The 126,933-nt window shown below is 39.4% G+C and overlaps 3 protein-coding genes across 3 annotated transcripts; 1 reads left to right on the plus strand and 2 right to left on the minus strand.

Annotated features, from left to right (window-relative positions):
- Nucleotides 1-2,982: 2,982 nt before the first annotated feature.
- On the plus strand, nucleotides 2,983-41,857 carry LOC135472266 (large ribosomal subunit protein bL28m-like). The gene is made up of 7 exons (XM_064751682.1): nucleotides 2,983-3,181; nucleotides 3,494-3,610; nucleotides 4,835-4,976; nucleotides 5,921-6,064; nucleotides 35,844-35,976; nucleotides 40,397-40,427; nucleotides 41,090-41,857. The coding sequence occupies exons 1-7, from the start codon at nucleotides 3,027-3,029 to the stop codon at nucleotides 41,154-41,156; spliced, it is 789 nt and encodes a 262-aa protein (XP_064607752.1). The 5' UTR covers nucleotides 2,983-3,026; the 3' UTR covers nucleotides 41,157-41,857.
- A 713-nt stretch (nucleotides 41,858-42,570) lies between these two features.
- On the minus strand, nucleotides 42,571-105,932 carry LOC135473474 (uncharacterized). Its single transcript, XM_064753325.1, has 52 exons — nucleotides 105,830-105,932; nucleotides 104,222-104,703; nucleotides 102,793-102,862; nucleotides 97,286-97,401; nucleotides 95,912-96,043; nucleotides 94,878-94,968; nucleotides 94,037-94,258; nucleotides 93,332-93,474; nucleotides 92,561-92,781; nucleotides 89,672-90,558; nucleotides 89,008-89,193; nucleotides 88,294-88,533; nucleotides 87,555-87,800; nucleotides 85,572-85,730; nucleotides 84,723-84,930; nucleotides 83,905-84,014; nucleotides 82,970-83,135; nucleotides 80,773-82,584; nucleotides 80,058-80,245; nucleotides 78,106-78,185; nucleotides 75,726-75,819; nucleotides 75,138-75,376; nucleotides 73,979-74,072; nucleotides 73,472-73,645; nucleotides 72,682-72,867; nucleotides 70,629-70,805; nucleotides 69,354-69,533; nucleotides 68,404-68,487; nucleotides 67,711-67,883; nucleotides 66,789-66,971; nucleotides 66,225-66,404; nucleotides 65,363-65,539; nucleotides 64,567-64,706; nucleotides 63,709-63,839; nucleotides 61,003-63,149; nucleotides 60,418-60,591; nucleotides 56,180-56,273; nucleotides 53,637-53,810; nucleotides 52,989-53,071; nucleotides 51,615-51,723; nucleotides 51,030-51,112; nucleotides 50,593-50,695; nucleotides 50,029-50,117; nucleotides 49,144-49,290; nucleotides 47,808-47,961; nucleotides 47,047-47,167; nucleotides 46,202-46,316; nucleotides 45,849-45,950; nucleotides 45,217-45,381; nucleotides 44,611-44,709; nucleotides 43,540-43,720; nucleotides 42,571-43,093 (listed from the first exon to the last, which is right to left on the minus strand). Exons 1-52 carry the CDS (start codon nucleotides 105,930-105,932, stop codon nucleotides 42,894-42,896), a joined length of 12,414 nt encoding a protein of 4,137 aa, XP_064609395.1. The 3' UTR covers nucleotides 42,571-42,893.
- Nucleotides 105,933-110,797: 4,865 nt separating this feature from the next.
- On the minus strand, nucleotides 110,798-116,233 carry LOC135473983 (folate receptor alpha-like). The gene is made up of 4 exons (XM_064753956.1): nucleotides 116,049-116,233; nucleotides 114,538-114,729; nucleotides 113,325-113,460; nucleotides 110,798-111,348 (listed from the first exon to the last, which is right to left on the minus strand). The coding sequence occupies exons 1-4, from the start codon at nucleotides 116,196-116,198 to the stop codon at nucleotides 111,068-111,070; spliced, it is 759 nt and encodes a 252-aa protein (XP_064610026.1). The 5' UTR covers nucleotides 116,199-116,233; the 3' UTR covers nucleotides 110,798-111,067.
- Between the last annotated feature and the right edge of the window lie 10,700 nt (nucleotides 116,234-126,933).

A 126,933-nucleotide genomic window follows, 5' to 3' on the forward strand; every position in this document is an offset into this window, starting at 1 on the left:
CTTCCCATCTTGGCCTGGAACCGGTAAGTCTTTCAAATACTCGGGCTTTTGCAAATACCACGCGCTTGATGTTCAGATTATCAGACGGATTTCTACGTCTCTCGGGCATATTTGACACTAATTTTAGCCACTTTTAAAATGACGATCGGTCCACATCAGTGGAACAATCAACTCCAGAGATGAAGCTCTCGTGATGGAGCATCACATTGCTATGCAACCAATGGGAGGTCACTTGAGGTCATCGCGTGACAACAATTAGGTATACGCAGGCGCATTTGATGATTTCCGGTTTGCAGACGACGCGGAAAACGTGTGTAAGTATTTGTGATTTGTGGTTTGAGTGTACATTTTCTGCTTTGCATCGCCAGAAATAATCCGCTGAGTTGCTTCATGGCAGTAATGGATGCCGGGGATTTATAGTTCCTTGATATTTGAATCCTTGACATGCTGTCTGTTACCAATTTCGCTTTACGATATCTGGGCTCTAACTGATGTTACTCGTGGTGTAGTAAAATTCTAGGGCTAGCCTTTTTAGTCTAGCCTACCCCAGTTGACTACTTCAGCTGCTCTCTTTGTACTGGGCTGGCGGAGTATCGTAGGCACAGGGGCAACCAATGCTAAACCATACACAGATTCACGCCATGTCCGACAAGTCCTATATAACGATGGCTGCGGTCCAAAACTGGTGTCAACTTTGGCTCTTACCTCTCAGCTCGACCGCACATCTCAATGAGAATAAATGCATCTAATTGGTTAATGTTGAAATCGGTAAGCTGTCAGTTACCTGTAGACATTTACGCGCACGTGACTGTGGGTTCTGAGTCCTGTGCATGGCACAACAATGGTCGTCTGTCACAACAGTGCAAGAACGAGGTTAGAACATGTGGTGTATCTGAAATACCTTTGTATGCTGATTTGTTAAATTTATTTACGGGGCTGTGGATGGACAACACCGTTTCCCGGATAATGCTTAACATCGGGCGACCTCCACGTAACCTGAACAATTAAGCACTCGCTCATTTAATTGAGGCCAGTAAGTGTAACCCGCAAATTTAGCTGGTCGACACGAGAATTAATACGTCTAGTAGCCTGTTGAGCATGGACATGTTTGGAATAAACAGGTTGGTTGCAACTATTGCTTGATACTTTATTTACTTTAATCCATGAGTAAAATCAAAGGTGTGACTGGTCGGAAAATCTTTAAGCCTCACTGTCAAGTACCGTATTGTTGATCCCCGTACAGTGCAGATTAGCAACCGCAGCCTGTGCTGAAGTAACCGACGGGGAAGTTTTAGATCATTTTCCGCAAGTTATTTCACTGGTCAAAAAAAAAAATCTCTGTTTTCAACAGTCGCTTCAACCAACCTTGAAAACAGTGGCTTGTTATGTGCAACATACAGCATTTTAATGAGAGGCTAGATGGACTAGTGGGTGTACAATCACCCTTCTCCCTGTGCCATGCCTGGGGAGTGCCAGCAGCAAGCTCCTCACTGGGGATTACTGCACAGCTGGGGGCTGATCACTCTCCCTTGTCAACTTCTCCGGCAACTCAAATTGGCTAATCTTTATGACCAGAAATTTTTGTGTAAACTCGTGTCATTTATGGTATATCTACTCTCAGAAAACCTCCAATTCTACTTCTCCCATACATACTGCCCCCTCCCCCCTACCCACCAACAACACACATCAACTCTCTACTGTTAATTGCTGCCTTATAAGACTGTCATATGCCCTGGTGCGATTGGAAATCTTTAGAAAATCATGATGAGCAGAGAAATGCGGTACAGTGAGTTGTGTCGTGTATTTGAAACATCTGTTCCAGACGTAAAATTTGGTCGACATTTTCCTAGGGTAGATGTGCCGACTTAAAAAGTGAGGGGTCAGGGGTGGGGATTTTGATGTTTATCTTCAGTTTTCTTTCTAACAAGGTAACAACAACCAAACAATATGTGGATTTTACTAAGAATACATGTAGGAACATTCAGAGCATAAGTTGATTGAGCGCTCCAAGTGCTTCAGTGTGATTTTGCCTACAGTACCACCAGGTTAAAGCGTAACGATGTTGTAGGGCTAGAATTGTGCTTCTCGAGATATATCGCCATCAAACTCTTTATCATGAAGATTGCAGGATCATTATGAACACTGAGGTTTGTTTTAAAACTGTGAAATTTACCTGCCTCACCATGCACTGCCTCAAGTGACCCATTTTTTTTTTTAAATTTTCATATTTTTCTCTTTCAAATCATTACAACTTGCTCAGACATGACCAGATTCCCTTAATTTGGTCAGGGATATGTATTCCAAACCTGGCATTACTGGTAGTGGTATGCAATGTAAACTAAAGTAGTATCATCAATGTCTCTTTAATTTTTTAAGGATACACTGTAGCCCATCAAAGTTGATACTGCCAGGTTGGAAAGCATTTTATCTATTTATTAATTTTATGTGCCATTCAGTCTGTAATAGTCACAGTTTGCTGTGACATCCAGGGGTGATTGTGTAGGGATAAGGGTGAATATTTCAGTTGAAAATCCTCTCATAACAAGACAGGCTTGATTCTGATCTCCAATGTATTACCCAAAACTCGGTGCAATTTACATGCAAGTTAATTTTACCCCAGTCATTAGACTAACCCTCTGTATCACCAAACAAATAATTAAGGTAGAAATGAATAAAACTTGTTTAAGGCAGACTATTAATTACTGGGTTTTTGATTTAATTTTGCTACTTATTTTGCCTGATTTTTAAAGTGCCATTGATCTTAGAAAAGTGTTTTGAAGTTCATGTAGAAAGTATGATGATATCCAACTTGAAAGTTTCAGCTCCAGAATCAATCTTTATTTGCCTTTAACAAGTCTGCACAACTGTCATAGGTTATGTCCACTTGAAACAGTAATGCCTCATGTTCATTCCTTATGGCTTATTAAAGTGAAAAGATTGTTCATTTGTTTTTTGTTTTGTTCACGTATTGACCAGGTATATGGAGTAGAAACAGTTTTACAGAAGTTTGTGTGTGGCCGTAAGACATGGCTTACAAGTATAACATAACCAACAAGTGGAGGGAGTTATTACCTGCTCATTATGTGAAGCGTTGCATGGAGTTTGACAATGCCCCACCCCTACCAATCCATTGGAAGCCTGCACCTGGAAAATACAAAATCAACCCAAAGACAGGGGAAAGGTTTGTATGTAAAGCATAGATTTAGCCAGACGTTCCTTTTATTTGACATATCTCTCCAATACAAATTTGATCAAAGTAGCATTTCTTGAAATAAATAAAGACACTCCCTGGCTAAACATGGCTGGACGGCTTTATTTCTGAGTACCTACATTGACAAGTAACCGGTCCATCCCCCACTACCTTGTGTATTTGTCTCTAAAAATGCACTTTGGTGGGCAAAATTTTAGGTCATTCAGGGTTTTTTCTCTGCTTTAAAAGTGGCATTTATTTTTTGACCTCTCCGTTTTCTTGACTGTATTTCTTGTTTTGTAGGTTGAGAATTATAGATGACCCTATTCCCCCAATCTATCCAGAAGAAGCTAACCAGGGTTTGTGGGGAGGAGAAGGGCTTGTGCAAGGTCTCATTCGCAAGAAGAAAAATAAACTTAGGTATGCATTTCACACTTCACCACAATATGGCTGAAATATTGCAAATGTGGCGTTAAACCATAGTCATTCATTCATTTCTCTCCAGACCACTTCGGTGGCGTAATGGTCACATCGTTCAGTCTTGAGTCAGGAGACCGGGATCAAACCTGGGTTCGGTCATACCAAAACCTTGAAAAATGGTACTTGTTGCTACCTTGCTAGTCACTTAGTATTGAGAGGTTAGAGCTAGGAAACAGGACTGGTTGGCTCGGTGTCAGTATAGTGTGACTGGGTGGGTTGTCATGTTTGGTGTCTTCAACATGATACTTCAGTGGGGCTGCACTCTAGCGATGTGGACTCAAGAAGACACAGCATATGTACACAAATCTAATGACTCAATGACAAAACCCAAAATATACATATATACATCATTTCTCTCCATGTTTGATACTACAGGTACATGAAGTTAGTGCACTGCAGGAATTGTATTTAAAGAGGTACACATGTTAGCAGGCTTTTCCATGAAATACAGTGTGAGGCATTACTTAGAATAAAGGCTGCATGTGAATGTTTATGCAGCACTTGACTTTTGTGTACTTATGATATATATATATATATATTGTGTGTCACATGCAAGGCTTGGTAGCATTCACATGGGGTGATTTGGGGTATTTAATTGGCGTATGTGACAGGCCAAATACAAACCTGACAGGATTTATTTCAAATGACTTGTATGGTTATACCATTCGAGCAAAATTGATTGGTAGTGAAGAAATCTCCACGTAAATGTAAAAGGTTTCACAGACTTTCGACTCCAAGTGTCTCCACAAGAGTGTTGAAAGCTTGTGACTCACATTACATTTACCTGGTGATGCCTCGACTCCTTCAATGATTTACCTGGTGATGTCTCGACTCCTTCAATGATTTGCCTGGTGATGCCTCAACTCCTTCAATGATTTACCTTGTGATGCCTCAACTCCTTCAATGATTTACCTGGTGATTCCTCAACTCCTTCAGTGATTTACCTGGTGATGCCTTGACTCCTTCAATGATTTGCTTGATGATGCCTCGACTCCTTCAATGATTTACCTGGTGATGCCTCGACTCCTTCAGTGAATCTAAGTCAGTATATAGTTTACATGTTTCTTTTTTGTTGATGGTGAATAGCGAATGGCCATCAACACCTTTATGCAGCATTTGACCAGGAAGTATGGACTTCACAGGTCAATGTTTTGTGTGTTACAGGATTCCCAGGTTATGGCTTCCTTGCCTAACAAGACGTCCTCTGTACAGCGAAGTCCTGGATAGATGGATGATAATCACAGTTACATTCAGAACTCTGGACCAGATTGATGACTGCTATGGCTTTGACAACTACATTTTAAAGGTGATAGATATATTTCAGATACAATTTACCAAAGCTAGATTTTGGTTGACTGTTTATTTTGTAGGGATAATCCTTGAAGACATACTTTGAACAAATTAGGTATCATAAACTAAAACTGGTTCCCCTGCTGTCATTATTTGTGTAACCTTGTGGACAACAAGTGCTCAAGGGCTATTGTGTGCCAAGTCGAACAAGTTCTTTTGTCTTCAACAAATGTGGCATACACATCATAATAATGGCTGTAAGTTGTTTGTTTGTACATATGTAGCCTTACAAAACCTTTCAAATTAAATAACTAAACTGGGATAAAAGAAACAAAGCATTACTGAAGCTTATTTAACATTTATTTGGAGCAAAGTAGGTTTTATACATTTTTCTTCCATTGCTTTGTTTACATCCTCATGAAAAGTTCTGGGGCCTCCATGGCTCAGTTGGTTAGCGCGCTAGCACAGCGTAATGGCCCAGGAGTCTCTCACCAATGCGGTCGCTGTGAGTTCAAGTCCAGCTGATGCTGGCTTCCTCTCCGGCCGAAAGTGGGAAGGTCTGTCAACAACCTGCGGATGGTCATGGGTTTCCCCCGGGCTCTGTGCGGTTTCCACCCACCATAATGCTGGCCGCTGTCGTATAAGTGAAATATTCTTGAGTACGGCGTAAAACACCAATCAAATAAAGAAATAAATTTTGAGAAGTTCCTGAAAAGTTTTCTCAAGGCTTGTGTGGTTTTGTTGTATTCATGATGTCCATGTCAGTGAAAGTATTAGTACCTTGTTACTAGGTGTATTCACATATGTATAGATTATAAAATTGCACGAAATTTAGATGCAGAAATATTAAGGCGGCTAGGTCTCCTGACATGATATCCTCATCTGTCAAGTCTTTGATGTTAGTTTTGGCACACAGCATCATTTGCTACCTTTACTGACGATGAGACCTTTATTTTGTAGACCTCAGAAATAGAACTCAACTCTAAACTGGGGATGGATCTGAAAAGAGAAATGATCTTGACTTTAGCCAACAAATCCCTGTACCCCAATAATCCGGAGAAGCGGGAAAAAATCTATGAGAAATATAAGCAGTTTATTATGCCGGTAAGTATCTGTTGAAGGATAATGGAGAAACCTTCAAATCATGGTAGGCTGTATGAAGTGGGAAGGTCTGTCAGTAACTATGTGGATGGTCAGGGATTTTCTCCAGTTTCCTCCAGTCACAATTCTGGCTACCATCAGATAAATGAAATATTCTTGAGTACGGCATGAAACACCAAGCAGACGAATAGATAAATATTTATTATTTTATCGCTAGATCAGATGGATAAAGCCCTGGGATGCTGAGGCTGTGAGGCCCTTGACCAAAGAGTTTGCACACTTGAATTCAGAGTTTATGTCAAGGTCAATTCTGCATTGATAGTTGAATCGTAGACTTTTTTTTCTAAATCAGCTATTTTTGTTAGTGGTAAGTTGTGGTTAAAATCCAGGGAATTGAAAAGAGACATCTCTGAGATAAACACAGTGCATAGCACGGATAATATTAGTTACATGGTTACTTAGTGATAGGATACGCAAATATATGGTGTCAATAATCCTCATATTTATGAGAAACCAGTTAATGAATTTGTTGTGCAAAGACCCAACAGTTCAGTGCAGAATACCAATGTTGGCCTATAGGTGTCAGTCGCTTCAGCGATGTGACCATTGTATTAACAACACCATGAAGGGAGATAACCTACTTAGCAGACACATTTGACATCACCTGCTGGATTGGAGGATGTATCTGTACCCCATGTGAGCGTTGTTGTCCAATGAAAAGCGGAGTATTTTGTCTCATGCAGGATAAATCTGACGAGTCCTGAGAAGAAAGCAGACATTAGCTGAAGGAGATTAGGAAATAATACTGACAAAGTTATCTCCCCTGCCAACACACTTTATTTATCGAAAACTGTATGGATATCATTAGTGCTCTTGACTTTATAGGGTTGTAGTGGAATGTTTTATTTGCCAATTTAACCAGTGGATTCTAAAATGCATAAACCTGCCCAAAGTTTGCTATGATCAAGGAGTACAGTTTCTGTGTAAAAAGTATTGCTGTACAATTGCACAGCTTAAAACATTCCTTGCTTCTTTTTGTTTTGCTCTTTTTTGCCTCTTTGGAAACTCTGGATGACTTCTCTGTACAGGATTCTTTTAATTTCTTAATTCTTGGGTGGTTTGTGTTAGACATTGTTTAGGGCATTAGTCTTGTTATTATTGCCCTGGAATGTCCAGTATTGTTGATGACTGGTATACACGTTACGGTGCTTAGGGATGGTTTTGCTATTCTGAATTCCAAAGTCCCATGTTGTAAAAAAGATCTGTAATCATGCTCATACCTGTACGTCATCAGTGCGGTTTCTGCGAGTTCAAGTTCAGCCTATGCTGGCTTCTTCTATGGTCATATGGAGGAAGATCTGGCAGCAGTCTGCCAGAGTTCCTCTCACCATGATGTTGGCAGCATGTCATGAAAGTGAAATATTCTTGACTAGAGCATAAGATGCCAATTGATTAAATAAATAAGTTCACCTATAAACATACTGTGTATAAGCCAAATAACCTTATATGAGCATGAAATTTCTGTAAGACAAAAGAAGAATGGGTTCTAGAAAGTGGTTCACAATAACCAATGTGCGGCAGCTGACTTTCTTCCACTGTTGTTTGGAAGGCTTTCTCCAGCTCTTTGTACATGATTGAGCATTGAGCCTTGTGTGCATCAGACATTAAGAAAATAAATGAAGTCAAATATGAGATGAAATTATTTGGTTTTATTTAAGGTTTAAACGACAAATGTCTAGCACTGACAGTTAAATCATAAAGCTTCTATTTACAGTAGTATAACAAATAAATTATTTCTTTGGTATATGAAAGTAAATAAGGAAAACACATTTAAGCAGTCAGATAATGGCATTTGATTGATAAGTGTCAAAACATCAATCAAACATTCAAACATCTGTAAAGGTGTTTCATCTTCATGGTTTTGAGATGTGAAGACAAGGGTATACATTGAGCATTCTTCAACATATTGCACTTTTGTTTAAAGATTGGCAAGAGTTTCTATTTGGATTTTTCCTGACTTCGTCTTGTAAAAGTTCTCACTGAAGCGCCTGAACTTTTTGATGACACTTTTCTTGTCCAGTAGCCTGGAACTCGATCCATGGCTGGAATGGGTTGATGAAGAGGAAGAGAAAAGCTTTCGTCTCGAGATTTGATCACTCTGGACAGAGTTGGGGTAAGAATTGGGTTTGGGAGTTGAGGTCCTCACATCTGGGGTGCTGCAACGATTTCCCTTCCTGCGCGAAGACTTTTTTGGGGCAGGACCTCTGGGCACCTTGAATTCTGAGATATCCGAGGCTGATGTTATAACTGATAAACCATGAATACCTGTGGAGTTCGGTTGTATTGCAGAAATACCTCTTAGATCTGAGCACTGGGAGTCTGCAATGGTTGAGCAACTAATCCGTGACCCAACAGTGGCATCAGGAGAGTTGCACGGTGCAAATATCCCACTGCTACTAACACTTTTGGGACTGTCTGTCAGAATAGAGTCTGTCAGGGCTGTGTTCTCATTGTTCTCAAGGCTGGAACTGGGTGCACCTTTAGATAATGCTGCGGAAGAGTCTGTCCCAGGGCTGTCTTGGCTCCCGCTGGTCGTGGACATCCCAATACAACCCATTCGCCCAGGTGGGTACTTCGACGATAAGGAATCACTCCCCGAAGAGATCAGGGCACTGTTTGGGGGCGACTTCAAAGCACAAATGTCAGGAACAGAGTTTCTCTTGGCCTCGAGGGATGAATTACTGCTGCATGGATTCAAGGATTTCTTCGTGGAAGACCTTGGCAGTGTCTGAGATTTGTAGCCATCATCGTAAAGACTGTCATTGCTGAGAATTAGGTCTTTCGGATAGAACTGTTGGATGGGAAGGTATTTCACAACTTGATTGCATGGTTGCCCCAGCATGGTGTGAACATCGTGATCTCTACAGTGGATGTGTTTGTCTTCCCTGTAAATGTCTCTGTGGTGGGAAGACCTCTTCCTTGGGCGTTTGTCGCCTCTTTTCCTCTCTCCATGTCGGCTGCTCTTGTGATGCCTATGACTGGAGGTCTCAGTTCGGTTGTCATGTGAGGAACTCTGAAGGCTCCACGCATACACACTACTGGATGGTGACGTGGAGTTACCTGATGTCGTACTGCTCGCTCCACTGTGATGTCTCCCATTTGAGTGAGAGACTGAAGGAAAGTGTCGAGTGTTCTCCGTAGACTTCAGCACACGGCCGGTGGACTGGCAGTGCTGTGGTGACGGAGAATTGGAGTACTTGCTCTGGGACACAGCTGTCTTCTGCAGGGTACTACTTCCTCCTGAGGAACTGCTTCCAATGGAACCAGACCGGCTGCTGTAAGGGGGTCCTATGAGACACACCTGGTGGGACCGTTCCTCAGCACCTTCCACAAAGCGACAAAGTGTGTTGTTTGGGACATCATCTTGGGAAGAGGAGCCAGGGTCCTGACAAAGCGTGACGTCCTGCTTTTTTCTCATCTTGTTGATCTTCCGCTGTCTGTCAATGGTGAAATCAGAATAGTATTTCATACGGGACATCATCTCTTGCTGGCGGTCTGGGCACACTTGGAGGTCTGAAGTGTTCCCGTTGGAGGATCTGTGATGTCTGGGACTGGTTCTCTTTCCTAGGTGTTTTGAGCTTGTGTCGCTCTGGTCAGACTCAGAAGAGGACACAGAATAGTCAACAATGGCGCTGCACGTGGGATTGAGGAAGTTGGCTGGCATCAAGTGGCTGTGTTTTCCTGTGTACACAGCCGGAGTTGAATGAAGCACCATGGGATTGTAGCTCGACGCCATCATAGCAGGAGTAACATCCAGCTTTTGTAAAGAGTTTCTGGTCAGTTTGCCGTGTTGACCATCTTCTGTTGAAAGAGGATTCGAGGACGCTTCTGTGGACTCGGCCAGAGGTTGAGCCAGATCTGATCCAGATGAACTGTGGCAGGATGGGTCCTCTAGGTCAGATCTGTAACTAATCATAGAAGGTAGGCAGGATCTGAATGAGGTAGACTGGAGGTAAACTGAACGGCTGAGGTCAGTGGGAGCACTTTGGTGATGAACTGAAGGGATTGCTGCTGCTGATGAACAGTTCTGACATGATGTGTGCTGCATTTTTCCTGAGGCATTGGTGCAGTGTGATGAAGGAGGATCACATTTATCAGAGATATAGTTCGCAAATGCTGAGGAATGCGGTTCATCCGCTGTATCTGTGAAGCATGATGAAGGATGAATTTGTGCTGAACAGTTGACACAGATAGAAGGGTCTGCTTCAGATGCTGTACACTGAACACAGGATGAAGTTTGCAGGCCTCTTGGATTGTCTCTAAATTGAGATGAAGGGTTGCTCTCCACTGAGCTGTTCCCACATAATGGAGGCTGGGCCTCACCTACAACATGCCTGATACCAGACAAAGGGTTCATACCATCAGATGTACAGTTCACGTAGTTGAAGCTTGAGGATGATCCCTCTGCCTGCGTGGAGTCCAGAGATGACTGAGTAACTTGAGGGGGGTAGCAGTCTAGCACAGATGCAGGATTGACAATGATTGAAGCCGTGTTCACCATAGCAGATGTGTTACTAACAAAGGAAGGGTTCACAGCTGCCGGTGTACAGTTTAGCACAGAGGCAGGGTTCACAAATCCTGGCACACAGTTCAGTGAGGAATACGACTGAGCGCGGGTGCAATTTATCACAGCCTTTGATACATCCGCTTCGCATATTGATGTGCTGTTGAGCACCGAGTCTGGGTTGAACCGTATAGAATCCACAAATGTCTTATTGTCTCTGTCAGGGTAGTAGCTCAAGTCTGAGGTGATATCTGCCTGATTTTCATTGATACTGAAGGTTTTCAGACGATCCGGGTTGGAATTCACATCTTTCCCATACATGGGTCTCTGAGGAATATTTGCCTGTGTAGGCTCAGTTTCTGATGACTGTATGCCCTTAGGGCCGCTGGTTTCTCCACCACCCTGACTCTTTGGGGACAGAGACTCTGACAACTCAGAGTCATCCAGGTAGCTGCTGGGCATCTCTAGCATCATCTGTATCAGTTTGTCACCGTAGCTACAGCCTCCCTTTGCTGGAGTCTTCTTGGGACTGGAGTCCTTGCCTGGGGTGGCCATTCTTGTGGCAGATTTCTGTGGAGAGCACACAGGCTGCGGGGAGTCAATGCTGGTGTTAAATGATAGGTTGGTGTCATCAAAGGCGCAGGAGTGGATGAGATTATAAAACTCAGACTTAATCTTCGCAATCTCGTCCTTTAGTGCCTGTTGTTCAATCTTAATACTGTCCTGTTGGCAAGGAAAAGATAGTAAAGGCTTCATGTAACACGGCAGACAGTTACAACATTTAAACAGGAGCAATTTTGGAAACATTAGTTTCATTGAAGGTAATTTTTATCAGTAAGCCACAAAGTAAGCAGTTACAACATTGAAAGAGAAGCCATTCTTAACCATTTGTTTTGTTCCATGCAAATTTACACGTTTTCTTACACTGTCCTTTAAAGCTATGTTTGTTTAGCATTGGCAGGCTTTAGAAACATGCTGAATTATTATGTGTTGTCAGTAAGCAGATTATGTTGATATTCTTACCATTTCTGTTTGTAATTCAGTCAGCATTTCATCTGGCATCATTCCATCAGATAGATCTGGGGAAGTTCGTTCTGCCATGCTGCATTCCAGCCAGTCTGCAACAAAAGATAATAGAATATGAGTGGTTGTAACATGAAGTAAATAAAAATACCATATAAAATCCTGAGATACGAACTTTAGTACAGAAGGATTATTAGCTCATAAAAAATTCTGTGAAGGGATGTGATTTAGTGTTAATTGATAAAATTTCAGATGATTTTTCACCAACTTTGTGCAGCAGGGTGATGTGTTGGTGAAAATTATCATGAAATTCTAGGTGATTTACCATGAGTATAGAAAAACAGATAGCACAACTAATTTGTGTTCACACAGTTTGTAGGTACCTACCTGAAATACATTTTGGAACGTGAATGTCAAACAAGGGAACAAATGTAAAAACTTCTACAGGGTAATGTTTTGGGAAAATTCCCAGTATAGGCCAGATGTTTTCTGATGGAGATATCAGGTTGAAATGACCAGTGATCTGAGTCAGAGTCCATATTTATAAAGTCAGCAGACAGATTACTCAGTGAGAGCGTGAACACTATGGCTATCACACCTCTGCTACCTGTCAGGTACCTGTCATCTAAATGTCACATTGATCACTGAGGGTTCATCCTCTTGTCTCCCCATTAGCATGTCACTGAGAGGGAACTGAGGCAGGTGTGATAGCTGAACACCTGTAACACTTACTTTGTCACCTGACTGAGTAGAAGTCACTCTCTGCTAACAGGCTGATGTCACTTCCTGAGCACTGTTCACAAACTTTCTTTTTTGTTACACAAATACATATATGCATTCAAGGATTTGTTTTCACTGTTCTTAACAAAACTTATATATGTTTCCCCAATTGAGCGAGTTTGTACAAGGATTCACAAGGTTTTGGTTTAGTAGGGCTTTGTTGTCTTATGCTCTCATACTTATATGCTCTCATTTGAATAGAAAATATGCTGGCATCACATTCATTCAGTCACACGTCATTCTCAAATGGTGCATTTAATCAAGATAACAAATCAAAAACATTGCTTTGCTAGGACTAACTTGTGTTGACTTACATGTTTGTATTTAAACAGAAAATGTGGCTAATTTAATTTTAAAGAAAAACAGTTTTTTCTAAGTCTTAGTTTTCTTAAAGGATATGCTGTCATTTAAATGGAAAATATACTGACAAGAGTTTATATTTATCTAGCATGTCTTGTGAGAGAAAATACTCACATGCACTGTATTTTTGATCTGTTTAGAAAATCTGTTTAGAAAAGTGATCATGCAATGGTGTTATACAGGTCATAAGAGATCTTGATATGGGATGTTGAAATATACATACTGTATATATCCAGGCAGATTTCATGAACTTTCACCATGAACTATCTTTTAAATCCAAGCTTGCAAACTACAATCTCTGTCAAGGTTTTATTAAAACCTATCTCTGAAAGTATTTTACCTGTGTTGTGATTGTGTGTAAAATGTCATGTTTAAGGGGAATGTATTTATCCATATCTGTTCATTTTGAAAACCATACTGGTGAAATACACTGTATGCTAAAACCAGTATGAAAAAAGTAGATATCAGTAAAATAGTCAAAACATTTTTTAGTCATGACTACATGTGCTTTGAACCTGTACATGAACTTATAAGGAGTTATTTTGAGATTTCCATTATATTTTGAACTTCATAGTTAAATTGCTAACTTTATGTGATTTGTAACATTAAAACTGATATGGCTGACACTTTACCAATAATTTTTTTTATTTTATTTTCATATGAGATAGTGTTAAAACAAAATGCTCTAATTTGGCAAAAATGCCAAACTGTACAGTTATCCATGTTGTTGACGTATGAAGTTGTTGACGTATGAAATGACTCAGTACATGTAATAAAAGTTAAATAACATTCTATCCTTTTAAATTTAATCCACTGTTTCTGGGACTGTAGATATGTGAGCCGCAGTTTTTAACATGTCATTTGGATGACTATAAATATACGAGCAAATGTTTACAAAAGTTTTTAACCTAGCCTTGTTTTTTTTAACTAACAGTTATAATGTAGAATTTCTATGACAGTACATGTGCGTAAAAGCTTAACCCACCATTTCTTTGACTTTAGATATATGAGGAACAGTTATAATGCACCTTGTCTGTGATGATAGATATATGAGCAACAGTTTTAACCCAGCATTTCTACAAGCAGGCTTGTAAGGTTAACAACTTCCAAAGAGACTGGATTGAAACATTCTCAACATTGTTCAATGTGTCTGGTGGATGACTTACCACAGTGGTACGGGGTGTAGCAGGTACACTTGGGAGGCATTGGAGCTTCTTTGTAAGGAAGCACTGCCATCTTTAGGTTCAGCTTTAGGATTGTCTATCACTTCAGTATTAAGCAGTTCCATGAAGTGTTACATGATCCCAAGTCAAATGGTAATTCCAAAGTAAAAGTAATCCAAATGCACATGTGTTGATGGAGTTTGGAGATATACATAGAGAGAGGTATGACTGTGTTCAGTCTCTGTTCATAAGGAATGGCTGGCTTAGTCTGGGGCTGTCGAGTATTAAGGTAGGAAAAAGGGTATTACTAGTCATGGAGAATTAGTGGTACCCCTCTGGGAAGGAAAGGGGTTGTCAGGTCCCTAGCTGGGTTTGAAGTAAGCTTGTCAGTAGCCTTAGAACCACAACATGCTTAACCAGCAAATTGTTCAAAAAAAAGGATTTCTCTGTGGGTGATGTTATAGAGCATAATAGAGGGTGAGCACCCCACAGGCTGTGTCTTTTGTGGGGTTTAATCTGGGGAGGGGGTTTGGGGCCTCATGCCTTAGTTACCCAATTGTCAGGGTCTTAAACTGGGCTGGGTTGGAACCATGAGGGTATCACCAATCAGGCAGGCATTTCCTTTGTGAGAGCGATGATACCCGGGGGTGCATGGTGAATGGTTAGGGATTACCCTAATCCACTCTGAGACAATGCTGTCTTAATCACCAGGGTTAAGAATGGAAATGGATATACTGGGGATTTCCCTGGGTAGCTGACAGGCTCCTCAGAGGGTGAGGTGTTTGCGAGACTGGCTTGTCCTGTCTAGTATTTGAAGAATAGTCTTACATTGGTACCAGACAAACCAGTAGTCTGATTAATTACTTCACCAATTGTTGTTTCAACAAGAACAGTTTGATTTCATTGTTCTGTCATAAGAAATCATTTGGATAAACATGTTGGAATGTTCGCCTGGTTTGTGGTTTATTGACCCATTATACCTGCTGATTTGGATGTTTGGATGGTACACCCTGTCTGACCTGTTCAAGCTAAATATGTAGTAATGTCCTCAATATGACACTAATTGATGCGAGCATGAAGTGTTTGCTCTGTTAAAAGACAATTCAGCTGGGATCAAACCCTTGCTGGAAATAAGCTAGACAGTTATGAAACCATGCAAGACACAGAGTTTTAATGTCTACAGATAAGATCACAACCGTCTCCAAATGTTTTAACATCAGTCACGATGGAAGTTATTTTAGAGTTAAACTATTCGGTCAATTATATGCTTCCAAAGCATTTTGTCATTTAATACAACATAGTAAAAATTCATTTAAGCTGGAAGAAAGCTGATCCATGATGGTCATGCAAACTAAACTTGATGAGATAGGCAAACTATACAGCTTCTCATTTTGCCGAATGGCTACTGGCATAAATCCAGTAAACAAGTTCTGTGGAAAAATAATTTGAAAGAAAGTTGAAAAGAGAGAAAATGTCAAATTGTCCACGTTGATATCTGGCTGATTTCTATGAAGGGAGGACAATAGGATAGTTTTTTGTCCTCTGACACTGTTTTGCTATAACCCTGGAGGAGCAGATGCAGCCAACATGCTGGGCTATGCTCACGTTGACATACGTCCTGTATGCTAAAACATGTTGTCCAAAGCTACTGTCTCCTGATTTAAACATACTCTTACGATGACTGGGAAATTGCTAAAGCCCAGGTCATTCATTCACTAAATCATCATTTTTTCATCTCAGTTATAGAAATATAATTTGTCCCATCATGCCTTGTCATAGTTATAGGAACATCTGTACTGATTGATAGGTTGTCTGGAGATCTAGAGAGCTTTGATTCTTAGAGGTCAGGGGGTCATCTCATTTCTGGTGCGTTCTTCTAGTACAGGACACAAGGGCAGGGTGCAAGAAAATGGCTCATGATTGATGCAGCTATAATGTGGGAATATTGCTGTTTAGGACTACAGTTGCAATTATAATGCACTGGCCAGTTTTGTGCCTTCTGTCCAGATTACATGATACTAGACTCAACCACAATTACAAAGGCTGTTGAGTCTCCCCTGCTATTATTGCTTGTGTCCCTGCCCAATCTTAACCACCCTCTCCATCTGCCCATAAAAGGTGGAAGCTACCTGAGCCAGCAAATTGGTCAGGGGCAGAAAGGTGAGAAAGTGTGTGTGGCTGTTTTCCTCACCATTGAATTCGTGAAGCACCTGAGTTGGGAATCAACATAGTTTAGCTGTTTTTATTGCAAGTGGTTTCTTCCTGGATATCGCCACTCCAGTGAGTGAAATGTGGGAAATTTTGACATGGTTGACCCTGCACACCATTCATTCAGTGTGGGCTGCTATTGTGCCTGTTTAGTCATGGTTCAGTAGACAGCTCTGTCCCAGCTCATACTGTCACCTAGGATTCAGGTGAGGAGAATCAATTATACATGGCAGGGGATGGCAAAACACTAGCTGTATTATAATGCTGAACAATTCACAAGACTATGTCCAGGATTGGTGTGGCTGGGATCCCAGGATACCTGGGTGGGCAGAATTCAAGTGTAAATCTACATAAAACACCATGCAGCGCATGTCTTGAAGGATCTTTGTCTTTCACATTTTTGTGCATCCTACTTGAAATAAGTTATCCTTGACAAGGCAAAACTGCACATTATTTCTTCACCGCCCCCCCCCCCCCCAAAAAAGGGGTTTTCCTTTTCAAACATCGTTATAAATTAACTGAGTTAGTGAACTCTTCAATTGTTTACTCAGAACTTTTTGAAAAGGTTTTGTGAAATATATGTTGAAGGTCAACTGCTGAAGAAAATAAAGAAGTGCCCTCTTTTATTTTGGCTATGTGTAAAATTGTGTAAGTGCATGAACTTCCACATGGGTCATTTGTCTTTGTGACTTCACTCATCACACGTGGACTTATCCAGGAGAATGAAACTTAGAGCAAGCAAAGATTATGCAATATTTTAGCTCATAAGTTAGCAATGAAAAGGAAAAATGTCAAACGGTAAAGGAACTCTCAAGGGCTTAAGCTGGAATGGAACCAATGACTTGGGGAATGTTTTACTGTACACTAGAGAGACATGCCCAACGGTCATCATTGTGCCCTTTATTCAGAGCGATCATTCTCCGCCTTTGTGACATGAAAGACAACTGAAAACTTTTGAAATAGCACTGCAGAAATTTATATTTGGGTCTGAAAATCTAATTATGGAGGTGAGGTTTGTGTTGTATGGGAATTAGCATGAGCTGTTAAACAGTAAAATTTCACTGACTTGTTGGCTGATCAACCAACAGACAGCGGTGTACAGAACACCTTATCACAGCTAAATATAGGTGACAGGTGTAAATAATTCTGTTATTTTGCTCATGCATGATCAGATTGAACAAAAAGTGAAGTGTTTATCTCTGTCACGATTTTGTAGATTATCATGTGTCGTACTTAATAAAGAAAAAGGTGATGGTCTTGGAGAACATTATCACATTCACAGTATTATGGTGTATATATAGATGAAAGTTTGTGTTGCATAGTTATTGAACCACACAGCTGTGTGTTTTTATGGGTAGTAAACAGGAAGATCTCAGTCATATCTGTAACAGGTATCTAATGAGCAGCGGGAAATGTGTGAGTGATACAGTGAGTCTCGGTGAGGTGTTCAGTCAGAGTAAACACCTTTGTTCTCATACCTGTTCAGGTGTTGAGCCCCAGGAGTCAATCAAAGAGGATGGGGAGTGGGGACAATAGGTGACAGCTGCAGCCAGGATGAGGGGTATTCTGTGTACACACCCAGGTACAGAGCTACTGGCCAGATCTCAGGCCACGAACCAAATGGTCAGCTGAAAGCCTCCTTATAATGGTCAGTCAATGTCCACGCCACTGAGTTATCGACCCTTTAGAGCTTAGGATCATAGTCATTAAAGTCAGACCAGGGGAATCTTTCAAGCAGACACTGGATTGGAAATAATCCTAGAAATTGCACTCAATGGAAAGATAATTAAATGTGGACATGAGTGGCGAACTTTGTCTTTGTCGGTCTAGTGGGAGGGTGATTTGGAGTGGGAGGTGGGGGGAGCCTGACAGCTAGTCTCTAGGGTGTAAACGGCCAGTGTCTTAACAAGGCATGGCTTCAAAGGCTGACCACTCACTAATTTCGCTGACCAGTCCATCTGCCCAATAGTGACCACTTACAAATGACTTGAAATTAGACTGTGTGCATGTCTAGTGTTAGTACAGTAGAATGAAGAGGAGGGTTGTGCTGCATCAAGGGTACATTATGAATGTACAGATCTAAAAGGTTTGGTGTGGCATAATTTGTCAGGAAGATGCACAGCACATGTACATCATTAACAGAATAGCACACATATACACAGTGCATTTCTGTGATGTTTGAAATTGTCTTTCACCCAGCTCATACTTGAAGTCTTTGCTCCAGCATTATTATACTGCAAAAGCCTTTGATGTTAAAGAGAGAGCCTTAAACAAACCTAATTTGGCATAAACGGCCTGTTGAGCCTCAGCTATCATTTTGCACATCAAACGATTTGTTAATATCTGTAGATGACAAGGTCGGGAGAGAGGAGGATCTTAAGACTGCTCCCGTGGGGTTTAATGACAACTCTGAGGGTAGGCGGCCCATGCAGATGCTCCAGGCTATGACACAAGACAGCTCCGACCACATCAGTATATTTCTCGGTTCACTGCTTAGTTGTCAAGGCTGTAAACTGGCTAATCTTCTATCACTTGTGCTTGTTTTGCAGTATAGCCTAAAGCCTGAAGCTTGAGCAAACTAATTCAACTGCTTAAGATGGGATTAATTTTGCAAATTAGCCCGTGTGGGACTCACAGGAGCACACATGACTACATCAGCATTTAGTAAACGGGGCATGCAAATTTAATTAAAAGTTCTGAAGAAAGTCACAAAAAGAGCTATATTGTATGCCTAATTTCTCAGCTATCTTCTATCAGACTAATTTTGGGATACTAATTTCAATTTAAATACTCCCATATGTCTTTTATTGTGTAAATTAGTGAGAGGCTCATTAAAAAGAAAATCTTCCTGTCTCGTCAGGGAATAGCAATATAGAAACTGATCCATCATTAACCTTACCCTGTTTAGGCATGGAAATATCATGCGTTGGCACTGTTTTTTGTCAGTCATGGAACCTGCAGGATTTCACGCATAGCCTCAAGAAAAGGATGCAATGCATATTAATGGGACCAGCATTTAATTTCCATAAAAACTTGTATCTTATATGAGAGACAGGACAATTCATTGTGCTTTAATCTTTTTATCTTCTGTTGGCAACTGACATGGATCTCATCTTTGTAATTAGGCCTGAGTGACTGTTGTGCCTGACATAGACATGGGAGGAGTAGGTCCCAAACAAGATGGCATATAGCAGTTCTTGTCACCTCAAGATGTTAACTCGGTTTTTATCTGCTTTATCGCTTGCTCTTATTACAGCTAACTTCCTTGTGTTTTTGACAGTCTGGTTTGTATGAGGGTCAGGTGTTAATCTGTGAAAAGTAAGGAAGTTGTATTCATGGCCTGTCTAATTACCTGCCTGTCTGCTCCACCCATGTTCTATGTGAACAACAAGATGACCTATTGACATCATATTAAATCTCCTGTCATCACACACTGAAGGTGGTCCAGCCAATTATCAATTAACACGGCAGGGGCTAATTGGTTTTTGTACTATTTTTGTGTAACATCAACACGCAGATTTAACTAAAACCGCCCCTGTTTAATGAAGTCTGAAAGACAGCCCTCTTCAGCCTTCTAAATCATTTAGCAAGTTAAAAGCATTTTGTAGTGACTTTCTCTTGAACTATGTAAGACTTTCTAATGTGTTGACAGAAACTCAGGTTTTGCATCTTTACAGCTAGGTCATAAAAATGTTTACACAAACAAGCTTACCGTACCTGCCTCAAAAATATGCCTCAAAAGTACAAAATGAGGAACTTTGTCTGCGACAGAATTTTAGGTTAAATATCATGTTTGTACTTACATGTTGGTTATCTGTTGAGTAGTTTTATATCAGTATCCAATGCCCGATTAAGTTTATCATACCTGTTGGTAATACTCAGTAATCCGAGGTTTGTTACCAAGATTTACAGGTGTGATGTACAGACTGACTTTACTCCAGTTTCTGCTGTGTTACTATATGATCACCCTCATCCTGTTTTCATTACCCCAGCATTCAAAGTTACACCTGCCAACTGAAATTGACAGCCATCTCAAACCTGCATTGTGCCCTGATTTTAATATTGATACAGTTGAGGTCTGGCCCATGAATAAGCTATGCATAACCCTGCTTGGCGTGAGTAAGGTGATCCGAGTCTGCCAGATGTTTTGGACATGCCATTTGGCTTTGGAGAACTTCCCCCAAGGTGTAGGCTATTGACATTTCTGTATCACAGCAATTTTACAGCAAAATTCAAGGTGTTTGTTTAATATGTAGCGTGGGGATAGACAAAGAGACAAATTCACACAAGTTTGCATGTCAGAAAAGGCAGATGTATCAAGTTTTAATTGATGTGAATATGGAAGTTGATTTGAAAACAGCTGCTTGTACAAAGTGAGTGTCATAGGTAAATTTGGGAGGGAGGTTGGGGTGGGGGTGGGGGGGGGCAATTGGAGGGAGTGAGTATCAGATTGCATGCCATGCCCTCAGCCATAAAGACTCACAGCCTTGTTAACATGACCCTTTTTTTATGACGAAGTTATTTTGGGGGCTCTGAAGAATAAAAAAAAAGGAGTTTTAAAGCCTCTAATATCTTTGTGTGAATATATTGACTTGTTTCATGACCTAAAATATACAGCTTATTTTCACTTCTTAAGATGGAAAGCCCTTATTTGTACTGATATGATGTCATTCACTTGATAACGATGCTAGTAACTACATCGAAATGTCGTGACAATAAACCAAGAAGTTTTAAATCCATAAGCAATGCCTTGTCCAGTGCACTTAGGTGCCAACGTCTAATGTCACTATAACAAGTTATTTTTAGTGACCCTGAAAACCAATTTACAGTGATAAATTTACATCCCATATATGTAATTTCGGAGAAATTAGTCTAAAATAGATTGTCTGTACCATAATTCGTGCTGATTAAATGTGACATTTAAAAATTGCAATATGCATGATGAAAAAATGTCATGAAGCAGAAGAAAGCAAAGAAATGAAGTAAAGAGGCTGTATTTAATTTGTAGGATAAGAAATAACATTGGCAATTAATTGACAGGTCGCTGCAAATACCAATGACATGTGCATCCTTATATGCATTATTAACTAATGCTGAAATTTTATTTTTAGGTTAAACAGCAGTTGTTATTGTTTAGTGAAATTATGGTTGTGTTATTTCCTAAGTATTTATACAAATGTCCTGTGTTTTTGTTAACTGGCTTAACTGGTCACCCCATGCGTAATACCCTGTGGAGAAATTTCCTTGCAACTTACAAACCACATGTGCATAATCTACGGAGGTCATAACCACAAAATACACATGTGTTGACGAAGACTCAAGGTTTGCAGCCGGCACTGGGCAGATTAGAAAGTACCCAGGTATACAGCTGAGGTAAGGCCTTATGTAGGAACAGAAGTGGTGAGGTGGATGTGTGAAGCAATGGCTTTGTTTACACATAGGCTCTGTGAGGTCTAAACCCTTGAAGTGACATACCTCCATGGTTAGAGTTGGCCGTGGTGGGATAAGACCCCTGTCCTCTCTCTCCCAGCAGAAGCAATGATAAATCAGGTCAGATGGGCAGCTGCCGACACAAACAGCCCAGTTTGAAATTCTCAACTGTAACTGTCTCCTAACTGCTGCTGGGGCACTGTGATTCACAAGACACAGGTACACACGCAATCCACAACCGTCTTTGAGGTAATCCCTTTGTTTATTGGGCTAACCTGTAACATCTGTCTTCAGTTGATTAAGAAGGTCAGAGTTGAGAAGTCAGCTAACATGTCCTGTGTGAAGCAGAGGCAGCTGGTGTCCTGTGTCAGTTGTAAAATCTGTACTCCATAGGGTTCAGGTAGGCTTCATTGGTTTACAGGCCTGACTTGTCGCTTTGCTCTGATCTGTACCAATATAACTTTCAGGAGGCCAGTGTTTTGGTCTGGTAACTTCCGTCAGGTAGGGGAAAAAAATACTCCTCTGTACTATCTAACATCTGCCAGTCCGCTGTATACAAATGCTCCTAAAGGCTTCAGGGAGTGTGACTGAATGGGTAAGCCCCTCCCCTCTGTCCTGTGATTGGCTGGCCAGTCACTACTCACAATAGAAGAATGGCAGGTGGGCCTTGATCTGCCAGGGGTAGAGGGAAATTTGAATTCTCAAGTTGGAAGCACATGTAGAGAGAGATTTCACAGCCAAGCCACTTCTGGCCATGACACTTGTCTTTGTTAGTGTACTCTATTGGCAGGGATCTTTTATCCGTTACATCAAGCACTTGAAATATACCAAATTCTCTTCCATTCTCTTTTCATTAAGCTTTTAGTATATTTAAAGGATTCTTTGTCTAGTGACAAAATGTTGAATGTGTTTATAGGCCTGATAAATGCTGACTATTGATAAATACAGCATGCAAAGTGATCTATGTCAAGAGAAAATAGAATCAGATTGGAGAGGAATGTGTGTTGTTAATGGATTATGTTACCAAGGAGTTAAATGCTATATGGGAACATTTGGGTGGTTATTTTCTGAGCAATTGCAGATTCTGACATAGTGACATTTTATTTTCATTACAAAGCCATTTTTGGGTTCAAAACTTTCATCTTCTTCATGAATCATAATATTGTTTTTAAATGCTCAAACGTGGCTTGAATTAATTGTTCTACTGCAGCCAGCATAAAAGCTGTCAAAATTTTATATTGATTTTTTATATTTGCTTTTTCAGTCTCATAAAACTTTCTTTTGTTTGTACACATACATTAGATTTAAATGTTTGAATAAAGATTTTGGTCTGATATATTTTAATTTTATGTTTTTTTTTTTATAAATGGCAGCAGCAGAAAAATTTGATAGTCTGAGGCTGTGTCATACTGAACTCAAAGTAAAGAATCCTGTTCACCCACATGAGGAAAACATTTAGAATGTTTAAATGAAATGATAGTATTCATGACTTTAATGGCTGTATGGTTTCCTTAGATGTGCTCTGTTTTATGTGACAGATGGAGATTGATTTAAGGCTTGCATTGCTGGAGTGCGGGAGCACGTGCTTACTCTGTAACTGTGCTGTACATGGCTGTGATTTTAGGCTTGTAGCTACCTCTGTGGGATCTTACAGAAAAGAGTAATGGCTTTATGGAAATTAAGCTAGGCCTTTTCTTGACTTCAAATCAGGGGAAGTAGGCCAAGGCGAATGGAAATTTAATTACAGAGTAAGGTGTTGATTGGTGGGGTTGAGGAGGCGAAGGTTAGGGTCACACACTCAAGGGGTAGTCAGCCAGTCCTGGGGTCTTTTGTGGAGGACTTAGCCATGTCTCCATAGGGTCAAGGCCACAATCAAACCTCATATACAAGGGGAGCCAAAACCCTTGTTAAAAATTTAAAGAACACTTTTTTTTCATGCTATGTAAATTGCCCAGAGGCAGGTGAATCCCAAGCAAAATTGCCATGTCCTATTAAAAATGTTGGTGAATTTGGTGACAATGGTGGTGAGACTGTGGGGTACAAGCTGAGTGGGTGTGCTACCCCTTGCTCTGTTAAAGGGTGTGAGAACGGGCCCCAGGCCTGACCCATGGGGCCACCCCAGGCTATAACACCTATACTCCAGGCACATCTCACATAGATCAGAGACATAATTGTTCTGTTTCATTGAAGATATACCATGACTTCAAGTTTCCACCACTTACTCCCCACCTTACTGTGTGTATTAGCAGTGGTGTGTGGAAACATTTTAGCGCATGTATATTGGAACAATAGCATGTCTCCCAAGAGGACCAGTGCAAACAACAGGCTGACAAAATGTATGTCCAGGTATTGCAATGAAACTTGGAAAGATTTTACTAGATGAGCAGTACAAATTCATATGTTTATCTGTGGGAGACAGATATTAATTCATGTAACTGTTTTACACATCAGTTTGTTTTTAAAGATTATATAGTTAAAAAAAATTCTGGCATCACAACAATGTCATAGATATGTTTTTCAATGCAATGGCCTTTGTATGTAATGGTATCATGTAACATAAATGCTGTCACAAAATTGGTATTGGTATCATGTAACATAAATGCAGTTACAAAATTGGTATTGATGTCATGTAACATAAATGCTGTCACAAAATTGGTATCATGTAACATAAATGCAGTTACAAAATTGGTATCATGTAACATAAATGCTGTCACAAAATTGGTATTGGTATCATGTAACATAAATGCAGTTACAAAATTGGTATTGGTATCATGTAACATAAATGCAGTTACAAAATTGGTATTGGTATCATGTAACATAAATGCAGTTACAAAATTGGTATTGGTATCATGTAACATAAATGCTGTTAAAAAATTGATATTGCTATGAAGCTGGTATGGTTCCTTGAAAGTTTTTTAATTTTATTTTTTCGTTTCTTTTCTTAAGTTCTTTTTTCTCATTTTTGTGCACGATTTACATGGCTGGGATTCTAATGTTATTGTCACTGCCATGTCATGCATTCTCAGGTACATGGCATACCAGTTGATTTGCACAACTGAAGCAATTTACAGTCATATTTTATGACTTTCATGGTTTCATGGTCTAGTTATGATGGCCATACTGGAGCAGTGCTGCTATATCAGTTCATGGTAATATGGAACCAATATGGCTGACAAGTTGGTTTTCTTTGATGATGGTGACATCACATGCAAACTATGTGTTGTAGCTTGAGTTTGGAAGAATTCCCAATAGAATTTAGACCATTCATTTCACAGATGGTAACATCACACAAATTTTTATACAGGTTTCTAGGACTGAAACATCACATTTAAATTATATGAACAATTCTCAGTAGAATTTGGACAGTTCATTTCACAGATTGTAACCAGACACAAATGTTTATACAGGCTCCTAGGATGGAAACATGACATGTAAACTCTGTGTTGCTGAATTTTGTAACAATTCCCAGTAGAATTTGGTCAGTTAATTTCACTAATATTTATACAGGTCTGTAAGGATTGTGGCCTATACTGTTACCAAAATAGTGTTGCCACTGTCACTGGTGGCTCGCATGACTGTAGCTCAGCTCTTTTCACAGGTGGATTTTGAAGCATTTGTGGTAAGGTGTGCTTGTGTTGCGCTGTACACAATAACCTGAAGTAGGCGAGGTGGTAAGAGTAAGGGTTGTTCAGGTGTCAGTGTGTCAATAGGTATGTAGTGAGTCGGGTCTGTTTCCTGTTCTGAAGTACCCTCACAAGACCAGAACTGGCCAGCTGAAGAAGATGTCACAGTCCATTTGTAATCTTGTCTAATGACACTAAGCTGATCAAATAAAACCGAAGTACTTTTGAAGCCTTTTGTAATATTATGAGCTCAAATGCTTTTGTGTCATGTCCAATTGTTTTGATGACTTTGGTCAGAATTTCAAAATGATTTGGGGAATTTTGTGTTAGTTAACACTGTGTGGGTGTGTTTGAACAAAGGTATGGTAAGGTCTCATAATTGCAGTGTGATTTAATAGGTGGAGTAAGAGTATCAAACAGTCACTTGGAATCGAAAGCACGGTTCAAGAGTTGTTAAAATCCAAATATGATGACTGACATTGTTTATGGTTTTGTTTTAATGAAACTGTACTCTTGCCAACGATGTCTTGCAATTCCAGTTTGATTTAATACAACAAGAAATAACATTGCTTACAATGTCTGGAAGGGAAACGATATATTGATAACAGAGGAGAAAAAAACATTGTAGGTTTTCAGCAGTGCATTGAGAATTTTGCAGTTGAATATGAGCAAACTGTAAACAAGCTGTGTCTGTCTAATGACAAGAGGCTGCTTAGAATAGGCTGAACTACCCTAAAAGGTGCTGACTGTACAATGTTCAAACTGCTTTAATTTCAAGTCCTCTTATTTTTTAGCCTGATTGATTCAACATTTCAAACTGACTGTAAGAATCTTACATGAGTAATTATGGATAGCCTTGCATATGCTGTCCTGAGAAAGTGTTGGCTTTGGTATAGTAGGTGATAGAAACATGTGTATATGTATTCATTTGGTGTAATTACTGTGTGACAGGTTTGAACTAAATGATATTAAATATAGGATGTATATGTACAATGTTACCATAATGCTTCAACGTTTTCGCATGTTTGCAAGGTGTTGATTCGAGCAAATTCATTATTAGTTATTCTGTGTAGAATGATAAAATTAATCTTTTCATGAATCCGTGAAATTGGCCAATCCAATCCAGTCAGAGTTTTGACTAATAAGGAGCTATGAGTTCAAACTCATTGATCACTAAAGGTAAACATCACCCAGTGTTGGGCAACTATTTTGGATTATGTATACTATAACATTGGTGTCTGAAAACAGTTTCACAAAAATTTATTTAGTGGACAAACAGTGTAGAAAATTGAGTAGCTGAGCATCTGTGAACTTTGAAAATTCCTAAAGGAAAGGGATGTCATTCATTCCCCTGGAACACGCCGAGGCATGAAGTGATCAGCAAATTAATGTCAACAAAAGACTCCCAACATTTTTGACAAGTCACATGATAAAGTAGGAGGTTTTTTTACCTTTGCCAACAAGAGTTTGATCTCAAAACTATCCTATTATTCATTTTCAATGCCATGCTTCTGTGAACATGCAGCTGCATGGTAACATAAACAGGAAGTTTATAAATGAAACCACTCAGGCGTGTATGTTCAATCGTTATATACTTACATGTCATTGTATTATAGCTGAGGTAAATATCCACTGATCCAAGTCATCTCTCTGGAATTCCACTTAATTGAAATTTTGTCCCTTTCGCACTGGTGATTATAGTAGGTTCTCTTTCCTGGTATTATCTGCCATATAGGTGACGCTCAGCGGAAAACGTCTTTGATCAGTTTGTATGTGGCCTGAGGGCTTATGGACAACAGGCCTGTAATAGTGGATTACAAATTGTTCTCTGTCACATCCATGATTCAGGGTGTTGTTCAAGTGCAAGCTGAACTGACCTTGGCCAGTTAGTCCATGGACCTCTGTTAGGTCCACTCAATAATCTTGCCTTTTGTGTGTTTCCATAATCTCACATTTGTGATGAAAATGATTTTTTTCCCTTTTGTTGCCCAACTTGAAAATCTGTTTATGATACTTGAGTGGGAGATTTCTAGTGGTACTTACTACTCCATTGCTGTGTGAAGACTTGTATCGAAAATACACTAATTCACCTTGCATTTGGTGTACAGCTTTAGAATCAATACCGTTTTTGTCTTGAGAAAGAAACACTAAGGCACTGAGTATTGCACCCTGTCACATCCCTCCATTGGGCTGCTGGTAAGTGTCTTCCATTGTGAGTGTGTATCCAAACTGGTTCTGAGGAAAAACTGCTCACATTGCTGACATTATTCCACATGCTCTAAAACACCTACCCACAGGAGTGGTGGTATGGTGCCTACATCTAAGGCAGGGGTAAGCTGTCAAGAAAATTGGTTCACCTTGGATTTCACACTTGCTTTGGTCAATTTTTCAAAGCTGTGCAAAAGCAATCTCCTTAGAACAATAGAGCCTTACCTACATGGGTTACAGGAGGGCCAACTGTCAGAGGTGAGAACTGTTCAAAGTTCAAAGACAGCTGATTGGTGGTCACTAATGGAAACCTGCATGGGTCAGCTGATTTCTTCCAATCAGTGCTAATATACCTATAACCTAATTAGTTAGCTGCCTGATTTGAACAGACTGGACCAGTGAGAAGGGGGGGGGGGGGTAGGAGGAGGGGGGGATAGGGATTGAAGTAAGGGTGTGGATGGAGGTAAGGGTGGATTCCCAGTGAGCTGCACAAGACCCTAATGAGCCTAGCACACCACAGACTCTGGGGTTCTAATTACACCAGGCCACATATGTTATGTAGATGTAACCAGCTCTTGTTTGTAAAAACAACATTTGCAATACATTTTGTTGTGTAAACTATATGATTTATATATTACCATGCAGTTTTACCTCTGTCTTCAATACAGCTTAATCTTTGTAAACAGCATCACACCTTACTTCAGGGTGTATGGCAATTGTCATTAATTTAATTAAATATATTTGTCTTTTAATTTAATTAAACCTTTCAAGCATTTCCATCAAGTTTTGGTGAGTATGTTTGTGTAAAATTTTCAGGAATAAGTGTGTTTTTGAAATTTAATATCTTGTTGTTCAGGTGAAAACAGGTAAGAAGACAGGTATTTATTTTAGAACCTGATCTTCCAGCAACCTGTGGATGGTCGTGGGTTTGCCCTGTGCTTGGCCCGGTTTCTTCTTACCATAACACTGGCCACCGTTGTACAAGCGAAATATTCTTGAGTATGGCGTAAAACACCAGTCAAATAGATGAAATCATGGTTCAAGAGTTAGCAAAGATAAATTTGGCATTCATGTTGACTACATGTATCAATTGATATATTGTATCCTTTCTGAAGAAACAGTGTTAAGTATTGGGCAGTGTGGCCAGATAAATCTTTGTGGGTGACACCCAGTTGTAACATCAGTGTGACTTTAATAATGACCTTCCTTTCTCTGATTGGTGTGGTTGCCTTTTTATTTCCAAACAAAGTACGAGGTATTGTTTAGATGTAGGTGTAATAAGTTTCATATTACACCTGGTCATTGTTGTCATGGTGTTGACACTGTGACTGACATGTCTCCAGCTATAATAATTAACCTCCCACTAATATGCTGACATATCCAGAACCGAAATTCCAAACAGTGTATTAATTAAATAGGACATGTATTAATTCATATTTGGTGATCTGTGTACCGAATTTGATCAACTGATCTTAAATCTTCTAGTAGAAGTGGGAAACATACGTTCATTTCCATGCCCAGTCAAACCCAAGATTTTGAAGGGCTGCCATTCAGGAGCTGTTGTAACAAACTAATATGATACAATTACTCTAGTTAGCTCCTTCAATAATTATTGTTGCTGATATTTAGTGTGTTATCCATAAGTAATATGTCATTTTACTCCGAATCACAGGTGAATGGATTTAAAGATGGTTGTTTAAAATTAATTAATTGAAATTAATGCTTTTTATTCTTGGATTGTTATTTACTGTATGGACTGCTGTTTAACTATAAAGCTCATCAGATTATTTTACTGTGACTAGAAAATAAATGTAGCTAGAAAATAAATATTGGCAAGTGAAACTGAGAATGTCCAGGTTCAGGTACAATGGAGAACTCGTAAAACTCCTTCCCGCCTGTATCAAGACAGTCAAACCCGAGTGTATCAAGACGGTCCAAAGCTGTGAACTCATTTGTTCTTTACTTTATTACGTCACAATTATCGGTGTATTTGTGTTCGTAAAACATATATGCAACATCACAGAAGACAACGATGTGTTTTACTGTCATTTGATCCTTTTGTGAAGTTTGGCCTTGAGGCTCCCATGGACTAAAGGTAAAGTGGTAGGCTACAAGTGCACCACTAGCACACCCTTAGCAAGTTTCTAGCACTCCACTATCATTTATGTGATAAAAGGAAAAGTTTCTTGAGCAGCCTGTTAGTTGGTATTGTGATCAGACAACCCGTGGTTCCTATGACCATAATCATTCCACATGCTCACCTTAGGCAAACCTCTAGCAGACTAGTAGCTGGGTAGTAGACGGCTCCAGGTTGACTAGCCACATTCCTAACTCTGATTGCACAATGTTTGGAAAACTAAGCTATGTACTCAGGATTCGCATGCTACCTTGCAAACCGTGAAAAGCCTTGAAAACGAATTTAAAAAAATGAAGGCCTTGAATATATAGCCTTGAAAACACAAATACTACCTTGAAAAGGTCTTGGTAATTAACATTTGTGCTGTGCTCAGGTTTTGTTTTTAATTTCATATTTGAGAGTTTTTTGTAGTACATGTAGTTATAAAAAATAATACATAATGACAGACAAGACCACGAAAGATGTACGCCGTTGTGGCGTGCATGTCTACGCAAGGTACCAGTCATTGCATGCGGCACAGCTTATGAGTGTCATTACGAAAGTGTCTAATCTTAGGTACGAGCTTCGTTGTCTCTTTCAACTGCTTATCAGTATGTACACATGTATCGAAAACTAAAATATTGGTCATGGATAATTATTGAAAAGTGTGACATCATCTTTCGAGTGACAGTGTGACATATAAGCCTACTAACTACTGATGCATCAGAGTTGTCACATTGTATGCGTTTGCCTGCAGAAGTTTCGAGAGATGTTTTGATTATACCTTTTTGATGGTTGTTGAAGTCGTGTGTCCCTGTATAGGCTAACTGGACTATGCCTGGCCCACTTTGACATGAAGTTTTATAATGGCGTGTGTCTTCAATGACAACTGACTCAAAAATCCAAAGTATAAAGACTGGTTGTGCAAACATGCAGAAAAAAGTGAAGCAACATGCGGTGTGTATATCGGTGTATGTTTTCTACTGGTATGAAATTGTATACAGAAGTTCAGTTCTGTAACAGTATAATGACCGTAACATATTTATGTCATTAAACTTTCACTTCAGACTTAAAAAATTCTTTTTAGTTTAGCTACATTCTATTTGAGTAAAGTTTTGGGTCCGCAAACCGAGTCTCAGGTTGAAGTGGAAATAGTCCGATCTTGAAAAATGTCAAACTAACCTGGGAAAAGGTCTTTAAAATATTGGTCATGGATAATTATTGAAAAGTGTGACATCATCTTTCGAGTGACAGTGTGACATATAAGCCTACTAACTACTGATGCATCAGAGTTGTCACATTGTATGCGTTTGCCTGCAGAAGTTTTGAGAGATGTTTTGATTATACCTTTTTGATGGTTGTTGAAGTCGTGTGTCCCTGTATAGGCTAACTGGACTATGCCTGGCCCACTTTGGACATAAAGTTTTATAATGGTGTGTGTCTTCAATGACAACTGACTCAAAAATCCAAAGTATAAAGACTGGCTGTGCAAACATGTAGAAAAAAGTAAAGCAACATGCGGTGTATATATCAGTGTATGTTTTCTCCTGGTATGAAATTGTACACAGAAGTTCAGTTCTGTAACAATATAGAGACCGTAACATATTTATGTCATTAAACTTTCACTTCAGACTTAAAAAATTTTTTTTAGTTTAGCTACATTCTATTTGAGTAAAGTTTTGGGTCTGCAAACCGAGTCTCAGGTTGAAGTGGAAATAGTCCGATCTTGAAAAATGTCAAACTAACCTTGGAAAAGGTCTTATTCTGTCTGGGAAGTATGAAACAGATCTCAAATACCTCCTGTACAACTTATTATCTGTCTTGTAAACATTACAGGATAAGGACTTATTTGACTTTGTAAATGATCAGTTATAATGATTTTACAAAGTTTTCTCAGTTAAGGATTCTTTCTGATTCCAGATTTAATACGAAGTCATGTCTCTCCCCACCTCTGTATCTAAGTAAAATTATGTAGGTGATTTCAGTATGTTTTACTACAGTAAGTGTCTGTGTATATCTCATGTGTTGTGCAACCCATGGTAGGCTCATAGATCAGGAGTGATTTAAATTTGATGGGATGAAGGCACAAGCCAGCCAGCTGTATACATACAGGAGTTTTATGATCCCATCAGCCCTGTGGATTACTACCATTAACTGTTTATATTAGGTCTCCTGAAGATGTTTAAATGACCACGTTGCCTAAGTTTATGACCATTTTATCTGATAAGATACAAGAAAAATACAGCCATCTGGGCTAAGCTTTAAAAAGATTGCCCACTACACATTTATTAGTCTAGGTCAGTATTGGAAGGCACTATTAAGGAGTCTTAGTTGAAGTAGCTTGAAATAATTAAAATAGTAGGTATCAGTCAAAGACTTCATCTCTCTTTGTCCCAGTTTGGGAACAGTTTAACCCTTAGTTTTGTGGTTTATAGTTCTGCAAGTTTTTCAAGTTTTCCTTGTGGGGATTTTGAATTCTAGGTGCATCATATTTGTACATGTATATTTGAAGAAGGGTGAAAAATTTAAAGGGAGAAATATTATCTCCCTTGTAATCAAGGCTTGTGTGCCATTTGTCACAGTTTGAAAGCAGTTTTCTGGGTTAACTCACTTTGTTTGTGAGGGTTTGGTACAGTAGCGTATATCATACTTTCATATTTGAAACAGACGGAAATAATTAAAAGACACCTGTTATTTCATTCAGAGCCTTGTTTGGCATTTGTCAAAGTTTGGGAGCAAATCACCTTTAGTGTGTTGTACATAAATGTTCTTAATAGTCGTGTAAGTGTGATTTTTGTAGTCCATACTAGTGTGTACACATAATCATGCACGCATATGCCACTGTTTGGCACAGAGTTTGTGATATATCAACAAATAAGCTGATTTTAATGTCCTTTGTTTGGTGGGAGTATTTAGGACGCATTACAGGGTTTGACAAAGGTAGAGAAAAAATTGCTTGTAGTTGACTGATTCTGTGTGATAGCCAACTCCATTAGTCTGGGCCACATTGTCCCCGCTTATTCTGTCCGTCTTTGTGTTCTGTGATAAGCTATACATGTCACAGATCTTAGTCCTGACAGCTTCAGGTATACAAACCAATTGTTCCTCCCTGTATTACCTGGGTAATTTTCACTGCTCAGGTGTGCTGGTGGGGATGGAGGTGCCTTGGTTAATGGTTGTGTAACTGTACAGATAGATGTAATTAACCGCCCTGTCATTGTACTACCCCAGAGACTTAGAGACTGATAAGTCCAGTTAACTGACTCCCTTCATTCACCCATCCCCCACTGTCTTATCTAAGCAGAGGTATAATGTTACATGGTGGGTTGACTGGCCACAGGTCCATTGCTCCAAGACATTGGAGCCCCCTCATTACCCACTCTTACATAGTGTGTCCATCTTTTGTCTGGGGTCAGCCAGGCTGTCCAGCTGTTGTCAGTTAGCTGTGTAATGGGTAGAGGGAGACCAGTGTTTCTTAGCAGACAATCTTATCTATGTGTTCAGCAGGATGTATAGCTTCAAGACCAAGGCTTCTGGTGATTCAGCTTCTGGAATGGAGTTGCAGAGTTTTATGTCAAGTTTATTACCATATAAAATGGTGTTTTCTTTGGCTGTCTGGATGTTTTCAGACTGCTCTGTTTTCTTTGCTGAGTGCTACAGTATAAGCATTAAATCTTGGTGGTAGCATTACATTATGAGTGACAGGCTTGTGAGAGCAGTTCATGGAATGTTGAATTTCATTTCTATGTCAGAACATTGATCATTGGTTAGAACTTTGAGAGCATTTCTTGAAAATAGTCAAGTTTTCTTGTGATTTGTATTGTTGAAAAACAGTTTGCTTTTTATCCCAGAAACATAAAAAAAGCTGAAACCTGTAGTGTGATTTTGGCCGATAAGGTTTGAATGAAAGGCCTTGAAAGACAGAATTCATGTCATTTTACCTAGAATGACAAAAGGCTTTGGGAGATAGAGAGAGAGATAGATAGATAGGTAGAGAGATAGATATATAGCTAGATAGAGTGAGAGTGAGTGAATGAGGAAGTGAGTGAGTGAGTGAGTTAGTTAGTTATGTGGAGAAATAGAGAAAATAAACTAAAAAGAAAACAAGCCAAAATTTCAACACAGCGGTTATCAGCTTAATTGGTTTGGTGTTTAACTTGGTACATGTACACCAGAATCTGTCTTCACAGCTGTCGTATTTTTCAAGGATGACGCAGGATTGATCATTTGATGGTGTATATGTCTCATTTATCATCAGTCAGGATCTTTGTAAGATTGAGAAAATCTTTGCTTTATAAGTCAAGTAAATGTAATGTGAACATCACTGTGATTGGCAGCTCGACACTCATCACTCTACCATTTGTGACATAAGCGTTGCTGCTAATGGGACATCCATAGATGAACATCTCATCTGCTCAGTTGTAGACTGAATCTTTTATGTTTTGTAGAACATTTTATAAAACCTAGAACTATTTTCATGAAGCAGATCGTTTAAGTCAAATCTTGAATTAGTTTTGTCTAAAATTGGGTTTACTCAATATTAAATGGGTGGTTGTTTTATTTATTTGATTGATGTTTGACAGTTTAGTAAAAAAAATATTGACCTGTCCTTTTTACAATGGCTGTCAAGTTTATAAGTGGAGGAATCTAGAGTCCCTGAAGTACTCCATAGCTTCTTGTCAGATAGTTAACAAACCTATATATCCCAATTCCTCAACTTTTTTGCCTTCAGAAAGAGTATAATTTAACCAGTCTACACCGAAACGAAGATGCTTGAATAGCCACCAAGCATGCGGAAAGGTTGAAGAATTGCAGTACATGTATGAAGCTGTGAAAGCTGCTTATGAGCCAATTAGTGAGCAAGTTGATAGAAAGTCTAATCTGTTGTATGAAAATAAACATTTCAGCCATATAAGATCAGTTTACAGGCACAACTGGAGTCTTGGCAACACAAATGTGGTCTTAGGGTGCTGGCTTGATATGGTAATATAGTTTCGGTAGGGGGGGGGGGGGAGTCCATCTCAAATGGTGCATCTTGTTGGCTCTTTCAGTCTGCAATTAGCTTATCTGCACCCCCATCTGGGCTGGAGAGGGTAACAGAATAGCCATGGCTTGTGCCAGGCTCAAGGTGCCTCCACATGTGTCCCTGGCTGGATCTGATGGCCCATGTAATTTGTCAGATTCCCAGGTCATTATCCAATGAAATGATGCCTTACAACTTAGCTTACTTTGTGGTCTCTTGCACCAGAATTAGAATACGTGTTAAGATTTCAGGAAGCTTTGACTCAATTGTCAAGTTAGTGTGTATTGGTTATGTAAAAGATGGTTAAAAAAAATATCTGTAAGGTACAAGACACAGCCAATTACTGGCAATGTTTAAGAAAGGAATGTTAAAAGAAATTCAGCGAAAGCTGAAATATTGCTTTCAGCTAAATTTTATGTTTTAAGTAGCTGTAGACTTTTCAAATGAATTGAGTGATGAAAAATCAAGTACATGATCAGTCTGTACTTGTCAAGATTTGACAGAAGTCAAAAGTGACTTCAAGGTGACTTCAAAGATGGGGGATACCCTAATTTTTCATCCTTTTCAACCGCCTCTGCAACCAATATTTTGAAACAGTCTGAGATGGGGGATACCCTAATTTTTAAACTTTTCAACCACCTCTGCAACCAATATTTTGAAACAGTCTGAGATAACTATGGAGTGTAGGAAAATAATTTACAGTTTTATGAAGATTGCATCTTTATTGACAGAAACAAATCAATGTTAGGGTCATTTCCATAATAATTATATTCATAAACTCTGCTGAAAAAGTGCTTCTGTGGTTGAAAGGGTTGAAGAATTACAGTATGTCATTAATGGTGTTTTCAGTATGTTTTTTTTTTGTTCTCACCATTTGTAGGGCTTTGAGTCTGTTAAAGCAATCTAGTTTTAATGATATCTGATGGTGTGCATATCTGTACATCATAAGTGGGAAGGGTTCTCAGTAACTTGCCAACGGTTGGTGGTTTACTCAGGCACAATGGTGTCCTCAGGAAATACTGTAATGACATGACAAAGTTCAAAGCGGTGAAAAACACCCTACATAGGCATGCATGTAATTATTCTATGAACAGTAAAATTATGGCCGAAGATTCACTGAATAAAGAGTTGACTGGTACTCAGAATCAAATAAAATGTGTTTGGTTAACAGATTTGATTTACAACATTGATAAAATGCGAGAAAGTCATCCCTAGTATTCCCTTGATGACGATTGCAATTATCTGATTTCTCTGACACCTTTGTGTTTGTTGTTGTTGTTGCAGGTAGAGGAAGCAGAATGGCTGGGTTTGTCCACAAGGGAAGCTATTCACAAAGCAAAAGCTATAAAGGAAGCTGAAAATCCGGTCCGGCCTCTCAAAGAAATATTTGCCGAAAGTTTTATTGAAGAGCTAGAAGGTACCAAACCTATTGTATACACATACTTGGGTGTTTTTTTTTTTCTTGCTACACAAGTCTCCCAAGCAGACCTTGATCATGACTGAAATTGGCTATTGTACTATTTTCTGTGCAATTGTTGTTTGTTGATTCCACCATTGTCTCCCTGGAGGATGTTTTGACGGAATGGTGTAAAGATGTTAGTCACAATCCATTGCTCTTGTTTTATTATCTCTGCCTTTCACAATAGAATGGTTGAGCTATGAATTGCAGTATTTTTACCTAAAATTTTGTCCATGACTAAATTTCTTATTTTGATAGATTCTGAGAGTTTTATTGATCTTAAAAGAGTTTTTTTGAGGTTTGTTTGGAACATGGGGTCATATGAAGGATGAATTCTCCAAAAGTAGTATTTTCTGAGCTTTATTTGCCTCTTAAAGTGTGTTTTTTTTTCAGTGAATTTTTAGGACAGATACAGTATCAGGTGTACTATTGAGCATTACATGATAAAGGGGCTGAGCATTGAGGAGCGTGGGGGAGTTTTTAATTGTCCTCTAACTAGCCTAGTATTGGGCAGCATCCTCGACAAAGGCCAGATCAAACATGGCCTACAGCAGGCTCTCACACCAGTTGACTGTCTTTTCAAATCTGTCCACAGATTACGATCTGCTCATGGCTTGATCAAACTAGTTGATCTCAGCGAAAGTTAAGCTGACCAGGCCAGAAGTCAGTGGTCAATTTCTCCACAAAACTCGTTGTTTGTAAAGACTTGACCTCTGACATTATTCAAGTCTCAGTTGTGTGTCCAACTCAACAAGAGCACTTGATGTGTGAAACAGTTGATCTTGCCCCCTCTCATTCATCCATTAATAAGCTTAAGCATAATTCAAAAGCATGAAAAATAAGATCTTGTGTGTTATAATATTCATTTATAACAGGTTTATTTGTCGTCTTCAGATGTATATATATATTTGCTACTTGCATTACTTTTCAGTATTATCCAAAGATGACTAATAATACTTTGTCCAAATATTGAAATGTCGTCTGTGTTAATGTGGAGTATCTTTGCTTGTCCAGTTTTTCTACAACTTTCATTAACGAGTTTTGGAGACATTCTGATAAAAGAACTCTACACATATATAAATTAATATTTGTGTTAAATGCTTCTGCTTTTTAGTAGAGAAATCTTTTTCTTACCAAAAAGTTACATAATGATGTAAAATTAACATATCTGAAAAATAGTAGATTCTGTCATTTTATTGATACAAATAATAACTGTGCACCAGATGGAATTTATTTAAAAGTTGAAAGTTACACATTTAACTTCCATAAACCTCATTCAAATTTCTTACTGTATATAGTTTGACATATGGGGTTAAAAACAATAATATTTATCTTTTATAATGTAATAGTGACAGTTCACACTTGCCTGAAATATTGGCTGAACCGCCAAGCGCCTACAACCTTCTGGGGCAGTATGGTTCACATTAAAGGCAGGAAGGGTTGGTGGTGGTGAATTTATTTATTTATTTGATTGTTGTTTTATGCCATACTCAAGAATATTTCACTTATACGACTGCGGCCAGCATTATGGTGGTAGGTAACTGGCCCGGGGGAAACCCACAGCTATCCGCAGGTTGGTGGCGGACCTTCCCACTTACGGCCGGAGAGGAAGCCAGCATGAGCTGGACTTGAACTCACAGCGACCGCATTGGTGAGAGGCTACTGGGTCATTACGCTGCGCCAGTGCGCTAACTGACTGAGCCACGGAGGCCCCCGTGGTGAATATAAACATAGACAAAAGATATCATACTGCCTGATATGAATCTAAAGGAATGAGGCCTGCAAATGGTCGGTGTGTAAGTCATGTGCCTGGCTGTTACATTTCATTGTGGACAGTAAGCACATATCATTACAGGGGCAGCAAGTAAATTTATATTGTAACACAAAGCCGAATTCAATGAGCCAAAATTGTTGAAGTTTCGTGAAAATTGCTGCCGGTGCTTTTAACCAAGCAAGCCCAAAGTTAATTCTTTCTTTTTTTGACTGTGTTGTGCAGGTACAGAAATTCTTAAGATGCCTGGCGAAACTTTTTTTTTTTTATGACATCTGAGATCACATTGCCAACTTATCTCCCCTTTAGGGCTACAAGATTTTTGCATCAGAATTTGCATACAGTTATCTTAAGCTGGCACCTGACTGATTTACCTGTCTGGTGAAGAATCTCAGAGTGCTGAACCTCCAGTGGTGTACAAGTGAAAAAACAGTTATGTAAGCTATATTGCCTGTGGTAGTCAGCATTGTCCTGCAAATTTCATTGGGTAATAGTCACATCTGTTATGTGGGTTTTGCACTGACTGTGTTGAAGTTAATGTTGCGTTACCTGAAGGTCTAAGGCCTCATCTTCATGCCAGGGGGCAGTTTGTTAAGCTGGTGTGATGGGGTTTGTGTAGATTGTGGCATGGTCAAATTTCCTTGGTGATCTCTGTTAGCACAGTCAAGGTGTGCCATTTGTAAATAAGTTGTAGAATGCCCAAGAACTTTCAAGCCCATAAACCTATGCAGCTGAGGTAGATTTGGCTTGATGAATAAATCATGAATTTACAAGAGCTATGTCCACATTGGACATCTGCTTTTAAATTAAGCGAAGTTAATGCAGCAATTGTTAAATGAACAATCTAGTGCATTGTTGTGGCTTCGTGCAGTTCAAGGTAGCGAGCATGGATTGCTGACTTCACCCTTAAGCAGGGACTACTCTAATTCCCTAACCTTTTTGCCTGTGAAGGATCAACTTACAGTGCAATTTATGCACATTTTTAATTTGCTTTTGGAGACAAAACTACATTCACTAGAGTGACCAGTTTCAGGGCTTCAGAAAAAGCATGATTTTGTCAGTCTACACAGAGTAATCCCTTCAGAATATGCTGGAATAAACACCTTGCAAACGTGTCAAAAGGTTGAAGAATTACAGTACATACAGGTAAAGAAAATATTAAAATGAATTTATATTAGATGAAACCATTAAACACTGTCCAGGGTCCATGATTTATTTTTCCATCTGAGTAAAATCGTTTAAAACATCAGATTCTGTGGTGGTCTGTGGTGAACCTTCCATATTTTTTCCTTTCCTGAGGATGCATCCATAAATCTAGATGGATATCTAACTGTCTAACCTGTTTGTGACTGGTAGACACCTGGTGTGATTTCACAGGTCCCAGTATGGTCAGGAAAGGTAGCCATAGAATCCCAAATTCTTTCCACCCATAAACTGGCCACCACGGCATGAACGAAGAAAGTGTTGAGTATGGCATTAAACCCCAGTGAAATAAATAAAACATAAACGTGAGGGTTACTCACATTTTAGGATGTTTACTAAATAAATATGAAGAAAAACTTGTAACAGTGCTTCATTTTACTTCTTAATAGCCTAGAAATAACTTTTAAGGTTTATTGGGTTGGCAAATTTTCCATGTAGCTGCCCACATTATAAAATATCGCTCTGACATCTTATTTACATGGCAGTTTTGTCCCTACTGCACAGTTGACGCTTGTCTGAATGTTTATGAGTGCAGGATATGCATGTAGGAGATGCAGATGGCATTTGCCCTGCTGCTGATTTCCAGGCTTGTTCTTGAATATTGTCATACTGACTAGGCCACTTGGGTTGAGTAAGTCCTAATTGAGGAATAGGCTGGCCGCAGCACAGAAAACCCTCATCCCCTTGTGTTCAAATCCTTCTTGTGCATAAGTCAGTTTTGTGGATGATCTTAATGTGTTTAAGGTCTTAATGTGTGTGATTAGCAACTATTGTAGAGGACTTGTCCTGGGTATTTGTATTTAGTAGTCTGACTAGTACAGGACAAAGCCTGGGTGTAAGGGGTTGATCCAGGACTCCCCACAGTGTAACACTCTTCCTCAGGCACCTTTTCAGGGCAGGAGGTTTTTTGGCCAAGCTTATATTATGTAAGTACAGAGTGTGTCAGTGTCCAGCTCACCTGTCAGTCACAGGAGATGGCCCTGCCAGCTGGTCAGTCTTATACCTCCACCACTCTGATGACCATATGGTCAAGTGCCACACAGTCTGACCAATGACCACACTGGTCAGTCAGTCAGCTGGTAGCTCCATTGTGCTGACCGTTGCAGTGTGATAAAGCCATTGCCAATTAGCCCTGTTGTGTTGTGTGAGTTACTGTAATGCTACTGTCAAAGACTTGAGGTGTCATCCTGGGCATTGTGTATGGACCAGTAACAATGGCCATCTCATGGAATGTTACCTTCTGAATTCCTTGATGCAAATAAACTACCACACCCTAATGCAAATGTAATCTGACAGGTTAACTCAAACAAAATACTAGCTGTCACTTTTTGGAGAAGTAACATGTCAGAAAAATGGTAATTTATGAAGTTTTCATTTTGTGCTTTTGTTTTGTTTTTTTTTTAGCAGGCAAAGATTCTGATGGAAGCTCATCTAGGTGAGTTTATTCTGTAATTGAAAATGACAACTAGTTCCAGATGCTTAGATTAATGTTTGATCAATTGTGTATTCAGCGTTTGTCACAAGCGACAATAATTCCACTTACAAATGATACTGGAGACTGTTTGTATATCGTCTTAGGTCCTTCAATCCCAAACTCTCTTAAGGAAGGAAATAAATAAGAGGTAGGAGAAAAAAAAATAAGAATAAACAGGCAAATTATTCTGGATTAATAATATTTTTTGTTAATCAGGGATTTGTGAAGCTGTAAAAAATCATACTGGAGGAAAGAAGAAATTTCCACACAGACACATAAGATAAAAAAGAAATAGCTTGGAATTGTTTGGTCTTGATCTAATGGTATTGGAGATTTCAGTGCAAGGTGTTATTAAAAGATAGAACACACCTGAAGCTGGATTGGAAAGTATGTCACTTAAACACAGGCTGGCCAGTTTTTTAGTGTACAAGTCTTAACATTTTACACAAGTGAAATAATGAAAATGAAATAAGGTGAGTTATTTAAAATTTCATGGAATCATTTACTGACTCGTTCGTTAAGTACAAATGTATATAATACCCCATATTGTGTTTTGAATCTGAGTGTTAAGGGATCTTCAATTTCTCTTCTGTATTGACAGTGAAATGTTTTCATTCTTTCAGTGGCTGGCTCACAAAGTTGAACCCATTTAGTAAATCGTCTGAATCTACAGATGAAAAACCCAGTTAGCGTAGATGAGGGACTTGTCAAGATGAGAAGCTCTTTGTATTAACTGTGTTTTAGTGTGCTTGAATTCACATGATGACAAACCCAGCTGGCAGAGATGAAGGACTCTGCAAGAGGAGTAACTCTTTGTATGAACTGTTTATGAGTGTGCTTGAATTCATATGACAAACCCAGCTAGTAGAGACGAGAGACTACAGAAGAAGCCTAACTCTTTATATAGAATGTTTATTACTGTGCTGGAATTCATACGATGACAAACCCAACTGGCAGCGATGAAAGATACTCTAGAATGTTTTGGTCTTACATGAACAGTTTATAAGTCTGCGGCAGTGCCCTACCCAAGATGATGAACCCAACCTGTAGTAATGTATGATACTTTAGAAAGATCTTGTTTTTGTATTAACTTGTCGTTTGTATGTAAATACACAACTGAAGTTGACGCATCAAACTTGAAGAGAGGATGGCCGACTTTATAAAAAGATTTAGTCTTGTATAAACTATTTCTTAGTCTGCCCAATATGGCAAGTCCAGCTAACAAGGACAGATGACTTGGGCACTTGAGTACACTACTGCTTTAGGAGACAAACCAGGAGGTCTCGAATTCCAAGAAATCTTCTTAACCCCAAACTGATAAAGCCAGGATTAGCTCCCTTCTGGGCATTCTCGACCACATGTGTAGTGTTAATAAAAAGCTGTAAACCAGAGCTTGTCCAATATGATTTGTCTGTCTGTTCAACCATGGTGCTTTTGTTAAGAATTCAAGCTTGTAAATTTCCTTTTTGCCATTTTATTCTTTTCGGTAGTACATGTATGTACGTCACACTTCTGGTGTATATGTGCTCATAAATCACTTACTTGTCAAGTGACAGTGTCAAAAAAAACATACCCAGTCAATCATGTGATTGGTGTGAGTTCAAGTCCAGCTTATGCTCTCCTCTCCAGTCATAGGTGCGAAGGTATGTGCGGTTTCTTCCCATCATACTGCTGGCCACCATCATATAAGTGAAATATTCTTTTGTATGGCGTAAGCATTAATCAAATAAATAAATAAATAAATACACAAATCATAAAACAGGTAGTACTGCAACATTACAGCAGAAGTGTTTTTACTGCAATTTGAACTACTTTGTGCCGCTGGCAAAATAGCATCAGTTTAAACTGGCAGACTAAAGGGCCTTATTAAATTAGTTCCGTTGATACCTGTGATTTCCGTAGCTTGCCAGGTTTGGCTCTGCAATGACATTGTGATGAATCACCTTTGCATAAGGCAAATTAACAGCTCTTACATAAGTGTTTCTTCTGAGGAGAACAGCAGGTTATGTTGCCCCTCTCTAACTGAAATTAAGTGTAATCAGGTCTAAGAAAGGAAAACAACGAAGATATTTCTAATAGAACTCACTTTTTATTCCATTTTGTGTCATCTTAAATAATTGTATCTCCCATACTATCAATGTGGACATGCAGGATAAGTAAAATCTGATGAAATTTGAGCTCTGATATCCTTATAAGGACAATAAACATGTAATGCTATACATGCGCAATATTTTCATAACATCATAACAGTTTTTAAAGTTGGCACTTCAGAATTATAAATTTCATAACCATTCGTAAGGCACAGTTATCTGGATAGTTACCATTCTTTCATATATGGATTTATAGATTTGTACACTCAAAATTGTCAAAGGCTGGGCCAATGTTCAAGCTGGGCCAATGTTCAAGCCAGGTCATGATTGATGAAGATTAACTGGGGCATTCACTGGGGTTCACACACTTCCCATCATGCACCACTTTCCCGGCAACACACTGACATCCTGGAATGCAGGGTTTGAAGCAGTATTCCTCGATGTTACCCAGAGGTGTGTTTTGGTTTTCACAAGTCCTTGGGCATGGTGGACCACACTCATCAAATATAAAACCTCGGTCTTCTGGGCAACTTATGGCTGTGAAAAAAAAAAAAGCACACAACTTACAAGCTTGTTTTCATTATGCTTGCTGCAGAGTAAACTCACACCTTGAGAATCAGTTTACATATTTTTATGTCTTTACAAATGATGACACGGGCAGTCTCATCAGAAGTATTACATAAGTGATTGGAAGATGGAGTGGATGATGATGTGGAAGCCAATGGCATAAAAAAATAAATGAGATGAGCATGAGGCCTTTAATACTTCCAGTTTATCTGGAAAAACTACTTTCAGGATTAAAGGTACCAGATGGCAACTGATATTTCACTATCCAAAAGCTAGACGACATTAGCTTTGATAAGACATATCCATCAGAATGCCAGCATTCTCCAGATTCAACTTAGACTTAAATTATCACACAAGTGTCTGTTATTGTCAATCTTGTAAAACTGAAACAGTTGTATGTTTATTGGCGTGCTTACCACACAGGGCTGAGGACCTCCACTGTAGCCTGACCCCAGCCTTGGCACACTCATGGGCATAGGAGGCGAGAACATTACATAGGCAGTCCGTCTCTTCAGAGCACACACACATATCAAATACACAAGAGGAGAAGAAGGGCTCAGGGGAGATAACTCTATGACATCGGGCAAACAGATCACTCTGAAATGAGGACAAGCAATTCGATTTCATATGAGCTGCCTTTAGGCAGTAACTGATCTTTAAACTTTTATTGGAAAGGAAAGAATAATACAGTTCTGTTTTGCTTAAAAGGCGGTTAAGATGTACGATGAAACTCAGCCACGAGCATAGCGAAAATAACCACGTGGGCTAAGGGGAAATAACTCTGTGATAGTGAAATAACTCTATAAAGAGGACCAGCAGCTTCATTTTAAACGGAATGCATTCATAAAGAAATTGTTATCCTTTCATTTAAAGGAAATAAATACAAAAACCTACAAACACTTCTTGTTGCACATATGCTGCTCTCTACACTCCCTTTTCATTGCTTCCAAAGCTAGACAAGTCAAGTTTGACCTTTACATCTTGAGCAACATAATGGACCTCACTAGTAATATCTTCCTGCGAACTTAAAATCTGCATTCTGTGTTTGTCTGCATTCACATCCATTTGGATAAAAGGGTATGCTTGTGTATGAAATATCAAAGACAAGAATGTTGAGAGGCAATTTTCGTAAAAAAAAAATGTATGGTGTAAAGAGATCGGTGCATGCACCGTGAGGAATGTGGAAAAGAATAAAACCGGTAATGCTACAAATCATGGCCTATTCACATAAATGGTTGAAACAACCTGAGCCATTTAGCTGGTCGTGTGTAAAGGTTACTAGCTTTCAACTAAAGAGGTCATGCTTTCAAATCCAGTATGATTCCAGCTTTATGTACATAGGTTTGTCAGTTTCTTGCTAATGTGGGGTGGAATGTCTATTTTCCTGAACCAACTGAATTCTTACCAAAAAGTAATCTGGAATGTTTTGTTACCAACAATTACATATAATCTTGCCAAAGCAGTCTGTCAATTACAAAATACCTTACCTTGATGACTGCACATTTCACATTGGCTATTTTCTTGGCCCTGTACCCAGCTTTGGCACAAGGGTCTATATCTTCAGCATCACCACACTGATCATTAATCTGAAAAGAAGCAGAAAAAAACAATTTGTTGTAACAACTGGAAATTTGTGGAGGAAGCGGGGCAGCTCAGGCTGCCTCTATCCATAGGTTCTAATCTTTATGAACAACACACCAAGTAGATTGAAAGTGAAAAGAACACGTGTTGTTATAATAGATTTAAATATCTGACAATTTTTAGAGGAAGACAGTTTGATTGAGATGCATTCAGTCTTGAACCAGTTTTGTAATCCTTATTACATACACAAAGTTTCACCATTTTGCTATACATGTTTTTAGATTTTGAGGCAAATATTCTATGTAAACAAAACCGACTAGACAGCTTAGACTGTGTAAAGAAGGTATCTTCCATTCTGGGTGATCTCTGATTTAAGTGTCGAGGCTCAAAGGAAAAAAGATTGTATAGAAACTAAAAACATACTTCATAATGAAGTCCCAGAATAAAATTGAAAAATAAAGCAAACTGCCGCCACACTGCTTTGTAGACCAGTGATGTTCGGGATGGCTCACCTTCCAGCTGTTTCCAAACACCGCAGGGGAATTTGTAATCTTCCCTATCTTGGTCTTCATATCATCTTGTGGGAAGCCATTGAAGTTGCCGCATAACCCACAGGTTCTACGTTTGTACGTGCCGGGTACACTCAGCTCTGCCGTACTGGCTCCATCCCATGATAGCTGACAAAACACCAAAACATACCCAATAGGATTTCCCAGGTGTACTTATCAGGGTCTTCTTCACCTAACTGTGCATGTTAACCTTTTTCTTTTGTAACTTGCTGTAGTGTAACAGAAATTAGATACTTTTTCTAAATGAAGATAAATTATTTTGTTTAAATCTTTGAAAATGTAACTCCAGTGTTTTAAAGGTAAGAAAGAGAAAACATTAAACTGTCTTAAAGGACAATGAAAAAGCTACATGTAAGTCTTCATGACCTACTTTCAACAGCCATACTGGAGGAACAACGCTGTACAAGCCCATGTTAATATCATTCCAAGACCGATGGAAAAACTTTTAGCCCTAACAGAAGTAGTGACGTCATATGCAAACCCTAAACATTATGCAAAAAACGGCTTTCTATAAGAGGGAATGGAATGTCAACCTATTTTTGCAAATTTTATCTGATAAAATTTTATTTTCCTACCTTCACACCCAAGTTTGTGTTGAGCAGGATTGTGTTTTCACTTCTCTCCACATAGAAGTATGGCTCCTGAAAATATGGTAAGCTTACCTCCCTGCCTCCTGCCTGTAACACACAAGCTTTTTATGAGAAGGTGTACAAATACAAGCAATTTTTATTTCCTCACTACGATTCACAGCATCTACATTATATTTACATATTTTTTATTAAGATGTCATCACCTTTACTTTCAAAGCAAAGAAAAACTCCCTTTATTCTTATTGTGCAAGGTATATATTAGCTTATTAATAAAGTTTACTTTGCCAACATGGTTCTGCGGCATATCGATCACCTAGTACATGTGAAATAAAACTTACCCTGACAACATGGTTCTGTAGCAGATCAACCGTGAACTCGGCTAGTTTGACAGTGAGGTTCTGAGCCCAGGATACTTTCTCCTCCACACCTCTGTCGTCATGGTGAACCTCTACCCTGAAACAAGCCCAAGGTCATAAAAAGTTAGGAAAGTAGCTCAGTGAGTAAAATGTGCAACTCCTAAACATAAGGCACACTAGGAGCAGGTTCAATCCCGACAATGGAATTTGTAGATGAATTTGCTCTCACGGACACTTTTGTGGTGGTTTATGCAGTCCTACAAGTGTTGAACACCACTTCTCCCCCACCAACAGTGTGGGCATACATATATCTGTAGGTTACACATGGGAAAGTTTGTCAGTAACTTGCAAAGGGTTGGTTTGACCAGAACATTCCTCACCCAGAAAATTGATTGCCATCATGTAAGCGGAAAGTTGGTGTTAAATAACATTCAAATCAAGCCAAGCCGATGGAAAATGCATTTCTTGCTAGCCTGAGTGATTCTTAAACTTTTAGAAATATCACATATGTGCACTCAAGGTTTTCATATTTTCCAGTACTTTTCATTTAATCATGGCTAAACATAAAGAATAGCACTGACTTTGTTGGCTGAGTGATAAAGAATGCCTGACCAAGGACATCACAGGTTCAAATCCAGCTCTTGCCACCTTGCCTGCAGCTTTTCGTCATGGATTTATATAATGGAGTACTGAAGTTTCCACCACCCACAAATATGACAACTGACTATTCATACACAGAATACTCTCGCACATGTTTCAATGTCTATTCACAACAAAACAGATGACCATGGTTTCCCATCAACAGAACTGTTACCCATGAAACCTACGTGAAGTCTCCTCCTTCACAGTCTGTGGCCATGATATAGCGACATGTGCCCTGGAAGTGGTAGGTGGTTCCATCAAAGGTTTTGTAGTGAGGGTCTCCAAACACAAGACAGGTGGCCGGTTCTGAAATAAGACAAGGGAAGTAATTGTGCTAATGATCCCGTGGCAGAAAGTTTAAAGTAAGACATCAAGATGGAGAAGTTCCAAGACAGCACAATTTCTGTTCTTGGTTGATAAGTAATATACAAGTCAAAATAATTAGAGGATATTCTATATAAATGAGCCACAGCTATCAATATTCAGCATCTTAAATTAATAGGTAGAAACATCTTACGAAGGAAATGATAGAAGAAGAGTTTTACTTCTGACTGAATCAGACAAATGAAGGAATGAATTTGGATGCAAATTTCGAAATGTGTCCAAACAGAATCAGGTTCACGTACTGCACAAAGCCTTTACGACATTGATATATTTAGGTAATCATCAAAACAAGTCCCAAAGAGCCGAATTGTGTTACTTATTCATTGGCATTTAGAAAACATATTTTTTAGAAAAATCAACACAAATTGGAAAATTCCCTATATTTTTTATATTTCGTGCATTACACACAAATTTCTGTCCTGTTCAGCCATAACTTCCTTACTGAACTTTTTCCAGAAATGATGTCTCCAATGCAGGTCATAATGTCATAAGGCAACAATACCCTTTGTTATTTCACCTGTCGCCAAGTTTTACACCTAGGAGAAAGTGTGAATGTACTTACTGGCCAGGCAGACAGGACAGCAGCTTCCAGGGGACAGGGATGGAATCTCGTCAGCAGGACACTCCAGGGTAGAGCACTGCTGTACATTACACAAGGCCTTACCCCCTCCACAGGTACAGCTTGTGCATTCATCAGCCTTCCACTCCTCACCAGCCTGCAGAGAAGTGTTTAGCATTACCACCACATTCAAAACCATCATTAGCAGAATGAAGAGTATCATCGCTTTGGATCTCCTTTTCTTCACCTAGAGTTTGGTATTTGTCACGTGACACTTTTTGCTGGATTCATTCACCATACAGGGCCACTAACGACTTTTCTGCAAAGTTTAATCAATGTCTTTATTTATTTATTTATTTGATTGGTGTTTTATGCCGTACTCAAGAATAATTCACTTACACGACGGCGAACAGCATTACGTTGGGAGGAAAACGGGCAGAGCCCGGTGAAAACCCATGACCATCCGCAGGTTGCTGCAGACCTTCCCACGTACGGCCAGAGAGGATGCCAGCCTGAGCTGGAGATCAATGTCTTATCAGAAAAACCAAAGTGTTGGTGATGAAATGTATCACTTCACAGCTATCATGTTTCTCAAAGTGAATTTTACATACCAATCTTTGAGTACAACACTATTAGTTGTATGGTTACTCACTGGTACAATATGCAAATATATGGTGTCAGTAATTCTCATATTGGGCGAGGCGTTGATATCAGGATTATTGACACTGCAAATCTGTATCCTATCACTGAGTCACCATGTAGCGAATTTATTCTGCAAAGACCCATCAATTCAGATCAGAAGGCCGATGTATAGGTGAATCGCTTCAGATGTGACCATTGTATTCACAGCCCAACAAAAGGAGATAACCTACTCAGTAGACACATTTGACGTCAACAGGATTCGAGAATATATCTGTGCCCCATGTGACTGTTGTTGTCCAATGAAAAGTGCAGTATTTTGTCTGATGCGGGATAAAGTGCTTTACGAATCAGTAGTGCCCCGTGAGTTACCATATTGCTCGTCAGCTGGTCAATAACCCACTGTGCTCTTTAACAATACCCCACCTTTAGGGTCACTTGATAGAGAGCTATAAAACCATAACCAGTCATATAAGTGAAGTATTCATTACTGCCTATTGAACTGTGCTAAGGGAGATAACTGGCTGCTTTATCTTGTTCCAACCAAAAGCCCTGCTCTTCCTGTACCCGGTAGATTTATTATTTATTTGATTGGTGTTTTATGCCGTACTCAAGAATATTTCACTTATACTACGGTGGCCAGCATTATGGTGGGAGGAATCCGGGCCAAGCCCAGGGGAAACCCACGACCATCCCTCACCTGGTAAACTCTGCCACGATGAAGACACTTGAGTTGTCTGGTCTTGCTACACTCCTCACAGCACCTGCCCTCGGGCTGTATCAGCTCTTCTCCAGGCCCACACTGGACAACTGGACAGTCCACCATACTACACTGTACAGAGCCTTCCTGAAATCAACCATAGTATATACTGTATCAGCCCCAAAATTCGCCACACAAAGTGCATTTTTATAGGTAAATAACACTCACAAAATATTACTTCTGGTATTGAAACTTACACTGTTCCTGTAGAATTTCACGGTCAACCTTCCACATTTTTATATTTAGCTCAAGTCATCAATTTATCAACTAAATTTTGTATTAATTTACATGACTCAACATGAACTTGATGCAAGGTGAGACCACACCTCAGACTGAAATTTACATGTTACAACAGAGTGAGATTTAGCACTGCATTAATAATATCCCATGAAATTTCTCTGCACTGATTTTCTATCATGTGTATGTGAGAAGCATAATTAAAACCCTGGTCATGTCAGATTATCTACCTATTACATATAAATCTATTTGAAATTCCAAAATTGGCAGTACATAAACTGGAGTAAAGATGGATTAGCACAATACTGGGCTCTCATAACGTTTCCATCTCTAACTCAACCACCAGTTTACAGCTGCAGGTTACAGGGCCTGTGTCTAGGCCTTGCTAAAGTTCCTTCTGCTATCACAAATATATCCATTTTACTTTCTACACATCCATGATTAGAACCCTTATAGTCAAAAAAAATAACATCATCATCAGTGCATTCTCAATGAGCATCACTTCCAAACTCCTCTCACCAGATATCCCAGATTCTCAGACAAGAGTTACATGTCTTATATAAGGCTTGCCCTCATCTTCCTACTCACCGAACAGGCACAGGTTATACAGGGGTTCTCCTCATCATGCCATTCCTCCCCCTCATGGTAGTACCGACCAGTTCGTCTCACGTAACACACTGTGACAACATAGCAAACATGGTCTTATTATTTCCACTCTGTTACAAGCTTTCTTATACATGTAACATATTTAACAGGGATGAAAATCTTGCTTGATTTGCTTGATTGTCCACCCAAACATTATTGTCCCCTGAACTCACTACAACCTGCACCTAAATGTGGGTGGATAAAAACACTTAGGACCAATTTATAGTCTATTTCAAGACAAATGTAATAAAAGGTTGCTGGATGAAGGGAGATACATGGCTGATAGGGGTGGGTGGGGGGGGGGGGGGGTAAGGGGAGATAACAGGCTGGTTCACGAGAACACGGAGGGGAGATAACTGGCTATCTTACCAGTCCACTGAGGGTAGATAACTGGCTGTCTTACCACGGCTGAGCGGGGAAAACTTGCTGTTTTATGGGGCACTCAAATGGGGAAATAGCTGGCTGTTTTTTCAGGGAAATGAGAGGTTAGATAACTATCTCTCTTACCTGGACACTGAGGACAGCATTGACCTGGCACAGGTTTCTGCTCAGAGACAGGGCATGACAGAGCATCACATGACTCCTTTGTACAGATCCAGTTGAATGATGCCTGCCAGTAGATACAAAACGACATTGAACTCTCATCAATTTTGATTTCAATGGTGTAAGGGTAATCTAGATTATGCTCAAGATATATGTCCAAGAAATTACTGATTTGATACTTTGTAATAAAAACGACTCCAGGTCTTTCATTTATATTGCATTGAAACCTCACATTTTTCTTTACATTGAGATCATAATTTTGATTGAAAAATGGAAGACGTACTGAGAATAGCACACTCCCCCATTTGTTTTTATAGGCAATGTTTTTTTTCTTTTTGAGAATTTGTCAAGAAATGTATGGTATATTTGGGGATTCAAAATATCTGTGTACCTAGACCTACCTTACATTCGCACACAAAGCAAGGGTCATCTGCACGAGGTCGTAACATCATTCCTAAATGTTCCCTTGTGCAGTTAGTGCCAACTGAAACCAAGTTTAATTCCTTCATATAAAAACGCAATTTATTACCAGAATGATAGTAGTAATTTCACTGACTGGAATACACAGGAGAAAATTTTTCTACTTTTCTATTTTAATTTTTCTAACTTTCTATTCTAATTTTTCTATTTTCATTTCATAAAAATCCTTTGGAAGTTTGTTGTGTTGGCTAGGTTCTCCTGATCGAACTGAATAATTACACTTGTCATCGAGTTTGTGTTTTTGCTTGTAGTTGCTTGTCTGTCATTTGGTCTGTCTTGTCTGTCAAAAACTTCAGCAAAAAAGTTCACAGATTTTGATGAAATTTTGTGCTAGATTTTTGGGGATGATCTAGATCCACCCAATTTTTTGACAGATTTTTGAGGAAAAATTCATATTTTTTGTTATTTCACCAATGTGGGATAAAACAATTAAAGATGGAGACTCAAACCAAAAACATTTCAGTTGTCTATAGCACATGTAGCAGATCTATTGTACAATGTCTTACATCCTGCACAGGTTGGGCAGCACACCCCTGGCTTAGCTGGTATGACCTGTTCTGAGGGGCAGTGGTTCACATTGGGACAGGTTTCATGGATACATCGCAGATGGCCCTTCTGTGAATGGAAAGTAGGTACATTACAGAAGTGTGTATACTACTACAAATAGATGTTGACATGAAATATGTTTGTGGGTTTAAACAGGAAGGCGTAACATTCTACCCTGTTCTTAGTTGCAGGCTGTGTGCAAATATACATATTAAATAGAGATGACCTTTCAAACAACACCGATAGTGTCACACAACACACTGGCTGATACGTTTACCTTCCCAAATTATTATCCCAAGATTATTTCTAAAAATGAAAGAACTTGAGTTTGTTTACATGTTAGTTTTAATTTTATAATTTATATTTAGGTGAACCATTGGAATTTCCTTCAGTGATAAAAGTGTTATTTCACACAGATTATAGAGTAACGCTTTTGTTTTTGACATTTTTGGTATTTTACACTCAGATGACATGGAAAAAGAAACATTTGTTTCAAGACGTTCCCAATCTGAGTTCAGCAACATGATGTCACAATACATGTACAGTACACTTTTACATTCCTATGTCACAAAACAATAAGGCATGACATCAGACATACGGAGCTTTGAAATATCTAGGTCAACTGTGATGGCCTAAGCTTGTTTTTTTTTTTTTTTTTTTGATTGGTGTTTTACGCCGTACTCAAGAATATTTCACTTATACGACGGCGGCCAGCATTATGGTGGGTGGAAACCGGGCAGAGCCCGGCGGAAACCCACGACCATCCGCAGGTTGCTGGCAGACCTTCCCACGTACGGCCGGAGAGGAAGCCAGCATGAGCTGGTCTTGAACTCACAGCGACCGCATTGGTGAGAGGCCTGTGGGTCACTACGCTGCCCTAAGCTTGTTGATTGGTTTAAAAAGCAAGACCTCTGTGGAGGAAATGAAAAACAATGGTAGCATGAAATATGCCGCTACATTTATTGCAATAGAATTTAACATCTTCGTCTTGGTGTTTGTTGTGTTATTCGATACCACAACAGTACTTTAGTACTCAGTACGAAACAAGTTTCAGCGGTTTCATTGGGTTACACAACGAACACTGCTACGACAGTATTAAACCCTTAAACAGCATATGAGGCAATCAAAATGATGTAAATGTATTTTAATCATAGTGACACTCAAGGCTTGCACGCACTCACATCTGACAGGTGAACTATATTAGTTTTCATACCACTTGCCACTGTACATGTACATTTGAGGTATTCAAGAGACGTAAGAGTTTCTCATGAATGTTCTCAAATATTACAGAAAGATTAAATAAAAGAATACAACCACTGGAAGGAATACTTTACCATGCATTTACAAATGTCACAAGGGTCTCCATTAGGGTTGAATTCGTCTCCATCTTCGTAAGAGGCTCCATTGTATTTGCATGCTGAAACACCATGCAGTATACATGTACATATGAATGAATGGTTATAACTTTAAACTAGAATGCCAATATCACATCCATATTGTTGTGACACATTCTTTGTTCCTTCTTTAAGTATTTGTATACCACTGACAATGTATAATAATCAAAATTATTTTCCAAATATGAAAACTTCCATTCCGAATTTATTTGACTGGGAATTTATTCTTTAGTGAAGAATATTTCACTTTATACAAGATGGTGGTAAAGTTGTCGGGTGGAGGAAACCAGAGATAGTGGGAGATGGATCTGAATACACAGCCTTTAGTTTTGGGCTCAAGAGCTAATCACCTTCTTGAACAGTTTATTAGATACAAAAAACAGTGGCTTTTGATCTGGGCTAGAATATCATATCTTGGAAATATGAGCTGGGCGAAAAAAAAAAAAAAAAAAGCACAACAAACTTGTAAAAAGAAGTCAAAACCACAAGCGTTTCTGTCTGCAATTCACCACTGATAAGGAAAGTCATACTGGTTTCATCATTTATAACCCAGTAAGCGAGAAGAGTTGGAATACAACATGTACTTACTGGGGCAGACAGGGCAGCACTGGCCAGGCATTTTGATAGGGTTCTCACACATGGTAAGGCAGCTCAACTCATCACAGGTAATCACCCCAGTGCTGCACATGCATGAGACGCAGGGGTTGTCCTGCAGGATCCAGTTAGAGGATTCCTCATAATGAACACCTTCATACATACAACCTGTGAACACAGAGAATGCGTTCATATGTACAACCTGGGAACACCTTCATACATACAACCTGTGAACACAGAGAATGCGTTAATACATACAACCTGGGAACACAAGAGAGCACCATACATACAGCCTGGGAACACAAGAGAGCACCATACATACATACACAGAGTACATATTCATACATATGACCTGATGAAAATGTTGACCATTTTCATACATACAACCTGTGAACACAGACAGAACACCTTCATACATACAACCAGGAACACAGACAGCACCTTCATACACACAACCTGCAAACATAAAGAACACTTTCATACATATATACAAAACCTATGAATACAAAGGACACCTTCACATTTACAATCTGCGAACACAGAAAACACCTTCATACATACAACCTGTGAACACAGAGCATATATTCATACATACAACCTGGTAAAATGTTGAACGCCTTTGTACATAACTTCTTTAAACATACAGTATGTGATTATACATAGTGAACACCCTCATACAGCCTGGGAACACAGGCAGCATCTTCATATGTGTACATACAAACTGCAAAAACAATGAATATCTCACAAAATCAACCTGTGAACACACCTTCATACATACAACCTGTGAATACACTTTCACGCAAACAATCTGTGAACACATCTTCATACATACAAGTTGTGAACACACTTTCATGCAAACAATCTGTGAACACACCTTCATACATACAAACTGTGAACACACTTTCATGCAAACAATCTGTGAACACACCTTCATACATACAACCTGTGAACACACTTTCATGCAAACAATCTGTGAACACACCTTCATACATACAACCTGTGAACACACTGTCACGCAAACAATCTGTGAACACACCTTCAAACATACAGCCTGTGTACACACCTTTATACACACAATCTGTGAACACACTTTCACACAAACAACCTGTGAACACACTTTCATACATACAACCTGTTAACACGCCTCCATACATGCAACCTGTGAACACACTTTCATACAAACAACCTGTGAACACACTTTCATACGTACAACCTGTGAACAAACCTTCACGTATACAGTATGTAAACACACATTCATACATACAACCTGTGAACACACCTTCATGCAAACAATCTGTGAACACACCTTCATACATACAAACTGTGAACACACTTTCATACAAACAATCTGTGAACACACCTTCATACATACAACCTGTGAACACACTTTCATGCAAACAATCTGTGAACACACCTTCATACATACAACCTGTGAACACACTGTCACGCAAACAATCTGTGAACACACCTTCAAACATACAGCCAGTGTACACACCTTCATACACGCAATCTGTGAACACACTTTCACACAAACAACCTGTGAACACACTTTCATACATACAACCTGTTAACACGCCTCCATACATACAACCTGTGAACACACTTTCATACAAACAACCTGTGAACACACTTTCATACGTACAACCTGTGAACAAACCTTCACGTATACAGTATGTAAACACACATTCATACATACAACCTGTGAACACACCTTCATACATACAACCTGTGAACACACTGTCACGCAAACAATCTGTGAACACACCTTCAAACATACAGCCTGTGTACACACCTTCATACACACAATCTGTGAACACACTTTCACACAAACAACCTGTGAACACACTTTCATACATACAACCTGTTAACACGCCTCCATACATGCAACCTGTGAACACACTTTCATACAAACAACCTGTGAACACACTTTCATACGTACAACCTGTGAACAAACCTTCACGTATACAGTATGTAAACACACATTCATACATACAACCTGTGAACACACCTTCATGCAAACAATCTGTGAACACACCTTCATACATACAAACTGTGAACACACTTTCATACAAACAATCTGTGAACACACCTTCATACATACAACCTGTGAACACACTTTCATGCAAACAATCTGTGAACACACCTTCATACATACAACCTGTGAACACACTGTCACGCAAACAATCTGTGAACACACCTTCAAACATACAGCCTGTGTACACACCTTCATACACGCAATCTGTGAACACACTTTCACACAAACAACCTGTGAACACACTTTCATACATACAACCTGTTAACACGCCTCCATACATACAACCTGTGAACACACTTTCATACAAACAACCTGTGAACACACTTTCATACGTACAACCTGTGAACAAACCTTCACGTATACAGTATGTAAACACACATTCATACATACAACCTGTGAACACACCTTCATACATACAACCTGTGAACACACGTTTATATACACAGCCTGTGAACACTTTCACACCTGTGTCTCACAATACCTTGCACTTGTTTGTCCTTACCTGAACATTTAGGACAACACTCCCCAGGCTCAGTCACTGTCTTCAGACAGTCCAGTTTAGGGCACTGTTTGTCCTCACACACAACGTCTCCATTCTACAAACAAAACAGTGTCAACTTTGTATGTAGGTGTACAGCTGCATGGGTTTATTTACTGTATTTATTTATTTGATTGGTGTGAGAGGTAACCGGACAGAGCCACGGGGAAGCCCTGGGCCATTCACAGGTTACTGGCAGACCTTCTCACATACGGCAGGGGATCACAATTAACAGGTCTCTTTGATTACTAGGTCTATTGCACAAAGTATAGAAAACATGGACAAATCTGATAAACCAGGTGCGCAAGATTCCTATATGTTCAGTAATTAGTAATATAGGCATCTGGTATGACAGAAAGACGTTCCTTTGTCATTTCTGATCATTCAGGAGTTGAATAGTTCCATCAAGTATTTTCTGTCACGCACCCTTATTTGTTCATACTCACAGTGCAGAAGCATGTTTTGCAGGGGTGTGGTCTGAATGTCTGTCCATTACCCAGAAGTTGACCCTCAAAGTAACACTCATCACAGGAAGGGCAGCATTGCCCTGGGGCTGGGTGGGAGCAGTCTGCAACACACTGTGCTAGCGCACAACTCACTCTACCGCCCTAGGAGAGAACCGGGACATAAAAGTTCTGAGTGGGCGCATTGATTATGAGATATCAAGCAAGGTGTAAAACAACAAAATGAAATGCAATATTGTGCCAGCTTGCCATTTTTTTTTGGAAGGAAAAAAAGGGTTATGAGAAAAGGGATTCAGTGAAACTTTGCTTATCATTGCTTTCTAACTGTTTTCAGTGTTTTACCTCTTTAAGTTTTAACTTTCTTCGATGAGGTGAACATACATTATTACTTGAGTGGACCATTGTGGAAATCTTGAATATAGTAGGAAATCCTTGTCGAGTATAATGCTGCCACAATTTTACCATAATTTGAAGATTTAAATATACCCTAGAGTACATTCCCCAGATAGTAAAGTCCACTGTTGTTAGAATTTGGTAAATGATTCAGAATGGACAGCATTCTGATTTCTTCAGTATTGCATCAATCGATCTGAGGATGTTATACTTACAGAGCAGGTACACCTCTTACACTGATCTTCTGGGTGGACAAACGACTCTCCATCCTCATACTGCTTGTCGTAAAACTTACACACTGAAAAAAACACCGAAGTATCGTTTGTTTATTTGATTTACTGGATTGGTGTTTTACGCCGTACTCAAGAATATTTCATTTACACAGCGGCGGCCAGCATTATGGTGGGAGGAAACTGGGTAGAGCCAGGGCAAAACCTGCAACCATCTGCAGTTTGCTGTCAGATCTTCCCACGTATGGCTGGAAAGGAAGCCAGCATGAGCTGGACATGAACTCACAGCGACTGCATTGGTGAGAGGCTCCGGGATCAATGCTCCGCGCTGGCATGCTAGCCTCCTCGGCGATGGAGGTGCCTAATAAAGTATTGTTGAGTTAGACATGAAAACATAATGTTGAGGCAAACCGAGTTTCTGGGTAGACAAGTGACTCTTCATCCTCTTACTGCTCTTCGTTAAACCTGCCCCAGTAACTTAAAGGAGCCAAGGCATTGACGAGTTAGTTGTGTATACAAATTCAAATCTTACTGGTTCAGCCGTTGTTTGTTTATTATTTCATGAATTTATTAACTAATTTATTAATGAGTCATTTATCCACGCTGTAGATCAGTGTTAAAGATGTGTATGACTCAACAATACTTTGTTCATGTTTTAAGTGTGAAAATGTACAAAAACGATGAATGATTAGTTGGAATTGTAAAAATTTGTTAACTTCACTCCTTGCTTACACTGGCAGATGATGAAGGTAACACAGGCAGAAAGGTAAACAGGCAGAAAATATAACAAAAGAAATACAAACAGATGGTTTTTGTTACAAGTTACTTGAGAAAATGAACAGTTCTGAGCACGTGCCAATTCAGATCATTTTTTTTTCTGTACCACACATACCTGGGCATTCAAAGCAGCATTCTCCCGATCTCCTCACAGGGCTAGCACAGCGGGGCTCTAAACAGACTTTCCTCTGACAAGTCACACTGCCACTCTGGAGAAAATGTGAGCAACATTTAACAAAAAAAGAGAATTTAACTATGCTGCTTTTCACTGATTTAAATACAAAAGAAATGTTATTATTTAAATAATCTGCATGTAAGAGAACACTGTTCTGCCTAAAACTACTTTTACATATTTTTTTGTTCAAAACATCAAATGTTTGAAATGATAGTGTTAGGTCCAGGAAAATCCCATTATGGAAACATTAACACTGCACAACCAGACCAGCTGCACTTCACAAATAAAGCACTGGCAGACTAGTAGCTCAGTACTGGGGTACCCTGAGAGAAGCGTTTCCTTGGTCTGTATTACAATAAATGATCTTAAGTTTTGCCCATGACTAAATTGCACATTCTGCCTCATTTTAAGTGTTCTGTTTATCTTAAGAAAGGTGTTCTGGGATTTGTTTGGAGATGAATATGCCAAAAGTAATATATTATGACATTAATTTGTTTAAGAATATGAACTCTTTGGGTTGAAAATTTAGGTCATTTGTCACATATTCCTAGGGGGTAACAGCCCAAAAACTTGAGATAACAACTGACCCCATATGACAGCTTTCTGATATTACTGCCATTCTGAATGGCATTGGTCATTTACCTTACAAGAACAGGACAGACATGGATCTTCTTGTGAAACAAACTGTTGGTCATCCTCATAGGTTTGACCCTCGTAGAAACAGCGGTCACAGACTGGACAGCAGTGGTCAGTGGAGGCAGGATGGGTACATGTCTGCTGACAGGCGACAGTCTCACATCTAACATTACCAGCCTGCGGGGGTAATGGAAGGGAAAATCATCAGAATATCCCAACATTGCCAACATCATATGCTGAACAGCAATGATCCATTCCTAAATTTCAAAGAAATTATATTTATGTATCTATTTATTTTTTTGGTGTTTAACACTGTACTCAACAACATTTTCATCTGTGGATTATCGGCATTTGGCAAGTCTACAATGGTAAACTTTCCTGCATGTGACTGCATTAGAATTTCAACGTAATGCTGAAAAACTATGTGATGTATAAAGAACTTCTTGTAAGCTCACCTTAAAGGATACAAAAAAAGGTACTATAAACCAAAGTGTATGGCTTTAATTAGAATGAAGAAAGACGTGTGCTAAGAAAAAGTCCATTTGAAGAGTGTACTGTTATCAGATCAGACAGTATAATGCTCTGAAAGAAAACTGATTTTCACAGACTTTCAAGGGCCTGACATCTTACATTAAAAAACACAATTAGTTAAAGTACAAATCTTCATGTCGAGACTAATTAATACTATATTGGCATTTTTTGAATCAAACCATTTTGAATATAATATGATATTTAACACAAAAGTATTTTTAAGGACATATCCCAAAAGAGACTTTTTTGCAGAAGCTTAAGTTTAAGTACTTTCTGGGATTTAATTTTGGGAAAAATTAATCCTGTGATACATGCAAAAAATGATTGAAAATGCATAGGTGGGGCGCTCATAAAATCTTAGATTTTATACCTGACAATTACACGTCTGACAAACGTCGGACGGGTGGTTGAACTGCTGACCATTGTCCACTGATATCCCGAGGAAGACGCAGTTGTCACAATGACCACACCCACACTCGTCCTGAGAGGGGTGGCGACACCTGGCTTGCTCACAGCGCTTTGCCTCACACACAACTGACCCTCCCTGACGAACGAAGAGAAATAACTTGAAAGTGATAGGAGATCAAATATATACTGCAGGAATGAAATGGGACTGTGTATTCTTTATTGTGTTTAATACAGTTCCAGACCAAAGACGAACAAAAAAATGACAACAGATACAAGAATAAAGTTTATTCAACTGACCACACTCTGAAGATAATTTCCATACAATTGTCACTCCAAGTTCGGATGTATGTTCCCAATACACAGGGACAGAACCTTATTCTGGTCAATGGCTCCATTTCACAAAGAGATCAAAGTTGACTGGAAGTACCATGGCAATATCTCCAGCCTGTCTCAGCATGATAGTTACAACAGACGTAGATACACGATTTTACAACTGCTTTGTGGAACCAAATCAAGACACTAGGGTTAATCGAGTGCTCTTCCAATGTAATTCTATAGGAGACAGAGGTGGACATCATAAATACTGACCCTACATGTACAAGTTTGGCACTTGTCCTCTGCACTGGGGAAACTGGACCCCTGGGGCACCCTCCTCCCCTCAAACAGGCAGTCTGCCCCACACTGAGGGCAGCACTGCCCCATCACCGGGTGCTGGCAGGAGACTGGGGAGCAGGGCCTCTTGGAGCAGGTCACTGTGCCATCCTGGGGGGCAGCAACCAGATATGGAAATACGAAAAAAAAAAAAAGAAAAAAAAAAAAAAGAAAAAAAAAAAGAAAAAAAAAAAAAGAAAAAAAAATGCTAATAAGAATAATTCAAATTTTTTATTTCATATAAATTCATCTTCTTGTGTGGGAGACAAGGAGTGTTTATCCCTGAAAACTTGTTAAAGGCAAAGAAAAACAATAATTTCAAGTTATTACCAACTGGAAAACCGTCACCAGCTACATGCATTTCTATAACCATTCTTATCATTTAATAAAATTTTACTTCCAATCTAACAAATACCATATAATGCAAAACAGAAATTATCATGTATGAGCAAGAGTTTCTATAAAAGATACCAAGCCACAGTAATGATGCTATCTATGTTCAGCACAATGATACTGTCTTACCTGACAGTTGCATTCCTTACACTGGTTCCTGACATCGCTAAAGGTCTGACCGTTGATATACCGCCGGCCATTGTAGAAGCAGTGGCTGCATTCAGGGCAACACTTGTCAGGCAGACTGACCGGGTGCAGACAGGATAGCATAGGGCAGTAGGTCTGCTCGCACTGGACATTTCCTTTTACACACAAGCACTTTTGACAGTCTTTCTCCAGAGATTGGCCACTGTCCATGACCTGTCCCTGGTACAGACACTGACCACTGCACTGTAGACAGCACGGCCCCTGAACAGGGTGGGTGCAATACGTCACAGGGCACTCTTTCCGTCTACAGGTCACTGTGCCACGCAGGCATACGCAAAGACGGCACGGGTCCGATGTGTCCGGGAATTCTGTACCACTGCGAATCGTTCGGTTCTCGTAGAGACAGTCACTGCATTCGTGACAGCATTCGATCTTCACAGGGTGTCGGCAGGTCATGACGGGGCAGGGTTTGTCCTGGCACTGAACAGTTCCATCCGCACAGTCACACTCCCTGCACTGGTCTGCAGGGTCCTCAAACCGCTGGCCGTTGTCGTAAACCTGTCCGTTGTAGCGGCAGGCATCACACTCCTGGCAACAGGCACCCTGGACAGGGTGGCGGCAGGTCACCGGTGGACACTGTGGGCTACGGCATGTCATGGTGCCCCGGGAGCAGTGACAATCCCGGCATCCTACCCCACCCCCTCCGCTTTCGCTAAACCCCTTACCGTTCTCGTACTGCGTTCCCTCAAAGAGGCACTGTTCACACTCAGCACAGCACTGACCCTGCACAGGATGTTGACATGTCACCGCTGGACAAGCTCGCTTTCTGCAAACCACGTTGCCTCGCGCACACTGACAGATGTTGCACTCGTCTTTCAGATCCTGGAAAACCTCGTTGTTCCTTCGTCTGACATCTTCGTACAAGCAGTCTTCACATTCTCGACAGCACTGGCCCTGGACTGGATGACGACACACAACTCGCCTGCACTGTCGCTGACGACACACAACATCTCCGTTCCTGCACTGACACACCTTACACGGATCTGTCTGATCAGCGAATGACTGTTGATTACGGTATTCTGCCTGGTTATAGAAACACCCGTCACACTCTGGACAGCACAACCCCTGGATGGGATGACTACAAGCAGGTTGGGTGCACATCTTGGGTTGGCACTCCACATTGCCCTGGTGACACTGACAATACTTACAAGGGTCTCGGTCATCCTGAATGATCTGCTGATCCAGGTACTCTCTACCCCTGTGTAGACAGTTCCCGCACTCGGGGCAACAGCGCCCCTGGGCAGGGTGCTGACAAGGGGCGTCGGGGCAGGGCCTCACTTGACAGCGGACATTCCCTCGCACACATTGACAAGTGTGGCACGGGTTACGTGGATCCTCAAATGTTTGGGAATTGTCATATTGTACCTGGAGATAGCTGCAGCCGGAGCACTCATCGCAGCATCCATTTTTTACAGGGTGGCTGCACAGGGCATTGGGGCACTGTCTGGGGCGACACACCACATCTCCTCGCTGACACACACATTTGTTACAGGTGTCCGCAGCATCAGGGAACATCGCCCCTTCCTGATGCTGTACCCCATCATACAGACAACCAGTGCATTCAGGGCAGCACTTCCCCTGCACTGGGTAACGGCACTGCACCGGAGGACATGTCTTGTCACGGCAGTCCACGTTCCCATCTCGACACAAGCAAACTTTGCAATCATTGGTTGGTTCGTCAAATGCAAGTCCATTGCGATAGCGCTTGTCGAAGAAGCTGCAGTCGTTGCACTCCAGACAGCACTTACCTTGTGCTGGGTTCTGGCAGGGCAGATTTGCACCGCAGGTGACGGCTGCACATGTAACAGTGCCATTATGGCATACACACTCACTGCAAGGCTCTGTGGCATCAGGGAACCTTTGCCCATTACGGTATTGTCTTCCAAGATACAGGCACTGCCTACAGGATGGGCAGCAGTCCAGTGGTGCCGGGTGCTGGCAGGACACGGGGGCACAGGGGCGCTCCAAGCAAGTCACATTACCCCCGCGGCAAGTGCAGTCCTCACATCTGGAGTACGGGTTACGCATCGTCTGGCCACTAGGCAGAGGGCGACCAAAGAACGTGCAGCCTAAGATAAGATTTAAGATTTGTATCGGTAATTAGTGTGTTTGATCAGCACAATACCAGATTTGCTTAAATATATGTAGTAGTTTGACCCAGGCTAAACTCTTTTCAAGGGGATGCCACAGACATATTGAAACAAAAATTCTTAACTTTACATGACCAAATCTGACAAGAATTTGTGACTTTTACCTTACAAAATGACAAATTCTGAAGGCCAATACTACTTCATTAAATGATTTATATGTACTGTATCTCAGATGTTTCCCCATCAGGCTGAAATAATAAAGAAAGGAAAAACATTCACATCTATGACTTTTGCATTTTCTTAAAATTCATGAATGTTTTTATAACATTTCACGACTCTTTTTTCAATGACTGTCAGTGTTCAGGAGCACAGCATTAGCCTGCTAGCAGTGTGCCTGTGGAATGGTAGTGGAGTGATTGCCATATGCACATACCATGGCAGTAACATTATTTTCCAACACAGACCTCCCCCTCCCCCACACCCCATCCCAAACAAAAACTGACTGCACTTAATCATCAAAATGTTTTGATCATTTTACCGTCACAAGACGGGCAACAGTCTCCATTCAATGGGTGTGAACATGTCACAGTAGCACACTGCATCCTCTGACAGGAGATTCTGCCTCGATCACAAACACATTCCTCACAAGGGTCTCTTTGACTGGGAAATCTGAAATCACAGTGAATATACATATAGACAGTTAAAACTTTTCTTCTGACAACCTAATGATTTCTGTCCTCATTAGAAGGCTGACTTTCAAGTCCACATTTCATGAGTCAGTTTTGTAAATAATTTCAAATAAAACATTTTCAATGAATGAACTGCTTGATGTAAATGTTTGCAGTTTTCCAACAGATTTATTTACAGTTCATTGGTGTTTTCAAGACCATTTCACTAGCATGATGTTTGTTAGTAAGACTGCCAGGGGGCCCGGTTTCCTCCCACCATAATGCTGGTTGCCGACATAAAAGTAAAATATTCTTGAGTACAACACAAGCACAGCGTAAAACACCAATCAAATAAATACATAATAAAATACTGCCAGATGGATAACAGAAGAGCAGAGTTGTGAAGAGACCTCGTCAAAAATTGGTTTGGTAGAGGCCAACTGTTTGATAGACCAGTTATGTCTCCCATTTGTTTTTTAATGTTCTGAAAAAAAAAACAGCCATGAGTTTTTATCAGTATGATTCATCTAATTTGAGGTTCCTAATGTTTGACTGAATCCCTGTTGTATTCAACATGGCTCCTGCACCGAGTACAAAAACTGCCAGGTTCAACATTTTAAGCATGACTGAACTTCGGCTTTTCAAGAACATAATGTAGAGAATCATCCAAATCACACTTTACATCTTTAAAACTATAAAGCTTTTTCTTGCACAGACAGGTTGCTGACCTTTGGCCCTGCTGGAATTGCTGACCTTGAAATTCGCATGTTTCAGGTGGACAGATAGGGCAGCACTCTCCTGGCAGACTAAGGGGTTCTGGGCATGGTGCAGGGGAACAAGGTCGTGGCTGACAGTTCACTGATCCATCCTACAGATAGAAGAAGCCCGAGAACGTTTTAATGCACAGATATCACAGCAATTAGTCTTATGAATGGGTGAAGCCAGGTAGAGCCAAGTGGTGGAACCTCCATATGCTTGTAGCAACCTCCAGACACAAAACCGCAGCTAAGATTAGGAGATAGGTTTGAATATGCCAAGGGTCACAGACTCTTTGTCTTTCAGGACAAACAATAAAGTATGTCGGCAAAAACAGAGGAAAAGTGGAATAGGGCTGTACTTTATGGACAGCTTTTAATAACTTGTATTGCTAAATGCAACCTAAAACCCAAGTTAAACAGAAATAAGTTAAATCACACAATTCTTTCTTTGGCTAAATGTGCAGAATCAATCAAAATCAAGGAATTTATCAAATATGCAAAACTTAGGCAGAGACTGGGCTGCTTTTCTGACTTGATCTGATGATCTGTTAAAGTGAATATGAACACAAAATCTCACAAAACTTGCATATTATATAGGGGAATTATTGCACCTAAGTCACAAACATGAACAGATCCAAAATATTCTTTTTTGCAGGAGTGTAGGATAATAAACAATTTGAAGGCAACATATTTTTGATGACCTTTTTTTGCATTAATAAAAATTATCATCAGAACTACAGCTAAAAATTCTTGCCCATAAGCCTACCCGACACAGGCATTCCTGGCACTTGTCCTTAGGATGACGGAAAGTGTGTCCATTACGGAACAGACGGCGATCGTGTGCGCAGAGGTTACAGGAAGGGCAACACTCCCCCAGGGCCCGTGCTGGGTGGGTACATGTCAGGTGTTCACAGGGCTTAGGCTGACAGATCACCACCCCACTCTGTCACAGTAACAAACAACAACATGGGGACATTCATACTGACAAAACAGTGACTCACAGAGAATTACCATTCTTTAGCGTTTCGTAGATTTAATAAAGTCAACGTTTGTAAATACACTGTATTAAAAATTTATGCAGCGTTAAATTTGTTTATCTGATAATTTTCGAAAGCCATATTAAGAATTTCTCACTTGTACGACAGATGTGAGTTTTATGGGTACCGGAAACCAAAGTCATTGCAGTAAACCATCAACCTGTAGCAAATTTCTGACAAACGGTATATGCCCAATATACACACAACACTGGTAGAAGACAAATGATATACACTGTATAATGAATGCCCATGCCACAAGGGCGTTGTTGACCCCTTACTGTCACAAAGGCCTGACAAAGGCCACACAAATTCCTTGTTCAAGGCTGAGTTCAAACCAGTGACTTGTGTCCCAGTGATTCTAAGATAGACATCTTAACCACTTGGCAGTAAATTAAATAGATTTAAACTTTCTTTACACGTTTTAAACTTTCTTTACACGTTTTAAACTTTCTTTACACGTTTTAAAAGTCTTGAAGACTGTTTGGTTTTCATCATGATTTATTGCAGAAACCCAGGATTATGATACCAGGCCATGCCTACTACACTCATGATAGCTAGGGGTCTTCTGCTGAAAGACCTTCAAGATCTCACCTTACAGTTACAGCTGCTACACCTGTCATTAGGGTGGTCAAACTTGTCCCCCTCTGGGTATTCCTGACCCTGGAAGCGGCAGGATGGGGGACAGGTCTCACAGCAGTGCCCGGCTGGGATGTAAGAGTTAGCACAGTTCACGGGTGAGCACCGAATTTTATCACATATCACGGAGCCTGACTGAGAAATGAGACAAAAAAAAAAAAAGCAGAGAAATGTATGGTAACAATGCCAATCCTGAGTCTAACTGGTATTGTACACTTCTATTAGAATAAGTCTTCTGTCCACTGTATGTATAGCTCTTCTGCTTCTGGAGCAGGCAAAATTCCAAAACTTTTCACAACTAAGCTTGAAGGGACTGTTAAAAAACATCTTTAAGACCAATTCCAGATTCTGCACACTCCATTTGCCTCAAGTCAATAATTACACGATGAAACAGGACATTATCTTACAAATAAACCTCAAAACACCTTATTAAGTTTAACAGAAACCCCAGGATCAGGAAAAAATGAGTAACTTGGTTAAAATTGTGCAGGGTTTTAGGTCATACACTTAAGGTTCTACCTTGCAGGTACAGACTTGACATGGGTCACCACTGGGAGGTGAGAACATCTGACCGTTCCTGAAGCGTCGCCTCTCAAAGTCACAGTGTTCACAGATGGGGCAGCACTGTCCCACGACTCGGGCAGGGTGGGTGCATCGAGGGGGGTCACACTGGATTGTCTCCCCACAGTCTACATGGCCATTCTGTAATTGAATGAACGAATGAATGATTAGGGTTTAACACAGTGACAATATTTCAGACATATATTGGCAAGAACACCTTACAACCAGGAAACATTTATGGCTTTTCAAAATGAGAATAGTAACCTCCAAAATCACAACGAAAAGGAAACAGATGTTTCTGACAAAAGTTACAACTAAAAATCAGTTAAAATTCAAAAGCGCATGGAATGCAGCAGTATACAGTGTTTTTATATGCTTAAAAATATCTTTAAACACTTAACTACATTCACAGCATTGCCAGCGAATGCAGTGAAAGCATTAAAAGCACTTCAGAGCTACATGTATGCCAGCATCAAGCTTGTCAATGACAGTTATGTTTAAATATCAACTAGAAGGACTCATTCTGTTCACCTGGGCCAAATGAGAGAGCTCCAAGTCAGTCATCTTTTATAACAAGCTTGCCAAACGGGCTAAGGTCCTATTTTTGTCACCACAGACACTCACAGGGATTGAAGTGATAGTGAACAGCAGAAGTCACTCTTAGTCACACAGCACTGTCTGTTTAAGTGAAATCTATCATCCAAAAGAAAATTTTAATGATGGTCCAAAAAAAATGAGATGTGGGTGAAAACTAACAATTTTCCCGGGTTGTGGGGGAAGGTATTATTTTTGTTTTATTATACCAAATGAAGAAGATAAAGACTTTAGAGAAATTAACATTGCTAGAAAAAAAAAAAAATCCATTTAATTAATATCTCACTGAGCACGTGCAGCGATAACAGGGGTTTCTTGCAGGTATGAAGGTCTGTCCCTCATCATACATTTGCTGGTCGTAGACACAGTGGGTGCAGACAGGGCAGCATTCTCCCTCCAGCACCTGAGGGTTGTTACAGGAGATCAGGGGACAGGGCTTTGGGGTACATACCACCTCGCCTGCAAGTCAATATATGTACATGTATTATACATTTATTTATCTGTTGTTTAATGTCATACTCAAGAATGAACCACTGACCTTTGGCAAGTCACAGACAAAATTTCACCATGACAATGGACTAGTTACGAACAAACTTGAACAATACTGAGGTCTGAGGAGCATCCCAAAAACAATGCAAGTAAGGGAATGTAGAAATTCCCTATCAAATGCTGGGATTGATCCCACACCTCAAGAGTGTCAGCAGTCAGAAGTCAGAAGTCACATTCCTCACCAATGAGCTATATCCCGCTCCGCTTAACCATAGCATTTTACACAAAATACACGTAATTAAATGCAATCCACATATCAAATATGGTATCATCAGGGAGAAATCTCACAATACACAGAGTGGATCCCACGAAATTTCAGTGCAAATTTCCTTGTCATGACAGAAATTTAATAAAAATGAAATAATGTAATTATTACATATCTACTTTATTTATGTTAGCATCTTGTTTTTGCAGACAACATGTGAGTCACCTTCTTGACATGTGCAGTCTGTGCAGGCATTTGGAGCAGGAACCATGGCATTGTGGCGGAAAAATCTTCCCTCATGTGGGCAGCCTGCAAAAACAGAAAATTGGTTGAATCACGCTCATTATGATGAAATCTACATTCTTGGTAGAGGATAGGCTAGATGCAAGATCTGTTTCATTCTTCCCAGTTTAGTTTTCAGAAATACAGATCTGTACTCTTCCAATCACTATCCTGGAACTCTTTTCACAGGTGCTGTCTTCAACAATGTCAGAGATGTATGTTACAAAAAACATGTTTCTGTTTTTTCTACAGTAATTCTGAGTTCATACAACAAAGACATTAATGAATAATAAAGACCATAAGGTCACAATTAACACAAATGTTACATACCAAATTTTGGTAACCTCAATTTTCAATTGGAGTTGGTCGCATTCCCCAAAAAGATAAACTCATGAAATGCTTGTATAGAAACCAACAAGGTTATACCACTGAAAGGGCGACTGACAACTTCCTGGGTAATTTAAAAAAAACATAAATTTACAGAACTATAAGCAACTATTGTGATAAAAGATGATCTTAAATTTCCACCCTGGCAATTAATGTAGTCATATGATTCAAAAATGGTGGTTTGTGAAGTTTGGATGCTGTCCTAGTGGACACAATTGTGTAACTTGCAACGTTATGGTCTTTACTATTCCTGCATAATGAGGTGATATATATTCAAATTCATGGTAAAGGTTTTTTGTCACATACAGCATTGACACACTGAGGACAGCTCTGGTGACAGGACTAATGAGTTCCAGGTGAGTTAACGATGAGTTAATGTGGAAGCTAAGCAGGGAACATGACCAACCAATCACAAAGCTAAGGATAGACCAACTACTGGAGGGCCTACTGACCACAGAGAGACTACACCAGGTGCTACAGCTCTGACTGAGATAACAACATCTTACCTTTACATATGGGACAGCAAGTACCAGAGACAACCTCTGTTCTCGTGCAGGACAGTCGAGGGCATATGTCTACAACTTCACATTGGATGTTACCATGGCGACACACACACTGCTCACAGTTGTCACCAGTTCGTGAGAAGTAGCGACTGTTGGGAATGACACGCCCATCATACAGGCAGTCTGGGCAAAGAATAACCAGACAATGATATCAAATTTATGCTATACAATAAATACAAAAAAGACTACCCTAATTACTAAACCTTTGAAATCTGTGAAAGAGCAACTTTCATTGCAATTTTTGCACATTCATAATTAGATTTTGGAGACCAAACTACATTGGTTGGATTGGTCAATTTCAGGGCTTCAAAAAAAGTATAATTTTATCAGTCTACAATGAATACTGCCTTCAGAATATGCTTGAATAAACACCTTGCAATCATGCGAAAAGGTTGAAGAATTAGAGTATATATTAAAGTTGTTTAGTTTTTTATTTGTTTAGAGTTTAATGTCATGTTCAGGGGTTTTACACTTACAACAGCCCAGTTGTAAGTTAATGAGTGCAGGAAAGCAAAGTTCCTGGAGTAAACCACAACTCAGGTACCTAAGATATATGACCCTGACTTTATGATGCTACCCAGCTTATACACATGCCCCAGTGCAAAGTCTACCAGACTTAAGCTCAAAGACTTGCAAATTTTCAATAACTATCAAAGAAGCCTAAGTTTGTGGCTACCATCTTGAAATTTTGGAATGTCCAATCATCATTACTTTTGAAAATCTCGGCTGCATAGAGCAGTTTGATACTGGACTTTGTTACAATATATAGTGGCCGCTGGTCGCATTGGAAAGGTCATCTTACAGGTCATTTAACATGGAAAATCGTTCGGTCATTGCAGAGAGTGGCTGCTTAAGACAGTTAGATGCTAAATGCAGGTTCCCGTAAGTACTTTTTATTCTCTGATCTATATGTATTACAGCTTAGTAACAGATACAGTTACGGTAACTTTTGGGGGGGCCGACTCCACAAGACTGTCTCTGACATGGGTCAAAGTTTATAAACTCTATACAATGCTTACTTTTTGGTACTGGAAGATGAAATTTGGATACATTTGTCTTGGGATAACAATAGTGCTGGACAAAATTCGAATTTCTAAACCCACAAAATAAGATTTAAGATTGTACTTCAAATTTTCAGTGAAGTCAGAAATGGCTTTTTTGGAATCAACCCAAATGGATGACTTCCTCAAATATACCTGCTTAGTTCCAAGTATTTACCTGTACATGCAGAGCAGCACTCCCCAGTAAGAATCACTCCATGAGTACACTCCAGTTCACACTCCTGCTGTACTTTACAGCTCACCAGCCCGTCACGACACTCACACATCTGACAGTCTGTCTCGTCTGGGGTCCAGATTTCACCATGCTCGTACTGACGATCATTGTGGGTGCATTCTGATTGGAAGAAAATAACAAAACTGAGTAAAAGCAAAGTTACAAAACAGATCAAGGGAGATAAGTCTATATTGCAGGGAGTTATACTCCCTGATATTCTTCAGTACCGTACAGCCAAATATAAGTATGAAGTATTATTGTATGTATTATTTTGATTTTTTTTTCTCTAAAAAAATTTTTTCTCTAAAAAAATTGTAATGAAACTATGAAAGTAGGAAACTCTGTATTTATGTATATTGCAAGTCCGTCCGATTTTCTTAACAATACTGTTCATAACAGTATTATCATTAATAGGGATTACACTTTCTGAATATAGCACAGATTCTAGTGCTGAAATTTGGCTGAGACCATTGCGAGTTTCCAACCAGCGACCTCAGAGTCAGGCACCTAACCGCCAGCAATACATGTCAACTGTCTAGACCACTCGACCAACAGGCCTTCCACAAAAATGGAAGGTAGTTGACCGGTAGACTTTACAGCGAACATGCATTACCCCTCTGATGATCACAAACGACGTCACTCCCTTAGATGAATATATCAGATAGGTATAGATGTCATTCAGAAAGTGGAATAAGTAACAGTATTATCGTTAATAGGGAAATCGTTAATACACTAGAAAGTGTAATCCCTATTAACGATAATAGGGAATAAGTAACAGTATTATCGTTAATACACTAGAAAGTGTAATCCCTATTAACGATAATAGGGAATAAGTAACAGTATTATCGTTAATACACTAGAAAGTGTAATCCCTATTAACGATAATACTGTTACTTATTCCCTATTATCGTTAATAGGGATTACACTTTCTAGTGTATTAACGATTTCCCTATTAACGATAATACTGTTACTTATTCCACTTTCTAAATGACATCTATACCTATCTGATATATTCATCTAAGGGAGTGACGTCGTTTGTGATCATCAGAGGGGTAATGCATGTTCGCTGTAAAGTCTACCGGTCAACTACCTTCCATTTTTGTGGAAGGCCTGTTGGTCGAGTGGTCTAGACGGTTGACATGTATTGCTGGCGGTTAGGTGCCTGACTCTGAGGTCGCTGGTTGGAAACCCGCAGTGGTCTCAGCCAAATTTGTGCTATATTCAGAAAGTGTAATCCCTATTAACGATAATACTGTTACTTATTCCACTTTCTAAATGACATCAATACTGTTCATCTTAAAGACTTCATGTCTGGGAGGTGTACTACCAAGAACCCAAATCCAAAAGTGCTGAGTGACAGTAAAACAGTTTGAGTTTCTCACACATATTTCATAATTATAAAAGAAGAATCTTTATAAAAATTGGGTATGCAAATTAGACAGCAGTCATGCTGATATATATAGTAATTGTTTTGTCTACATGAAGACGACCTCAATAGCAAAACACACGCCAGCATGAAGCGTATGTCAGACTATTAAATATTATCCAGGAAAATAGTTAAATTTATTTTTTCAGAATATTTTTCAACCCAGTAAAATGCATTAAAAACTCTGGATTCCATTGTCGCCTTTTCTGACCATATTCGGACCTGTGATGTCACTTCAGCTTTTTGCCACTTGACACACACTTGACTGCTATATTTCATCATTCAAAATGTTGCTTTATTTAGAGCTACGAATGTATTCAACAAATGGACCTTGGAACGAACCATTGCAAGAGAGAAATATTGCTGTGACGTCACTGATACCCTCTGGGTCCCACCATGCCACCATACGTTTTAAATGCATTTTAGTCGGTTAGAAAAATTCTAATAAAATAAATCAAACCATTCTCCTGGATAGTGTTTAATGGTTTTTCAACTGATAAATACTTTATTTTATTGTTTTCTTTGCTTTCAAAAAAAACATAAGTGTAAAAACTACAAAAGTGCACTTACTGGGGCATTCTGTCGCACAACACTCTCCAGGTTTCTTCACAGGCCGTCGGCAGGTGACTTGGTGTGGAAAACACTTGATGGCAAAGCAACGGACAACAGAGTTGGTACAAGAACAGTTCAGACAGGGATCATAGCTGGGGATGAACTGCTCTGAGTGATGGTAAATGCTGCCCTCATAACTACAGGCTGAAGAAAGACGAGTCAATTTTGATTATCTCCCTTTGTCCCAAATAACTTCTACTACAAATTATAAAGAGACCCTGAAAATATCAATATATATTCCAGTGTAGAACACAAAATTGTATGTTGATGTTTTCTTCTTTTAACCAGTTTTCAATCATAAAACATTAATACAAAATGCAACAGTGCATTTTTGAGCAGTACATCAACCACAAACTTAGATTTGGTAGGAAGTCTATTAAAGAGCTCATCTGTAGGAGACACATGAATGCAAAACTTCAGCTCGATACATAAAGTACTGAAAACGTGAATTTGGTAATTAACGGCATTTAATATGAACAAACCGTATCAACCATGGAATATCCCCCTCGTGTTATTGTTCTCCGCATGTGTGCAGCCTCTGAGCTCAAAACATTCAGTACTATTTACTATACCACCCTTAACATTTTGTTGAACATTGCTTTCCCTGTTCCTGAAAGCAGACGTCGAAACTTAGAGTATGACATAAGCTAAAGTAGTCTTAGGCCAGCCAAAAGCTGTCAAAATAAATTTTCTTACAGCAAACATGCATACAGTAAATATTTCAAGCATATTTGTCATTTCCACACACCTGCATCACAGACAGGACAGCATAGTCCCGGAGGCTGGATGGGATTCTCACAAGTGGTGGGTGGGCAGGTCTTTGTTGTACATTCCACATCACCTTGGTTACAGCGGCACACGGCACATGCATCAGGCTGAAACTCCTCACCATCCTGATATATGACATCACCATAGTAACAACCTGAACAGGTGGCAAAGGATTACATGAAAACCAAAGTAAAAAACATAAAAAACTCAGTTTTTGAGATATTTCGATCATAACATTTCACTCAAGACAAATATGTCCGCTCAAAATGTCCAAATTCCATTTGCTCAGGAGCATGATAATAGAATCATTTTCCGTTGATTACAAATACATGACTATGGTTGATGAAACAAACTAACCAATCAATCAATCAATCAATCAATCATGAGTGATATGCAAAAGATCAATCAAACAGAAGCACTGCCAAGAACCCATAGGTCATTAGTTTATATCTTTGTCTATACATGTATATACAGCTGTACAACTCACCAACACAGACAGGGCAGCAGTCGCCCTCTGGGGTGTACGGGTGGGCACAGGGCAGTTCTGGGCACACAAGCTTATTACACACCTTTTGACCATCCTGAAAATATACAAAAATTACTGATACAGAGTACCAATCATACTACTCTCAATAGCAAGCAACCAGCTCACTACTAGCATACAGGTAGCAGGCTTCCAGCATGCCACTTTCACAAACAGTGTATTCAGGGATACCAACAGCACTATAGACTCAATGGCAAGTCACCAGCTCACTACTAGCATACAGGTAGCAGGCTCCCAGCATGCCACTTTCACAAACAGTGTATTTAGTGATACCAACAACATTGGAGACTCAATGGCAAGCCACCAGCTCACTACTAGCATGCAGGTAGCAGGCTTCCAGCGTGCCACTTTCACAATCAGTGTATTTAGTGATACCATCAACACTGTAATGGCTCAATGGCAAGCCACCATCTCACTACCAGCATACAGGCAGCAGGCTTCCAGCATGCCACTTTCACAGTGTATTTAGTGATACCAACAACACTGTAGACTCAATGGCAAGCCACCAGCTCACTACTAGCATGGAAGTAGCAGGCTTTCAGTGACTAGCTCAGAAGAGCTGGCTATTGTCAAACAAAAATCTTGCATATCTGACACATACATTCCCTACCATGTCCAATATGATGAAAAAAAGAAAGATGAAAGATGATGACATTTTATTGCAGGGCCCTGTGACATAAACGAGAAACTGTGCTGTTTCACTGGAGAACAAACCGACATATTTGAACTATGTCTGACCTCTTGACCACTGCAATGCTGTTAGCAAACATAGTTAATGACAAACTACTAACATTAATGTTATTTGCTTATTTATTTATTTATTTGATTGGTGTTTTACTCTGTCCTGAAGTATATTTTAAGTAAATTTAAGTATATTTGTGGGCAGCATTATGGTGGGAGGAATGCGAACAGAGCCCAGGGGAAACCCCACAACCATCCGCAGGTTGGTGACAGACTTTCACACGAACAACCAGAAATAAAACCAGCATGAACTGGTCTTAAACTCACAGCAGCCACATTGATGAGAAGCTCCTGTGTCGTTTTTCTGCATTAGCATGCTAAACACTCCGCTACCAAACAGGCCAACTAACAAACTACTCACAGTGCATGTACAGGTCAGACATGGTGTCTCCTGCCATTGTTCCCCGTCCTTGTGCCCCTCACACTCCAGGCAGACTGGGCAACATTCTCCCTCCAGATCCGCTGGGGTCCTACAGTTGTGGATGTCGGGGCAAGTCTTCTGGGCACATGTCACATTACCATGGTAACACATGCACAAATCACATCCGTCACTGATTGGCTTGCCACTCTCATATACTTGATTCTTGTAAAAACAGCCATCTTAAACACAAATTAGTGTGACATTCACCATTATTTGGTGACTCTTGCAAGTGTGGTATTACTTTCAAAACCATTTACTATATGAGCTGCAATGATTTTGACAAAAGGTCACAGATTAATTTGATGAACTGAAATTAATTCCAGAAGCAAACAAACGACAGAAATCAATGCATGTAAAATAAGATAAATGATGCTCGCTGGTTCAATAATAAGAATTTACTTATGTAAATAATATTATGACATGGTACTGACATAATAATTTGTAGGGGACATGGATTCTTGCATTTATAAATGTACAGACAAAACAATTTGTTGTTTTATTAGTGGCAAACAAGTATTAGCTACCTACCTTCACAAGATGGACAACACTGACCCTTTGCCTTGACTGGGTGTTGACAATTAACGTCGGGACAGTCAATCCTCTGACAGCCCACATTACCCCTCTGCAAATTTATCCAAATGTTAATTCCTCCACCTTTTCATATGTGAAACAACAACTTTCACTGCAATTTTGGAAACAAAGCTGCATTGGGTCGATTGGGTCAATTTCAGGGCTTCACAAAAATACAATTTTATCAGTCCACACAGATTAATGCCTTCAAAATATGCTTGAATAAACACCGTAGTCTCCTTCACAAACATCTCTGATATTAAGAAAATTAAGTCATGAAATGTTAATTTCATTTCAGAAGAATAACTTGTGTCATCTTGAGTCAGAAAAATTATAGAATACAGTTCTTACGAAGTCATTTCAGAAATTTACATGCCACATTAATGTATCGCAATTCTGGTATTGGAAAATACATCTGAAGAATTTGCCAATGTAGAAATCCAAAATAACCTTTTGTTTGCTGCTAGTTAAAGATTCATTAATGCAACAATTATAAAAGCTGTGAGCCATAATAATCATTTTTGTAAATACATGTAACAATTACAAAGCCCTTTGTACAAAAAAGACATCCAATCATATCACCCCAAACTGCAATAATCTGGGCTACAACTCAAGTCCAGTGTTGAATATGTTCAGTGAGCATCAAACCCATATGAGTATTAACAAGTTCAAACTCATCACTGACCCTTGACTTGCTTATGACGTGCATTTATTTGGGATTATAACAATTATTCTTATTAGGTGGCCAAACATTCTGTGCTGGGACACCAACTGAAATCATTCTGATTTTTATTATTATTTTTGTTTCCTTTTCTTGAGCTGTAAAAGGAAAAGTTTTCATTGGATTTTGTTGAAATTTGGTGATTTAAGGAGCTAGGTTACAAGGCAAATTTTGGCTGTTTTGGTTAACTTTGGTCATGTGACATGGCAGCCAACTTGGATTTTGATCAAAATCTGTAAAAAATCTTCTTCTCAAGAACCAACGAACGGATTCTTTTGACATCTGATGTACTTGTACAGTGATCCAGTAAGAGCAAGTTTGAAAAAATCTTGGACATTTATCGAAAGCTTTGGAAGCTAGCCATTGGTTGAAGTTATGACGTCATAAAAAGTGTCTAATTTTGATAATGTTTTCCTGTATTCAGGTGCGTTTGGCAACACTGATTCCGAATCTGCTTTCGGATTTTGCCTAGCTTCTTGAGATATGGTAAAAAAAACTTTTTTCAGTTACGTACTTTCAATAACGTAACTCGAAAACTATGGTAGCTACAAATGTGAAACTTGCACCAAACAGTAGCCCAAGGCATGTAGTTTCTGCTGGGTGTCAACAGATTTGAGCTGCAATCAACATTTTTCTTGATAAAAATGTTTAAAATGACCAAAATTTCATATCTTAATATCTCCTAACATTTCCTGTCAGCTACATGCACCCTCTCCTTGTCAGCTCTCAAAACTGAACTGAACCCAGGGAAACCAGATGGGACACTAGAGAGTTGGCTGATTGCACACCATGTGTTGAGCAACCTGAAATATACGCACATAACCAGGTGTGGTGATCGCCAAGGCCTAATGCGGGCAAGACGCTGGGGTGGTCTTCAGCACTGGACGTATTGTATATGATATCTGCTAGTGTGGGCTTCAAACCTAGTTGAATATTTTTCATTTTTGTCATGCTATTTCTCCATGTTGCGTATTTTTGTAAACAGGCAACTCTTTTGTACTGTTACAGTTTGTACATGCAGGTTGAATTTGTTGAATTTTCCACTGTCTCTATACTTCAGCAGTTAAATCGAGCTATTAATCGTTATGTCTGTTAATATCTGTTCGTAAACAGATGCTTGCCAAAGCTTAATTTTTCTGATTGTGGCACATTAATTTAGTGCATTACTTTCATAGTGTTTATGTTTGCCAAAGCTTAATTTTTCGGATTTTGTCAAATTAGATTAGTTCATTTCTTTCAAATTCGTAGTGTTTTCTTGTTTGACATTCAACTGGGCCTTCATGCTTGGTGACAGGTATTGCTGTACGAAAGGCAACAGCTTTAATTCTAATTGTATCAGGGTGAAATAGGCTGCAGGGAATTTCCCTTTAGTCTAATGGTAGACTGGACTCATAACCCAGAGATCACTGGTTCAAATCCCCAGCTGGTAAATCCCATCATATATTGACAAAAGTTTCAATACAGACCTAGAAGCAACCCCTGTCTTGCCTTTCCTTTAATGTATAGCCTGTTTCGACAGTTCTACAACTTAACACATTTGCATAGTAACATCAGTGAACTTTATGGAAGTTAATAATGACAATATTTCATCATTCAAGAGTAAATGTCTTAACTAACCTGACACTGACAGATTCTACACTCTGACGTCTGCCATGTTGTGTTCTCAGCTCTCATCCTGCCCTCATTATCAATGCAGCCTGCAAAAACATGAGCAGAAAGTGACATTCATGGAGAGGTTAACTGAATCATACTGTGTATACTGTAGGCCTGTCTCACTGCTTAGTGTTTTTGAAGTGAAATTTTTCTTCATTCCGTTGATTCATCCATCCTATAGGGCCACTTAAGAGTATTTGTGAAGTCTGATTAATTTCCTGTCAGAAATCCTAAGTATTGGCATAAAAGGTATCATTTTCAGGCCTTTGTCTGTTTTCAAAAGTGCATTTTTACCCAGTAAACCAATTGAAAGACATTCCCCAGCTTTACACAGATTTATTTCAATCAAGGCAGTGAACATAAGTGCTTGTCTCAGGAAAAATATGGTACAAAAATTCCAAGCCCTACACTGAAAGCTAATTGTTTTGGTATTCTCGTACCTTCTCCACACTTATCTTAAGGGAGAAAAAAACATAAAAATGAGGCCAAAATCAGATGAAAGAGCATGAGGAGAAAAGGGTATTTATGGTATTTACGACTAACTTTTCGTGCTCTTTTATCTGAACTTTATGTTTTTGTATGTTTTCTCTACCTTTAACAATTGCATTTTCATTATATCAGGACAAATATAAAGGTCACATCTGTTGTGCTGCTAACATGAGAGGGAAAAATCCTGCTGTACAGTGTAAAACACCATATGAAACATGAAACAAATAATAACTATAATGCAGATGTTTGAAATATTCTCTCTTTTTGGCCACATGTTTGTACACGTGTGCAAAAACGCATCTCATGCTACATGTATATACCAGAAAAAAGGTAACTTTACAAATATTGAAAATATTGTCAGGAAAATTAGGAAAGAATTCATGGAAACCTGTGTAAAAATCACATCTGTAAGCCTCAAAGAGGGGGAAACTAAATATTGAAGTGAACATGAAAATTATGCATGCACAAGTTTAAATGATAGGGGAAAATGTGTGAAATTTTCACTGAAAATGGCACAGTCCTTTTGGAGGAGTTGACAAAAAGCCTATCTACAGAGCGTCCAATAGACACTGTGATACCAGTACCCACCCAATGTATCGTGTTGCAGGATGTATTACTTAACTAAAATGTACCTAAATGTTTATGTCAGAGGAGTTATCTGTATATCAATAAAGATATTTACCTGTAATATTAACCTCATTTACCTTTGTCAATAAAGAAGTCTTGCCTGTACTGTTAAATCCAAATTATCTGTACACCCAATTTAGGTGTACTGTTAAAACCAACTTGTATGTACTGTTAAACCAAATTTACCTTGGCTGTTAAACCCAACTTACCTGTACTATAAAACCCGATTTACCTGTACCCTGGAACCACATTTACCTGTTCATTGGAAGTTTTGTTAACCTGTACTCTTCAACATAAATTTCCAGTACTGTTAAACCAAATTTACATGTACTGTAGCTTATTTATTTATTTGATTGATGTTTTATACCATACCAAAGAATACATCACTTGTACGATGGTGGCCAGCATTACGGTGGGAGAAAACCAGGCAGAGGCTGAGGGAAACCCATGATCATTCATAGGTTGCTGGGAGAGACCATGTATGGCCGGAGAGGAAGCCAACATGAGCCTGACTTGAACTTATAGCCATTGCATTACTGGGATGCTCCTACATCACTGCAGTGCGCTGGCATGCTAACCCCTTCTGATGTACAAGTACTGCTGAACCTAAGTTATTTGTACGATTGAACCATGTTTGCCGGTACCCTTAAATTTGTATTTACCTATACCGTTTAACCCAATTTTACTAACCATTAAACTCAGCTTACCTGCCACAATAATGCTGGCCGCTGTCATATAAGTGAAATATTTCTTGAGTATGGCGTAAAACACCAATCAAATAAATAAATAAATCAACTTACCTGTACAGTTAATGTTCTGGCCAGAAATCCCATCATAATAGTCCGGGTAACATTTCCTACAGCCACGGGTCCAGCACCCGGCCTGAGGGTGTCCTGGGCAGCGCCTGTCCTCACAAAGCTCCTTAGAACAAGTGACTGGGGGCTGACCTAATGGACACTCTGAGTACTGGTACGTCACAAAACAAAACCTGCCAGGCATTGAAAAGAACATGAGGCTTAATTTATTTATTTGATTGGAGTTTTATGTCACACTCAAGAGTATTTGACATATGCAGCAGCGGCAAGTATTATAGTGGACAGATACCATGGAAATCCATGACCATTCGCAGGTTGCCTAAAAACCTTCTCACAGCCAAAGAGGAGGTCCACATAGACTAGACAGTGATCATAATGTTGAGAGGCTCCTGGGTCATCAGCTGCGCTCACACGACAAGGTTTAATAACAGCCAAAAACATTTTATGTCTGACCACTGCTTTAAGTCAGTAAGTTTATCTACACCTCCATGTATAAACCAATGTGTTCAGTATGGCACTGAATACCAACAGGTAAACAAATCAAAGTTACAGTAATGATTTTCAAATCCAGAACATTTATATACCAGGCAAAAGTGTTTTTTTTAAATGAAGATTTGAATTTCTTTGCATGACCATAATTTAGAAACCCCGGTGTACTTTTCCCTAGTAACCATGGCAACTGATTGAAAAACTCCTTCACCTTCTGTCAGGAGGTTCTGGAACCCATAACTGTTCCGCCGTGACAAACGACTTCCTGAGGGGTTCCTCAGACTGCACTTTCCTCAGACGTCGAGAAGTTTCAGTCTCTAGGCTCAGTGGGATCTGGTTTCCTCTCTTCAGCCAGTTTCGTGTGTAAATCCACTCAGGGATCTTGCTGCTCCCAGGACACACCCTGATCAGCAGTCTCAGGTCTTTATCATCAAGCAAATTCAGCTTCTGGCTGATCAGCCTCTTCACAATCAGGTACATGGGCCCAACAAAATAGTGCCGACACTTAGCTCTGTTAAAACCCGCAGAGTTGTAACCAAACACGTCATACCCTTCACGATCGTAACCAAATTTATCAAATCCGTATCGATTGTAGCCAAACGGATCAAAGGTCTGAGGCCTGATGGTATTGGTTTCTGTCAAGTCTGTATTGTTGATGTGGAAACCAAAAGGTGTCTTACCATTGCGATCAAATCCGTAACGATTGTATCCAGACTGATCAAACCCTTCACCATCAAAACCATCCAGGTTAAAGGTGTTGACTCTAAATCCATACCTGTCCAGTCCGCTTTGATCATATCCATGGCGACCAAAACCTTGTTGATCGTAACCATGAATATCAAATATGTTACGATCATCAAATTTTCCATCTCGTGTGTAACCAGACACATTGTATCCCTGCTTATTGAAGCCTTCTTTATCGTAGCCATGCCGATCAAATCCATCAGGGCCGTAGCTGAAGTTTGGAATGCTGGCATTGCATGGCATTCCTTCTCCTATGGGGATGAATTTAACACACATCTGTTTCTCACAATCCATAACATCATCGGGGCTGACGGCAAAAGGTCGGAGAAATGTGTAGCGATGTTCCATAGGAAACTTGAACACATGACCTGGGTTTCTCTTCTGCCAGTCTGTCCAGAGTTTGTCCAGGAAGGCCAAGTGAGACAGAAAAGCGGGGTCATATGGGGCCATGTCTGTGATCATGTGACCCCCACCCCATGTCTGGAACAAGGTAGACATCAGCTCCATCTTCAGACGGAACTGCTCATAGGAGCTTTCTCGCAGCATTTGCTCAACGTCCACAGCATCAAGAAGATTCACTGAAGCATTGAAGCGTCGCCGTAAGCACGGAACCCAGTAAGGCGGGTATTTCTCTTTAAAGGGATGGTGACGCACACAGCCATTAACAGGGTGTCCGTTGTTACCAAAAATATTGGCTGCCCAAACAGCTGATTTCTCCATGGCTCCCACATCCATTGTCCAATCAAAATAAGGAATGGTCACATCACAGTCCACAGACTGAAGGGCGTGCTCAACTGTCCTTAAAAAGTACCTGTTCCAGGGCAGGAAGTTTGGGGTCCCGTAAAACTGTGGTTTGTACATGGCGTACATTTCAGACAGTTTGTACCAGCGGGAGTGATAACCACCCGTGAGGGATTTCACCGCATTCTGAAATCGATGCAGATCGAGACGCGGCATATCCCGCACCTCTTTCCTGCCCTGTACGATAGAACACTGGCAGTCAACGACGCCACGCTGAGTGCACATGCACTGCTGGCATCCTGACCTGAACTGCTCCCCGAAGCTGAGGGTCTGGTTATAGTGGTTGCAACCACACCTGTTGACGCAGCTGACCTGGTGACAGCGACGACCAGGTGAGAACTGCACCACCTCGCCGATGTCTTCCTCTAGCTGCTGACACTGCTGTAAGGTCGTGTGACGACAGTCGTACCGATACCCCCCAACCAGACCCTCATAGTCCACATCATCACGATTAAAGCCGTAGCAGTTGAAGCCTGCCCTGTAACAACAAAAATAACTTCATCAGTTCAAAAGTTACATATTAATTCATTAATAAATACATAAGGCCACTGGAGGAAATTTACAATTTTTTACATGGCAAAAATTCATTATTAAGTGTGAGTTTTGACTTTTCCAATCCTAAAGACAAAGCAAATCTGAGAGCCCTGAAGCCAATTTTAATACAGTAAATGCAAATTTTAAACTTATGCGTAGGGACATTCACTTAAAAGAGAGACCTGGATGAATCATGACATTGATTTTTGTGGAAAGTCACAGTTATTACAAATTTGCACTTGTTTCACTAAACAATTCAGATTTCAATAGGTCAACAAAAGTGGCAACCTGTCAACTTTCCTGTTTACATGTACATGTATAAAGCCTACCTATCAAATCCTTCATCATCAAAGCCCTCCTTGTTGTAATCAATGATGCCGTCAAACTCTCCAAACCGGTTCAAACCAGACCGATTAAACCCTTCTCTGCCATAACCTTCTCTGTCGTAACCATGGTGATCTAAGCCTTCAACATCATAAACATTCCGGTCATATCCTATGTACAAAAGAGAACCAAAAGTTAAAATGACAAGATATTTTATGCCATACACAAGAATATTTCACTTACACAATAGCGGACAGTATTATGATGGGTGGAAAGACGTGATAAGACAGAGAATAAATAATGAAAGTATGCTTACAGTACGTTGGTAACCACAGTACTGCACATTATAAGTATTTATTTATTTGATTGATGTTTTACGCCGTACTCAAGAATATTTCACTTATGCGATGGCCGCCAATGTGGGAGGAAATCGAGCAGAGCCTGGGGGAAACCCACGACCATCCACAGGTTGCTGGTAGACCTTCCCAAGTACGGCTGGAGAGGAATCCAGTTGCTCATTATATGAACGGTGCTTAATAATGACACACTGGATTCTTCAGCCTTTTCTCATGTTTGCAAGATGCTTATTGAAGCATTTTGCACCCCAAATCAAATTTAAAATAGGCATAAATCTAAATGAAAGCTGCTCTTTCATATGCGAAAAGGTTAAGGAATAAGAGAGTACTATGACAGTTTATGGATGGAGGAAACTAGAGAGCCCGGAGTAAACCCCACATCCCTGGCATGTTACTGACAATCAATGAGTGTGGGAGAAACCATAAATTCTTTGTGCCAGGCTTCCTCACACCACAACATTCTCATCCCTACTTGAGCATCTATTTCCTCTAATCGATATGCACACTTTGGGGTCAATCACTGTTTAATAAACTTAACATGAATAGTTTATCTGAATCAAATTATTAAAATTGTAAAACTTCACCTCTCCAATCATATCCATGGCGATCATAAAGTTTGGATCCCGTTCCAGTAGCTAAATCAACGGTTCTTCTCCTGCCGTCTTCATCCAGTCCAAGATAGTTAAACCCGTACCTGTAAGCAAAAGACAATCCTAGTTTTTTACTTGTCTTGGGCATTTAATTTGTTGTTTTGAGTGAGACTGTATATTGAATACATGGATACATTTTCCCCATTGCCAACCCATATGACAAAATTTGTTTCCTAAAATCAGTGTAAAACTTAAACAAAAATACCATTTTCTTCATGAGAGATTATCCAACACTTATGTCATGAACAAAAAAAAAATGCGAAGACACAGGATTGTAAATTCATCTTGTGGAGCAAACTTATACATGTAGTGCAAAGCATCATCCGCGTTTGGAATTAATACAGTAATTTTTACGAGTTTGTATTTACGTATTTGTTGGACAAGTGTTAAAAGGCCATACTGAATAATATTTCATTTATAAGGTGGCAGCTGGGTTTATTGTTGAAGGAAACTGGAATAAACCACGGCCATTCAGCAAGGTGCTGGCAATCCTCCTGACAACTGGATACCAATCACTGACCTCTTTTATGGTCAGTGGGTGATCAGCTTTAGATGAACAAACTCGGCAAACCCCGTGCCCACTCATATTCTACTAAAGTTTCATTGTTAATTCAGGCACTTGAAACAAGTTTCTGCTAAATATGCGAAACACTGCTGATCACATTTTCTTTATAGCCTGAGAAAAAAAAAACTTTCGTATCTAAAACTTTCGTAACTTTTCGTGTATGTCACTGATTGAGTGGCGTCCATACCTGTCATATCCCCGGAGGTCGTACCCATGGATGTGTCCCGGCATTCGCGAGGATCGAGAACAACATGCCCCAATCATACAGCGATACCGACAGGCTTTGAAAGAAGGGAAGTTGTTTGCATTTCCTAGGCAACCAGTGTATATGAACTCTTCGCAAGATGATGAGCGTGGGTTGAAGTACCAGCGTGTCAGGCTTTCGTTACATTTACCTGAAATAAAAATGCAGATGAAGGCTGTACTATTCTTTCCTTCACTGTGACAGTATTGCATCAGTGAGAGAAAGGAAAGCTGTTGATCACCTTAAATTGTTCTTCATTTAGATTTTAATGATAGTGTTGGAGTGAACAAGACTCAGACTGTACATTTTTTTTCAAACAACACCACAGCAGGCTACTTAATTTATTTATTTATTTATTTGATTGGTGTTTTACGCCGTACTCAAGAATATTTCACTTATACGACGGCGGCCAGCATTATGGTGGGTGGAAACTGGGCACAGCCCGGGGGAAACTCACGACCATCCACAGGTTGCTGGCAGACCTTCCCACGTACGGCCGGAGAGGAAGCCAGCATGAACTGGACTTGAACTCACAGCGACCGCATTGGTGAGAGACTCCTGGGTCATTACGCTGCGCTAGCGCGCTAACTGACGCTACTTAATTTAAAGCCTCACTGCAGTGACCTTGAGAAAATGCAGTTTAAAGCCATTTATATGCCCCAAGATGAAAGCTGATAAAATTTTTTGCTGTTTAATATGTTTGGCCACATTATTTACTACGTATTCAGAAATAAAAATGTGTCCTTTAAGAAGAAAATATCTATATCTGTAACTATATATCAAAATCCTTACCCAGGCTAACAGGCAGCTCACAGACATCCAGAGCAGGGTGTTCACACCGTGGTCCATCGTATCCTGGGGCACACTGACATGTGACCAGCTCAGGTTCCCCTCTCCATGCTGACGGTACACATACGCCTCCATGCTGACAGGGGTTAGGGTGGCAGAAATCTGAAGAACAACAGAGAAAAGAAATGATTGCAGAACTTTTAGCTAATCTCAAGTCAGATCTAGCAGTCACCGTACAGACTGAACAAATACCAATGTTCAACTGACTGTCCAATCAAATTCTAGCATTTGTATTTCAGGTAAATACTGCAGGGCACTGAGACGTGAACTCTCCTGCATAAGAGAGGTCACTGGACGTGCTGGGAGCAGGTATAACTTCAGATATAGTACTTGGTAAGTCAAGTTAAATTTGACTTACAGAGTAAAGCAAGATTGAGCCTGTTCATAACCTGTTACCCTTTTTATTGCTTTTGATTAATTATACTTTGAAGAATTTATGGTGAATTGAACATGTAGTACATGTACCTACCACAATAACAGTTCTTAGTGCCAACCATTAAAACACTTGAAGCAGGCTTCAACCGTGCCACTGTCTAGAACCCAGTATTTGCTGCTGGCTATGAATACTGTGACTGTATCCAACGGGAACATTGTTCCACAGTGTTTTGCAATCATTCCAAAGTGCTACCACAAGCAAGCTACTAGCAGGCAAATAGTAGAGAGTTCTTTCCTGTGGGTCTTGGCTGGCGTTGTATAAGTCAAATGTAGACTGCAAAACATATGCCACTTCAGCAGTACTGCCGCCATATTGTGGGGACTATAATCTTATCCATGGATGATTACCACTACATGCTGTTCAGCAGTACTGCTGCCATATTGTGGGGACTATAATCTTATAGATGAATGATTACCACTATATGCTGTTCAGCAGTACTGCAGCCATACTTTGGGGGCTATAATCTTATACATGAATGACTACCACTACATGCTGCTCAGCAATACTGTCGCCATATTGTGGGGACTATAATCTTATAGATGAATGATTACCACTACATGCTGTTCAGCAGTACTGCTGCCATATTGTGGGGACTATAATCTTATAGATGAATGATTACCACTATATGCTGTTCAGCAGTACTGCAGCCATACTTTGGGGGCTATAATCTTATACATGAATGACTACCACTACATGCTGCTCAGCAATACTGTCGCCATATTGTGGGGACTATAACCTTATAGATGAATGATTACCACTACATGCTGTTCAGCAGTACTGCTGCCATATTGTGGGGACTATAATCTTATAGATGAATGATTACCACTATATGCTGTTCAGCAGTACTGCAGCCATACTTTGGGGGCTATAATCTTATACATGAATGACTACCACTACATGCTGCTCAGCAATACTGTCGCCATATTGTGGGGACTATAATCTTATAGATGAATGATTACCACTACATGCTGTTCAGCAGTACTACCGCCATATTGTGGGGACTATAATCTTATAGATGAATGATTACCACTACATGCTGTTCAGCAGTACTGCAGCCATACTTTGGGGGCTATAATCTTATACATGAATGACTACCACTACATGCTGCTCAGCAATACTGTCGCCATATTGTGGGGACTATAATCTTATAGATGAATGACTACCACTACATGCTGTTCAGCAGTACTACCGCCATATTGTGGGGACTATAATCTTATAGATGAATGATTACCACTACATGCTGTTCAGCAGTCCAGCCGCCATATTGTGAGGACTATAATCTTATACATGAATGATTACCACTACATGCTGTTCAGCAGTACTGCAGCCATATTGTGGGGACTATAATCTTATCGATGAATGATTATATCTTTACGCCACTTTGGCATTATTGCAGTCCTACTGTGGTAACAAAACCTACAGATAAATGATTATCAATGTCTACATGATATTTCCATCGAATTGCAGTACTAGTCGCTGAGCTTGTTTACCTCTGGGCTGGTGACAATCCACAACAAGCCCATCCACGATCCACCTGGGCTGGCAATCGCCACAGAAGCTGATCATACAGGTGGCCTCTGGGTACATCGGGCAGTCTGTGGTCAGACAGGGGTTCTTGGTACAGCTGGCTAAGGCCTGGGAACATGAGCAGGGGGTGAGAATAGAGCTGGTGTCCAGGCAAAACTGTGATGCTGGTTGGCTATCTGCCAGGGTGGGGGTATGTTCTCTAACTTGACCTGTATATAGATATAGAGAAAAGGATCATACATGTAGATAACAATTTTTCAATCATATGACAAAGAAGGAGTCCTTCGAGTGCATGTAATGTGCCTCCTTGTTGCAGGACAGATTTCCACTGCTCTTTTATCTAGTGCTGCTTCACTGAGATGACTTACTGAAGGTAAATAAGCTGCCTCGCCCAAGCCATTATACAGATGCGGGTCAATGCACTATCCCCTTCATGTTGAACACCCAATGAGGAAGTCACAATTTCCTCTTTTAAGGTCTTAGGTGTGACTCGACCCAGGATTGACCCTGGATCTACCACCTCCCGAAGCCGACGCTCTACCAACTGTGCTATCAGGACAATGTTTATATAATAGACAGTAATCTTCACAGGGAGTATCAATTTTATAGTAACTGGCTCAACTCCCTTCACACTATAAGAGCTGGAAACAATATTCAATGTTTTTAAATTCATACTGGGAAAACCCTGCTCACTCCACTTACCTGTGACATCATAAAGGGAGGTAATCCAGTGGAGATTAAACCACTGCTGAGGAAGTGGCTGAAGAGGAGGACAGGTCCTGGGCAGAGATTTAATTAATGTCGGGGTCTGGTTAAGCAGGGTATGCCACACCTTGAATGACTCAATTGGAGAGAATGGTCCGTGGTAGGAGAAGTTACAGTAGTTTACATCATAACCGTCGACTGAGAACCCATATCGGTCATATCCTTCAGGGTTTAACCCTGGGAAACAATTGAGAAATTAAAACAAAATATCATTTATGCAACACTTTGCTACTTTTGTTGAAAGTGTTCAGCTACGTTGTATCTAATATTTGTGTGACATGTATCATAATGGTGAGAAAAACTTCATGTAAGTCCATGTATCGAACTACATGCAAGACTACTCAGAACAGCATGATTTACCACTTACTGCTACTGAAGTCCCCTAGACCAATGACAGCGGGTGAATCTCAAAAATTTGATGACCCAGAATAGGTTGAGCCCACTCCAGAGGCGCAATTTTTGACTGCTTCGTAGAATGGGCCTCGGGTATTTGTATCCAGTTCAGTTTTATAGGAATATCGTTACTTCTATTCACAAGTATTTTGTAATGTCTAAGAAAAAGTTTTGCACAGTTTGTTAACAGGAAATTGTGGATTAGTGATTAAACCATTATCTTATTCATAACTTTGAATATTAAGAGGCTTCTCTCACCCGATCTTTGCAGACACTGAGAGTGCCTCTCCACTGTCTCAAACCGCCCAGAAGTGTCCACATTACCATCTCTGTCCCTACCCAGAGGATTAAAGCCTATGATGTCATAGCCATCACGATTATACCCCAGTCGGTTGTATCCAGCAACACCAAAACCCTCTCTGTCAAACCCATCACGGTTGTAGCCTGGAAGTAAAAATTTCCATTTCACAGGTAAAGCAACACCAATTTCATTTGGTGTTTTATGGGGAGGTAACACAACAACAACAACAACAACAAAAAATCCAAAAATGGAATAAAAATAAGACTGAAAATCCATCTTTTTACTTTGACCCATTTTGTTGTTTTTGTGATGTCCCTTTATTTTTCCAAGGCTTTCCAATCATGTAAATACATTTTCAGCAGGAAAAATGGCCGGGATCCTCACAAGATGATTTCCAAGTTTCAGTTTAAATTTATGCTCTCGTCCGAAACTGAAAAAAAATTTATTCTGCCCAAAAACTACCCTTAATTTATGCACCTTCCATTTAGGAAATGCCACCCCAATGGGTGTAACAAATATCCCACAATATCTTCTAGCAGACTAGCAGCGAGCTAATAAATCCAAACATTTCAACTAAGTAAAATAAACTAAAAAGTAAGACTTTAAGAAAAAAAATGTCACCATTCTTTCTGAAGCCTTCTCTGTCAAATCCTCTTCTATCCAAGCCCTCTTTGTCATAACCAAACATGTCAAAGCCATTTGCTTCTTCCACAAAGTTAGTACTGGTGCTCTTCAGGGTTGGAGGGTGGAAAGTTGTGTTGCAAGCATGGCCTTTGGAGATTTCTGCATATGAAACACACAAAGCCTCTTCCATGTCTAAAATATCTTTAGGTGCAATGTTGTAAGGCAAGAGTGGAACACTACCAGCCACAGCAGGAAATTTATACTTATTTGCCTCATGTTGTTGCTGCCATGTCCAGTAGAGATGGTCAATGTAGGAGTGGAGAACATAGAAGATGGGGTCATAGGCTGCCGCTGCGGTCGCCATGTCGCCACCTATGTAACTGTGCAAGTAGGCCGAGAAGGCCTCCAAAGAGGTGGACATTGTATGGAAGTCTTCATTTTTCACAGCTAACGCAAGCTCTGTCACAGAAGGCAGCCTGATAGACGTGTTAAAGCTGCGGCTCAGGCAAGGTTTCCACGACTTCCTGTGTCCAAAAGGATGGTCAGGAACACATCTCATTGGCCCTTCACCGTCTCCACCAAAGTAGTTCGGCTGCCAAATAATGGCGTCTTTGAAGTTGGCGACATCTGTGGTAAAGTCATAATAGGGTAGGGAGATGTTACAGTTGACTTCCTGAAGTCGCGCCTCCATCCTGTGCAAGAAGAGGCGGTTCCAGGGCAGGAAGGATGCCCCTCCATGGCTGTGCATACTGTGAGCCATATACATATCACGCAGCTCCTCCCAGACCCCCGAGCGGTGCAGGGCGGTGACCCCATGCTGGAACTCCACCAACTCCTCGCGACTGAGGTCCCGAATCTCTCTCCTGACAGTGCGGCTGGCACATCTATAATATAAAACAGCATACAGTCACTGAACACACCTACAAAATACATTAGCATACAGTCACTGAACACACCTACAAAATATATTAGCATACAGTCACTCAACACACCTACAAAATACAGTTGCTTACAGTCACTGAACACACCTACAAAATAGTTGCTTACAGTCACTGAACACACCTACAAAATACAGTTGCTTACAGTCACTCAACACACCTACAAAATACAATGGCATACATTCAATGAGCAAAGCTTCACACAACAACATAAAGCCACTAAGCCCACCTACAATACACAATAGCATGCAATCACTGAACACACCTACAAAATACAATAGCATACAGTCACTGAACACACCTACAAAATACATTAGCATACATTCACTGAACACAACTACAAAATACATTAGCATACAGTCACTGAACACACCTACAAAATACAATAGCATACAGTCACTCAACACATCTACATAATACATTAGCATACAGTCACTCAACACACCTACAAAATACAACTGCTTACAGTCACTGAATACACCTACAAAATACAACTGCTTACAGTCACTGAACACACCTACAAAATACAATAGCATACAGTCACTGAATACACCTACAAAATACAATTGCTTATATTTACTGAACACACCTACACCTGTGGGTCTTGGCTGGCATTGTAACAGTCAATTGTAGACTGCAAAACGTACGCCACTTCGGCAGTACTGTAGCCATACTGTGGTGACTATAATCTTATACATGAATAATTACCACTATATGCTGTTCAGCAGTATTGCCGCCATACTGTATGGACTATAATCTTATAGATGAATGGTTACCACTACATGCTGTTCTGCAGTACTGCCACCATATTGTGGGGACTATAATCTTATAGATGAATGATTACCACTACATGCTGTTCAGCAGTACTGCCGCCATATTGTGGGGACTATAATCTTATACATGAATGATTACCACTATATGCTGTTCAGCAGTACTGCCACCATATTGTGGGGACTATAATCTTATACATGAATAATTACCACTATATGCTGTTCAGCAGTATTGCCGCCATACTGTATGGACTATAATCTTATAGATGAATGGTTACCACTATATGCTGTTCAGCAGTACTGCCACCATATTGTGGGGACTATAATCTTATACATGAATAATTACCACTATATGCTGTTCAGCAGTCACTGAACACACCTACAAAATACAATAGCATACATTCAATGAGCAAAGCTTCATTAGACGAAAACATACAGCCACTGAGCCCAGCTACAATACAGCATGCAGTCACTGAACACACCTACAAAATACAATAGCATACATTCAATGAGCAAAGCTTCATTAGACGAAAACATACAGCCACTGAGCCCAGCTACAATACACAACAGCATGCAGTCACTGAACACACCTACAAAATACAATAGCATACATTCAATGAGCAAAGCTTCATTAGACGAAAACATACAGCCACTGAGCCCAGCAACAATACACAACAGCATGCAGTCACTGAACACACCTACAAAATACAATAGCATACAGTCACTCAACACACCTACATAATACATTAGCATACAGTCACTCAACACACCTACAAAATACAACTGCTTACAGTCACTGAACACAACTACAAAATACAATAGCATACATTCAATGAGCAAAGCTTCATTAGACGAAAACATACAGCCACTGAGCCCAGCAACAATACACAACAGCATGCAGTCACTGAACACACCTACAAAATACAATAGCATACAGTCAATAAACAGAGCTTCATTACACGACAACATACACTCACTGAGCCCACCTACAATACACAATAGCATATTCATTAGGAAAACAACAATGTGCAAGAGATGACCTGACCAGCTATAACTATAACAGTTAAACATTTTTGAGTGCTGTGTTAAATATCAATAAATAAAACCCCAAAAACTATGAATGCCTACAGCATATTTCCAATCCTGCCACGAAAAAAAAGAAAACGGGAGTCTCTTACTTGCACAAGAATAATCCTGAACTCTGACAAGTACATTCTTGACACCTATGCTGAGTGACATCCCCTTGATCATAGGATTTGCCGTCCAGGTGACAGCCACCAGATGGGGTAAAACAAGCCGCTTCTTGACAATCCATGCCTGGGTAGAATGAGACCACCTCTGTCTCCATGGTGCCTTCCATTACACGATGCAGAGATTTACATTGGCCTAATGGAAGTCTCTGAAATCACGGGAGGGTACACAAATCAACAGAATATGTTGAGAGTGGGGTGGGTTGAAGTTGGGGGTGGGGAAGATTAATGGTTTACTAATTACTATATTATATGGACTTACATCTATTTCAATAGCCAAGAAAACATAAAAAGTAATAGATCACCAGTTTCTACAAAAATAGTAGAAAAGCAGATGGCTGGGGTGGCTGAGTAGTGAAGCGGTCTCTCACAGTTTGACTGCAGATCTACCTTTTCGCATATGAAAGAGCAACATATGAGCAGTGCAACTGATGCATATTTCTAATTATACTTTGGAGACAGGGCAATATTGGTTGGATTGGCCATAATTTCATCAGTCAAAACAGAATAATGCTTTCAGAATACACTTGAATAAACACCTTGCAAACACTGAAGGTTGAACAATTACAGTAGTAAGTGTAGAAGATTTCCCAAAATCACATGCTACCTTGAATGTATCTTATTTTACATTGTCTCTAGAGTATGGGTTGTAAAACATAATCACCTGTGTTGTGTTATTGTAACTCCTTGGTGACATACCTTGCAATTGTGTTCTTCGCCAGTCTCCCCATTGGCTACAGCATTCATTGAGGTGGAATACCGCCGGTAACAACATGCCCCTATCAATGACACTGACTCGCACTCTTCTAATGTCTCGTAGTTGTTCATATTTCCCCCACAGCCTGTGAGACAAACAAAACAAAAATACAGCATCAAAAATACAACATGAAACACACACTCTACACTGTAGTTGCATATTACAATCGTCAAAATTACATTATAAAATTCAAACAAAGTATATAAGAAAGTTGTGGAAACATCTTCATGCCACATATTGTAAAACATACTGGACTTCACTGGAAGTTTAGTGTTTTCAAATAATCCATTTTATTTGATTCCCATTGATTCCCCAACCTCACAGAGCCATTTAATCATTTTTTTTTTACTAATATCTTATCAGCAAAAAAACTATGTTGGTATTAAAAACACAATTTAAAGACTTTTACATGCTTCTGAAAGCAAATTTTTACATTTTGAACTTAAAGGTAAAATACAGCATACAGAAATGATGTATATATGGACAAGATTCCTGAAGACAAATTGGAACACTTTGCCAAAATTACTCAAATAATGAAACCAACAAGCTTATTATAAAGTGCTCTTAAATTTTTATAGCCATGTGCACTATAAACAAAAATCTTTATAATTTATCTCAGCAATCTGCCACAATGACTGCTCATTTACCTGTATAGTTAAATGGTAGACAGATCTGAGTGAACCTGTCATAATAAAATCTGGTCAGGGTTTGGTTACAGCGCCCTCTATCTTGTGGCCACACACATGGGTTAAGGCGAGTGTCACATGTTTCCCCATCAAATGGTTTAGGGCAATCACAGACAAAGTTGTCTTCCCCTGGTGATGGTCTACATGACCCACCGTGCTGACATGGTCCACCCAGGCATGGCGCTGTGGTGAAAACACATAGTTATCTTCCTTTGTACTGCTATAACAAAATGATGAATTCAAGAGCAATCTATGCCAAATGATGACATTTTCCACAAACAAAATGCTTTTTACTTCATACTAAGATTATGTGTCATATAGCTGGTGCAAATTTTAATTCCTCTCATGAATTTGACGTAGAATGTTCAACTTGACTAAGATACTCATTTCACCAGAATCTATTAATCTCAGAAAGGTGATTCAATGTTTTTTTGGAAGGTAGAGCTATATCCCACTGGAAAACTGTAAGCAGCCGGGTGTACAGGGGGAGAAATCATAGCATTTCTCTGGGCACCTGACTCTCTCTTTATCTGATTGGTACTGAAGACTTTCATTATTAGGACAGTGGTCAGAAAATACTCTAGTGTCATGTTAACATAATACGTACACCATATTTCTGGTAGACAAATGGTGCACGCAGTGTGTCAATTCCATTTTAGAAATCAGTTAATTAATCTCTTGTATTAAATCTGATTTATATGTGTCTGGGTCTTGTCTTCATGAAATAAGATCTAGAAACAGCAGGAAGCAAGTTAAAAATGGCCAGTCTTGCTTGAACACACAATGTTCACTTTGTTCCCACCTGAACACTGAGGTAAGTCCGGATTTCTTGTACACTGTGGTGTCCCATTCTGGAAGAGTTGTGCAAAACAGAACAGCTGAGTACAGTTGACCTGAACTATTTAACACACAAGTCATACTTACACTAACTCACAATTTACATATACTAAATAGTAATATTTATTCATTTAATTGTGATTTTATGCCATAATCAAGAAATTACACAATAGGAAACCAAAGTACTTGAGCGGCCATCTGTGCTTTTGTTTTACTCTTTGATGAGAGTTGTGTATGACCCATTTAGGGTAAGACATTACAACACCTTGTCATTACCTCTTTTTCTTGTGTACACCTTTCATTACATCAAGTGATTTAATAAAACAGGGTCACACATTTCTTTGAGCGAGAAAAAAAACCCTTCGTATTTTGCATCTTTTATTTTTTGCACCTGGTTATCATGTATATATGATTATTAAATGAAAGCCATAATATGCACAATGTGTGTGTTCCTGTATTATCTATGCCACATGAGCTCTCAACAGCTAACAAACTCCATACAATGTGAACCACTTGTATAACAAGGCAGGCATGTTTGTCTGACCAACAGCATTGTAAAGAGGGACTAGACAGGTGAAAACTGTGAACCTGAGCTCATCCTCAAAATGTAATGCATATTTCCGACACAATACAGGCCATATATTTAATATTAATTTATTTATTTGATTTCACTTGTATGATGGTGCACAGTATTATGGTGGGAGTGAACCGGGCAGACCCTGTATGAAACCCATGACCAGCCACAGCTAGCTGGCAGAACTTCCCATGTACAACTAGAGAGGAAGCCAGCTCGAACCAGGCCATATACAACCTGTTCTGCAGGTCACATGTGTTAAATGTATGGTACAATATAAAGTGTGACTGTATATGACCAGTGGTAAGCCAGGCTTGCAAAACAGTGATATCACTTTTGGCACTGATAACATTGTGGCATTGCCCACCCAACAGATATTACAGGGGCATTACTCATCGCAGAGATACAACAGTGATATCACTCACCCGACAGATGCAGCGAGTACAGATATCTGGCTCCCAGGTCTGTTCCTCTTGATATGTGGTCCCATCAAAGGTACACAATGAACGGCATTCACACGTCTCCAAGTACTCTACTCTTTTAATGAGGTCTTTATTCTGCAATGGAGGAAAAATTTATTTATGTCATTAGTGGTTTATGGTGCACAACTTGGGGAAAATACATTCCTAAATGACAGCAGAAAAAGAAATCCTAAAGACTTAAGATGATTTAAATAAAACAATAAAAAAAAATAATTAAAAATTGATGAAAAAGACACATTTGACAAATGACATTTCTTGTTATTTATTACATCACATACACAGATGGAGGGTGGGTCAACTGAATGGGTGAAAAATGTTCCAACTAAAGAGATCAAATGACTACATGAAGGGTGTTCCAACTAAACAGATGGAAGGTTGGTCAACTGAGTGTATGAAGGTTGTTCAGTCTAAACAGATGGAAGGTTGGTCAACTGAGTGTATGAAGGTTGTTCAGTCTAAACAGATGGAAGGTTGGTCAACTGAGTGTATGAAGGTTGTTCAGTCTAAACAGATGAAAGGTGTGTTCCAATTGAATGGATAAAAATCTTACAACTAAAACATGGAGTGTGAGTGAGTTAACTAAAAATATGAAGGACTGGTGAACTGAATGGACAAAAGGTCTTCCAACCAAAATATGAAGGACGGGTCAACTGAATGGATAAAAGGTATTCCAACCAAAATATGAAGGACGGGTCAACTGAATGGATAAAAGGTCCTCCAACCAAAAGATGGAGGGTGGGTCAACTGAATGGATAAAAGGTCTTCCAACCAAAAAATGAAGGACGGGTCAACTGAATGGATAAAAGATCCTCCAACCAAAAGATGGAGGGTGGGTCAACTGAATGGATAAAAGGTCTTCTAAACAAAAGATGGAGGGTGGGTCAACTGAATGGATAAAAGGTCCTCCAACCAAAAGATGGAGGGTGGGTCAACTGACTGGATAAAAGGTCCTTCAATCAATAGATGGAAGGTGAGTGAAATAACTAACAAGACGAAGGGTGGATCAATTGACTGCATGATGCGTGTTCCGACTGAAAGGATAAAGGGTGTGTCAACTGAATGGAAAAGGATGACAAATCAGCAAACTGAAAAGACGATAGGTGTTCCAAATAAAAGGATTAAGGCTTGACCTAATGGGTCGGAAGGTCCATAGCATAGTCGAATGTATGGGTCAACTGATAAGATGTAAGTTTGGTTAACCGAAAGCAAATTAGGATAATTTAATGGAAAGGAAAGTGTTGAGAAAAAATACATAAAAGAATGGATTCGTAGTGGCAAAACCTTTTAATTCCATCTCCAGCTCTCAAAGATTCTTACCTGTGTTTTCAGCATGGTAACCATACGCATGAGCTCAGACATCACGTTTTCCATGTCAGATAGCTTCTCATCAACACTTACAGAGCTTACACTTTCGTCTGACTGCATTAAATCTTCTGTACAAACCGACAAATAAAGGCAGGGTTCAATTGAGAACAAACTCAATTTTTTTCCCAACTGACTAGAGCTGAGCCCCAAACCAAACAGTTTTAACTTAATGGTCAGGTTTATTTGTGGAAGAAATGGAGTGCCCCAAGTAAACACTGAAAAGTATGAAAATGAAGAAAATCTTTTGGTCCAAGAGCCACTTAGAATTGTCACATTTATTCACATTTATGCACTTTACTTAGATTAAAAGTCTGGGTATTCTTAATATACAATAATTTCACACATCTTTGTATGTTGTTACTCGTCAATAATTGTAGTTTACCCACTTGTACAATACACTTTAATATTGATCAATATTATATAATATATTGATTGATTAATAAACTTGATCAAGTCCTACTAATGCTTTGGGCCCAAAACAGATTTAGTTTACAGTCTAATAGTTGTTTTTTTATATATATGCACACAGAGAGGCTCATTGGTTAAAGTACTGTATGTGCTCCGATAGTCATCGTATCGATGTAATCGTGTGCTAATACTTGGTTGCTTACAGCTGTACTGGATCAGTATTAAATGTTGGTGGGTGAGTTGTGGGGAGGGGGGAGTGATGTGGGGAGGGTGAGTGGTGGGGGGGGGGCGTGTGATAAAATCATCTCCTTTATACCTCAGCATTTAAATCTCCTGACATCTAATTTGTGGTCATAATCACTTGTGACAGATTAAGAGCAGACATCAAGTTGTTGTCAGTCTGTTCGTGATTTTAACTGACAAATTTAGCTTGAAAAGTTTGTCTTAACTGCTGTAGATGCAGATGTACATATGTATGACGAGCTGAGCCTCAAAGAACTGGACAGACTGCTAACTTTCTTTAGGGGGCATCTGGTGATAATAAAGCAAAGGAAATTCATCAGAAACAGGCTGTAAACACAGCAAAGTTAAGGCCAACCACAGCTTTGTTTCTTAGCTCAGTCTGTGTTTAATAAAGATGTAGTCTTAGAGGAAAACACGTTCTAGCAAGGTTTTCCTGACAAGACATGGGTAAGAAACCACAAGCCTCGTGAGGCTATAATAAAACAGCCTCATTTTGCCTCAACCACGTGCCACATGCATTTCTCAAGAAAAGAAATCCACAATTTCAGTGCAATTTGTACATATGGTCTGGACCTAGTAGTGACGAGGCTCAAAATAGCACCGACTGGGCGTGTGCAGGGAATGGAGAGCTTAAACATTGTAACTTCCTGTCTGATTGCAGGATGAAATGTTTGCGTAATGTCTCCTTTTCTCCACCGGGCCCCTTATAAACCTCACTCCCCCACTCCCACCCTCAGTATTACCTAATCCTTAGTCACAGCTAGGCTTGCTTACATTTCTGTACCATCTTAATGGCCTGTTACATGAGCACAGTACAAATGAAACTATTCAAAAAGCAGAGAAACTGCAAACTTAACTTTCCACGTTATTATATTAGAACTGTAGTTTATACAAAACCCTGACAAACATTCTGTACAATTGCTACAGGAAACTCAAACATGCAATACCCACAGATGTAACCTTGTTACTGGGACAACTGGGAATGACAGAACATGCTTATAAAACTAGAGCATGTACAGACTAATATATGTACTCATCAACTACTTTGAAGATTTAACAAGTATACCAAGGAGTCTGTGTTTGGTGTGGAAACATATAAATCAGCATCTGGAGTTCAGGCAGTAGAATATAATGTGCCTGGTGACAATTCCACAATGATTTTTTACACAAAAAAACAAACTACAAAATTTGAAATGTATCGCTCCACATTTCAAAATGCTACAAACTTGTCTGATTTCACTGGGGAGGAACTTCCAATTTTAACTTCTGACTTGTAGAGAGACACTCATGTTAGGTCTTTACAAGCCCATCACAAAGTACAGCTTATCAAATACAAAACTGCAAAAAAAAAACAATGACCCTGAAAGTGAACACACCAATGCTGCTGAAAATAATTAGGGTCTTTCATCAATGTGGATTGATAATCTAAAACTTCATATCCCAACACTGAAAACAACAAGCCAATTCTTAGACCAAAGTTTATGAAAAACTAAGAAAAGTACTTTTACTCCAATATAAATTCAAGTCTTCTGATGCTTCAAATGAAAAGTAGGAGTTTCTCATATCTCATAGGTTTTAAATGACACATGTCCCTGAGTGTAAAGAGCGTTCAGTTAATGCACTGTATATGCATGTGTCCCCTACATCATCATTAAGTGGCGGTGTAATTTCATATGACATTTAAAGTCTTTCTTACTAACTGCTTGCAAACTAATCCAACAAATTAATGGTGAGCACTTACATATGCTTACTTTAACTCAGGAAAGGAGCATGCACTGGTGATCTTTCTCACATACTGTATATTGTAAGGCATAAATACTAGTGTACTTTTTCACACTTCACAAGTTAACAGTCACACAGCACATACATGTATATGTAAGTAATTGTTTGCATTCACACTGCCTTGGCCTGCGGTTACAAGGCAAGAATATGAATGTCCAAAGGCTAATATCAAGACAAAACAAAAGTAAGAAATTCATAACATATATTTATTAATTGACAGATTACAGCTAACCAGTTGAAGATTTGAAGTGCCAGGGGTTTAACGTTGTACTTCATGATTGTTCAGTCATACGATGACGACGAAGGAGTCCTTAGAGCCTCCTTGTTGCAGGACGGATTTCCACCATTACTGCTCCTTCACTGAGATGACTTACCAAAGGCAAGTAAGCCGCCCCGCCCGAGCCATTATACTGCACTATCCCCTTCATGGTGAATGCCAAGCAAGGAAGTTACAACTTCCTCTTTTAGGGTCTTAGGTGTGACCCGTCCCAGGATTGTACCTGGGTCTACCACCTCTGAAGCAAAACCTCTATAAACTGTGCTATTGGGGCTGGTCACAAATGCACGAGGAAGTTAACTGATTATTCCCAAAGTTATCCATTTATATGTTCAAGCCATACTTTTTTCCAGTCAGTTAACAGATGTAATTGTAGAAGTCTTCAGTACCACAGCAGAGTAACTTTAGAATCATACAGGCCTGCTAGTTGACAGTCACAATACCCAGATCATATAGGCGACCCAGATCATATAGGTGACCCAGAAAACAAGACTAAAAAATTTCATCACATGAATTTGTCTAGCCTGTGAGGGTTGAGACTTTCTGGAAAACAGAATCAAGATTATTGAGTAACACGATTGATACTTACATGTACATCCAACTAATATAAGGAGGTGTTGCACTGTTAATGGGTTATATCCAAACAGGGGATCCATGCTTCATTTAATGGGGTCCATACTGCACTTAAGGGGGTCCATGCTGCACCTGATCCGTGATGCAACTAAGGGGGTCCATGTTGCAATTAATGGGGTCCATGATGCACCGAATGACTTCATTAGGAACTTAGGATTTTCATGCTGCACATGACAAGAGCATCATTCAAACATAAACAACACTTCGTTTGCAGAAAATATACCCATAAATGCTATAGATAAAAACTTTAAAAAGTCCTACACAACTTTCTTTAACTACAGTGGTGCTTTTTGTAACTTTATTTATAACAATGAATGAATACAAGAGTAGAATTAGCCGTGTTAGTTTTACTGCCTGCTGTATTTTACAATGACAAACACTGTTCATTTATTTCATTATTGGTACATCTCATGAGCTGTATTTCAATTTGGTAAAACATGTTGTTTAAATGTGTCCAAAACAGCTCTGACCATGAGACAGCTATTGTGCATTTGGAGGATAGTCTACCACAATTTCAGCTACCAGAATCATGGTGTCAACATCTAAATATATGCAGATATATGACAAAGATATTATTTATCCAGATTTTTCATGTTTAAAAATTAAGGAAACCAAAATGTCTGACTATACACCTGAATAAACTACTGACTTCTGGCAAGTAATAGAGGAACTTTTCTACATGTCACATGCAGATCTTTCTCCCAGGGATAGGGCAAAGTGTATGCCACAGTGATGGATGCCATAAGTGATTTCCCACAAAATTCACATAACATTACTGGCCTAAAAAGTCTACCAAAGAGCTGTGTAATGTTTATTGCCATCAAGACAACAGTGCAGGCAGACAAGGACTTTCAGGAATTCCCAGCTTGAGGACAAACATATAAATCCATCCCAATGGGTTAAGGGGTATTCCATTTAACATGCATAGCAGCCACTGGCTGGTGTTGTTTTAAGGCCAGGGGCAGTCTTTGCCCTAAGTGGCACCCATGTGGGGGAGGCTGCTTAGCTGATGGTCACACAGATTACAGGGTCACCCCCTGGTCAATCCAGGCTACAAAGGTCAGGCAATGACCATCTGGATTTAAACTGTAAACATATGGTGTAAAACTTGCAATCAAGACAAGATGTCACAGGCAGAACAAAGCTTCTGAGAAAGTATGTATGCACTGTATTCGTATATCTTTTTTGAAACTGTTTGATTCTATAACCTCCTAAATAAAAATAATATAAATATTTAAATAAAATAATAAATATCCTAAAACTTGCATGATAGTGTAGTTATAGAGAAACATACAAAGACATTCATATTTAATGTTTTTATCCTCTATTCTATTATATAATCTCTTAATTATAAATTTATTTTTTTATTATTTATTATTATTAAATTTTTGTGTGCAAGATTTTGTGGAAATGTATGTTCACATTCACTTGTCAGTAAGAATAACATGTGTTGATCTGTTAAAAAACTGATGCTAAAAAAGAGCATTGCTTTCTAGTCTATGTCCATTGCAGCAACATGTAAAATCTCCCTCAGACATTATATTTGGCATATTTAACATACATACATTTAATACATGTGGGCTTTAATTATCTCTGTCTTATCAAAGTACCAAAAGATGCATGTTTTCCTTTGTTTTGTTTTTGCAATTTTTTTTTAATCATCAATATCAGTATATAGTACTGTCACCCTTAACTGGCGGATTCTTGCACACATGGGATGTCCATTCAGTTACCATCTACAAACTCAAACACGAATAATTTGATATGCAATTACTGTAATGCTTAACCTTATTGCATATTTCAGTGTTAGATATATTACATGTGTTATCATTATAATGAATCTATTAATAATGTCTCATTGACTGTCAGCCAGATCCATTAATGGCGTAGATTTCTTACACAGACCTGCAAATCAGCGAGAGTCTGATTTGAATTCATCGAAACATTAGGGGAAATTCTTGTGTATGCCACGTATACACAACATCACAGAAAAGCCACACCAAGACAACATGCATTAATGAACTGTATGAATCATAAGACAACGTAATTAAGTGTCATGCACATTTAAAGACAGGCTTAGCAAGCTTTGTACAAATGTTGTTACAATATTTCCTACCTCCCAAGTCACAAGACCACGGTCGAACATCCAGCTCACGTGAGAAAAGCTTTGCCAGCAGCAGTGTCCCCTACAAACACATCAATAACATGTTTAATTTTTATATTTATGCCTGAAGAAAAATGAGGAGCAAGTCTTAACATTGTGACCATGGCAGAACTTCTAATATTCTTTTAATATTCATTTATTTACTTACTTGATTGTATAATGTCATACTCAAAAAGTTTTCAATTATATGCAATGGTGGCCAAGTTTTATGGGCAGTGGAATCTCGAGAGCATGGAATAAACCACTGACTTTTGGCAAGTTACAAATGAACTTTCCTATATGTGACATACATATGCACACCCATACTGCTGTGCGTAATGTTCGTAACACTCAACTGTTATCCTTATTTATTTATTTATTTCGTGTTTTACGCTGTACTTAAGAATATTTCACTTATATGGCTAACATTATGGTGGGCGGACACTGTGTCCAGTTCGGGCGAAAGCCACAACCATCTGTAGGTTGCTGGCAGACCTTCTCACATACGTCGGAGAGGAAGAGCGTATATTGTTATCTAGGCCCAATGAAAACTGAGATAGGGTAATCTACACATTCTGTGTCTTAGCTAGCAACTACTTCCCTTTTTTTAACTTACTTACTTTCTCAAGTTTGACAATAAAGTATAAAAGCATTAATTCAACTGTTTAATCGTTATACGACATGATCATTGTTCGACTTTAAAATGAATTGGGGCCTTATTCAAACTGTGCACACAGCATTACGGATGTATAAACTGGTCGCTACATACGATTCCATGCAACCTATGAAACATGAGGCTTTAACTGTACGTAAAACAAATAACTGCAACACAAAATATCTAGAGCACAAGTCTCTACTATTGATAATTGTACAAATTCATCCACTTTAGACAATGGGACAATACTCCGCAATGGTGAAGAATTATTTCAAAAAATTCCAAAAAATCACCACTATTCACTGGATTTAGATTGATACTATATATCTCAAGGACAATCTCTGCATAAGAGTTCATCCAAATGCCTGTAGAATCTTCTTGGTTGAGTTACAGACAGATTTATTTATTTATTTGACTGGTGTTTTATGCCGTTCTCAAGAATATTTTATTTATATGACAGCAGCCAGCATTATGGTGGGAGCAAACCAGGCGGGAAACCCACGACCATCCACATATTGCTGGCAGGCCTCCCCATGTATGGCCAGAGAGGAAGTCAACATGAGCGGGACTTTAGCATTGTGCTGGGTCACGTAGGTCCCTAGTTGCTGACAGATGTACAGATAAATAAATGCTAGCAAGAACATAACCTTCATTACAGCCAAAGTAATAAAAGGTAATAGATATACATATATTACATGTTAACAATGGCAACTCTTGTTTTTTTCCTTGCTAATATAAAGCCTCTACCTGGAATGCATCTTCTCCATTCCTGTTGCAACCCAAGATAGCTGTGGAGGACTCTGGTATGGCAGCGATGTGTTGAGTCAAAGGCTTCACTGTCTCAGGCCCACAGTCAATCACTAAACCTATATTCTCAGCATTTACCCACAACATCAACTTTTCAAATGTCACAAGTGGCAAGGAAAAGGTCGTTCTCTGGAAAGACTTTCTCCCCTGGTACCTCACAGTGAAAAGCCTGGACTTGTCAGAGCTGGAATGGTATGTGCTAAGTTCTAACAAGGGCAATGATTTGTTGATGTTGTATACTCCAAATATCGTCCAGTTGAAATAGGCATTTTCCTCCTGGACTGCCAAGACAAAGGTAAATTTGCCGGAGTTTAAGTCTCTATAGACTGTTGAATGGACACCACGTTGTCCAGGGATCCTGTCAACACCACTGTCCGCAGATTTGATTTGTTTCTTGTTAACCGCCTTCAGCAAATCTGTAACTAAAAAGAAATAAAAAATTTACATCAATAAATTAAGCTTCATTTGTTACCACACAAATATCACAAATGTTCTATCCGATGTCCATAAATACTTGTACCAATGGACTGATGTGTGCAAATGTGCACTTTAATACACAGGTTAACTAAAACTCCCACATATAATTAATTTCCATTAAGATTCATGGATAAAACATTTATATTTCACTTACACGACGGTGGCCAGTATTATGGTGGGAGGAAACCGGGTACAGCTTGGGGGAAACCCATGACCATCTGCAGGTTACACTATTTTTGAAAATTTTAAATTAATGATTGATGGATTGATTATTTAATGCTGTAATCAAAAATGTTTCACTTATATGATAGCAATCAGGTTTATGGATGGAGGAAACTGGAATGGTCAGAGTAAACCACCACCCTTAATTTTCTAGGTGGCTGACAATCCTCATTATGCGAGTAGTTTAACCATCTGAGCCAGCGCTTTAACCATCTGAGCCAGCAACCATCTGATCCAGCACTTTAACCATCTGAGCCAAAATTACACAGTTACCACTAACAGTTTAAAATAAAAGTAGCTCTTATATATTTTTCCAGGTATAAAATGTGGAAAAAGTACTTTTTTCACTATATTTGTAAAAATCAATTATAAGCTGTCAATCATCAGGGTAGTACGGTATATAATGACTTAATAACTATGCTAATAAATGTATGTGATTATAAAATTGAATAATATATTGCTACTGGTAAAATACCACTAGGTCTATAATATACATTACAGCACACAAAAGTGGAAAGTGCTGTGGAGACCAGCTATCAAGAAGTTGTATACTTCTAGGTGAATGACTTCTGATATTTGCTAACAATAAATAAAGCTGCATTTCAACACTGTAGTAGTGTAGACTTACATTTTCGGTGTAGTTGTAAATTATGATGCTATTATATATCTGGTACATATATTACACCCATTCAGATCGCCCTAACATAATAATGTACTGCTATTGGTGAAAATTATATGACACTAGTCACTTGTACACTATCCATACAGACAATACTGACCAAACAAATACATAAAAACCCCGTACATAGAATAAATAAATAATAAAATAAAATGGATGTAAGAGCTTACCGGTATTCTGTGTGTGTGGCATCCCTTCACCCCGTGTGACGGCAACCAGTGTCGTCATACACAAGACAACACATGCCATCAGCTTCGTCTCCATCGGCTCCATCTTGCAATTCTTATCTTCAACTTATATATTATCAACAGGAAAGAGCGCTTCCATCAACTCATTATTTAAACAATTCAGTTCAAAGGGAGAAGCCTATTTTGATAACTTAGCAGTATCTAGGGTCAGGTCCTGACTTTCGTCGGTGAGGGCGGACGCATCACGGAGAAGTTGTGACTTCATTCGTCCCCTCCCGCCTGGACTGGAGCTACTCCACGCCCTGCCGGCTGGAGTCAAGACTGTCTCAACCCACCGACTCTCCGTGATCAGAGGCCTGCAGGGGCTACTCAAGTTTGCACAAGTGTTTTCTACTAGGCGTCGAGCCTGTGGCAATGCGAAACACTTCTACGATAAGTTAATTCACCATGTGTTTTCAAGAATAATTTTTCCAACGCCAGCCAGCTCGCTGTAAGAAAACTGTCCTGCGACCTTCTTTCCACGCCGCATGGTAAAGTTCAAGCTGAGCGCCATATCATGTTACACGGTGCAATCAAAAATTAGGATTGCTCTTGGCGGATGGGGGGTTACGAAATGGCATGTAAAAGGGGCCTCCAAAATGTGACACCGGATATCGCTATGCCACTTTCTTGCTTTGTACAATGCTTCTGTGACTGTTGAGTAATTATTTATGTACAAGTCAATTATTATGAAAGATGTTCACAAATGTGCCATAATTTCAAGAAAAAATGGGCTATGCCGAACTCTTCATATTAGCCTACACAATTGACCCTCTAGTTTCGAGTTCGAATCTAGCTTCCGGCTTTTGTATCACCTTGTCCTAATAAAGGTAGTGATTTTGTCAGGCACCCGGTGATTGATAGGTTTGGCTGAAACTTCATTTTCCTCTTGTTTTTATTACAACAAACACCCCTTGAAAGAACATCGTTGAATTGTCATAAATAAAAAATCTACAGGGTATGAAATACAACATAAACGGATATAGGCCATGACGTCGGGCAAGAAATTTTGAAGTTGAGTGTCAAATTACTTGATTCCGATAATTATGAGGCGCATGAGTTCGACACGAAGTCTTACTGATGTATCATTTTGAACTTAGCTCTGAATGTTTCAATCAATCAGACTATCAATCAATTAGTCAATTAGTCATCATGCATTTAGTGAGTCAGTCAGTAAATCAATCTTTCCCGCAGGCTGTGCTCGGTTTCCTCCCACCATAATGCTGGCCGCCGTCGTATAAGTGAAATATTCTTGAATAGGGCGTAAAACACTAATCAAATAAATAACTAAATCAACCTAGCTTTTTAAGAATAAACTGAATTTCGTTTTGTAAATTTAATTTTAAAGGCTCATTCTTTAACAATGCCACCTTATACTTTCTGCCACCTACTTAATACATGATTGACTGATTGCTTGATTGATTGCATGATTGTTCTTCAGAAAGAACAAAGACTTTTTCACCCAAATCTTACAATGGCGGACTGTTTTAAACCGAAGGTCGGTTAACGTGGTACACGCATCTTGTTTTTGTAGCTAAGTCAGTAGGCGTACGAATTTGGGTAAACATGTTGTGGTATTTAACTTCAAAAAGATCAACTTTGCCAAACCTTTTCCTCATATATGGATCCTATGTAATTGTTACGATATCCAAATATGTTTAAACTTGTTCTTGAACAAGTTTAGCAAGCTGACCTCGTCAGCTAAAGACGACTTATCTTCCAGCAATGTATATCGGGTGCATTTTATGTATATGCGCGTCACATGTCGAGAAGTGAGAAAGGTTGGTGCCTAGTTTACCCTCAGACACTCCACTTTCCACCGCTGGATCTGAGATCTGCCATATCAATGACAAATCCCAACATATTTGGCGTTAAACAACGATCAAAATCTTTGTCGATTTGTCATCTTAAGCTAATCAATCAATCAATCAGTCAGCCAGTCAATCGCTTAATTAATCAATGAGTCAACCCTTTAAAAAGGATATTCATTAGCAGTTTATATTATTTTATAAAAAAAAATATCACTCTTTGATATTGCTATGAAATCATTTTCGCCACAAGCATGAATAGGACCAGTTATTTCAGTATAAGAAAGAAAAAAAAAAACAAAAAAAAAAAAACAAAACAAGGAAACCTTGTCGTTTCTACATCGTTGTATTCTAGTTACAGTTTAAACTTTCGCTATCATCAGGAACATAAAGTGCTATACCGGTGCAGTGTAAAATCATGACTATATATACAATACAGTTGGTGCTTACTTCTGCGTATGCTTGTTATCTTCTTGGGTTAGATTAGCCGCCCCATGGAAATGACTTAATATTGCCTATACATTAACGATAGATATACAAGGCACTTTTTAATACTCACTTATCCTTCCCACAACGATTGATCTTAATAATGTCTGTATATTTTTAGTATATTAATCAACACTTTTAGAATTAAAATGCCTAGGATACGGCTGTTCTGATGTCCTTTTTGAAGGACCTGATCGCCTACTGAATTTCACCGCCTGTCTAAAGTGACTTCCACACAAATGTTTGTAGTTCGCCTTTTGTCCGCGCACTTTGACTGTGTTTTCGCCACAGCTCGATTACGATTTTATGTATAGCCTACAACTTTCAATTTTGTGTGTGTGTGTGCGTGGGGGGTGGGGATGGGGGTGGGGGTGGGTGGACTGTGACGCAGGGTTAGGGTAACCGCTTTCTTGATGTGTCCACCTGAGTGTTTTCAGGGGGATAGTGTTGGAAATCTGAATAGGTATATTAGGCCCGCTCAAGTGTTTCCCGAAGGCCCCGTTGTGTGTCGGGGTCGTGTTATTGTGTTGCGTGTGGTAAAAAGTATATACCGGTTCGTAAATTATTTACCCGCTCGAGTCCTTCCCGAGAGGTAAGTTTGCTGCCGAAGGCATTCTTAATGTTATGTTTGTTTGCTTCCTACCTGAGTCGTTTTCCGGGTGCATTGTCCTGAGTGTGTTTGTAAGTTTGCCGCCTGGATTGTTTGCCGGGGGCTTGGATCTGTGTGTGTTTGTAAGTTTGTTGCCTGCTTCGTTTGTCGGGGGCTTCGTTCTGTGTATGTTTGTAAGTTTGTTGCCTGGATCTGTTGCCAGGGGCAATGTTCTGTGTGTGTGTAGGTTTGCTACCTGAGTCGCTTGCCGGGGGCATTGCGCTGTGTATGTTTGTAAGTTTGCTACCTGAGTCGTTGGCCGCGGGCATTGTTCTGTGTGTGTTTGTAAGTTTGTTGCCGGAATCGTTGCTGGGGGCAATGTTTTGTGTGTGTTTGTAACTTTGTTGCCTGGATCGTTTGCCGGGGGCAATATTCTGTGCGCTTTTGGAGGTTTGCTGCCTGAGTCGTTTCCCGTTGGCAATGTTCTGTGTGTGTTTGTAAGTTTGTTGCCCGAGTCGTTTTCCGGGGCAATGTGATGTGTGTTTGTATTAGTATTATCCACTTAACTGAGTGTAGGAGGGTTAGGGTTTAGTTTCGACATCTAGTTAATACTCAGTCATAGTTATTTCTGTCCGCCGGGACACGGTCAACAGCTATATGTACAGGACAGATAAAGCCGTGGCATTTTTTATTATTCCAAACCTCAAGAATACTATTTGAATGTCGTGCATCATTGTGTTATTCGTTTGTTTATTTAGGACAATATCTTTAGAATATAAACGTTCCTTTAAATCGGTCATCTCATACATAGAGCAGTTCCTGTTGGACAACGTTTGATCTCCCTGGGTCTTTTGGCAGCCTTTGAAGTATAGCACACATTTTGCATTTATAATGAAGGTATCTTCCACGTCGAAGTAAATATATGGTATTTTCGTGGTGGATCTTTTTTCAATTAACTATGGGATACTCATATCATAGTAAAAATGTTATGATATTTAACTCAGAAAAAATCCCTTCCTCTAGCAAACCCTAATACCTCCAAATGAATGTAGTTGATATGTATACGCTAACATCATTCGATGCTTGGAGTGTAAAGTCGTACTTAACCATTTTTATTGTCATATAACGGCGATGAGACATTAGGTGTGTGTGCATATATTGTGTCTTCTTGTGGCAGGGCGAGTCCATGGCTGCCGCCACTGAAGCACCATGCCGAAGACACCAGACATGACACACCACCTAGTCACATTATACTGACACCGGATCGTCCGGTCATGTGTCCTTGTTCTAACCTTTCACTGCTGGACGCCAAGCGAGGCAGCAGCTAGTACCATTTTAAAGTCTTCGGCATGACCCAACCCGGGTTTGAACGAGGCGGACGCTTAACCATTAGCCTACAGAAGCGGTCTTATACATTGGCCGAAAGACAGAATTGAGAGGACAGATAACTCTGTGCCTGCACTATGAAAAATACTAAATTTACAGCTAAAATTTTTGAACTTTGAGACCAGTGAATTCGATTATCAATACACCACAACCATCAGTTTAAATTGGCGAGACTCTGCTCCGGTATATATTATGTAAAATGAATTTGATTTTTTTAATCTGGTATATACTTAGGCGCAACTTATTCTGGAAAAGCCTGTACACATATGACTACGACATGTATATTTATTTTACACCGTTTCTATAAACATGCAGCCGAATTCTCATGGTCTCAAAATTAACAGCCCTTTTATAGAGCTCTAAATATACAGTCGCTTTTCACAGGATAGTGTGTCATTTTATGCACTGTCAGCTGATTGTAATCTTAGAATTGCACCTCTGGCAAGGCTTCTCTGACAAGGTTGTTCTGACAAGGTTCCTCTGCCATTCTCAAATAAAAAGAGCTTATGACTTTACCTGTCCCTGACTGAAGGCAATTTTGACCTGAACTATAGCCGACAAGCCGACGCGCTAAAAAGAAACAGACTAAACATCATTACTGGTGAGGAAATAAATGTCTGGAAACGCATTAAAAAGTAACATTCATGCTGTTTATTTTGAAATTTTACAGGTACATTCTTGATTGTCTAAAAGAAAAATATAAATCCGAGCTATTGGAACTACGTAAAAGTAAAAATGCATGCATAGGTGAAAAACATACAGAAATTATCATTTATTCAATCTCTAAATCTAGCTGAAAGTTTACTGATAGTTTGTATGAAAATGCATCAGTACATGTAGTTATATAGGCCCACCTCGGAAGCTCACGAGGTATATACATGTAGTCTTGTATTCCTTTTGTTTTTCGTGTATCTACTTTAAATGAACATGACAGATGTACATCAAAACTGAGACGACCGTCAGTCTAAAATGAGTGTCAACGGTTACTGCCCCACTTACAATTTTCCCAGCGTACTCTCTAGCCACTTTGTTGTTAGGGTTAGAACCAGAGAATTCGATCTTCACACACTCTTCAGCCATATCGGAGACCACTTTCCAAGAACCTCCCCATAAGTTTTGGCAGAAGTCCACCGAGTTTTGGAAGACTTCCGTAAATTTGCGGCATTCGTTTCCAGCTGGGCACTTGTTTTGACCTGTTGATGTACAGTACACAATACATTATGAATCTATAGGCATCAAAACAGACATTCTTATACCGTGCAGGCGTCAACCAAAATGGACATTCCCACCAGTTTTCAAAACAAGTTTAAACGGAGTTTTTTCAACAGTTTATTTGTGAATCTCAAACCTCCTTACTAACACCCAGGTGTTAACCAAACATCACCTTTTTAACATTCAGTTGGAACATCTCATTTGTGAGCCCCAAATCTCCCTTTTAACATTCAGGTGGAGCACTCCATTTACGAACCAAAAATCTTCCTTTTACCATTCATGTGGAGCATCACATTTGTCACCCAAAAATTTCCCTTTTAGCATCCAGGTGGAGCACCCCATTTGTGAACCTCAAATCTCCCTTTAACACCCAGGTGGCGCACCTCATTTGCGAAACCCAAATCTCCCTTTTAACATTCAGGTGAAGCACCCTACTTATGAGCCCCCAAATCAACTTTTTAACATCCAGCTGGAGCAATCCATTATGAACCATACATATCTTTTTTAACATCTAGGTGGAACACCCCATTTGTGATTCCCAAATCTCCCTTTTAACATCCAGGTAGGGTACCCCATTTATCAATCCGAAATCTCCATTTCAACATTCAGGTGGAGCACCCCATTTGTGAACTCCAAATCTCCCTTTCAATATCCAAGTGGAGCACTACATTTATGAACCATAAATGTCCTTTTTCACATACAGGTGGAGTACTCCATTTTTGAACCCTAAATCTCCATTTTAACATCCAAGTGGAGAACCAGAACCCCATTTGTGAACCTCAATCCATTAATGCATCAACTGTTTTCCTATATACAGCTGTGAATCCCAAATTAACCTACTGAAAGAGTCTTTTCAATGAGGTTCACCGTGCAATAGGCTGTTTTCCTACAACTGGAAACCCATAACCACCCTTTAAGGAGATTCACGGAGCACAAACGGTTTAATACGAGTGTAAAACTTGCATCAAAGTCAACCTTTTGAAAAGTTGGTCCCAAAAACGAAAGGTGAGCTTCGACCCCACTCCATCCTTGTTACACATGGCATCCCGAAGCCCAACCCAACACTTTTAGAATAAAAGGTTCGTGCCGAAGGTTCTTCACGAATAAAGGTGGTTCTATATGGCAACATAACTACGTTGCATGAGGCAGAGTTGTCATAGTGATGTTTTTATTCTCGTGAAACGACAAATCAGCAGATTTAGCATTTGAGTTGACAGCTGGGGCGAATTTTTTGTTCTGCACAGGGTGATGAATACATGCATCTGTATCATGCAAATGCTCTGTGTTATATATTATAAGTTTAAAACTTCATCTGCAAAAAACTGTACGGTTTCTTTTATAGAAAGGGACGTCACTACCCTGCCTAGTATTGCGTGAAGTACCGTGGATGGTTGTTAGACCTTAACACTTTTCCATACGATGACAAATGAAATCGGCATGCATAATAGCATAGTCTACCCCAGAATTTCCCCAGGATACACGAAATATTTTCAAGACACAGTCCTGCATTATTCATGTTATGACCTTAGTATCTATCTCTAACCTTCCGATCTATCCCATGTGTCAGTAAAATGTAAGCGGTATAAAATATGTCTATAGAACCTGTTTTGAATTACACAAGATAGAGAGTATTGTTTGAAATAACATAACAAATTTTCCGGTTTCTTATCCAGTTCGAACAACCTTGTCAACCGTAAAATCCTGCCAATAAAGAATACAAAAGAGCTCCGAGATGTACGCCAGTGAGTATCGTATATATCGCATTTTCATTCTGTACATTCATGTCTTTCACCAAACTACGAGTTGGATTTTCATCATTTCACAGATACCCACTCTTGATTCACACAGGCGTTTTGTTCACCTGACCAGCGCCCATGTCACAGGCAAAGTGGCCTTGCTTATATATTCATGAACACCCATTCATGAACAACTCAGCTTTGCTCCATGAACAACTCACCTTCCGACCAGTCGAAGCCCTTATCCCATCTAGATAGACACGTATATGCGTCCTTACAGGCCTCCCACCAACTTAAGCAATCACTCTCACATAGCGGCACGCCGATAAAGCGTTCTTTTCTGAACGTCTGGTCCACCTATAAAAAGAATCCAATTAGACCCATGAAGCAAAGGCAAACAGATAACTGGTTGGTCATGCACGCAGATCTTTGTTCCAAAATATAGTTTTGTATTCCATGAACTGGCAAACGAGATTCAATAAGGTGCTACATTATAAAGCACTCGTCCTTGACCAATTTAGTGTTCTGATTTAATTCCCAATGTGTTCAGCTGCGGCTTTTGGTCATAAAGTTTGTCACATGGTAGGTATGGTGCGAATGTTTCCCATGTAAGGTAACTGGTTTCCGCGATTCATAATACCTGACTGATGTTCTATAACCATGTGAAATATTGTAGAAAGTTTTTTACAGATCCTGGAGCTCATTGTATAAAACATGCGCATATTTGTGCAAACGTAACTGCATGGCATTGTAAAACACACTGAAGTGATACGTTACTATAACAATTTCGAGTGCCGCAAAGTTTCACACGTTGCGTAAAATGAATATGTGGCCCTAATAAACATAACGCAGCATGCAGTGAAATAAATAATAAACATACTACACACAACGTAACGGTTACAATACTGCTAAACAGATCTCCTTATTGCAATATAAACCTCATAATTTTATGACCAGGGAAATATATGAAAGGTTGTTGGTTTCATTCATTAGGCACTGTTGATGTAAACTAACGAAGCTTATTACCTCGTGTGTTATTAATTGAAAGTCCACTAGTCGGTGGTAAAACATACTACTAGATATCATTCCAAACCAAAAGGCAGTATTTTACCAATTTGCCGGTTCAAAAGGCTTACTGGGGAAATGTTTACATTGCCCTACACTGAAGAAGCATTGTTACATTTTGTAACAAAACCAGGGCTCGCTTATTCGAAAGTGTATTACCTAATACTGGTATTAAGTCATGTTATATTTCTAAAATCTGCCAAAACCCAGCAGTCAATGCAGCTGTCAAAGTACAAAGTGTAACAGTAGCACATTTAGTACTGTTGGGCTATTATTTTTGGATTAAACACAATATAGAAGATTTGGCTGATATTACGTCTTAAAATAGTTTTAAACAACCGAGGCCAGATGTTCATTTAAAAAGATCACCTTTTTAATCCAAGGCCCTTTGTTGGGTGAACACTCGTAGAAACAGAGATCCAACTTGAAATATTTTTCGCATTGGGGAGATAGTGTTTTGCCTGGACAGTGATTGAAGTCGAAGTCCATCCACGTGGCATTGTACTCAACATCCCTTGCGATTTTCGCGTCACAACAGGAGTTCTCTTTCCATGGTGAACACTGTATGGATATAAAAAGAATGTAAATTAGACATCAATATAGGAAAGTTTGTTTATTTTTTTATTTCTTTCAAATCCATTCAAAATACAACGCTGCCACCCATGAGAAGGTTATGTACGATAAAGGTGCACTGATCATCATTAACACCCTGATGTTGTATCAGTTACTGCATTTGTGTTTCCTACTTTGCTACTTTGCGAGGTTATCAAAGCAACTTCAGTATACATATGTTGGATACTGGAATCATACATGTTTTACACTATACAACATGATCTTAATTCTAAAGCTGGTCGCTGTGGGTTCAAGTCCAGCTGATGCTTGCTTCCTCTCCGGCCGTACGTGGGAAGGTCTGCCAGCAACTTGTGGATGGTCGTGGGTTTCCCCCGGGCTCTGCCCGGTTTCCTCCCACCATAATGCCAGCCACCATCGTATAAGTAAAATATTCTTGAGTAGGGTTTAAAACACCCATCAAATAAATAAATAAACAAATTGTAAATCTCGTCATGAGGGCTTAACACCAAACTCAACCCAACCTAAGCGCTGGTAAACGCTCGCGTATGAGAGACGCAACTCAATTGGAGTCGGTTGAATCTTCAAGTCCTACGTCCATCAACGACTGAGACCAACTCCATACGAAAGTTGAGTTGATTCAGATTTGAATTGAGTCGCTTCTTAAAATTTTGTGCATGCCAAGCTTAAGGTGAAGAAAACATAAAAATTACGTGAAGTTCAGGAAAAGGAGTTGAAATTAGTTATAAATATGGTCTTCAATAGTTTTTCCAATTTTTCTTTAATGAGAAAAAGACGTTTGATAATAGTATTTGGATGGTGGTTATTTGGGACCACCTGTTCGTATATATTATGTTTGTGTAATAATTTTAAAACATCTTTCCTCCTGATAGAAAAAATCCAAATAAATAGTAAAGACCATGTTTGCAAGTAACTTTTCACGCTCTTTCGTCTGACATTTGCATCATTTTTATGTCACCCCTTCAAGGGCGTCTAACATTTTATTAAACGTAATCACACGGTTTCAAGCGTATGGCTTGGGGCTGAATTTGAACTGATTTCATAAGTGGGTTGACACCGACATCAGGATGTGTAAAAAGTATCCTGGAGACGAGTAGAAAATATTTTCAGGATGGATACAACTGCGTCAACAAAAAACCTGTACTAATTTTAAAAGATACAAAGTTTGAAAATTTCCAATACATCCCTTACATTATCCGCTGTGCTAATATGCATACAGAAAACAGCATTTTTCTTAATTTTCCTCATAAATTATAAAGCTAAAAGAAAGAAAACAAGAAAATGCTTACGACTCCTTGCAAACCAGGCTCTGGACTTGGCTTCGACTTTTGTGTCTTGCTCACCATACATCTGTTTAACAGTTCGTCGACAGTTTCTGTGCTAGAAGGCCGAATCAGAACACAGAAAAACACCACACAGACAACTCTCATGAGTGCCATACTTGCTCACTTTCTTGAAACCCTTCCCGCTTGACGAATACCTTACCTGCGCACTGCTACCCAATATAAACTGTCAAACTCCCATCCGGCCACCGCAAGTGTATCCTCTGGTATTGATGATGCGTTGTTGGACACGCTTGACTGAAAACCTTTAAAAACCTCTACACTCATTTTGAGGTGTATGTATTTATTGTATTTATTCACGTATTCAGCCGGGCACTTTGCGCAAGTACATCTATATAAATTGCTTTAAGAAATTTCTTAACATTGTGAAGAGTCTTTGAACGCGCACCATTGGATTCTTCGACACTTCTGATCGAGAGTTATAGGTGAAAAAACTGTGGCTCTTGTCCCGCATTGTTTGTTTCATTCCCTGTCACTTGAAATGGTGTTTGAGAGAATACAACTGTTGGGACTATTTCAACCATTTATATACAGTTGGATAGCATTTAGGTTAACAAGCTGCAGTATACAGGGCCAGTGACCGATTCATATGTCAACCTAAGCCGTGTTTTGTGCGTTGTTTGTTCGGGTTGTTGAAAATCCCGTGTTGTAAACTCTCTTGTGCGTGGGTGGCCTGTGTTTTCCCACATTTAAAGTTACAGGTGCAAAAACCTCGTTCCCACAGTCAGTCACTTATATCAGTCATTTTTCATTGGGTATTTGATGCCAGGACAACTAATTTCTTTCCTTGAAAATCACATAAACAAAGTTTGGATTTTGGCCATATAGGCGAATATGTGAGCGGAAAAACAGATGTGAGGTCATTGTTCTTTGATTATAAAAAGTAACCAGTCATTGCTGAAGTGCATTCACTGAAAATAGTAAGAAATGAATGAGTAAAGGCATTTTCAAGGACACTTTATATTTATATTTCTTGTGAGTTCAGGTGAAATTGATTCATTCCCCATAGTTATAGCAGCCGATTACGGTCATGCTGTTTTCCACAACATGACCAGAAACAGCGACATTTGGACGACTTCACCAGATTTGGTCCAAGGAAAATCAGGTGAGAATCGCGTGTCGTTTACTGAATTTAATGTTGTTTACTGAATTTTGCGTTCTGTACTGAATTTTAACTGGATGTCAACAAAATCCCCCATCATGCATTGATAATCGATTAATCTTGTCAGATTGTCGCCTGTTTTCTTAATCGCTGTGAACAAGAATTGGGAGGAAAAACTTTGTCTTAATCTCACCATACATCCTGAATGCCCCAATTGTACTGCCACTGGTTTTGTGGAGACCACAGTGTTCTAAAGATATTATGGACATACAACCTTACTCTCTACAGAATTGCGGCGTTGGTCGTCCTATGATCTCGATTAAATCTCGACCTGTCCCAAATCTTGTTCATGATTTCTATAGGCAATTGTGGTTGTAAGAAAGAGCGTATGGTCGCATCCCACTTCCAGTCATAAAGAAGAATGCATCAGTGGTTCTGATAAAAAAGTCGCAGAGCTCTGAAAATTTTTATTTTCGTTCTTCTGAGCATTTCCGACGGTACATATGTTAGGGCTCTACAGACAGATTTACAAATGCAGAAAACTTGTTAGGGGCCATTGACAACAAAATGTGTAGACAGCTTATTTCGACAATGTGGAGGGCTAATCCTGTTCGTTTTGATCATGTAATGAGAACTTTGACAAGCCATTTGTTCATATAATTTAACTCCAAAAAGTACCAAGAATAATAATAACAGCAGCTAATGTATCTTTCATGTATATACTGTAATGTTGGTTCATTTTATAAAATCATTGTGCAGCACAGTTGTTCTTGTTGATATATCCAATTCATATGTCTTCAAATGGAAATGTACCAAAGAAGCAACAAAAAGAGAATGCAGTTGTACGACTTTCAGTAAACAAAGAAGGAAGGTTAGTTATCTATAGTCCATTTACCTGAACTTATTATTGTACCAGGAACCGTACTTAAGAAACGTCTTAACACTTAAGTCAAAAATTCAAACAAAGCTACACTTAAAATGTTTTGCTCTAGAATGCCTAAAATTTGTACGCCGATTCTTCACTGCAGAGCTACGTGCAACCCCCAGTTTAAGTGCTTTTCTACCCTAAGTTTGGATTTTTAAGGACTTTATGACTTAAGTCTTAAGTTGCTTGATAAATACCGATCCTGATTTTTCTCGGTATGAATTGGTCACTGCTCACATAAAGATCTGTTCAATATCCGCCCTCAAAGCTATAACACATGGTAACGAGATTATAGCCATCGTCATACCGTTATTCACAGCTATATTGCAATTACAGAACAGTAGCAGACATCAAAAGCAGCACAGCGATATACCCACCTACACTGCAACAACACACGATAACGGTACATTAGTCAACGATCTTGCATTGTCATGGACAAACTAAGAAGACTAAGATGTGACAGTTTGGAAATAGTCATACGTAACCAGTGAAACATGGCCTCTTGTCAGTCTGATCTCAGTCAGGGTTTTATTGCTCACCATAGTGAAACATTAGCTAACGAGCTCGTGCCACCATTCATGAACCACAGCTATGTCCTACCCACAAAGCATTACCTCATAAAGATGAGACAATAGTCAATAAGCTGGAGATTAATAATCCACAGACGAACCGTTTCTTTTCTTAATGTTATAAATCGAATGCATACCTTGCTAGTTAATAAATCAATGGCCATTAACTAGAAATATGTATTTTTTGATGCTCTTTGATTGCAACTGTCCATATATCCAGTTAGGATATACCCCATGAGTTCATTTAACACGATGCATGTATACCCCTAGCTGTAAGCTATTAAACGAAATTACATAATTACGAAGTAAAACTTCAGAAGCCCGGTACAGGAAAGCATCTCAGTTAACCGACTTCAATCTTTCCAATCACTATCGACTGAAAATCCCAAGGCACAATAATTTGAAGAGCTGGAGGCATCACTGGTAAATGTAAAAGGTTTCACAAGCTTTCGACTCTCTTGTCGGAATCTTTGTCTATATTGTTCAAAGATTTCGGCATAGATCGCTTTATCGTCTATGGACAAAGATCCCTCTATTCCTTCATTATTATCACTGAACCTAAGTGCGACTGTGAGTCTAAAGCGATATATAATCCAAAGGCATCTTTGCTCGCACCTGAGGACCAGGCGATCCCTGAGCAATTTAACTCCATAATCAGCGTGACAGGCCGCACAATCTAAATAAGCAGTGTGTTGTTTGACGATTTTAATCAACGTTGCAAGCTATTACGACAAAAACTAGCGTTTCAAGCTTATTCCATCTAACGCCTTCACTCGTAAGTTTTTTTACAATGACTATAATTCCGTTGTAAGTAAATATGGAATCTCTGGTGCTCTGCTTCATGAATGAGTCTTACTCAGCTTAACTCGAGGCCATTTGGGGGATATATTCATTGTGTAGAATTAATATAAATGTATGATTGGGGTTTAACATTGTACTTTACGATTTGTCAGGGGTATGACAACGAGGAGTCAATAGAAGTGTTTGCATGTAGTATGTCTTCTTGTGGCAGGGCGAGTCCAGGCCGCAAAAGTGCTGCCGCCACTAAAGTATCATGTCGAAAATTCAGACATGACACCCCATCCTGTCACATTATACTTACACCGGGCTAACCAGTCCTGTTTCTTGCCTCTCAGTGCTGAGCTCTAATTTGGTCCAAAAAAAAGTCTTTGGTCAAACCCGACCCGGGTTTGCGTGTTGAATTAGATCGCCATGCACACTGGATATATGGACCTTTGCAATCAAATCACAACTGAAATACAATATATCGACAACTTATATACCAGCATGGTACACGGTTTGAATGTTGATTTCACTCATTCACACAGAATATACCTTTCGCCTTTCTAACATGATCATTGAAAACTGTCGACTGCTTCTCTTTGCAAGATTCCATCCTAATATCGTATTTTATATACTTTCTTACTTCTTTGGTAGTTTGTGTTTAACGTCGATTTGAGAACTGGCCTTGCGAGTATTGACCTTGAATGGCCATCTTGGTTAACGACTGGTACACGAATGTGGACACAGACCCCCATTACAACTTCCTTTTTCGGGAGGGAATGAATGTAATTCTGTGTATTTTAGGGTGTAAAGTATTTTTTTGCTGCCAGCCTGCCTTTTTTGGTGTACAGGTGCATGCTTGGTACCGGTATCAAAATGATGGAAATTGTCTAAGCTTTCGGCAGGTATGAGTTTTAAGGATGAAAGTTCTGGGCGAGAGGTCACAAGGAGAAAGGTGGTGATGAGGGTACGAGTGACGTCCCCTTGGCGTTGCTAGGCACCCCTCCAAGCTGCCGGCATAGAAAAGTCCAGATTTTGACGGTCAACCTATGTCAAGATTTTTATGGCTTGTTTCTCACAGGCTGGGCCAGGTATGTATCAAAGCTTATTCGCCACGGAATGTTTAGGACTGAGATGCAGCGCTAAACGTTAACATTGTGGCTTATGGAAAATTAATGAGGGTCAGTGGCCATGTCTGTTTTGACGCATAACTTAACGACCCTGTGCAGATATTTCACACGAGTTATCCCCCTTCTTGTTATTTTCGTCTGCTCGTTTGTGGAGAGTCAAGCACACCGCGCAAGGCCCGATGTTAGTTGGATTTTGTGCTTGCTATAGCAATGGATGAGAAAATGTAAACAGTTCTTCATTTCTGCTAGATGTCTGCCTCTCAGTTAGGAACGTTTCAGAGAAAGTTATGCACGGATGTCGATTAAACTATGTGCACAGCTTGACTTTGACACAAGCACCGATGGAAAGAAAAGTACCGGTACTGCGTGCATAGAAATCAGTTTTGTCTGCATGCAAAAAGCACAATAGTGTTTCATTCTTGATGCATTATGTTGAATTAATTATTGTAGATAACAAAAAATCACGACTTAACCCACTGTTTGTTGGTATTAATGTTAAGATAAATGCTAGGGGTGGTATCTCAAAAAGTACTACATACTGGCTTCCTCTTCGGCCGTAAGTGGAAAGGTCTGGCAATAGCCTGCGTATGGTCGTGGATTTCCCCCGGGCTCTGCCCGGTTTTTTCCCCACCATAATGCTGGCCACCGTAGTATAAGTGAAATATGCTTGAGTACGGCGTAAAACACCAATCCAAAAAAAAAAAAAAATCAATTAAATCAAAAAGTACCAGCATTAAGTATTGAGTTCAGGTTTTGTTTACATATAAACGACAACAACGCGAGGGGCATGTTGATGAGCAACATGTGTGCTAATTACCGTAAGTTACCAAATTCATGAAATTCACGCCTCTATTACAATGCATTTCAAGGTAAATATTAAAATATTTCATGAAGTGAGTTCAGGTTTTACATGCATGTGTCTCATGCAAACACTTTGGTGGCATTGCTATGAAATATAACTTCACTTATATGACGAAGGCTACTGAGGTTTTAAACACCGGAGTACCCGGAGTAAACCATCACCTTCCGCCAGACAGATGATTCCAGCATATCTGACTTGAATCACAACGGCGGCTAGCATTATGGTGGGAGGAACCCGGGACTAGCAGGTACCTGAGGTTTTACAAGTTGATCATGCATGGAACCCGGAAGGTATCAGTGGCTTTGCTGTCCATAGCCCTAATTTGTCTTGCGTGTATGTTGAACTGAACAATAAAGACGATAAATTATATACACATGTGAGTAAAAAAATAAGTACAAGAAGGTTTGTTTAATTATGTACATAAAGTCTGCTTACGTTAAATTTTGAAAAAGATAAATTGTCCTTCATTTCACTTTCAGTATTCGTTTCCACTATATTAATATGTAATTAACGTCGGTTTTGTAATGTCTTTCAATATTGCTCAATTTATACACACATAAAAAATGAAAAATCTTCATTGATTACATTAAATATGTACAGAAATATCCGTGCATATACAAACTGAAAAAAAGTATCTCTGTATGTATAAGTGCTTAAAATATTTCTTAACATTTCACTAATGTGATCCATCTCTTATATTTCACATTTAGATTTAGATGAAAAGCCATGATATTAATTGAAAGAAATTATATCTGCATTGACCATGCTAGGATATATGCGGAAAAGATCAACACTGTCACATATAAAGAGAAGTAACTCCTAGCTAGTAAACTGTCAGAGCCACTCGCCAGTTCCTCGGCTCGTCGACGACCAACGGCTTCGTTTGGATTATTCCCACTGAAGTAGAATACAAGACATGAGCTGTTGTCCCGGGCTACTTTGTACGAGTCATGCCAAATCGTCTCACAAAACTGTGTTGAATTCGCGTAGGTCTGTGAGATCGGTTTACAAATGGAGTTGGCCGGGCATTTGACGGAGTCTAAAATTTAAACAGAAAATGAAACGACCAATTTGCAAACGGTTTTTAAACACCATGTATTTAGTTCTGGCAAAGATGTTAAGCGAACGTGGAGGATGGCGCAGAAGACCAGAGATTTACAACAAGATGTAATCAGGAAGAAATCAGATTTGCGAGAAAGTACGGAACCAGGAATAAATCTGACTTAAAGGAAGACGTAACCGAGAAGAACTCAGATTTACAAAAGGGTGCAGCCAGGAAGAAATCAGATTTACAACAAAGACGTAACAAGGAATAAATCTCATTTAAAGGAAGACGTAACCTGTGAGAAATCAGATTTCAAGGAAGGTGTAACCAGCAAAAAATCAGATTGAAAGGGAGATGTAGCCAGGAAGAAATCAGATTTACAGGAAGATGTAGCCAGGAGTAAATCTGATATCAAGGAAGACATAACCAGGAATATATCAGAATTAAAGGAAGATGTAGCCAGCAAAAAATCAAATTTAAAGGAAGACCTAACCAGGAAGACACCTGATTTAAAGGAAGATGTTATCAAGAAGAAACCATATTTAAAGGATTTCGTAACCAGAAAGGAATCGGATTTAAAGGAAGACGTAACCACGAAGAAATCGGATTTTAAAGAAGACAAAAGTAGTATAACATATTTTAAACTAGAAGTGAAAAACCACAGTCCATAATCCATGGAAGCTGGTAAGGACATAAATTGATGCACACAATGCTATAGCGGCTTTGATTATCATTTTAAGTAATACTTCTTACCTGTAGAAAAGTCAAAGTCTTTCAACCAATTTGCAACACATGTGAAGGAATCCTTACAGGCATCCCACCAATCATCGCACGTACTCTGACACAGAGGGAGATTCACGTGGCGCGACCGTCTTGTACCCTGCAGAAATTATTGTTGCATACGTACGACAAGTTGGTCGAATTTGCACAAGTTGACAGAGTGCGTGCATGTCAAGCTGATAAAATGGAGTGCCTGTACAACAAGTTGGTCGAGCGGTATGCGTGTGCAACATATTGGTCGAGTGGCGTAGGGGTGCATCAAGTTGGCTTAGTGGATTTACAACAAGAGGACCGACTGGCGCGTAAATACAAAAATACATAACTTGATGTGCAATAAGTTACACACCACATTGTCATTCTTAATGGAATTTTCAACAAGGTAGTAAAGTGACCTGTATGCACAAAATGTTGGTAGACTGAAGAGTGTGTACAACAAGATGGCCGCCAAGCGTGTGTGTACAACGACTTGGCAGCTGATGAGAACAGGAAAACCGGTTTTCGATTACGACCATCAAACTGGCCTGTAAGAGCTGAATTCTGAACGTATGTCAATTTTTATACCCACTGTCATAATATAAAAGCATTTTTGTTACCCACGAACTTACGCAGATACAGTGTTTGCCCAATTTGTCCCCAGGTATTCTATTTTAATATATGGACTATATTTTAAAACGTATATTGTCGTATATTATTCTTTTCATGGCTAATATTCGTAACTGGAACACATGTAACAGTTAAACAATATAGATTTTTTCCATTTTATATTCAGTGAGCATAGTATAATTTAGAAAAAAAAAAAAATAAAATAAAGCAGGAAATTTATGATTTTTGTGAATCGCTTACCATCACATTCCAAGGACCGAGATTAGGAGAACACTGGTTAAAGCAGATATCTCTGGTGAGGAAAGCGACGGCAGGCGCCGACAAGTTCCGGTGCTGAGGACAATGGTTCCAGTTAAAATCGAACATTTCCAGCTCCCAGGGTTCAGTGGTGTTTGTAATGACAACACGCATTGTCCCGCCAGGTGGCGCACTGCTCACGTGAAAACACAAGAAAGATAGACGTGAAGTATTTCGGCAACCCTTCCCACATGAATCCAGTCAGGTGAAAACATTGCAAATCTTTTCACCAAATTTATTTGAATGATATTTTATAGTTGGATGATATTTTAAGTTTTCTATGCTGGCCATGAGAATAGATGGTAAACACGTACAACTTTAGGGTGCCTCCGTGGCCAAGGTGGTTAGCGTGCCCAGGAGACACTCACCAATCATACTACTTAACAGCGCATGTTCCGCTTTACATCACTGCCACCACTAGACATACTTGACCTTTGGAGTCTGTACAATGCCACGCAAGGCTTGTTTAGATTTAGCCCTCAATACTGCATGGTGTTCTCGCGTGGAACTATTTAATCAACATTCATATATAAAAATGGTTCGGGCGTTGGTTAGAATCATCGTGTGAATACTTTAGACACAGAGTGTATATTGTATTATCATAAGGAAAGGATGAGACAGAGTTTTAGTGGTTTCTAACATCACCTTCTGCCTTATCACCCGTGACCATTGTGACGTCGGCGTTGGGCAAAATTTGCAGTGAATGTAAGGCGAACGTAGAGAGTATGCCCACCAATGCGGTCGATGTAAGTTCATCTAGTTCATGCTGCCATCCTCTCCGGTCGTACGTGGGGAGGTTTCCAGCAACCTGCGGATGGTCGTGAGTTTCCCTCTAACCATAATGCTGTCCACCGTCGTATAAGTGAAATATTCTTGAGTACGGCGTAAAAAACCAACCAAATAAAAAAAATAATAATAATAAATATACATGATTCGCCAAATTCTATGGCTGTGGTAGAATATTGATTGGAATATTTGACGCGTTATAGATACAACTCAAACATATTTCACTTAAATACGATTTTCGGTCAGTTTCATGCAGATGAATGAAAGATGCCGGCGTGCCCGGAATAAGCAAGCATTAGTGAGTTCGCCGTTTTCCTTGCGGAACCTAATTAATATAATTATCGACATAGCACTGCTATTATTATATGCTATCAAAATACTACACAGACGTGTAGTTATTATGTTATTGTAACAGACTATTCTGTTAAATATAGGCACACATATTCTATTATTTCAACATTAAGATTGAATTAGACGGACTATATATTATCTTGAATATGACAAAGTATTATATTTTAATAACAGAATGCATTTTAGCAACACTCGTTTCAGAGAGTGTAAATGATCTTAATTTTCGTCCGTGGACTAAGTTGCTTATTTTTCGTTATTGTAAGAGTTCTACATTGATATTAAAAAGGTGTTTTAAGGTTCGTTTGCAAGGATCATATCGCACTGGTAAAGTATAAGTTTTAGCCTAAAAAACGTTATGTTTTGACATTCTACTGCTTCTTAAAATGCACGTTGTCAGCGAAATTTTAGGTGTTTTTACAGTATTCGCCGTCTGTAGGCCTGCTGAGTGACGGTGAGTGGAAATCCTCGACGTCAAAACTATATGTATGTATACTTGGGGTTTAACGTCGTACTTAACAATTTTTCAGCCATTAGGTGACGTCAAGTTCATGAATAAATTCACTGGAGCACGGGACCTTTATTGTAATATAAGTACTGTCACAAAATTAGACACTGACAACATAGCTAATAAAGGTTTTCATCTTTGAACTTTTGACTCGAGTCACACCCGTCTTTGTGATGAGACAGACCAAGGATCAGAGTGTGTGTGTATGTTGTATACGTGCCCTGCTCTCACGGAACCTAAAAAGTTACAGGCTTAGAGAAGAATTTTTGCAGAGAAACCAGTTGTAGTTAAGCGATAATTATGCAGAATTTTGTCAACTTTTGATGTAGTGAAAAGCTTGAGAATTTTATTTATTTTTTTGGTGTTTTACGCCGTACTCAAGAATATTTCACTTATTACGACTGAGGCCAGCATTATGGTTGGTGGAAACCGGGCAGGAAGAAAATCTTGAGAACACCACTTCGAGGACAACATGGAAATCTCGAGAGCACCACTTCATGAATATATAAAGTGCAAGAAATACATGTAAATATGTTATTTTTCGTAAAACACACGACATATAAAAAAAGTAACAGCATGCGTAAAACTTTTTATAGCCGGTTTGATATTGAAAAATTATTTTAAACCAAACCACTCTTAGAGTTCCATATATATATATATATATATATATATATATATATATATATATATATATATATATATATATATATATATATATATATATATATCGTTAACGGGACAATCACCTCTCCAAACAGGTTAGGCTCTGGGCTTGGCTTAGGCTTCTGGTAGTTTGGCATTGTCATACATGTATTCATGTACTCATCCACAGTCTTTCCATCACACGTCACCCAGACAATAACTGCCATTAGCACGTACCCCAGGAATCCCATGATGACTGCAACAGGACTGAAAGGTTAGAGTCAAAAGGAACAGAAGGTTTGGGATTACACAGTTCCCGTTTCACAAATTGTCCACCACTAGAATGTTATATGAGGATGCTTTTATGTGGTTTTGCTGAAAGAAGTGTTCGAGTCAAACAGATCACATGAAATGAAGCCCCTTATTACAGCTCTTTCTGGTCACACTTTCA

Source organism: Liolophura sinensis, chromosome 8 (genome assembly GCF_032854445.1).
Source record: "Liolophura sinensis isolate JHLJ2023 chromosome 8, CUHK_Ljap_v2, whole genome shotgun sequence".
Taxonomy (NCBI): Eukaryota; Metazoa; Mollusca; class Polyplacophora; order Chitonida; family Chitonidae; genus Liolophura; species Liolophura sinensis.

What these genes read in the sequence shown, in the direction of transcription:
- LOC135472266 (XM_064751682.1), top strand. Translation starts at nt 3,027, where the DNA reads ATGGCTTACAAGTATAACATAACCAACAAGTGGAGGGAGTTATTACCT. An exon ending in ATAAGCAGTTTATTATGCCG is followed by an intron (nt 6,065 to 35,843) that starts GTAAGTATCTGT and finishes TTGTTGTTGCAG; the next exon opens with GTAGAGGAAGCAGAATGGCT. An exon ending in TCTGATGGAAGCTCATCTAG is followed by an intron (nt 40,428 to 41,089) that starts GTGAGTTTATTC and finishes TCATTCTTTCAG; the next exon opens with TGGCTGGCTCACAAAGTTGA.
- LOC135473474 (XM_064753325.1), bottom strand. Translation starts at nt 105,932, where the DNA reads ATGGAGCCGATGGAGACGAAGCTGATGGCATGTGTTGTCTTGTGTATG. An exon ending in CAATTCCAGCAGGGCCAAAG is followed by an intron (nt 63,840 to 64,566) that starts GTCAGCAACCTG and finishes CTGTGATTTCAG; the next exon opens with ATTTCCCAGTCAAAGAGACC. An exon ending in GTGCTGCCCTGTCTGCCCCA is followed by an intron (nt 53,072 to 53,636) that starts GTAAGTACATGT and finishes ATGGTGTTTCAG; the next exon opens with CATGCAAATACAATGGAGCC.
- LOC135473983 (XM_064753956.1), bottom strand. Translation starts at nt 116,198, where the DNA reads ATGGCACTCATGAGAGTTGTCTGTGTGGTGTTTTTCTGTGTTCTGATT. An exon ending in AAGGGCCTTGGATTAAAAAG is followed by an intron (nt 113,461 to 114,537) that starts GTGATCTTTTTA and finishes TTCTTTTTATAG; the next exon opens with GTGGACCAGACGTTCAGAAA. An exon ending in GGGCTTCGACTGGTCGGAAG is followed by an intron (nt 111,349 to 113,324) that starts GTGAGTTGTTCA and finishes GTACATCAACAG; the next exon opens with GTCAAAACAAGTGCCCAGCT.